Consider the following 119,028-nt stretch of genomic DNA (forward strand, 5'->3'; position numbering starts at 1 on the left):
CACGTCACTTCACAGTACGTCATATCACAGCACGTCACATCACAGTAGGGCTGTCACTTTTTCAAAAAATCAAGTTCGAACGAATTTGAAATGACACGCAATTTATTCGAATGTATTCGAATTCTTTTTTATTATTTTATTCAGTCAGACGAGGTACACTTGATTTGTTGTCGTTGTAGAGAAAGACAGCTGCTTTGTACAAAGTCGACAGACGGCTTTGGTGTCGTGATTGTCCACTCAGGACCGCTTTGCTTGCTAGTATCGTAGCAAACAACATAATATTACTAGCTGAATTGATAGGTCGAGGGTTAATAGGGCGTGCAATAGGTCAAGCTGATAGTGAATTTTTTGACCGCCCTCTGCTGGATCACAAGGCGAACTACTTCAAACGGTCTGTTGCTCTTATAGACTGTAAATCTTGAATTCGAACAGGTCATTACATTCGAATGCGAACTTTTCCACCCCACATTCGAACGAATATTCGAATTTCGAATAAAAAGTGACAGCCCTACATCACAGCACATAACATTTTTTCTTCTGTTATTTTTATGTTTTTCATCACATCACAGCACAACACGTCACAGCACAGCATGTCACAGCACATCACTTCACAGCACGTCACAGCACGTCACATAACAGCACATAACGTTATTTCTTCTGTTCTTTTTATTTTTTTCATCACAGCACAACACGTCACAGCACAGCACGTCACAGCACAGCACATCACTTCACAGCACGTCACAGCACATCACTTCACAGCACGTCGCAGCACGTCACATCACAGCACATAACGTGTTTTCTTCTGTTCTTTTTATTTTTTTCATCACATCACAGCACAACACGTCACAGCACGTCAGAGCACGTCACAGCACATCACATCACTTCACAGCACGTCACATCACAGCACATAACGTTTTTTCTTCTGTTCTTTTTATTTTTTTATCACATCACAGCACAACACGTCACAGCACAACACGCCACAGCACAGCACATCACATCACTTCACAGCACGTCACATCACAGCACGTCACATCACAGCACATAACGTTTTTTCTTCTGTTATTTAAATTTTTTTCATCACATCACAGAACAACACGTCACAGCACAGCACATCACTTCACCGCATGTCACATCACAGCACGTCACATCACATCACAGCACATAACGTTTTTTTTTCTGTTCTTTTTATTTTTTTCATCACATCACAGCACAACACGTCACAGCACAACACGTCACAGCACAGCACATCACTTCACAGCACGTCACAGCACATCACATCACTTCACAGCATGTCACAGCACAGCACAGCACAGCACATCACAGCACATTACATCACTTCACAGCACGTCAAAGCACAGCACATCACATTTTTTTTTTTTTTTTTTAAATGTAGCATCCCTGGGGACTCCACTACAGCGTCTCCGCATATTTAGCTCAATACCTGGCTGTACCGGCACCCGCACAGCTCCTCCCTCAGCATGTGCAACCACACTGCGTTATGGCCGAAGGGCGCCCCTGTGGGGGCCACATGCTGCTTTGGCCTGAGTCGCCCATGGGGGACGACTGCAGGCTGCTTGGCACGGGCTACCCAGCTGAGAGGTGACCGCCGGTCCCGACGCTGCTGGTGGAGTACACTCCCTACACATCACGTTTTTTTGTTTTTTTCATCACATCACAGCACATCACGTCACAGCACGTCACATCAAAGCACATCACTTCACAGCACATCACGTTTTTTTTTTTTTTTTTCAAATGTAGCATCCCTGGGGACTACACTGCAGCATCTCCACATATTTAGCTCGATACCTGGCTGTACCGGCACCCGCACAGCTCCTCCCTCGGCATGGGCAACCATATTGCGTTATGGTCGACGGCCGCCACAGTGGGGGCCACATGCTGCTTTGGCCTGAGCCGCCCATGGGGGACGACTGCAGGCTGCTTGGCACGGGCTACCCAGCTAAGAGGCGACCGCCGGTCCCGACGCTGCTGGTGGAGTACACTCGCTACACATCACGTTTTTTTCATCACAGCACAGCACGTCACAGCACAGCACATCACTGCACAGCACGTCACAGCACAGCACATAACTTCACAGCACATGACATCACAGCACAGCACGTCACATCACAGCACCATGAGCCGCCCATGGGGGACGACTGCAGGCTGCTTGGCATGGGCTACCCAGCTGAGAGGCGACCACCGGTCCCAACGCTGCTGGTGGAGTACACTCGCTACACATCACGTTTTTTTGTTATTTTTCATCACACCACACCACAGCACAGCACAGCACGTCACAACACATCACATTTTTCTTCTTTTTTTTTTCAGCACAGCACATCACTTCACTTCACAGCACGTCACAGCACAGCATATCACAGCACATCACGTTTTTCTTCTGTTCTTTTTGGTGTATTCATTACATCAAAGCACATCACTTCACAGCAAATCACCTCACGGTACATCACGCCACAGCACGTCACTTCACATCACAGTACATCACATCACAGCACGTCACAGCACGTCACAGCACATCAAGTGACATCACATCACATCACATCACGCCACTGCTGTGACATGATGTGACAGCACGTCACATCATGTCACAGCAGGAGGAGGAGGAAGAGGAGGAGGAGGAGGTAGAGGCAGAAGAAGAGAAGGACGAGGTGGGTGAGGAGGTTGCAGAAGAGTTATAGGAAGAGTTAGAGGGAGAGCCCGGAGGTGTGCTCTGATGGGACCTGAATGTTGACTCTGGGGAGGAACTTCTGGACTGGGCTGGTACCGGTACCCTTCGAAGTATCAGCCTAGGGAAGTCGGGCCGGTTGGGGTCCGGCAAGAAGACAGAAGTCCAAGTGAAACGCTGGTCAATCTGAAGACAGAAACACACCCAACTTTTAATCTTCTGTCACATAAACACACCATCAAAACATACTGATTGCATATTAACCTTGTACTGCTTCAAGTCAGAAGATATTTGGTAAAAAATTAGTTTTTGGCTGCGGCTCATCTCGGTCGCCTGGGAGTTTATTTACGTTCGAAATGATGTTGTGATAGAACATTGTGATCATGTCGCCTGCTGGGCTGTATCATATCTGTGTATAAAGTCACTATTCACCTCAGAAATCAAATGTTTCATACATTAAAATGTGTTTTTTTGTCTTCATATCAGCCTGCAGTTTGTAAACTTACAGCATCTTGATATCACCTGTATAAACAAGCCTAAACTGAAAGTTGTATTTTTAAATCTCAGTCTCTTTACAGAAGACTAGCTGGGCTGTGTTATGTTTATACACTTTGAAAACTGAGGAAAATCATTTAATACAGCATATAGCTGTTTAATTTCTGGCTGAACTATAGGCCCCCCCTTAAAATAATGTTCCATATCTTTTAGCCATCTGATGCTACTTTATTCAAGCCTACTGATGATATTGTGTATTTTCTCAAAGGGAAGTTTGTTTTATCACAACAATAGCCTAAGTTAGACTTAATGTCAGAAAAGAGAAGATGTTTGTACAAAATAAAAATAAAAACACATCCAGTCAACGCATTTCACTCATCGCTACTGTGTACTTTCCACTGAAGACAGAGAATTGTGTGAAATCAATTCATATCTATCAATTTATGGTGATGTCAGTATAACAGCACTGCTTAAACAATTTTATTTCATAACAACAAGGACAAATTCAATATAAATAAAACAAAAGAGCAAAAGAATGAACCATCATGATGATTGTGAAAATGTTGGAAATGAATTAAGAGAAAGATATGGCTGGATAACAGTATTAAAATAACAACAGTCACTGTAAAAGAAGAAACAACAAATTAAACAAAGGTTGTAAATAAAATAAATGGAATACATAGGAAGTCATTTGAAGTTAGTTTTGAGTGTTAATGCAAATTGAATGTATTTTAAATCTCTCACAAGCTGTTTAAAAAGTTCTAATAGGCTGTTATTAGTTTTTATCACGCTAATAGGATTAATAAAGGAACAGATGAGAGGATGGAGACAGTAGCCAAGTTTCAGAGCCTATAAACATTAACTTTAACTTAATTTACTGTATATTTTACAACAAATTCACATGATACCTAATCAATATTAATCAACATTATTCCCTTTACCCTCAGTAGGTTGTCTGTGTTTAGAGAATAATATTCCTTGAGAGAATAACTGTTTGAATAATTTTAAGAAAACCACACCAAGTAATTTGCTGGGTGACTGATTGTTGATAAAATACACATTTATATAGCCTATTACTAGTTTTGATGATAGACATTGATCATAAAAGAAGAGAGGATCCTGATGAATCGTTCAAAATGTATTTCTGTTTTGAGTCTATTTCGGTTTCATGACTCTTTTTGCTAGCTTTAGCCTAATTTATTAATACTCGCTCAAAATCGTCTTACTGTCAGTCAAACCTGGTCTAAACCTGTGCCCTGTCATTTTGGGTCTTTATAGACATAAGTTTGTCAAAAGTCTGTCAAATTTCATGATTTTACCCCGAAAAGGCGTTTATCACTTTTTTTTATATAAGAGCTTCAGAATGCCTGAACGCAGAAATATATAGCAAAACAGGTGGATTATAGGAAACATCTCACATGTGCCATGCTGGAACAGCCTCGGTCCTTGTTAGTTGTCAGCTAGTTGATGTCAGGATGAAAACAGTGGTCGATAGAGGTCGTGTTTCTCCGTTAAATGTCGAGTGAAAATGTTTTAAAATGGCTGCAGCTAGTCTCGGTCGCCTGGGAGTTTGTTTACGTTCGAAATGATGTTGTGATAGAACGTTGTGATCATGTCGCCTGCTGGGCTGTATCTCTATCTGTGTATAAAGTCACTATTCACCTCGGAAATCAAATGTTTCATACATTAAAATGTGGTTTTTGTCTTCATATCAGCCTGCACTTTGTAAACTTACAGCATCTTGATATCACCTGTATAAACAAGCCTAAACTGAAAGTTGTATTTTTAAATCTCAGTCTCTTTACAAAAGACTAGCTGGGCTGTGTTATGTTTATACAATTTGAAAACTGAGGAAAATCATTTAATACAGCATATAGCTGTTTAATTTCTGGCTGAACTATAGGCCCCCCCTTAAAATAATGTTCCATATTTTTTAGCCATCTGATGCTACTTTATTCAAGCCTACTGATGATATTGTGTATTTTCTCAAAGGGAAGTTTGTTTTATCACAACAGTAGCCTAAGTTAGACTCAATGTCAAAAAAGAGAAGATGTTTGTACAAAATAAAAATAAAAACACATCCAGTCACCGCATTTCACTCATCGCTACTGTGTACTTTCCACTGAAGACAGAGAATTGTGTGAAATCAATTCATATCTATCAATTTATGGTGATGTCAGTATAACAGCACTGCTTAAACAATTTTATTTCATAACAACAAGGACAAATTCAATATAAATAAAACAAAAGAGCAAAAGAATGAACCATCATGATGATTGTGAAAATGTTGGAAATGAATTAAGAGAAAGATATGGCTGGATAACAGTATTAAAATAACAACAGTCACTGTGAAAGAAGAAACAACAAATTAAACAGGAAAGGTTGTAAATAAAATATATGGAATACATAGGAAGTCATTTGAACTTAGTTTTGAGTGTTAATGCAAATTGAATGTATTTTAAATCTCTCACAAGCTGTTTAAAAAGTTCTAATAGGCTGTTATTAGTTTTTATCACGCTAATAGGATTAATAAAGGAACAGATGAGAGGATGGAGACAGTAGCCAAGTTTCAGAGCCTATAAACATTAACTTTAACTTAATTTACTGTATATTTTACAACAAATTCACATGATACCTAATCAATATTAATCAACATTATTCCCTTTACCCTCAGTAGGTTGTCTGTGTTTAGAGAATAATATTCCTTGAGAGAATAACTGTTTGAATAATTTTAAGAAAACCACACCAAGTAACTTGCTGGGTGACTGATTGTTGATAAAATACACATTTATATAGCCTATTACTAGTTTTGATGATAGACATTGATCATAAAAGAAGAGAGGATCCTGATGAATCGTTCAAAATGTATTTCTGTTTTGAGTCTATTTCGGTTTCATGACTCTTTTTGCTAGCTTTAGCCTAATTTATTAATACTCGCTCAAAATCGTCTTACTGTCAGTCAAACCTGGTCTAAACCTGTGCCCTGTCATTTTGGGTCTTTATAGACATAAGTTTGTCAAAAGTCTGTCAAATTTCATGATTTTACCCCGAAAAGGCGTTTATCACTTTTTTTATATAAGAGCTTCAGAATGCCTGAACGCAGAAATATATAGCAAAACAGGTGGATTATAGGAAACATCTCACATGTGCCATGCTGAAACAGCCTCGGTCCTTGTTAGTTGTCAGCTAGTTGATGTCAGGATGAAAACAGTGGTCGATAGAGGTCGTGTTTCTCCGTTAAATGTCGAGTGAAAATGTTTTAAAATGGCTGCAGCTAGTCTCGGTCGCCTGGGAGTTTGTTTATGTTTGAAATAATGTTGTGATCGAACGTTGTGATCATGTCGCCTGCTGGGCTGTATCTCTATATATCTGTGTATAAAGTCACTATTCACCTCGGAAATCAAATGTTTCATACATTAAAATGTGGTTTTTGTCTTCATATCAGCCTGCAGTTTGTAAACTTACAGCATCTTGATATCACCTGTATAAACAAGCCTAAACTGAAAGTTGTATTTTTAAATCTCAGTCTCTTTACAGAAGACTAGCTGGGCTGTGTTATGTTTATACACTTTGAAAAATGAGGAAAATCATTTAATACAGCATATAGCTGTTTCATTTCTGGCTGAACTATAGGCCCCCCCTTAAAATAATGTTCCATATCTTTTAGCCATCTGATGCTACTTTATTCAAACCTACTGATGATATTGTGTATTTTCTCAAAGGGAAGTTTGTTTTATCACAACAATAGCCTAAGTTAGACTTAATGTCAAAAAAGAGAAGATGTTTGTACAAAATCAAACTAAAAACACATCCAGTCAACGCATTTCACTCATCGCTACTGTGTACTTTCCACTGAAGACAGAGAACTGTGTGAAATCAAATTCATATCTATCAATTTATGGTCATGTCAGTATAACAGCACTGCTTAAACAATTTTATTTCATAACAACAAGGACAAATTCAATATAAATAAAACAAAAGAGCAAAAGAATGAACCATCATGATGATTGTGAAAATGTTGGAAATGAATTAAGAGAAAGATATGGCTGGATAACAGTATTAAAATAACAACAGTCACTGTAAAAGAAGAAACAACAAATTAAACAAGAAAGGTTGCAAATAAAATAAATGGAATACATAGGAAGTCATTTGAAGTTAGTTTTGAGTGTTAACGCAGCGCTCCACCCTCCCTTGGCAGGTGTCACCCACCGCAAATGAATCCTTCACTTGTGGGACACACTGTAGTCTGGACAACATGACTTGAACAAACAGTGCTGCCACTCACCAGTCTTCATTGATGAAAAGCATCTGGGCGTGAAGCTGAACTCTATGTTTACTGTGGTTTCTGGTAGAAGTTATAATAACACAAAGAAGCCTCAAGATGGTGCTTTTGTTCAGGTAGCTGATGTCACCTTTTTGGTCTACTCTCCCATATTCACTACTTCATTAGCATAAACATAACTCTTGAGGGGCTTGAGATTAAGAGTCTAATCAAAGTAAAATCAGATGGGGTTATTTGGGGTCAATAAAAACATCACCTTTCTTGGACAACCTGTAGCTTATATTAGCATACCCTATAGGGACAATAGGGATTTAGTTAGACTGATATCTTAGAAAACAGTGTAAGATTTCAGATTGAAGAGAATCGCATTTAACAGGTTTCATCAACCATTTGGAAGCAGTCAATTCTATAGAGATCTCCATGAACTAGCAGCACTGAAGGAAGAGCATATTTCTCTCATTTTAATACTTAAAACATTTCTGTTCATGGTGATAAGACACTGCTAAAATAAAATGAAAAATACTTATTTATGCTGCTAAATACCTGGTTTGACATAATATAACACTGCAATGTTGTCGGTTGAAGGAGCAAATAACACTCACTTTAAGCGATATAAATGTCAAAACAAAATAACATGCAAACAACAAAATGTGTTAAATGAATTCAGCTTATGAATGTTAAAGATTTGTACATTGAAGCAAAAGAGTAGAGAAGTAAACCCAATGGAAAACCCATGGAGACCCCGCCATGTGCTCAGTTTATTTGCTTTCTAGGTGTGCTTGAAAGGCAACACTGAATCATCCACAGTGCCGTCCCCCATTACTTCTTCAACTGGCCGTTTGCGAACTCTGACTGAATGTGTCTGATCTGTTTTCTGTTAACATTAGATGTTTTCGTGAGCGTGAACAAAACATAACACCTCCAAACACAAGAAAAACAAATGCATGACTGGTTGACATCTTTTTTTTTTAATAATGAAATTCTTTTTATCTCAACGGCGTCTTTGGTTTTCTAAATACTTGCAGCAATCATGACAATAGATGTCAAACTTTCTTGGTTTGTAGCAAACATTCCCACTATATCCATTACTAAGTGCATGACCTTGTTTGTCTAGCTTACAGTCCACTTAGGTGCACATGTCAAATTATACAAAAACTTCAGGTTTCTCATATTTTACATCAACAAATAAACAGGGGTTAGGACGGGGACCATTCTTACAAAAACTGCTGATCCACCAGTCAAACTGTACAATAACACAAAATAAGAAATGTGTGGTTACAAAACACAAGTCAGATGATGTTGATTTAGAATTAAACATGAAAGAATGTGTACTCAAATGGGAATGTAAGGGGAATACGGTAAAATATTGACTGGGCTGAGGTGAATACCAGGAATACCAGATAGAGATCTTTGAAACACATTTCCTTAAAAGGTATACTACGCAGGATTTTCCTTAAAAAAAAGTGAATTGGATCATACAAAAAAATAATGCCTCTCAATCCTCACCAATGACCCACTAGAAGTGTGCGGTCTGTTTTTGCAGAGACCCTGCCCTCTGCCTTTGTGTTCTTATTCTCTTAGTGTTTTGCTGTGTTCAAGACGTTTCTGGGCGTCACCCTTTGGACAGTGGTACGTGACTTCCAGCCAATAACAGCAAGCAGGGTGTGAGGTTGGAACTCTAAAAACGTAGCGACCAGGTTACATCGCTGTCTGCGTCTCTCTGCTGTGCTCTCTGTTAGCCATAAAGAGCTGCAGGTCTGTGTGTCCGTTTGATTGAGGGTGGGGCTACACACACACACACACAAAGCAGATAGTCAAAAAGAGTACAGGATGTAGCGTGCTTTGACTGCATTCACACGAAATGTGAAGGGATGTGCGGAGATGTGAGTGTGTTTATCTGTACTTTTGAACGTAATTGCTGTGAAAAAATCTGAAAAAAATAACATTTTACTTCTCAGATTTACTGCTTTGTTCTCGCTTTTGCTGCTCCCTCTCTTCATTCACCCTCTACAGTAGCTCTCTCGACCACTGCTGCTCTCTCTCTCACCTGCTGAGCCGGGGTGGAGGGGCCAACTTTGAATGGTGTGTTTTACACAGCAACAACAAATCCTGCATAATATACTTTTAATAAAACAAGAGGTGGCTTGAGGATCAGAGATTCAAATTAAGAATGAAATATCACTGCAACAGGGAGATCAATGAAAAAAATCACAAAAATGCACAATTTAAACTTAACAAAAAACAGTTTTAAAAAACAATAATTACAAAAATGTTTAACAAACAACAAACATTTTCCTTTTCAGTACTGATTATTTCTTTAAATGTGAGATGTGAAAGAGGAGCTGACAATGATATGTTTTTGTACATTTCATGAGCCAATGAGCTATGATTTGACTCCTGATGAGATCTCATGTCTTTAGGTTCACTGCGCACATGCAGTCCCCTTTTCGTACTGTGAGACACAAGTGTATGTACAGCATGTGTTTTGTGTGTGTTGCATACTGTCGATAGGGCCAAACAGAGTGACACGCAGAGGTTACCGAGCTCTGCGACGGACACATTGGTTTGGCCTGCGTGAGGCCATGAAGCCGTTTTTGCAGTAGCACTTGTATGAGCCAGCAGTGTTGACGCAGCGAGCGTTCCTACACGGACTGACACGAGCTCCTGGTTCTGCACACTCATCGATGTCTGAAAGAAACAAACACAAGCACTTAATAATATGTATTGTAAGATGCAAAAAAGGAAATGAAACATCACTCAACAGTGCTGAATACAAAGCTCCCGCACATATAAGTCAGTGCATATACCTCTGTTGGCTACATGGTTACTAACTAAATAATATGGCATTTTTTGTAATTAGTAACAATCCATCAGATTACAAAAAACGATATATATTCTAAATACTTTTGGATTACTCGTGGATTACTTCAAAATCAAACATCAATAATATTTCACCTGAAGCAAAAAAAAATGGATGCAGCCACAAAAGTTGGCAACAAAATGCAATTTGAACATTCAGCACTTACAGTTGGTCAAATCAAATTACCCATATAAAAAACAATATAAGGCCACCCACATGGAGGACATGCTGTTTTAACCCAAAGGGAGCGCTTTCATTTCATTCCATTTTTAATGTAAATAAAAAGCAATAAAAAACTCAATTATACATAAATCATCATTAAAAAACAAAATCAAATATTACTCTGAACAGGTCCGCCACAAAGGGGAGCACTTGTCTAGGAAACCCAGCACGGTAGTAGAGTTAATAGAGCGTTGTCCATCATTAAAAATAGTTTCATAACTTTCAAATTGCTTTATCTTAAAGATGAAATCAAAAATGGAATAAAGTGATCAATGACAATGTAAATATATACTAATTAAACATTTTTCAAACGTAATCTGGTTTGACTATAGTGATGTATTTTTTGTAACCTGATACATGTAATTCACTGCCCTTTGTATATTCCTTGAATTGCAATAAGTCGATGACGAAAAAGAGGTATTTTTGTAACTAGCAGGTACAAACCTATACAGCGGGTGCGGGAGTGGTCCAGCCTAAAGCCTGTGTTACATTCACACATGGTGCCCAGGTAGGAGCGGACACAGCGGCCATTTGCACAGCTGCATTCATCCGAATCCTCCTCTGAACTGTCACCTTTTACAGACAAACGGGCAGGGGAGAAGAGGAAATGTGGGACAGAAAGAGATCAGAAAATGAGGGGTTGGTTCGGGGCTAATTAATGAGTTTGTCTGACATGATTGTACATTGACAATTTACCAGGGTTTTTACCAGGGTTGTAGTTGGCAAAAGCTGCCAGGAAATCCTGCTCCCCATCAGACTCAGTCTCCAGATGCATCTCGCACAGTCGACTGAACATCTCTGAACACAAGGAGATAATCGTCTTTTTAGATCAAAAGAGAGGAAAAGCTGCAGCGTTGGTCAGAGTTGAGAGACTAGTCTGGTCGTCAGTGTCCTTAGCTAACCTGAGTTTCTGGGCGGACAGGTGTTACACTCGGGCCCCCAGCCCCGACCGTAGTGACAGCAGCACTCTGAGTAGGTCACCACCATGCCGTTCCTGGGCTCGCTGCAGATCAAGCCCTCGTCAACCTGCAGGAAACACACGTCCTTGTGGGCTGCAGTACGATCTGGGTGAAAAGGAGGATAAATAACAATTACAGGTACAAACATTACATTCAGACACTTTTGGGTTTTATCCATTTCGATTACAGTACAGGAAGCCACATTCAGCCATCCTAAGTAAAGCAGTGTTATGTAAGCCAGTGGAAGACGTCCAAATAAACGAAATACAGTGTGTAAATTTGTAACTTATAGGTGCAAAGTGTCCGAATTTTTCGTGAAAGACATAAAAATGTACTAAAATTATCAACAGGATGTAAAGAAAGAACCGTTTTGATTTTATGACGTCTGTGTATGTGTTGCAGAGATATCTGTTGAAGTTAGCATGCTAACCAGCTAGCCTCTTCCCATCCCGGTCCAAAGGTCCTTTGCTAAAGGTGTACACTAACACTAACACTAACACTTTCCCAGTGCTAAAAAGCTCCCAGTCCGGACTGCTATCTTAACGACTAACTGAGCTAACAGCGGCTCCGGTTAGTAGCAGTAGGCGGTAACTCTGGTGATATGCTGCTCCCGCTTTTTTTGGAGTATAATTTCAGGTGGAAAATTCTTACATATTGCACCTTTAAAGGATAAATGTGTGTTTTTGGCACCCTCAATCTACTTACAAATGAAGGATGATGTGCAGTATATATATAAAATATTTAGAAATCAGAGGGAAACTGCAACAAAGTGTATAAAATGTATCATCCTTTGATTCGTTTCAATACATTTATTATGGCTGGGGGTAGCAGAACGTATTAGCAAAAGAGCAGAAACTAGTCCAGCCCATATCACAGTGGGTGCCTGTACACAGTAGCTATAACACTTTTTCAACAGTATACCTAATAATATACAGTATATTGTACAGTATGGAGATCTAGTCATGGCCCGTGGAAATTAGTTCATACATTACATTATTGATCATACTTTAAACTATAAAAAATGATATTAAAATATGTTTTTAAAAGTTACCAAACTCAAATAAAAACAATGTCCTATCTAGAAATGAGAACCAACTTCACATTGCTATCATATTTAATGTCACTGCCATGTCCATGAGTGTTAATGTATAGTACATATACAGCGAGTATTTGTGAATATTAATGTACAGTGCATGTGGCAACCTGATAACAATTATCAGGAGTGAGGAGTTGCTTGAAATTCTTGAAGCGTCTCTTGTTTCAAGTGTCAAATACACTGCTGTAATTACATTAAGGGTAAGATAATGATAATGAGACGCCCGTGGACATGTTTTTTTTGCAGAGAAATCCTGGGCTGAACTATCAGAACTGATTTTCCTCAACAATAATCTTTCATGCACTTACAGGTTTCTGTGCTTACAAGTAAAACATGGGTGCAGCTTGCAATGTTGTTTGGTTGACATGAAAGAAAATGATGGCTGCTTTTGTTGCATTGATGATGAAGATATGCTGACAGTTTACTGTCATTGGCCAAACAGCTTATTGTTACAGATCAATGTTTGTGGATCACAATTATATGTATATATATATTACATGTTTAATGTAATTGTGTAGATAGAATATATTAGTGCTCAGTGTTATTTGTTGTCTTCTGGATACAATGCATCACATTAACAGATGTTAAATCAGCCATATTGATGACAGTCATTGCTCAGTATGAATGAAGACCGCTGGCATCAAACACATAACGTACTGTGAATCGCATATCTTTCATGCAAAATTATCAGCAGTGAGCTCAGGCCATTCTGCATGAAATATTTTGTTTTCAAAGGCTGAGTTTGTCTTTTCTCTGCCAGAACAAATCAATTTCATCATCTATAATAACACAGACAAAAGAGACACAAATTGTTGTGGCAAAGAGACATGCAGAGAAAATGCAATCAAAGTAATAAAAGTAATCACTTTTTCTCACACGGAACATACTCTGATATTGCTTTGTGTGCATAAATGCGTACTTTCGATTTGTATGCTTAATAAGGTATCTCTCCAAGAATGGGAGCTGTCTCTATAAAGTGGGTAAGAGGGAAAATGGCAGTGCAGGCCAGATGGGACACAAACTGGGAGGAATTACAAGGAGCAAGATGAGCGGCAGATGTAAGCCAAAACTCATTTTGATCATGCTCGCGGTCATGCTCGGGAGAGCTGACGCTCATTTTACCCACCGTCATAGACGCACTGTTTCAGCGCTGCACTGAAGGTGAGGGGAGGGTCGCAAAAACAGTGAAAGGAGCCGGGCGTGTTCTCACACCTCCCATTCTTACAGTACGAGGGGTCCTGGCACTCATTCACATCTGCAAAGGGCACCACAGACACTGGTTACAGTATGAACATCTGCTTGGGGCCAGCTCTTAGTCTGCAGGTGGTGGACACAATAATAGAGAAGTGACTCTGCTACATAAGGAAATTCTGTACAACAATCCTGCAATAAACTATACTGTAATGTTCAGTTTTTCCTGAAATTGTTTCACAAATACTTTGATTCAGCTGTGTGCTAATTGTTGAGGCTGTGATGTTTTTGCATTGCACTTTATGTTTTAGTCAGCCTCAGTCACATATCAATACCAGATAACTTTAACAGGCTGCAGAGAGTTGAATCTCAACAAAAACTGAACATCTTCACCCTCAGATGCAGCATTCATTGCAGTGATATCGCAGCGGTTTATTGTGTCCACCACCTGTATGTCCGGTTTTTCTTCCATAAATGTTGCATGCAAGGTTCTGCTTATGGCAAAATGAGATTTGGTCATGCATAATACTGCAGTTGGCCTCTGGTAAACATGCAACCACACTGTGAAATCTGCAAAAATGCTGCAGGTTAAAACAGGAAACCTGGTTCCAGCAACACTGTAACTGAGGAATCTTTTTATGTGCCAAGATGTTTGCAGGCAGTTTGCAGAGAAAATGATACTGACATTCAGGCCAGTGTGTACTGTGATGTGGGAGCAACAAGTTTCTAATATTTATTTGTTTCTGTTTTTTCTTCGCTTTATTCAAGTGTCAGCATATCACTAGATAGAAACCTGAGGGTCTAGTATGCATTCAGAAGGCATATTAAAAATAAAGATCTAAATAGAGATTTACAACTCTTCTAGTCCAACTTTTATAAATCCAAGTCATTACAGGACAAGACAGATCACATTCACTCAGTCCCAAGACCACAATTTGAAACAACTCATTGATTCGACTAAAGAATAACTGTGGGTTCCCTTAGTATTTCAGTTCCCAGCAGAAGTACAGAAGACTTCGGGATGAGTGCACAGTTACCATCAATTTTCATGAAATGCTTCCCTAAAATTAATAACAGGTGATTGCAAAAGTTGGTTTGAAGCTAATCAGTGTTCATCCATTCATTCATTTTCTAGTCGTACTAATGTCATGGCCATGGCGGTAACAGGGAGACCAGAGTCATCCATACCTAAGATGTTATCTCACAGCTTTTCTCTGTTTGTCTGAATGCAAACAAAAGGAGGCTCCCAGGTGCTCGGACCACTTCAAGTGGCTCCTTTCAAAGCCAAGATGCGGCTGCTTGATATGGAGGTCCCTCTGAATTGCAGCACAGCTGTGGGAAAACCCTGTTTTGGCTGTTTGTATCCACACTTGAGTCACTCACTACCCAAAGAGTGTAACCATAGGTGAGGCTCAAAAGGGCACATTTTTGTTCTGTTTTTAAAATCACAGCCAACTGAAAGTCTGCATTATTATAGCCAGTGTCTCTCACTAGTGGCTAATGTCAAGATCATAAATAAGAGTGTTTCCTGGACTACTTAACTTTAGCCTGTTCCTTTCCTGTCACCTCCTGTAATGCTCTCCTTTGTGGGAGGGAACCAAAGTCTATATAAAGAAGAAAGGGTCATACTCAGGAATATATCTCTATATAACTATGTATATCAAAAGATCTTTATATAAACAGCCTCCAGGATAACACACCAGTTGCTCAGAGCACAGTGGCAACTTTATAAATGAACAGGGAACCACAGTTTCAAACTCAGAGGCACTGACTATTGTCCCAGCAGTGCCACACTCAGCTGTAAACAGCTACAGTAAACATTGATGGCCACTTGCGAAAAGGACAGCATCATCCGCAAATAACAGCACCTCACTGTCACCAAAGAGGAAGTTTCCAGACATTGGCTCAGGTGTGTCTATAAATATGACAAACAAAGTAGTTAAAGGACACAGTTGTTGGACTTCAGAGTCTGACCTTGAACACGTTTGGCCTTAAAGCAAGAATGCAAACACATATCCCATCCTGAGTGTAACAAGAACAGAGTTGACCACATTTCCCTGACAACAATTCCAAAAATTGTCGTAGCACAGCCGCATGAAAATCAGCCATCCTTTCTTTAATTGCACGTCCCCAACTCCTGGCCATGTTATCAGCAAACCTTGACTCAATGATAAGGTGAATGTAGTCCATCTCAGTATCAGGTGGCGATCTGTTCAGATCCTCTTCATCAATAATGCCAGAACAACAGCTTCAGGTCTTGTGATGCAACAACTACCTTTTTTTCCAATCTGGTGTTTGACCAGAATTTTTAATATAATATAATATTTCATATTTGTGAATAATGCTTCAGCAATTCAGACAACAATTACAGTAAATCATGATTCGATGGGGTATAAATGGGATATTTAAACACCACTATTTTATTTCAGTTCTATATGTTTTTTTCATCTTAATGTGTACCTATGGCATTACTTTTACTTGTGCCGTTATGTGGTTTAGCTTAAGACGGCTCTATAATACTTCTTCCACTATCATTATCCTGCCATTGATATATGTAACAAATACTTTTGGCACTTTCAGGGTTGTTCCTTTGTAATGTATTTCCCCCAAAATCTAAATTGTAAATCTCAGATTACACAAAATCCTCTTCAGCCACTAAAATGCGATATCATATATATGACATGCAGCCTCATTCAGCATGCTCACATAATATATGAACATCTTTAACTGTGCTTACAAAACATAACTTGATGATGATAATACCTCTCTGTTGTCAGGACCTGTAAAGCTCAATGTCTCTTCTCGCCTCTGGTTAGTAAAATAACACCTACAAAAAGGTTAGTAGATTCCTTCACCGCCTTTTTTCCTCTTGGCACGGAAATCACTTTTGTCTCACATATACTGCTTCCCACAAGCGCAGACAGCCAACACTTTGTTTTTGCTTTTTCCAGAATAAACTGCTGTTGCCCACCACTGCCTTGTTGCTCTTTATAACCCTCCTACTGAGTGTCTGCACTCACCAGCCTGCTCCTCAGGAGTCACACAGCTGTTACGGTCGGTGGCCAGCATCCAGGGCGGAGAGCAGATGCAGTAGTACGACCCTGGAGTGTCCACACAGTGGCCGTTCTTACAGTTGGCTGGGTCCTCACACTCATTCACATCTGCAGAACAAGAGGGTTTACTCACAGCTCGAGATATTTCCTCCAGTAGCTACATGGATGCAGTAGGGACACATTTACTCACCTGCTATTGTTGCCATCAGACACATCTTCTTGTTAATGTCTGGAGTCCAGGGCCGGTTACAGTTGCAGTAGAAGGAGCCTTCGGTGTTGACGCACTGACCGTTAATACATTTAGACTCATCGTGGCATTCGTTCACGTCTGAAGGGGAAGATACAACCATGAAGAACAACATGAATCTATCCAAACATCTACAAACTGTTCTGTCTTTACAAATTTAAACAAAGTGTTTATTTACAGTTTGTATCCAGGTACTTACCAATGCACTCGAGAAGGTTGCTGTCATAGTAGAAGCCCTGCTGACAGTAGCACTCGTAGCCCGGCAGCGTGTTCTCACAGTGACCCTTCTTACAGATTTCATCAGCGAACAAAGAACACTCGTCGATATCTGCAGACAAGGAAGGAGAAATATATTCTCAGTAACAGACAGGGTGAGTTAGGGGAAGTGTTGTTCAATGTAATGAGGAGAGTTCTTATGTGTGACCACAAGTGTTGGGGAAGCTACTTAGAAACCGTAGCTTTGCATAAACCACAGCAAAGCTACCTGAGGGATAAATCTAGTTTGGCAAACTAAAGCTATTTAGAAAAATCTAACAAAGTATAATTCAAAAAAGTCACATGCCAGCAGAGGTGGAAAGTTACAAGGTACAAATACTTTGTTACTGATGTTAAATTACATGTAGTTCACTACTCCCCAGCAGTGGTTACTACAACTGTAAACATCAGGAACTAACAACTAATCGAGACAAGGATATGTATAAGGGTATTTTACTAGTGTTACTGTAATCATTTTTCATATTAAAACAGAACCTCGGTGCAGAAGCATTCATGTCTTATCACTGTCACCTGGTGTGAATATAGTTATATATATATAATATCTACCATGGTAGGCAGGCAGGCTGTACAGCAGTCCTTCATCGAGGTAGAGGCCTTGCCCGTTTGGACACAGGGAGTGGAACTCATCTGGGTGGAGAAGACCAGGCAGAGTTGAATAAACAGTCCATACGATATACAGTAGATACAGAATATTACATAATGTTCACCATTTAGTTCAATTCTCAATGCATGTACTTGTCCAAACCCTTGTGGGAAACATATCCAAAACATTGACTTAAAGACCCACCAATAATCGTTGCACGTGTAGCCTACAGTACTGTATGACTTGGTTGAGTGCATGTTTACTTGCATTATTCTCTGGTAAATGTACCTGACTTGGAGACAGGACAGGGGTAGATCTCACAGTGATCTCCCCAGCCCACTCCAATAGAGCAGCAGCACTCCTGCTTGGTGACGTTGGTGGCCAGGACGCTGTCGCAGAACACAGTGTCATCGAGGTTCAGGTAACACTCCTTCTTCTCGTCCATCAGCACTCGAACTGCTGCAGGAGTAAATACGGTGCGTGTTAGGAAATCCAGTGACTGGATTGGACCTCAAATGTTTGTTTTTTTCCTTTTGATTTTAATGCTTTGAAGCCTGTAATTCAGTTCATATAGAATACAGGACTTGGTAATTTATGACCGATGATTATAATTGTTTGGCTTTGAGGATTTGCAGGCCAAACAATTATGGTTGGTTTGAGTCTGAACTGACATGTTTTGGGTTTGGGACAGGCAGGGATCAAATGTTCAGGCCTGGTTAAAGCTGCGGGATAAATGTGGGTCTACAGTAAAGCAGAGGGAATCAGAGCAGGCTTACCCTCACAGCTGTGCTTGTCCTCTGAGAGGACATAGCCGTGATTGCAGACACACAAATACGAGCCGGGTCTGTTCTCACAAGAGCCGTAGGGCTGGCAGAGGCTTCTGTCTGCGGCACATTCATCTATGTCTGAAAGGGAAATCACACATGCTGCTCACACACAAGTATTTGTTTCAATCCAAACACCATCTTTTTTTTTAAAAAGCTTCAGCATGTTTTCTTTTGATATATTTAGCTGTATTATAGCTTCTAGCTTAATTCTCTTCATAAAACTTTTGGCTTTGTGAAAACTTTTGGAACAGTTTGATCTATATTTTATTAATTCTGTTTTTTATTCCTGTTTGTTTTATCTCACTCATTATTTTCTTTACTTCCTCCACTCTCATGTCCTCACGTTGTAACATTGCTAAGAAAAGTGCTTTATAGTTACCTATTAAATTTGTTCAGACATTGCAAAATTGGTGTCGGTAGCATTCACTTTTTACTCAAAATCTCACAAAGCAATGTCTTTGAGAGACACCTGCCAGTGATGATGCATAACTAATGAGTCATAAGTGTCAAAAATCACAGTTTACTGTTCACTTTTGGGTCGATGATTGAGTTTCCATCATGTAGGAAATAGTGAATGAGCAAATGAGACTTTAAAAACTTTGAGCCCTGATTTTATTACATCTATACCACAAGTTTTATAAAAGTCAAAAGTCAATGTATGCCCTATTTTCTCTGTCTTTAATAATAACACCATCTCTTAAAAGAGGTAAAAGTTAAGGATGGTAGAAGCGTAAAGATACTATACATGAGTTAGTTACTAGTTACTAGAAAGATGTTCGACAGCATCCTGCTTTCTAATAATGTTATAACCTTAATGGTATGAAGAGACTGACCTTGGCATCTCCTGCCTCCGACCAGCGTGTAGCCCTTCTGGCACTCACAGTGGTACGAGCCCATACTGTTGATACAGCGGCCTCTCGGACAGTTTGACGGCCTCTCACACTCGTTGATATCTGAAGGGAAGGAAATAAAAACAGTGTTGGAGTGTGAAGCATGCTTTGAGCAGTCTGGAATTGTATTAATAAACTGGTAAAAGCCAGACTGAACCCAGTAACTCCTGAATTTTAATGTCCATTTTTATCTATTGAGTTTCAGGTGATAAATAATTGCATATTGGTAATTCATGCCTTCACAGTGGCTGCCCTCCTGTGTGCGCTGGTATCCCGGGTAGCACTGGCACTGGAACGAGCCTTCTGTATTGATGCAGCGGCCGTAAGCACACAGTCTGACGTCCTCACACTCATCAATGTCTGTTTGGGAAAAGGAAAAACATGCAATCTGTGTAATTCTTCATTACCTCTCCACCACGAAACAGCCATCAAATCACTCAAGGGCACTATAAGCAACTCAGTCGATGTAATGTCACATTAAGGAAAGGTTAGCATGACTTACCACTGCAGCCTTTGCTGTCTGAAGATGGGAGGAAGCCCTCGTTGCAGAGGCAGCGGTAAGTACCAGGGAGGTTTTCACAGCGGCCATTAGGACAGATGCCGGGCTTCTGACACTCGTTAATGTCTGGAGAAAGATGCAGGAGAGATTAATCGAAGCTGCATTGCAGTGATGCAGTGACATGTTTGCAGCAATTGATAGATGTTTTTTGTTTGAACTCTTGCAATTAGTTCAACTGCACATTATTGACTCATTTAGTACAGCTGGTTTTGACAATACAATGACATTTTGTGTTATCTAAATACAGAGTCATAAATATTCCATAATTTCAATGGTATTTTCTACGGGTACGGATACTAATATTTTACATTATAACAGCACTACTATGGTATGTCATACTTTCACAAGCGAGGTCTATTTATTATGGTAATATAGCTGTGATGAGTGGTGCAGATAAAACTGCTTTAATAACTGATTTATTGAGGGTTCCTGCGCCTTATTCAAATTCAAGCACTTTTCAAGTATTTTCAAGTTGCATTTTCAAGCTTTCTCACAAATGCCATTTAAGGCAAATTCCATATTTTCTACATACATAAACTCAAAATGATTATTTCACTAATTCAACATTAAATCCGATGGTATTGTGCTATAAACAACCAAGATCATGTTTCGTGATAGCAGGGTACAGAAGCCTGAGAAATCAAAGGGACTTGGCTTCCTATGTAACCTGGCTGAGCCAATTTGAAACAATGCAACGTGAAAGTAGCAGTTATAGTTTCAAGCAACTTAGAATTCAAGCTTTATGGTTTTATGAACCCTGTTTATCACTCAAATGAAAATATATATTCCAAAGTGTCTATAACCAGTGAAGACATGGATGGCAAATTATTCAGATGTGTGTAATCATGTGTAATATGTATCTTGAAAGAAAATTTTTTTAACATCTTCTGCTTTTGTTTCCCTCTATACCAGGTTGATCAATTAAAATTCACATAGAAATATTTTTAAAAAGTTAATAAGTGATTCATTTTGGTGTACAGCAGGGTTGTACTCACCATAGCAGATGCCAGATCGGGCCTCATGACCAGGCAAGCACGGGACGCACTCATAGGAGCCTGGTGTGTTCTCACACTGCTCACTGGGACAAGTGTCGGGGTTCAGACACTCATTTATGTCTGGAATTAGTGAGAACAAGTTTCACATACTGTTGTTTAGATTGGCCACAAGTCTTCACGGACAAACAAGCATATTATAGAGACACAGACATAATGAGCGCTGTGTCAGTGGAAAGGCTGTGCACTAAACTCCATAATGGCATAATAATCAGTGTCTTTGTACCTTCACAGACTGGATGACGGTGTGACTTGCTCCGAAACCCGCTGTGACATTCACATTTATAAGAACCGGGCAGGTTCACACACTGGCCTCCGACACCACAGATGTCCTGCTTTGAGCACTCGTTCACATCTGCACAACAGAAAGGATAGAGCCAATGAAGGAGCTGATAACTTATAGAAGAAACATTTAAAGATGGAAATCACTCAATCTAACTCACCTATGCACTTCAGTCTCCCGTGCTGCACCATGTGTTTATACCCCTGACGACAGAGGCACTTGTAACTTCCCTCTATGTTGACGCAGAGGCCTCTGCCATGGCCGCACGGGTCTGACTCACACTCATTATTATCTGGACAACAGGAGAGAAGAGTGAGAATACACTGACTGTACAGCATGAAAACAGTGCTGAATGTTAGCTACAGATAACAGAGAGTCATGAAGGTCAGAGGACACGGCACTCTGATTCCAGGAAGCAACCATTTTATTTACTACCAGTTCTATTCACATACATGCCAAAAAATATACAGATAACTTAACAAATCCATTTATTTAAATCTAAGGAAACACAATGTTTGCGTTCAAGCCTTGAAATATATATCCAAAAACCATTCATCTAACCATCTAACCAGCACTCCTATTTGTTAATATAATTATGAGTTAATGTAATATTAGACTAATATGGTGAAGTTCAGCCAAGAACATATAATAAGTGCCTACTTCATTATAATATGACTGACAACTGATCAAGTCCGAACATCTTTTTACTGGAAACTAGATCCGGTGCTAGATCCTACATTTCCCATGACGCATGATGAATACAACCTTTCATTAGAAACATATAAAATACATTATACTGTAATATATAAGTTGTACTGCTTATGATGAATGAACTGACCCGTGTGTGTAAAATCAGTTTAGTGCTCCTTTAGAAAAGTTAGTCATTAATAACAGTTGAATGGGAAACACTTGATTAAGAAGCTAATTTAAAATATCATACACAATCAAATTTGTTTTAATGGACCAATTATTATTGGTAATTGTGGACCAATAATAGCTGTAATTTATAATATAGTTACTATTTTTATATTATATAATTATAATGTCAGAGGTGAATCTGTTTTAGCAGTCAACACACAAAGGGCACGACAAGGATCAGGGTCGGATAAGAATAGAAACAGCCAGATATTTCCTGAGGCTTAGATCAGAAAAATGTGTCAATCTTTTTATTTATCACTCAACATTTATCTATTTTTGATCTGGAAAAACAACACAAACACTGAGAGTGATTAGATCCAAGAGCTGCAGTCGCTATTTTTTAACATGAAGACTTCCTGGAACCAGCTTGACTTGTGTTTGCCAGCGGACACTCACACATAAGAAACTTCAAGGGAACATTTCTTGTGGCTTCTTGTGGTTCAACCCTACACCTCCTCTAACCACCGTCTCTTACCCTCACAGATGTTCCTCTGCGGGTTGAGATGGTAGCCCGGGTGACAGTGACAGATGTGGCCGTTGAGGCTGTTCTCACACTCTCCGTGACCACAAATGTTCCTTAGCTTGCATTCATCTGTCTCTGCTACAAGAGAAGACCAGCATCATATATATAAACATGCATATATATAGAAACATACAGTAGATGTGATCACTTAAAGGGACAGTTCACCTCAGAATGAAAATCTATATTTTTCCTCTTACTGGTGGTGCTCAAAGCGCAAAAACAAAAAGATTTAAACAACTACTAATTTTTAATTGTTTTAACGACTATTCAAATATTCAAAAATCATGACCCAACTCTATTATTTAAATGCGTGCTTTGAGCCCCACAAGCCAAGTGCCATCTGGTTCTGTTGTATTCAAGAGAAGGCAGACATGTCTACAGCTGATATCTCCAGAACTCAGCAACTCATGCGAAAAATCTAGATATATAGCAGGTAAGAGGAAAAAAAATATGTTTTTGTCTCTGGGGTGAAATGTCCCTTTAATATATATAAAGCTGAGAACACGCATACTGAACCTAAAATCCTAAATCTTTGGCCAAGTTCACACAATTCAAGTCTTACAAAATGCCATGGACTTTTTAGGTGTCGCTCAGAGAGACAGAAAGATGCTTTCAAACAACCATAAGTGAACACACGAGGCGGGTTAGACAGAGTAAGAGAGCTGAGAAGCAGAAAAGATGGAAGTATTAGTTTCCAGCTCTTCTAAATAAACCCTGTCGTGTTATCGGGCCAGTGTTTATCATTGATATCTTTGGCTGAGCGTTTTTGCTTTTTATGGACATGGTTGTGGAAGTGTGTATTGCATAACCTGCTTATGAAAAATAGCACAACTGTAGTTATGGAAACACTTGCTTCAACAAAACTCGTAGAGTGTGAACATAGGCTCAGGGCTGGTTCATGCTTCATGGGTGAACACACACAACATGTAAAGTGTCAGTTAAGAAGCATGCGTCTGATCAGATTGAACTTTTAAACTGGGCTTGTCTATCCACGGTGTCTCTTTTGCATGCCGTCATAAACAATGTTTATCATGTGGAGAGAGTCAACATATCATTTGGACTGGGCATTGTGTGTCATCAGTTTTGAAGCACATGTAACATGAACCAGCCTTCACAGAATAACTCTCTATGAGCTTAACGCAGAATAGATGCGAGTGAGTTGGAGGTTCGTAGGAAACTCACGCAAGACTTTGGTCTGTGTTTCGAAGGGGACATTGCCTGGGGTCAACCTGATGATCGTCGGAGGGGTGGGTTTAACAACTGTGGATCCAACAGAGGAGACATGAAATAGACAGACTTCAGGAGGAAATGTGACATGGTGACAACTTTAGATACTTTTGTCTTCACCACACATGGGCAGATTTTCTCTACTACAGTAGGACCCAGTATCATAAGGTGTTTCAGCATGCTCTACCACCCATCACCGGAGTTATGGAGGATGAATGTGACTGATGAGGTAAAGGTGAGTTTACCAGGCACACGAGGACCGCTGGTGGTGGTGGGAGCCTGCTGGACAGCAGTCGTCGTCTCTGGAGGCCTCTCCTGATTGAAAGAGATAATCGTGTTTCACAACTGCGAAAATCCGTTGTAGTTGCTGTATTAAAAACTGAAATAGTTTCTTACCGGCCGCTTTGGTTCTGCAAGGAAAAGAGACAGAGGTGTGTTAAAAACGAGAAATTCACATGAGAACTCTCTAGTAGAAATGGTAGAAGCGTTTGATGAACAGTACTCGAGGACTCACCCTCCTTATCAGGCTTGCGAGGGAAGATGATGGTCTCTCTTATATTTTGGAGGACGTAGCCTTTCCCAGCAGGGCAGATCTGACTGAAGGCCACTGAGCACCACACAGAGAGAGAGGAGAGGATTTTACTGATACATTACTTCCCTTTTTTGGGAATCTCACATTTTTCCAGTCACTAAAGGACCTCCAGCTCTTTGCTGAATCACTCTTTTGATACGTGCAAGCAGCAGAGATCACTTGCTGGAATCTAACACGACATAATCGGGGTTAAAAATGCATTAAAAAAAACCTAAAAAGAAGTGATGAGTTAGAGTGAAAGTTTGCTTTGAAAAGAAATCCAACCACTTCCAATACGTTAGTAAAATTTAAGACAGTAGACAGTGTTTACAAACACATGTATTAAGAATAGAGAGTGCTGGGAGCTGGAGCCTGATTTATCGCTCCCAGTGCATATTTACTATTAAAGGCTAAGTTCACCCAAAAACAAAAATGTATTCACTATCTTCTCACCCCCATGCCAATGGAAAGTTGGATGAAGTTTTGTAGTCCACGAAACATTTCCAGAGCTTCACAGCAAAACAGCGTTGTAGCATTCTCGTGAAGTAGATAGGGACTTGTTTTAAAACAAAAAAACAACTGACAGTAAAACATAAAATGTCCCCATCCAGTGCAATCCAACTCTCTGATAGCCCAAAGATACCAAATGGATATGAAAAGATGTTATTTACACCCTATTTTTAGGCTGAAATCTTCACTGTAGCTGCTAAGCTAAAAGCGTTAGCACGCACCCTGTTTGATGTTGGAGCACAACCTCGACTGCCCATCAAGGGTGTAAATAAATTCTTCCATAATAAATTTGTGATTTCTGGGCCTCCGGAGATTTGGATTATGCTGGAAAAGCTGTTTGGAGTCCATACCGTTTTTTTAGGTTTTTGTTTTTTTACGTCCCCATCTTCTTCAGTTGTCAGTTTTCAGCACTGTTTTGTCGTGAAGCTCCAGAAATATTTTGTAGACTAAGAACCTTCACCTGCCTTTCCATCAGCATGATGGTGAGTAGATAATAACTGAATTTTAACTTTTGGGTGAACCTTTCCTTTTATCCAATACAGAAAGCGGAAAAAAAAAAATTACACATAATGAGTAGCAGGTCAGTTCTGTCAAATCTTAAATCTCCAACTCAACCCAACTCAATTCAACTCAACTCAACTTTATTTATATAGCACCTTTCATACAAACATGCTGCCAAAAGTGCTTCACATAGTTGAAACAACACAGACCAAGATAAACAGCAGTGGACAACACTATGCAGGACTAAAAATGACAATAAATAAAACAATAAAAGGTTAAAAATCAATAAATAAAATATAAAAGTCAATAAAAAATAAATTTAAAAAAACGTAAAAACTAAAGCTATTACAATACTCCAAATTAAAAGCCAGATTAAAAGAATATGTCTTTAATTTCCTTTCAAGAATATTGACAGAGCTCCCCATTCTTATATCCAGTGGCAATGACTTCCAAAGCTCAGGCTCACAAAAACTAAATACATTAAAAAAAAATAAATAAAAAAAAAGCCACTCTCCCTGATACTTTTATGTGACACATAGAGAACATTTTAAAGAAAAGTGGTGGAGGACGTTAGTGAGATGCCTCAGGGTAACATCTGGGTCGATATAAAACGTCTAGCGAGAGACGGATCTAATATTCAGCAGTGCTGCATCTTTACATCTCAAGTTTCCAGATTTAACAGAGTGTGATCAGTCAAGAGGAGTGAGATACATTAACATGCAATTGAGCAGCGTAATGATGACTTGGATTAATCATTACAATGTATCAACCTTAATGAGTGTTCTGGCAAAAAAAAAATGTAAAATGAGATGAAGCCACACATGCATGAGATTAATATGAACTTTTAAACATCTTAAAGCAGCAAGAATAGAAAATCTACCTTTACACATACATTTATGCAGTGAAGATTTGACATACCCGTGGTGAAGCTATGTTTGTTAAAGTTCTTAATGTGTTTACATGCAGACAGACAGATGTCATTATGACAACAAAATGTCCATTTTTTTCAGCCTGTAACTGCTCCTCTTCGTCTCCGTCCACTCACCTGTGCCCACCTGAGGACATCTTTCACAGTTGCGTCCCCAGGCTTTGCCCACAGTGCAGCAGCACACCTCCTGGGTGAGGGGGGTGGGCAGAGGATGCTCGCAGCCCCTGGACTCAGACGCTAACAGGAAGCACTGAGCCAGGTCATTTGGAGACTCTGTCTCTGACAGAGGAGAGGTTTCATTTGGGAATGAGAATCACATTTTGAAATGAAAATGACATATCATTCAAGTGGATAATCAGAGAAAGCAGAGATAACAAAAAAGACAGGTAGGCCTGTTACTCACCAATCACACATCGGTTCCTTTCTAACACCAAACCGGCCTTGCAGGAACATTTGAAGCTCCCCAGTGTGTTCAGACAGTCTCCGTTCTGACAGACACCCTGCATGGAGCACTCGTTGATATCTTCAAGGTCGGGAGGTGGCGTGTAAAAAGAGAATTTTTATCATTTTGATGTACTTTTAAGGATGAAATCTATTCAAAAAGCAAGAGATACCAGAGCTGTTTCACATGGGAAGTGTAGTTTTAAACTGGAAATGACAGAGACAACTCCCAAACCGAGCTCTTAGCTACATCCTGCCTGTGTTACCTTGACAGTGTGTGCTGTTGAATCTTTTATAGCCTTGTGGACAGGTAGAGTCGTAATCCTCCACAATGGTCTGCTTGACTGATGCATCTGAGGGAGGAGAAATGTAGTTGAAATAGTGTTTCAGGGATGAGAGAGGCCACGGATGAATGATACAAACCAAAATAAAGCTGCACAAGCCCTTCCCAACAATGATAACAGTTGTACCAGCAGTTTGAACGCTTAATATAACAATAGAAGTTCAGCTCCTGTAGGTATTTACACCAGCACCAACTTTAACAACACCTTGAAATTTAAACATTACGGGATGCTTAGCCATTATCTCTAAGCACACACACAATGTTTTCCTGATGCCACTGCACTGGAGACGCAACCACCAACTAATTCAACACCAACTTACAGTACGCAGCCACTGGCCAGGTGTGCAGAGGTGTAACAGAGAGCAAGCTTTGAACTTCTCTCTTAAGCTCTACTTCCGTCGCTTTTCAAACACCGTGAACGCCTTTGAGGAAAGATTTTCTGAACGTGTAAATGTTTGTGCGAATCCTCACTTGTGCAGTTTACATGCTTTAATGCTCAGAAAACACATCCGTTTTTTCACACTGTTCAGTGCTGCACCACTGTGTTCCCCCTCTGTCTAAAGTGCTCTGTTTTAACTCCTGTCAATTTAAGGCCCCCCTCCCAGAGTCCCCTCTGATTGGTCAGCTCAAAAACAACTCTGACTCTGTCACTCCTTTGTTCAATCTGTACACAAAAGAAAGTATAAAAATGAAAACTTTTGGTTTCTGGCACGAAAGCTAGTAAATATTTCTTTTATTAAACTATTCCTTTAATATGCACATTAATTCTTTGTCTAAAACCACAGAAGAACAACATACTAAGATTTATAGAGCTATTATAGAGGCAGCACTGCATTTTTGACAATGTTAATGTGTGGTAGGCTAGCTTGTGGCTACAGTAACCAGCTTTGACAAGCAAAAGTCTGACTTTTAGAGAAACACAGCAGCCATCCTCATGTCTCGTGCTACTGCAAATATGGATCTGAAGCCAGGAGGCAATTATACTAGATTAGCATAAAGATTAGAAACAGGGGGATGTTTGACTCTGTATGAAATTAAAAAACACACCGACCGGTGCTTCTAAAACTGACTTAATAATGATGCATCTTATTGGTGCAATCTGTACACAAAAGAAAACGTACAAATGACAAATGTTCTGTTTTCCAGCAAGAAAGCAAGTAAATATTTTTTTTAAATGTCCGTATTTTCCGTACAGACATCAGAGTGATGTTGACATTCTTACCTAGCGCTCTGCCGCAAGATGAATAAACAAACTTCCAAAGTGTCAAACTACTTCTTTTGGACAAACCAAGACTTTCTTTTCTTCTTTCTTTGTTTTTCTTTTTCTTTTAATGACAGTTTCTTTACGAGGCCTTTGATGAAGTGTAGCTTGTCATAGAGCAGATTGAAAAAGTGTTTCATGAGGTTTGAACTCACAGTCTAACAATGTATTTTCCTTGTACTTATTCTTACTCTAAATGAGCCTTGAACCTCCAACACAAAAGAATGTTCTGCTTTCTATGAGGGAGTAAAAACATGTAAGGCAGTTTTTATTAGAGAGCTGTCGGAAGGCTGCACTCACACAAACACAATAAAAAGAGGGGCGAGATCACAGCTTACTTAGCCATTTTCATTTTAAAAAGTGTTGCTTATACATGGATATGAATGTAACAGAAGAGACAGAAGTCTGGGCAGGAATCCAGGTATCTAAAGACCAACCAGACGTACAGTATCAGGTTTGTCAAAGGCTGCATTGTCTGAGTCAGAGCTGAGAGACGGAATAATAGCAGAGTGGAAAAACGTGAGTAGCCAAGATTTTCTTGAAACTCAATCTTCAGCTATGTGATGACAGTCCTGCACTGGGCAGGCCCATAGGAACATGCTTAAGTAGAGGGTTATTTTCCACATTCTCTCTCTCTGCCTCACTGTCTCTGTGTGTAATTCCCGTAATTTCTTCCGTTTTCTCCTTCCCAACTGTTCACACACTCCCTACCTCACCACTAACTTTCATGTACACATTTTTATAGAGGTACAACGTGATTGTTTTAATCCAGGGCCATAATTTCATAAGGTGGAAGGTATAAATTGTTGGGAACGCTTGACATTTTTGGCTCCATAAACAATAATTTATTCTCCAAGAACACACAAGATGTAGATCTGATTGAACAAGGACTTTTTTAAGAAAACAATTAAGGGGTTTTCACGCTGCACTTAGCACAGGGTTAAAAGCATTCTTACGATCGTCTTAGCCCCAGGGTAGACAAGCGTCCACATTGTCACAATACAAAGTGGTGTTAACCCTGCCGTTAGGTGGAGCTTGCTGGCCCAAGTCTCGAGTTTGTGGGATTATCCTCTAAAAATCGACTAAACATGGGGCTAAAAGGTGCCAGTGTAAAAAAAAAAAGTTAAAGTAAACAGTGGATGTTGAGAGAAGTCAAGCGTCATTCAAGAATGTAAACATTAGTTGTGTGTTCCAACATGTATCCCAGGGCCAGTGTAAGTGTGGAGTGTATCGTATAGCCCCAGGAAGGGTCAACAGTGTGTGTGTGAAGACGTTGCATTGTCACATCTGAATTAAAATCCCTAGAAAACTGTAAACAAATGTGGATGGCATCTGCGAAACTCAAAAAGATTAAAGCAGCAGAGATTTCCTGATGCAAATGTTACTCACTTGGTAGTTTGGGGCACTGATAACACTTGTTTTGTCCCCATGAATTCCCCACAGTGCCACAGCAATCCTCCTGATTGGTCAGAACAGGAAGCGGGGTGCTGTTGCACTAAAGCGAGACAAGACAGAGAAACATTATCAGTAGGAAATGACAAGACAAACACTTTTCATGACTGTCCATCACTTTAGCGTGCGTCTGCACTCACAGCTTGTTTGGGTGTGGTCTCCTGGAAGCAGCGCCCCTTTGGTTTGTGCCTCGTGGGGATCGGGCGTGGCCCCATCTTGTGAGGAGGTTTGATATCTGATGGGTCGAGGGGTTGAATGACTACATGGGTGTCTGGCGTGTGGTGAACACGTAAATTTATCTGCACTGAAAACAGAGAAAAGGAAGACATTAAAATATGTTTTCCCCGCCACACAAACCAGCCAAGAGTTGCAAATGTTTTAGCATTAAATGACAGATACCTTCAGAGGAGTGGTGCCCTACTTGTGTCAAGGGTAGGGTGAAAATTGAGTGTGTTTGCGTCAACTGGGTACGCCCTATGGCTGATTGCTCCCCCAGTTTGAGGCCGTCTGGCTTCAAAGATATGGGGTAGACAGGCTGCTTGTTGCCTCGCGCCGCCTGAGCTTGCTGCGTCTGCTGGAGTGGAAACTGGCAGAGCCGCCCGGTGAAGCCAGGCGGGCACAGGCAGTGTTTCCTCGAGCTGCATACTCCTCCATTCATACACGTCAGGGGACACACAACTGCAGAGAGAGAGACAGGCAGGTGGGAGAGTTGTCATACTGAGGAGGCCAGAGACTCCCATCGGTCAAAAGTTCACAGCTATGAATCACAGCAGACACATGAGCAACACAAAGAAAACGTTCAAAAGTGAGAGTGGCTCAGGGAATCACCCCCAAGACGTTTACTCATAGTCTGGATTTACTCATTTTGAATCCACTTACCTTTCGAGACAGACTGAGGTTTATAATGATCATGTGAAAAGCCTGATGATTTAGTGTTATATCACATAAATACAGCAGACAGACAGCTAAGTCTGTAGCATGAGCAGGACCACGTAAAATATTCACTTTGAAATGTATCAGCCTGACGGACTAACAGGTCCTTCCAGCCAGTCAGGAGCAGTGTGAGCAGGAGAGCAGGTAAAGTCATCGATCTGTTTAACAGCTTCATTCTGACATATGGCAAAGAGCTCACAAAAATCTATGGGAAAGCTGCTGGCTGTAGAAAGGTTCAGGGCATATACGGTGTTCAGCGTGGTTTTATTGGGTCTCCCATTGTGTTTATTTTAAGTCCAGTTGTTCTCAAAATTCCCACAGTAGAACAATCAGAGGAAAGAAACCGAGAGCGAGAGAGCTGGGCTTCGGGGGAAAACTGCGAGCAAGTAATAAAAACAAAAACTTAAACCAGACAGGACGACGATGACAAGTTATGAAGTATTTGTGAAAGTTCAGTCAGGGCAGCCATCTGGGTGACATCCAACATTTTGGGACACCTGCGCCAATATCCTTGAGTTTCAGCTCACTGCCAAAAATATCTTTTGCTACCTTATTCAGGTTTGTATGAGCAAATTCTCTACAGAAGCCTTTTTTCTTTTCTTTCTTTCTAAATGCAGCCAAACTCCTGAAATGCTATAAACCTAAATTACCTTCGTAAACCAAACAGCCATAGAAGAACTTAAAAACTAAATCCAAAACAAATTAACATTGTATTCCATCAGTAAACGGCTGAAATGATGAGTCGATCAAATTGGCAACAACTTTGATAATTAATCAAGCAGTTGCCAGGCAACCTGTGCTTACTCTTTACAATAACGTACACAAAAAACAAGGTGTGAATAAGGAATAAATAATTATCGCACGCTCAGTAGGTAGTGGATTATTGAGGCCGTCTTCTTGTCTGTCTTGGATTATGGAGATGTTGTCTATAGACACACCTCTGCCTCCACTCTTAAACCCCCAGATTAAGTAAGATTCATTACTAGTGACAGTTACTCTACTCAGCATAGCATCTAGTATGAAAGGTGTGCAGGGCATCTCTCATAGTAATATGTGACAGGCACTGGTTTCTATTTATTTATAAAGTCAATATAATATCACCTCCCTGTTAAACCTGTCCCATGATTATTTAACCTGTTCTCATGATTGGATGATGTTCAAAGTCCTGCATGAGCTCAATGATTCTTTGAGATTGAAATAGTTGAATGACTGAATGAATGTTCACATTTCACTTCATTGCTCAGACCTATCGTTTTTCCTAATTGCACTTTATCCAGTCGGTTTGTTTCACGTTATTCCTTCTTTAACTACGGTCACCATGGTTACATTCTTCTTCCTTTTAAAAACCTGGTTTACATTACATACATTACCCACAATGCAATTGAGCCACTGAGTGACATCACTGGAGGCAATTTATCAGATTACATGCAGCTTCTTCTGGAGCCACAAAAGGCTTTATACAACTTTCTTCACTTATGCAGTAGCACTCCCCAAGACCTGTAAACACACTTTAATGTGTAAATTGGTTACCCTTTAAAAAATGTAATTTAGTGCTGAGGTTTACACCAAAGTTAAATTTACCATAATATACAATTAATTTAATGCTATATGCTGGTTTCGACACAGTGAACTACCACTTCTACTTCAACAGCTGCTACTATTTCAAATATACTGTAACTAGTATTACAACAACAATTACTACCAGTACTTTCCCATGACAAGTGTGAGTTTAGGAGAGAAAGTATTTCTGTTTTCCATTTACTTGTCAATTTAAAATGTAATGCGTCACAGACCGGCCTTGTTGCCCTTTCCAGTCACAAAAACTGTGACATTTGAGCTTGAACTCTTTCTAGACCCAAACGACCCCATCCTGAAAGTAAAATCTAGCCTGAAGGAGAGGAAAGGAGAGGAAAGGAGAGGAAAGGCGGCCTCTTTTTGCTGCTGAGCCAAGTGTGCACACATGGAAGTAATTATATGTGGACTTCTAGGGAGTCTGGGCTGCAGCGTAATTAGGGGACTAGATCACTTTAAACACAGCAGGGACATCCTCACATAGTGAAAGTCAGGCAGAAAAAAAAAGTCAAGAACCTCATGAAACACCAACCAGTGGGGTTAAATATATAAATCTGAAGTAAGGTGGATACTTCAGAAGCAGCTACCTAACACCATGTGACACTGGTCTTTAAGCACCGGGACTGAGTGCAGGCAGCAACATGCAGACTCCACCTGGAAGGCTCAGGCAGGAGGAAGAAGGAGAGCAGAACACACTGTAGAAGACAGAAAACTCTCTCAGAGATCCAGTTTCCAGTTGCTTCAGATTTCGTCTCAGTACTGGATTTAGAATGAGAGGAAACTAAGAAAGATGCGTGGGTTGAAAATTAGGATTGCAGACACAGAAAGTCAGGAAAAGAACCTCTTTCCCAAATGTGATTACACAATCTAAACCCACAGTGACGACATACTGGAGGGAAAGTCTGGGCTGAGGCCTCGTCTGGCTGGGGAGGTGTCTGAGACAGGCTCTCTGATGTAGCACAGGCCGGGTCAATGCCACACAAATGGACACAGAGGAGAGGGGAGGAATCAGATCTCTGATTTCTTGGGTGGAGATCGTGAGAATGAGATCAGTTGTGAAGTGAACCCAGTGTGATGCCATGAAACACAGCGTGCAAATACACAGCTGCAACTGCAGGCGCACCTCTTCCCAAATCTTGAATTACTGTCTTCGCCCAAAATTTCAAATCTTCATATCTCATGTGGAAGACATTAAAATTGTTTTTATGTAGGTCACATGAGGCCAAAGAAACACTGAATTTTATTTAATGTGGATCTGTCACGTCAAACCCAATACGTGTCTAATTAATCAGGTTCGACTCAGCTCCGAGCACCCTTATACTTCCCAGCTTACTGGTACGTACAGTGCTTGTGACATTCAATTAGGTGCATAACAATCTCACAGGCTGGCTCATGGCTGCTGTTATGTAACTGGTCAGTTTTACTATGACTCATGAAACACACTGCTTCATCCAGCTCTTGTGTCAACTCAGAAAGGAAAAAACGAAAGAAAAACAGAAAAGTATGCACTTCACTGCATAAATAAATTAAATTTTTATATAGCCCTGATATATAAGATAAGTGACGTTTGATGTTGGAAGAATGCTTTGATTGTGTTGCACTGATAGACAGAACAGTGAAATACTGGATGTCTGCAGGATCAATATCACCTCCCCTCAAAGATTGGGAAATACACGTCTTTATACATTTTCTAATTTCATTATAAACAAAGATTTGGACCATCAAATATCAAATGTCTGTTTACATGCTGATTTAAAATCTGAGTGATTATATCAGTACTTTCCGAGTGGGACCACAACAACCAATTAAAGAGGCATCCCGAGGCAGCTGACAAGCAACAGTAGACATTCTAGCCCTTGAGGCTAATGTTAGCTAGCATACTACTGTTGACAGAAACGTAAAATCTCCCCTCCAGTTCTCACTAAGGAATAGAAAACCTGTGTTGACCGTGTCTGCCACCTCATCCAGATTCATTTAACCTTTTGCACCACGCTAATCTCCAGTTTGTTTATGTCTGCTTCCCCATGAGATCACGTGATAGCCCAGCTTCAGTTTGCAGAGCCATGAGACCAGAGCGATGAAGCCTAACCCCCGCTGCTGCACAGAGCCGTGTTCGCTGTTTATTTAAAACGTATTAATATTGAACACATTGCCCTAAATTCAATCGTGCACTTCCCTGGGTCCTCAGCAACAAACCTGCTAAGTGTGAAGTAGATCAGATGAGCGGTTCTCGAGGTATGCACACCACAAACAGACAGAGACAAAACACTCCTTGCTTTATACGTATTCTTTTCTCAATGTCACTTTTTTCCGACTTAATAAACTTGTTGTAAATTGCCTCGCATAATAAAAACAGTGCCTAACCTCCCTGAACTTTATTGGGGATGCAGTGGTATACAGGCGTCATGGAATACCTTGCTGTGAAAATTGACGGTTATCATATAGTCTAAATTTGTTCATCTCGGGTACTGAACTCTACAGTGGGTAATTAAAAAATCTACATTTCAAGTTTCTATCAAGTTTCATGTCTGTCAGGTGATGTGATATAAAGCAGTTTGTTCAATCACAATAACGCCTCTGTTTTCGTTCCTTTAGGGGTCATTGTTTCTGATAATAATACCTTTGCAGCCCTAACGGAGTGTTAGCGAAACACATCCTTATTTACGGCATCAAACAAAAGCTCTCAACAACAGGTGATATTACCGCTGCACTTCCTGCCTTTCATTATCCTGATTGTTAGATTCTGTTTAAATCAGCTGCCTCTTGTCTGTTTGCCTTCAGAGCTCTAGGAGAACTGAATCATTTTCATGTGTTATATAACACATACAGTGACTTTTCTCCTTCACATCTGCCTCCTTCATTTAAGCTCGAGCCAGACTGGCTAATGTTTTCAGCAGATCTTATATGTGAATGGGTATGCTCGTGTGTGTGTGAGAGAGCTATTAAGTGGAGGGTGTACCGTCTCCTGGAGAGCCGCTGTGGTTGGGTGACATGCACCACGCTACATAAGGAAAAGAACGCAAAGCTTTAATAAGTTCATAACAAGGATTTTAACTTCCCGGCGGACTTTCCCTTTGAATCATCACCTTGGAGTTCATTAACAGAATTTATGATCCGAAATTGCTCACTGACTCCCCCTCGTCTGTTAGCTTAGCGTCTCGGAGGCCGACGCCCTCGTTTTTTGTAACCACGCCTTTGTCTTCATGGATCTAACACATTCCTGAGACTAGAGGTGGTGTGTTATTAAAAATCAAACGCACTTAAGAGTTGTTTGGTGGTCTGAATGAATGTGAGGCATGAGCGGGCCAGGGACTGAGAAGTTTTGTTATCATTAGCTTTATTTTCCACGTGTGCTCATGAAAGAAAATGGAGGAACGGTAATTAAGAGTTTGAATGAAGACACACTGTATAAAGCCTCATTTATACCATAGTTCAGTCAGCTAAGAGAACATTGAGTGTTGACTTTATCCTTTGCTGTCATGACTTTGAAAACTGCAGATACCTTCCAAGACAGCCAGGAAGCGTATCATTTTCCCTTGCAGCATTCAATCCAAGACAAAAGAAGGGGGGAAAAGTCTTTGTCTTCAGGCTCTTCTCGTCAGAGTGTTTCATGTGACATACGAGTGAGAACTCCTTCTTCATAGTGTCATGATTCACTCCAAGAGGAGACAGATCTCCTCGCAGCATGGGCTGGTAGGAGGAGAATATCTTTGTCATACTGTAAATAGCCTATCATATATCGAGTGAAAGTAAGGGAAATAAGGCAAAAAGAGGCCAAAAAAAATGATGTGATGATTTCAGTGGGATTATTGTGATTCCCAGACACTTTTTTTTAACTGTAAGGAAAAACATACTGGACATTCCTCAAGTGTTAAGTAAGCAGGCCTGGTGTAACTCACAGGACCAAGCTTGAAAAAAAAACATGTCCATGAAAGCACACTGAGGCAGACTGAGACACACGCTTTTCATTGAAAGAAAGAAAGAAAGAAAGAAAGAAAGAAAGAAAGAAAGAAAAGAAAGTAAAAATTGCCCTCCGAGTGGCCTGTGACCACCCACCCACTCACTCCTGTCTGGCTGGAGATGACGCATCCATCAGCCCCCTCCCTCCACGGCGTCCTTTCAGCCGCAGCCGCACCCTCCCGACACAAAAACAACAAATTACAGCCCTACAAACCACAGTTCAAAAAGCTCCTCAGCTCACTGAACTGAAAGCTACTGCTCACATCATCTCTCACCATACACATGACACAACGGCCCGATCTGTCCCGTCTTTTGAACACAGTCACGTCCTGGTAAGAATTAAAAATACCGATGAACCCAGATGCGATGACACTCGGTGAGTCACTTCCACCGGGATTCGGTGTCCGTCTGAATCAGCCGTCATCAACACTTTCTGGTCAGCAGGCGACTACTTTCACTGTCACGTCAGCTGATTCAGAAATACACATGGCCATACCACAATGAGTCCACTGGTGGAGTTTTATTATTTCACAGTCTGACTATGATAAAGGATGCAGACTTCTAAAACACTCACTCGACTCTACAACACACTGCAACTCACACAACAGCTTCAACGGAGGAAATTCTCACAAACTACCTAGAATACTTTGGTATAAAACTTACAAACATCTTCACTCGAACATCTTTCTCCCTTAAAACTTTTCATTAGCTCCGTAAGTGCACGATTTCTTATCATCGTCATATTGCACATCCTGTCATCACCGTGAAGTTGCCAGCAGTGATTCCAGGAAGTCACTGCACAAGGTTGTTTTCACACTGGCGTAAACATACAGATCAAACAAACACGATAACGCGTTAGTTAATGAGCTGAAGCGATTCTGGTGTTTTGTCAACTTCAGAATGAGCCAAAGCAGCTGTTTCCCTCTGCTTCCAGTCTTCTTGCTATGCTAAGCTAACCATCTCCAGTTATGAGGATGGCATCGGTCTTTTCGTCTAACTCTTGGCAAGAAGGAAAATACTGCAAACTTATAACAAAACAATCGTCTTCTTGCATGTGCGCAACACACTCAATACAACATGGGTATCTGTTTGAAGAACAGTGTTTGGCCCTTGTGGATGTTAGTCAAAAACTCACTAATACCAGAGGGGCATATCTGCATCTTCACTAGACTAGCGTCTTCAAAAGCCATTTGTTGATTTCTGCCCTTTGCCGTTTTCTGTTGGGCATGTGACATAAATTCACCTTTTCTGAGCTTGTTTGCTGGAATTGGCTACCTATGTCGTGATATTATGAGGTACGAGAGCGTTGAGGTTCAATCATACCGTACCGTCGATGTTCAGAATGGGAAATCCAAACAATGAGACATAAGCACATAAAAGTCTTTTTCCAACCTTTTTGCACCCTGCACCTCCTCTGCTTCTCTCTGTCCTACAATTAACACCAGGCTTTCAAGTGCTGAGGATCAAACAAAAAAATGAAGATGGCCGTTGGATATTTTGTCAGCCCAACACATGGAGATAATTACAAATAAGTCTTGATCTGCCGTCAAACACATTCAGGTTCCACGTGGATAAGGCGTGGGATGAGGATGCAGGTTTTTACAATATCAAACATGCAACCACTCTCACACCACCCAAGATGCACTCATTCTGACGTCACCGCAACCCACTTGGAGGCGGTCGGGCACACTTTTACCCAACTCTGCAGATTTAAACTGGTAATCAAATGGTTGGGTTCGGCAGTGCCAACAGAATAACCCTATAAAAGCTGCATAGAGCTGCAGTGTTGGGAGTTCATTCTCAGTGGGTTCGGCACTACAAGCGACCCTTTCACATTACACAGTCGTTTGATTGAATGTTATCTTCATAAGGTTAATTCAATCTGTGTTTTAAAAGTATTTCTATGAGTATTCCTCTGTATTTCATAGTACTACTATCCAACGGCATCTTTCCTGACCTCGGAGTACCATGACTAAACAACACAGGGCCCCAAAAACAGTAAACACAGTTCGAGCCACTGTTTAAAAAGAGAATAGGGGACGATCATGTGACGTGCTCCCATTCACCATCAGCTCCAAAGCAGGAAACCGCATCCCCAAATACGCCTACCATCAACTGGCACTGTGAGACCACATACCACACGGAGTGAGAGAGAGCGACGTATGAAGTGGGTCAGACTCCTGCAGCCGGGCCAGACATTGGGAGTAAATGACATAATCACTGCCTTTTGAAAACACAAACCTGCGTATGCATCCCTCCTCCCCCCTGCAGAAATCTCTGTGCTCCGGCCTCGGCCTCAGCTATCCAAACAATAATGCTGCCCTTTGCCAGAGTTGACCGCTGTCACCAAAGGCATTCATTACCGCTCACAGTCAGCCTAAAACAACAGTTTGTTAACCTTACAGAAACTGGATGATGACCATGAGCAGACTCTGAAGCAGCCACCAGGGTTCCTAAACATTTTCCATTCTTGAATTCAAGGCAGTTTTCAAGCATTTTCAAGGTGGTAATTTCACTTCATCACGTAAAATCAGATGTTACTGTGCCATAAACAACATTTTTTCATAACAGTATTCTACAGGGCTAGGGTTAGCATTAGGGTGACAAATTGAAGAAAAACACCCAAAAGCTTCATGTGTATGTAATGACCTTTAGACATAGTAGGCAGCACTGTGTCAATGCTGAAGAAGGGTCTGACTGGATCAATTGTCATTCTAGTATAAGAGGAGAGAAACTCTATGGCTTGTTTGTATTTTTTTAACCAATCACAATCATTGTGGGTGGTGCAAAGCTCCAGCGACAATGCCCCTGCAAAACATTTGCACGTGGAGAAGCATGGCTTAAAATGGGCAAATACCTGCAAATAAACAGCAACTGCTGTTAGCTTGTTTAGTTTCAGACTGTTAGCAACAAGGTTAGCATCAGGGAAACTTGCAATTTTCACCGTGTAGGTTGCTAGCTCAGAGAATATTGTTGTTGTATCCCACTGAGACGGGGAAAATGGCAGGCTAAGCATAATTTGATAATGCCAAGGAACATGATGATAAATGTTTCTCCAACACCATCATTGCAACTCACCAATCATGTTTTGGTAATGTTATAGCTTTGCAAAGTGGGAAAACACACTTTTTTACAATTCACAGAGTTTGTGAATTGGTGTATATTGACCCAAAGTATATTTTCCTAAACCTAACCAAGTATGTTTGATGCCTAAACCTGACCAAATAGTGACAGAATAATGAAAAAAAACAGAAAATAGTAAGTGTATAGTATGACAGCATGTCCCAAACAGGACACAAACCCCAGTCACCTGAGTGACCCAGTCCCACACCTAACCCATTCAGCCACAACAACTTTCTCTAGATGTGGACTTCATCGCCTTTTGGTCAGTTGATCCTGGTCCTGGAGCGACATTAATTATGATGTTCTAGGGACAACACCAACGTGGCGAGATCAGTTACACCAGCAGGCTACATCCGGTGCGTCACGACTAGACAACCTGGCTGAGCCAATATAAAAATTGTATTACAAGTAATGCAGTTACAATTTAAAGCAGTTTCAAGCACTTGATCCAAAATCCAAGCACTTTTAAAACCTTAAAAACCACAAGATTAAAATTCAAGCATTTCATAGATCCCTGAGCCATCATCAGGAGGATGAAGACAAATCTGAGCGACGAGGTTTGCAATTATCCAAATCTAAATCAAACTTGCACAATGTGATTTTCGCATGTCATGGAAATATGTGGTGTGGTTTCCAGCGCGTTTGGGTGGGCAAGGGTCCAGCGTTAGCCTGTCACTCCCCTCTGGCAGAGATGTTTGTGGAAAGAGAGCCAGAGATTAAGGCAGGATCTTGGCACAAATTCGGATGATGTCATATAATGAGCGTCTAAAAGTGTTGGCTATAGGGGCCGGAGGGCAGGCAGGTAGAGTGCTGACAGTGCTCTGCTGAGATTATGTCAGATACCTGCCCTGTGGGAGACTCAGCACTCAGCACTGGAGCGCGTGGCAGGTAACGTCTGTAGAAGAGTGCACAGTCCCGGGCCGTGGCGGCAGGCAGCACTGGCAGAGGCCGTGTTATTCTGTTTACCCTGGCTAATCGCTACAGCTACAGGGTCCTGCACGGTGTGGGTGCAGTCCCTAGCGCTCGCATTCCTCTGCGCGGCTTTAAATAACTGCTCCGTTTCTCCCCCTCGCTAAGCAAATGGGAGGAGAGTGTTAAAGATGGCAAAGAAGGCTGTTTGTTTGAGCTGGGTTCAGTACACTGCTCTTGAGCACCAAACACACTTAGACACACGCGAATACACACACTGTTCCCTTGTGACGGTCCAAAACACACCTAATTGCTGCTTTGTTTTCCAGACTTAATTTACTGTGATGCTTTTTTCGCCCTGACAGGCAGATCTGGCTGTTTGTGCTGAAAGTGATGAGACGAAGGGGTCTGATTTCATGGGAAACTCCCGCTCAGATTATGCGGATTTTCATTCTGAATGAGCGTTGTGGTGCAGACCTGACAAATGTAAACACGGAATGAAGTGACTTTGGATTTAAGCCTTTTGAGTTTGTACATATTGATCACATCAGTGGAATTTTACACTGATTTAAGGGCAGGGAGGCACCAGGTTTTTAAGGTTTCACTTGTCTCCTGTGAAGTGTAGCTGGATTATTTTCATCTTTGTTCGTTCTTTTTGAAAGCGACCAAAAAGACGAGAGTCCAAAATAATACATACAGTATATGACAAGCTCGTATCAATGCAACTTATCATAGCGCGCGACAGAGTTCTACATGGTGATAGCTCCCACTTGAGAAACAGTGGTAAAAGGTTAATGAGGACGGCGGACTACAAATAACCCCATGTATTATTTTCCCAACATGCATAAATAGACAAGGGAGAGGTGACAGAATGTGCATCCATAAATATTAAAACACGGCCTTGACAGGAGGATCAGCCTGCAAACACACGCACGCCACAAAACGTGCATTTCACCGATAGTAAGAAGCTTTTACGATTAATAAGCTGCAAGTGAATGTGCATGAGCCTCCCTCGTGCGTGTGTTTGCGAGGGTGTGAGCGCGGGAGCCGTGCCCAGCGTTGCCTCTGAGTTCAGTCCAACCTGTGGCAAAAACCCGGAGTGCTGCCGGTTTTTGGTCGCCCCGTGTCAGACCGCCTTCTCCAGAGCCTGGCACGAGAGGAGGGAGAGCGTGTGGGGAAGAGCCGAAGGCTTTGAAAGTTAAAATAAACTCACCTCCTAAATAGAGAGAAAGCAGAACCAGCTCTGTCTTACTGTACTTGACTGACTTGACTTCATTTTCAGGCTCCCATGGACCTCTGACCCATGCCAAGGGAAAACCAAAACAAACCACAGGGCTACTACTGTCACTTTACTCTAAATACAGAACCACATGGGAAATCCTGAAATAGCCGTATCCACTTCTCATGATGCCCATTTTAGGGGAGACAAGCCCAGACTTAGATGTGATAAGACCACTTCCTGTGAAATATGAGGCCCTGAGCTTTTTGTTATTCCAGTAGAAGATGAGAATCCAGAGCAGGCCGGACGTCGGGAGCCCTGATAATGTGGAGATGCTGCTGAGATGCAGAAGGGAGACGAGACACAGAAGGCCGAGCGGGGGCCAAGCAGCTGATAGATGGGATGTCTCTGTGCTAGCAACGACAAGAAAAACTTAGAACAACCAAGGCATGGGCACGGATAGTTTTTTATGCAACCACTTTTATTTTGAAAGGACAGCCCTGATACCTACTGAAAACATTACTCTTGCTCTGACATATAAACAAAAACAGTCTCCAGGGGGAAAATAAAGCACCCTGCACCTCCTCTTCCTCTCTCTATCCTACAATTTACACCAGGCTTTCAAGTGCTGAGGGTTAAAAAAAAATTAAGATGGCCGATGGATATTTTGTGAGCCAAACACATGGAGATAATTACATAGAAAGTCTTCAACATCAGGTTACACAGGGATAAGCAAAGGAATGAGCATGCAAGTTTTCATAATGTTGTGATTTACTTATGTCTCGCACCCCAAGACCCACTCACTCACTTTTATTCCTGACCTACATTTTATACCTGACTTACACTCTGTATGATGTGGAATCCAAGAAAAACGCATATCAGGCTGTAAACTCTTCTCTACGTGCCAACATGCCTGGGACGCTTTCAAGTTTTGACGCTTTCATCAGTTTTAGGAAGTGCAGAGTGAATAATAGATCAATATTAATGACAAATATGGATTACCTGGAAACGTATGAGCACAACATTGCTGGAGTATTTCAGGTTTCTTTGCAGTAAAGTTCATGTGATGCAGACACGCATCAAATTACAGTGTATGTAATCAAAAGACAAATCAAATAACACACGTGAAGCAATGATTACATAGACGGACTGCTGTGACGTCTGCTGTAGACTGTATATTAAGTAGACCAGCACTGAGTCTAACTTCTAGTTTATTAACCATAACAGATATTCCATAATAGCTGACTGTCAGAGAAGAAGAAAAAAGCTGCCTGTCGTTCAGGTGATTTGTCCTCATGGACAGCAGGTAGTCCAGACTGAGACTATCTGCTCTGCTGAACACCCGGCTCGTGGCTATCTGTCCAGTCTGGGACGGCATAATAACATACACTGCTCAGATAAACAGTTTCATTGTTTACATATATATAACCTGATTAAAATGTATGAATAATCTGACGGGCCAGATGGTTTGATACACAGAACCATCTGGGAAGTCGTCCTTAGAAACTGTTATTGGATGAACCATGTGTCTATCGAGGCCGTTTTCACTCCCAACGCTGTCTAGAGCTATAAAGAGCGAGAAAAGTCCAAGCTGGGTACACGTATTTGATGATCAGATCAATGAACCATATGACGTAGTGGGAAAGTGCTTCCATCAGAGGCAGCTAACGCTAACCTCTTGAGGAACCGCCATTGTCGTTTCAAACAATTGCTTCTCTCGCTGGTCCTCACACCTAAACCACACCTGTATCTGCAAGTAGTTCCTCAAAGGACACTGATTGGTTAAACGCCTGTGTGAATGTTTCTCCCAAGTTTCATGGCAAGTTGTTGAGATATTTCAGTCTGGACCAAAGAGACTGTGACATTTGCCGTCCACAGAGCCACACCGCTAGCACGACTAAAAATATCATAGAACATTGGTTGGTAACACCTTTTAAATCTGGGATTCGCTTGTTTTTCTCTGTTTCGTATCGTTGAAAATGGAACACGTTGGGTTTCTGGACAGCTGGTCAGAAGAAGTAAACTATGTGGAGACGACTTCTCTGCCAACGCTGACATGTTCTCCAGTTTTTTCTACAGATGTTTAACCCTCGGATTCCATTCAACTTCAAGTTAGGCTTGAATCCATTTTTGTCAAGACTTCCTAAGGATCTAAAATATACGTTTCCGGAGCAGATGTACACCAAGAAACAGCGAGGTCCCCACTTTGAGTTTTTCATCCCTTCACTTTATCATGTCAGTCGGCCCGATGAAGGTTAAAAAAGAACTTTCTCACTCGATTGCTTTCAAAGCTATGGCAATAAAAATGACATTCATCCATTGGCAGAAATCCCAGATCCAGAGCTGTTTCTTGGCTCTCAGCCGGCCCGTCCACCAAATTCTGGCCAAATCCTTCACAGTAAAAATCCTTGTACATACTGAAGCACACGTACTGAAGGTCCTTCCACACACCGACATGAGCTACATCTCCTCTGAACGCTTGCACAGTTTGGGCCTCGGCCTCGCCGTGCTGATGTCACAACAGGACAAATATGGAAAAGTCTTCATATTGTTGCTGCTATAGCCACGGCCGTTTTAACACGGGAGAGAGAAATTTCCACTTGTCTGCACCGCATTCCTGCTCTCGCGCCGAACAACACATGGCTCCTCTGCGAGCTTCCTGCTGCAGAACCTCATGCACTCGGCCAGGATCTTTTCAGATGCTTCGTACGTGAAGACAGGTGACTGTGGAGCAGCTTCAATATTCAGACCAAATGTGAAGCAGAGTGAGGTATTCCAGGAATTTAAGATGCCTCTCTTCAATTATTTGACACAGAAGCTCCAAAAGGTGACGCACTGTGAGGAAACTGGCGCAGAAGAGGACGGACTGGTGACCAAGTCAACTCTCTGAACCTGCAGAACTGCACAGTGCGGACGAAGAAGAATATTGTCACAGCGATACATGAAGGATTCATTTGACCCCGATTAAATCCAGCCTGCTTACTTCCACATGGGCAAAACTGCTGGAGAGGCTACATCTGTATGACTACAACTACTTTTTACTGCAAAACTGTGTGTGTTGATTGTAGGGGGAACTGTGTAACTAATATTCAATATGTAAATAATATTCAATACTTTTTTAGGATTTTTACAGGCTTTATATGGACTTTCTACAGCCACATATCAGCATTTCATTAGCTTCCCTTTTAAAATCCAAACATACAAACACGTGTATAAGCATCCTGAGTGGCTGGCAAAGTCTTGATGAGATCACCATTTTGAATTTAAGGGGAAAACAGTGGTGTTAAGGTAAGAAAAGAGAGTTTTACTGTTTGAATGTTAGAAGTCAGAAACAGTTTTAAAGTTAGAAACCGTGGGGTTTGAAGTTAGAAACCAGGGTTTAAAGTTATAAACAGCAGCTTTAAATATAGAGCCGGGGGGTTGAAGGTAGAAGAAGGGGTTTTAAATATGGAAACAAGAGTTTTGAATTTAGAAACCGGGGTTTTAAAGTTATAAACACCCTAAACAGGGGGTTTACAGTCAGACCGAGGGCTTTTCAAGTTATAAACGCGAGTTATAAATATAGAAACAGGAGTCTCTAAGTTAGTGATGTCCACAGAAATATGGAGCTGTTGCTTTTATCTATAAATTTATCATCATTTCAGACTCGCAGGAATGCCAGGGTTTGGATCGATCTATGTTCAATTATGATAAAGTGACTGATAATGAACATCTGCTGCTGACACAGAGACACTGATGACTTGACAGCACCACTACAGAAATGTGGCTCATCTCTTCTCATCAGTATTCAACTCTCATTATCACAGCTGAACAATCAACATCTCATTTCCATTCTTAGCATCTCACTCTTGACACATGAGTATAAGAGAAAACAGGACGGGTGAAATACAGTCCTGGCCCGCAGCCTGACGTAGACTGCTCGGCTCCACGTCTCACCACAGCTGATCTGATAGAGCGCAGAAAGGCTCCACTCATGCCTGACACTGGAGTCAGTTGGGGGAGAGTATAGATGTTAAAAGTACATTTATACGCTATGTAATGAGCCATGCCTCAGTAATTAAAGTGTAACATGGGAACATTTTCCAGCGTTGCAGTGGAGGGCAAACCCAGCTCACCTCATCTTAGCCACCTATTTATTTGCGGAGCAGAGTTTATACCCACTTGACATAAATCTTTATGACATGAATTAATGGCGGATACGAGTAGCTGGTGTCTAATTGATGTAAGTCATAAAGAAGACAGGAACTTTTAAGGGAGTAAAGGCCTGAATAAATTAGCTACACTTGATATTTGTGGATATTTTGGCTCGTGATAGCCACTTACAGGAGGTCACAGTACATGTTTTTGCCTATTATAAAAAAAACACTACTCAGGTTCCATTATTTCATTTTTCACGACTTTCTACTTTTCTCCACTACATTTCGGAGGTCGAATTTGTCGTCTTTAATCAACTGCACTTCACTGAGCTGACAGCTCCTTGGTCTCTTTGCAGGTAAAGGTTTTAATGTATAATCTAAATTCACCATTCAGTGCAGTTATTGTCCCAGAATGATGTTGTGATATTACTGAATTGAGATCACCATGTGGTGCAACAACCCAACTCAGTACGTTTATGAAATACCACAGATAAGTTCAAACTGGATCTTTATTATGTTGCAACTTTGCGTTTGTTTAGGATAGTTGTCACAACCCTGTGCTCATGCTCTGGTTAGGTTTAAAGACAAACACCACTTGGTCAGGGTTAGGAAAAGAATCAGGTTTTGGCTTAAAATACCTGTTTGGGTCGTCACAATCACGGGTGGAAATGTCCCCAGGTGTCTTTAAAAATATCCAACAGTGCGACTCGAACAGCGGTGGGCTGTTTGGCAGCCTTGTCGGCTGTAAAACGCCACCACCGACCTCTCCACCTCCCGATGTGAAAGGCGGATAAGTGCATATAATGTGAATGTGATATGCCACGTTTGGTACAAATTAGGTGATCTGCACTGGCCGCTTATCAGGGCCGATATTCAGCATTTTTCCGATTATTGGTCAGATTGACGTGTTATCCTCCTTGATTTCTGATTATCGATATCGGCCCTGAAGAAAGCCATATCGGTCGAGCCCCAGTTCAAATGTCAACCTTGGAGGTGTCTGTGGGGTTTGCAGTACCTATAACTGCTAACATCATATCCTGATTACAGGGCTGAGTGCAATGTTGAGAGTTGTTAGAAAAGTTTCAGCGATTAGTAGATTATTCAATCATTTGAAACAAAGACAACTAAACGCCAAATATTTTAATTTTTAAAGCAAAAATATCAACAGTAGCTGGTTCCAACCAACGTCATCGTAAATGACGAGTCTTTGTGTTTGGGACTGATGGCTGGAGAGAAGAGGCCATCTGAGGATGCTGCTCTGGCCTCTGGGAACTCGTGACCAGCATTTTCCCACTTTTTCTTACATTTTAATTCACGATTAATCGATTCATCGCAAATTTAATCCTTAGTTGCAGCCATGAAACTTTTTTTTTTTTTTTTACACCATGTGATATTTAGCTCCAATAAAAAGTCTATTCCCGAGGAGGCAGCAGGCCTCCCTCACCTCTCCACAGAGGAGCAACCATAAACCCAGGGGGCAGAGCGGCTCTATTAGTTAATGGCAGCGGCCTAATTATACCCCCTCACAAATAAACAGCATTGTTGGAGCCTCGCACCGTCACTCACCGACCCTGAAGCCCTGTCCGATGAGCGTGTCGGCCGCCTGCCCGTTCTCGGCGATCAGCGTGGTGTTGTTGCCCTGCTCGCAGGTATCCTGACACTGTCCCTTCAGGCAGATCCGCTTGCAGATGAGAGGAGCGATGACCACCTTGAAGCGCTCCCGTGTGGAGGAGCGCTCCGTGCACCACACCAGCCTGTGGACGCTCAGCCAGATGACAAGCAGACGGGCGATCAGAGAGGGCATCCTGGCATCCTTCACTGCCCTCCACAGAGAGCCGGGGACATGAAATCACAAGGTCCGAAGCTCCAGCTCAGAGGCGCCCGCTTTGTTCGCCGAGGCACACTTTTGACGTCTCATGCGGCGGAGAAAGAAAGAGGAGGAAAAAAAAAAAAAAGAAAAAGAAAAAAGCGCGTCCTCCCTCCTGTTTTCTCCTCAAGGGGAGAGAAAAAATCACTTTCCTCGCGCTCCCGAGTGATCCGTCTGCGAAACCGACACGTTGGACATCTTCAGAAGTTGCTCCTCGTCCTGTCCTGAGCTGCTCTCTCACTGAAAAACCCCCCCAGAAAAGTTCTCCTCGCCTTTTTTTTCGTCGCTCTTCTTCCTTCTTCTCGCCTGTTGCGTTGGGGAGAGTGCGTATGTGGGTTTGGGAGAGACGGAGAGAAAGAAAGAGGGGAGGAGAGGGAGGAGAGAGGAGAGGGGGTGAGAGAGAGAGAGAGAGAGAGAGAGCCAGCCCTCTCTCTGGAGAAACCTGGCTGAGGGCCAGTCAGGCGGTGCAGGAGCAAAGCAAAGCTGAAAGTGGTTTCCTTGTTGGTTATTTCTCCTCACGCCCCCCCTCCTCTGCTCTGCTGCCCCCGCACAGACCCCACTGTGCAAATCATAGCTGCACAGCTGTGTGTGTCAGTCTGGAAATAAAAAAAATACTGACATACAACATGTTGCCCGACACACCTTCCTGCTTCCTTTGGAGTTTGCGATGTGTGAAACGATAAAGGAAATCGATCAGTGCCTCTTTATCGATGACTGTCACACGCTGTGTTATCTCAAAAGTCCTCAAAGTGTCAGACATTCTCATAAATGTGCAGACTGATGACTGAGACGGGTCATCGGGGTCAGGGCGACGTCACTTTGTATCGCAAGTTACTTTAAGGAAGCAGCTGGTGGACGTCTAGTCATCCAGACATCAACACAAATGCACTTTACAGCAAAGGTCAAAGCAGACTCCACCTGCTGAAGAGACCTTTTCTGACTCTGTTGTGGCATGTGAGTGGTCAGCTGGGGCAGCAGCATCACCGCTGCTGTCAGGAAGACACTAGACAAGCTGATCATGGAGGGCCAGCTCTGTCTTGGGATGTCCCCTCGTCCCAGCGCAGGCGGTGGGAGAACGGAGGACGATAGCCGAGCTATTACCCTTGATGGAGAACGGCGTCCCACCCTAAGCAGGACACTCTGAGAGCACTGCAGAGCTCCTTCCAAATCAGCTGCTTCAGCCTAAGTGTGTGAAGGAGCGATATCGCAGGCACTAACTTCCTGCTGCTGATAGACTGTACAAACAGCACTGCTCCCAGTAGACCCCGAACACAAACACCAAATCAACTTCAAGCTGTGCAATCTCATCATCCCAATGTCCAATTTCTGAGTCTCAATGTGCAATGGTGTAGCCTACATATTTTTGGAGTTTTTGTTTCGTATTTATATTGTTTCCACTGCTTTTTTACTTGTATCTTTTATAATAGTCCACACAAAATGTCTGAGCTTAAGCTGGAGGGACAGACGGATGGGGACTTTGTCTGTCTTTTAAATTATAAAAAATCTGGTGTAATCCAAGTATAAGTGTTAGCGTGCACCCTGTCTGAAGCCAGTGCACGATCGCGACTGCGCAGTGAGTGTATAAATGACGTCTTTTCAAATGAATCTGGGATCCCGGGGTTTCCAGGGGTTGGATTACGCCGTGCAAAACATTACGATGTTTTGTCGACTATGAAACTTCATCCCACTTTCCATCTGCATGAGGCTGAGCAGAAAATGAAGTTTCATTTTTGGGTGAACTGTTCCTTTAATTGTGAAAAAAATGGTCTTATTCCCACTGTGGATAAGCCAAATAAAAGTTTTATTGTTAAAAGTGATGTTAGCACTCCATTCACTGTCGGCTGGTTTAAACTCCAGAAACACATTGTGAGCTTCTTGTTTGTTTTTCAAGTAAAACCTTATGTTGGAGAAAAGATAGAAACTGTAACTGTCACATACATTTAATGCAGTAAAAGGCACAAAATGTCCTTCTGGAAGTGGTAAAGCAATAAAACCAAAAGGGAATGAATAAAGTAAACAAGTTAATTCACCAACAGAAACAAGCACAAGCCTCTCAAACCACGCGTAACAGTTCGAGGTGTGACAGTGTGGCACTGTGCGGATCACACGGAGGGCAGCTAGTGTTCGGGGTCACATGAGCAGGGGCTGAATGCGAGAAAGAGACAAAGAGACAGGAAGAGAGGGAAAAGAGGGAGAGTTGAGTCACTTCCTGTCCAAAAAGTGAGTGTTTACCTTCAGTCGCTGAGGAAATGACTGCATGGGCCTGCAGAGAGTTCACAGGCCGCTCTCACATTTCTCTCCGCTGCTCGCCATCACTACTGCATCATCAGCTGCCAACACACACACACACACACACACACACACAAGCACATGTCGGTCACACATAAACTATCTCTGAGTATTATTATTAGTACAATATAATTACTTCCCCTCTGAAACTTGAAACCTCAGTGTTTCTAACTGCAGCACACAATAACAGCTGCATTACACAACCTGAAGATAAAACCAGATGTGAACAGAGGGAACTTTGTCCATTGAAGATCATAGTGGAAGTATTTACATGCTTTACCTCAGTAAAAGTACCAATAACGCATTGTAAAAAATACTTGATTACAAGTAAAACTCAAAATTCTACTTGAATAAAAGAGCAGTAGAAGTACAAGTAAGTATGTCAGATTACTTGAGTTAATGTAATTAGTGCTTCACCGGGTCGTTTTTCACTATGCAAAAGCACGCAACTGTGCGAGCTCCCACTGATGCGTTCTGGGAAATGTTGTGTTTAAGTGCCTACCTCAGCACTTGCTTCGACTTGATGTCATAAATCCCATTTGCGGTCTGTTTTGTTGCAACAAGTTTGCGTCGCTCCAAGTGAGTCTTCAGGTTACCTCATTTGGTTGAAGGTTACAGTGATTTTCTGCTCAGGTTCCTGCTCCACCCCCCCGATCAACAACATGAAGGCCTCTGACACTGCATATACTTAGCCCCAAGCTAAGAGTTGAGCCTGGGATAACTTAGCCCCCTTTCACAAACAAACTGGTAACCCAGGGTTATCCTACGCCCCGGGCTGTATGAGTCACACTGTGCTTCTAATCACTGTGGATTCAATTTCTGTTGAAGAAAATGACTAATGATTACAGTCTTGAGCGACACGTGACTGTTCTCATAGTCCATTGTTGGGAGAGGTTCCAAAGATACTTTTAATATAGATAAATCATATCGATTGTAAAATATCAAGTGTACACAAGCATTGTAACGATTACTGAGACTTGTTTAAACAACACCGGAGTGGGTGCGCTTGCAAAAAGAAAAGAAGTGATGTAGAAAGTTTACCTGCTGTTTGTAGCTTACAGTGTTTTCTATTTTCTTTTCTATTTTTCTACTCTTACAGATTGACAGGTGTAAACTGCTACTACCTACTATCTGTCCACTCAAATATGTGGTCTTTGACTCATCTTAAGGGGGTCACCAGATGAATCTGAGGGGTCACAAGACAATCAAGTTAATAAATAAGCAAAAGTTTGTTTTTTCTTGTAAAACACTGGATGGTTTTCCAAATTCAGGCTTCTAAAGATTATTCAAATCAAACAGTTTGAGAAGGTTAAAGTGCCACAATCAAAAAACGCTCACTTAAAAAATGATGAAGACGCTGTCGACTTAAGCCCGGTGGTTCCCAAATGGTGCGCTGAGGCACACTGGTGTGTCATGAGGCAAGTCCAGGCGTGCCATGGGACTCTGTTACAACCATAAATTATTATTGCAACATTCAGTAATTTTAATATACTACATCAGTACTTTGTGCATTCATTTCCCTACGCAGGGGCAGATTCTATACTAAACATTTCAATTATGTGACCTGTCTGATTTAAATGTGTTTTTTTGCTTCTTTTAAGCAACTTTACAAAGTTTCAAATTAATTCTTGAATAATTTTTTAATTAGATATTGTGGAATACAGTTGTTTGCATGGAATATGAGGAATGAGGTTGTGCCTTAAATGAATGGCTTTCCTCTTTAAATTTCTTTTAAGTTTGCTCCTCTAAAAGATTTTTGATAATTGATTTGCCAACAACTCATTTTGTAATTACTGAGAAAACAAATAACATGTCACACTTCATTGATAATGAGGATAGAATAAACAATGGTCTAAAGCGAACTGTGGTGAATACTTATGTGCTAGTCATATTTATTTTGAATATTGAATATTATTTGAGCACCCTAAACAATTAACAGTATTAAGTACTGCATATAATCTAATAATGAAACAACACACGTCTGAGCTGTAAAAGCACCTTGATCTGAACATTAGAGTGATGTAATCACCATCTGACCTTCAACATTTTGTAGGAACTTATCCATTTAGATACATTTTGCAATATATGGACTCTGAATTTAATGTATCATCAACACGAAAGCATGACACAAACTATAAAATGCTGCTACATGTCCACATTTTTTCAGCTACATCAAACCTGCTTTGCTTCCGTAATCGCTGAAGGCCACGTCAAATAGCTAGTTTGTGTGCATGAACACAGCTGTCATTACTCAGCATCAGGAGAAGAGGAAGGTGTTATTTGGGAGCTGTCTTTAGGCGTGTCCGCAATATGTTTGGCAATGTTTCAGTCAGTGGAAAAACTCGCCTTCAGGGTGACTGTGGTTTTCCTGCCGTGATACAATGAAATGAACTGATTGAAAGAGACTGGCATGATCTAAAATTAGGATATACTCGTGGCTTCGGCATGGAGCTGAAATTGCCACGTCATCGATCCAGTTGACGGTTTTACTGCGGTCAAAAGTTAAAATTCAAAATCTTTTACAGATGATTTCTTCAAAGGACGCCCCTCTTAATCAGACAAATGAAATAAAGAGCCGCAGAAAGAAAAAAAGTAGAAACAAGGCCCTTTAATATAGTAACATTTAGAGTAGGTAACGGGATGAATGTGATGTGGGGGGACATATTCTGAACACAGAAGCATAAAAAAGTAATTCAGTTCACATTTAACACTGACTGTTCTTAAGGACGAATGCCATTTCAGTTTGAACCTACATGCAAAGGCCTCCTTGTATGTCATACAAAAACAATAAATATGATTATCTGGGGTGAAGACTAACTCTGCAAATCATTTTCTGGGTATACAGTAACGGATATTTAACATTTTGAGTGCCTTTTAAAATGACTTACACTTGTAAATGTACATAGAATAGTTACATGGAGATCATAAGAGTAGTATTCATGGAGACCTACAGTATAGCTCAAATAGCTGAGGAGATTAATGCTCTGCTGTTAACCCCGATGTATCAGTCGTGTCACATCAGGGAAAAGTTTCATAAGATTATATATATATTTACAGTGAATGTTAGCATACTCATGTTTTTAAAGCACGTTACATTGTTTTTTTAGAAAAAAAAAGTCGTTGCACATTTCCACCAATGTTAACCCTCATTCAACCGGATAAAATGGCTAAAACTACATTCTTATATACAGAGACTGTTGCCAGCAGAAGGAACAGATATGCACATGCAAGCACCAAAGTCTGTCCGCTAGTAAATGCTAGTAACTGGCTGGTAACAACAATACGAGTCCAGAAAAGGAGAGGCTTTCTAGACGCACAGTAGCAGCTTCAACAACAAAAAAAAAAAGAAAAGAAAAAGAAAAGAGGAATGCCAAGATATGGTCCATGACAGAGAGAGACATGATCATCAGTAAAACGGCATTAGAGCTGGTTGATCTGGGTGCATGCTGATGACAGCTTGCCGAGCCCGTATCCTCTTCAAACAGCCCTGTGTGTTGTGTGTATTCAGGGATATCTTCAAACTTAGCCTCGACACAGATAACTTCAGCTCGAACGAAAACATTACCATTGTGTAACTGATGAGGGCTCTGCAGAGAGACAAGAGGAGATAAGACAGAGCAGAGCAGGACTGCACAATGAGAGACTGGTTCATGCTTCATGAGGACACGTCAGTGAAAATGGAGTCTGGATGATATTTTAGCTTTTCAGTATACAAATGGCCTCATCAGGGCGATGCAACACCACCCTCTTAAACTCAACATCTCAACTGACTGGTTCAGTCCACTCACTGGGATTTCTTTTGGCAATTTGTGCTTTTATGTTTGTTTTTTTCTATTTAATTATTACTTCAACATAATGGTGACAACTGTGACATTGTGGTAAATAGGGATGATCCCAACAGCTAATTTCCTTGATGTTTAGACGGAAGGTTAAACTTGGACTAGTCGAGTGGTGTCAAAGTGAGGAAACACCCCGAAAATGAGCAAAACTGAGTGTAAAAAGTCAAACACTGTCAAAAAATAGCACATTTTTAGATGCAACGGTTAACCAACATTGTTGACGGATGCTCATCTTTATAAAGCAACATTTGGCCGTATTTATTATGTTAATATGGAATTTAAATCTGTAAATAAGTAAGAAAATTAATTAAACAGACTAGTTATTCTTGGACCGACTAGCTGGGGCAAAGTTTAACCGCTAGACGACCGATCGAGCACATCCCTATCGAAAACATTCACAGTTGTGGCAAAGCAATTGTTGGAAAAAAGAATTTGACATATTTTCCTCAATTGATTAGCTGAAGAAACCAGATGACTGTAAGTAAACACATTAATTATTTAGTTTATAGCTGACCTATCAATCACTATCAAAGCTAGTACAGCGCAGCACAGCAGGGATGGATACTAAGGTAGAGCCGAGAGATCGATATAGGAGACAGACATTGTCTAGGATTTCAGTTAATACTGCCTTTGTTTCAATGATTAGTATTCCTGCTCTTCAAGGATGTATTTGAGTGAACAAGATCCATTTTTGCTCCATTTTAATCAGCTTTTCCAGCTGACTAGAGCTGCAATGACTAGTTAATTAACCATTAGGATGATCCAAAGAAAATTACTGGCAACTATTTTGTTAATCAATTAATTGTTTTTGTCATTTTTAAAGCACAAATGTCAAACATTTGCCTGTTCCAGCTTATTACATGTTAAGATTAGGTGCTTTTCTTCGTCATTCATGATGTAAATGAAAAATGTTTGAGCTTTGGACTTCTGGTTGGACAAAACAAGTGATTTGAAGACATCACTTGGGCTCTGAGAAATTATGATGCTTCAAAATTTCGTCATTTATTAAAAAAAAAAGGTATTAATATTGAAAATAATCGGAAGATTAATAGATAATGAAAATAATTGCAGCCCTACAGCTAGGGGAAATGACAACGCCCACACCATGTTCCTTGGCATGTCATCCGCAACAAGACACATCTGAGTTAACAAATATTGTGTAAAGCACCAACACCTCTTCTCAGATATTATCATTTTATCAAGATAGAAACTGAATAAATCAGTCAATAACGTCCAGCTGCATAATGTCCATGCTATGTACTCCTGCACGTCTGTCCCCACACGCAGCATGAACCAGCCCTTTGGATCCATTTCAATTTTTTGTGCGGCTCGGTGTGTTGTCAAAGGCCTAAAATAATTCAACAGCAAACTCAACCTCTGACTAATGTGTAAAACTAAAAGAAACTCATACAGGAGTTTGTCCAGACTGAAACGCAGGTGGGAACCATCTTGAAAAGCAGCAGCAGCAGCAGCAGAGACTCGGTCGAGGTTTGAGTGAGTGCTCAGGACACTTAATGGCAGGAAACTGCTCTTGTCTGCTTCTGCCACTTTCTAAATTAATGCTGGACAGTCCGCAAACCTGCAACTCTCTGTGCCAAAAACAACCTGTCGGCTGCTGCTGCTGCTGCTTGAGGAATGTCCTAGAAAAAAAAATACTTGGCTTTGAAGAATGTGCAGTGGATATTTTTAAAGTTATTTTTACATCTAAGAGTGTAAAGCATGAAAATGTCAGAGATTAAACTCCAAGGCTAGGGTTATATGTAGCCCGATTCTTCTATAACAGCATGGAACAGAGATTACTTTATCCATCATGTTTAAACCTTAACCCCATGTTTGTCATGTGGAGCAGGTTTCATGGTAAGAACACTGACAGTTCCTCCTTAAATCATTATCTACACACAGTCCACAACTGAGCTGTCGTCCTCCTCGGCTCCCCACTCCCCAAACCTCATCTGAGGGGACGGAGCTGCTGGGTGGAGATTGTTAATGTCATCCATGGCGTCTGCGTCCGTGTCGTCACTGGCACCGATCCCCATGTGACCGCCCTCCTCCCGGTGCGTGCGGATGTGTTTCCGCAGCGCCGCGGGCTCCTTGAAGGTGCGGTTGCAGAAGGGGCAGCAGCATGGCCTCTCTCCGGTGTGAATGAGCTGGTGGTGTTTGAGGTGCTGCAGGCGGCTCAGGCGCTTCCCGCAGATGGCGCACACGTAGGGTTTCTCTCCCGTGTGCGTGCGCCTGTGCTTGCGCAAACCGTCCAAGTGGCGGAAGCAGTTTCCACACTCAGAGCAAGAGTACGGCTTCTCACCTGTGTGTATGCGCAGGTGGGTTTTAAGTGCCCCAGACTCACGGAAGCGGCGACCGCAGACTCCGCACGGGTAAGGCTTCTCTCCGGTGTGGATGCGGATGTGCTTCTTCAGGCTGGAGATCAGGCGGAAGGTCTTTCCACACTCCAAGCAGTGGTGAGGCCGATCTCCAGATGGTTCCCCTATTGTGTCAGGGGCTGAAGGTCCTGCTGAGTCCTCCGCTCTGCCTGGTGAGAGACTGTCTCCTCTCCCGGCTCCAGCAGTCCTAGCCAGCTGTTTCTGTCCATCGAGTCCGCCCTGCTGCAGGCCCCCGCTGCAGTCTCGCACAGTTCTTTGGTGACGCAGAGGCTGAGTAAAGGAACGCTGGGAACCTTCGTCCCCTCCGACTTGAACGTAGCCAAGGTCACCCACGTTATGGGACGATCCCTCTCCATCGCCGACTCTGCTGTCATTACGCAACCCAGAATCCTTCCTGCTGGGCTGACCGGAGCCTGAAACTGGTCCCTGCTCCTCTTTAATCTCAAACCTGGATGCTCCACCTGGTCCCTGAGACTGCCTCTCATCTAAAAACAGATCAAAACGTACACAGAACACAGAAATTAGCCCATGCCTCAAACTACAGTAAACTATTGATTAGTTACAACTCACACTAAGCCAGAATACACAGAATAACACCAAAACATTGTATATTTACCTGGTCTGCTAGAATCGGAGCACATATGTGATGTGTTGGATGCAAAGTCCAGAGTGTGGTTAGTCACAGAGCCATCTGGTTGGATTGAAAGTTGGCACATTTTGTAGTCATCTCTTGGCTCAAAGCCATGAAGCGAATCATCCACAGAGCCTCCGAGCCCCAAGTCAACACCGGCCCCGTTCACATTTCGGGAATTCTGGTGGTCCCGGTCCAAGCCTGAAGTCAATGAAGCCATGGAAGACAGCGATGGTGCAAAAACTGACTGACTCACTGACTGAGGGCCTGTGTATGAGATCTGAAGCTGATCTATGAGCTTCTGAGCACTGCACAGACACTCCTGTAAAGTCTTCAGCTCCCTCTCCGACACCTCAAGACGCACTTTGAGTCTCTCGTTCTCTTGCTCCTTGTGCAGCAACTCTTGTTGCGTCTCATTGAGCACAAGCACCACTTCGCCCAGGAGAGTGTCGACTGCGGCGGACATGGCAGTTTGAATGGTCGGGGCGAGCCGTGATTTCAGCGACGTTACAGTCATGTTGCCCTGCGAAGCTCCGTATCCAGTCTTGTCTGCTTTCCTATCATAACAGGACTCTACCCCGGTTCTGTCGGGAATGTTGATGATACTCTGTTTACGGTTTCCACTGTGGACCGAGCCGCCGCTATTTGATGGAGATGAATCCATGTTAGCATAGCCTGTCCGCCTGGAAGTCATTATTTTAATGTAGTTAGCTAGCTTTAATTCTGTTAGCTAGCGTTTACAGGCGATGCTAACGTTTAGTTGCTAATCAAACTATCCGAATTTGAAACGAACTGGATTAATAATGCGGGGTTTGTGGTTGAAATTTGTCAGAAAAATGGGTGAAGCACCAACAATTACATTTGACCCATTAGCTGTGACAAAAACAATGTAACGTAAATGAACTGTTCGCTGGGCCTGGCTCCGCTCGCTACCATTAGCCTGCTAGCTTAACACTAACAGTACCAGCCGGTCAGAGACGGACTCTTGCAAACAGTTAAACTCTGCAGGAGAAATGAGCCGCTGGTCTTTTACTGCGTTATTCAAGTCCGTAAATTACTGTTCAAAGACTCTGATACCATGGCCCTCTGCGGCGACTCACCCATTCCCAGCTTCTGTCTGCTGAACTGTTTTCTTACTGTACACTGAGGCCTGTCGCACACAAATGACGTCGACAAAGACGCGCCTCTGCAAGTTCGATTCGCCCTGGGCGAAGACTTGAAGGGAGTTTCACCTCCTCAGCATCAGCAAAGCATTACAAAGACGAAAGAGTGATGTGGCTTTTCCTTTTCTTTAATTCGATTATCTTCTGTTTCGCATTTTTCTTTTTTAGAAAACAAATAAAATTAACTTTGCATCTAAAACGACCAACTCTGATTAATGAGGCCTCGTGCGCGCAACATATATTAGGGCATCTTGATTTGGAGCCACTGACACTGACAGCCTGTCAGAGTAAGAGAGAAGAATCTGTTGCTGTTTTTCTTTATCTGTAAATCACTGTATGTCAGTGTTTAGGATATATAAAAGACGCCATTGATTGAAGTCTAATTGGACAATAAAAACAGGAATGAATGAAAGATTTTAAAAATTATACAATTAATCACAAAATAAACAGACTTACCTACTAGGTATTTATTTATAGGACAATAAAAAAAGATTCATTTAAAAATTGCAAATGTATTCATCAACCCACCAATAAATAGTTTGAATTAATAGCATCTGGTCTTTTAAAGACTTGCTGTGTAGCCTGTAATAAATTATTTGATTATTTATCATTTTATTATGCCCGTTTTGAAGCATATTGACGTTGTTGCAAGCCTAATCGAACATTATTACAGCACTATTAAATAGGCTAACATGCTGATAAGTATTTGGTATACTGAACCCTTTGTGCAGTTCTAGCAGCTACTAGTTTCATTTATTCAAGCATACTCCAATTCTGACAGATTTACTTATTAAAGACCCAGGAGGTGGGTCCATGTGACAGTGTAGTCACATCCTGTCTGTCAGCCTGCAAGTCAACACTCAGGGTCAAATGAGCTTCTCATTATAATCAGTGCCGCAGCCATTTGCGAAGGAAAGCTGAAGTTTGCCCTGTTCAAGCTAAAATTAAACTTCCAGGATTTAAAATATCAGTACCCGCAGGCCAGCGACCTCTCAGTGGGTTATACAAACTCTAACAGATAACAATTTATCCCACAGCAGCAGCAGCCTGCTGCAGGCGGCGTTTTTAATACAGGATGTTGGGGCCAGAATATTTTAATTTGGGAAACTGGCCAAACGCATCATGAACTTTGGGATGCCTGGCAGATGAACCGGTCATTGTAAATCCATCATGAAAACTAATTAATGTCACCCACGCCCAGTTGTGTAACTGAAGAGACACAGACCCCGCCTGGCTCTTCCAGTCATGGCTTCTGTAGGCTGTAGGAGGCACTGTAGACTGCTTCATTAATGAATGCTACTGAGGTCAGGTAATGAGCTGGATGAATCATGTTTTCCCGTTGGGAATGGTTCCTCACAATCATATACCTACTGAACATTTTAATGTTTAACTTTTAACATGTTTAATTTAAATAAATGGCTTCACATTATTATTGTTTGTTCAGAGAGATGAAGTGAGTCATTGGGCGACACTGCCCACTGAGTGCGGCCTGCTGAATTAATGACATCATTATTGAAAATCTGTGATGCAGTGCCTCATCCCTGCATCTAGTTAACAGTGAGTGAGCTGGACGTTTTAAAGATGAAAGCACATTTTCCACAATCAACTATGTGAAGAAGAAACTTGGACCTGTTAATTCTAGATTTATGGATCTATTTAGCTTCATTTAAGAAGTCAGCTGGCACATGAAGTTGTTGTTGTTTTTCCCTAGGACAATGAAATATCACAATGATTTATTTGACTTGTGTAAAAAAAAAGTAGGCAGCATTACGTGGTCAAAAAGTTGCTATGATCACAGCTGACTGTGTGTTAGATACAAATCAAACACTCATGCTATTTATTCTACAGTTCTTCTGGTCCCACTACAACAAGACCTTGTAATAGTCATTTGGGTTGCTCCCATTTCATATATAAAAATAATTAATTCCTCATGGACTTGTTTCTGATTGTGAAAGCAGACCCATTCCAACCAAACGGCAGTGGTTTGTGGAAAGAGTGACGACGTGGTGCATGGCAGAGAGGGATTATGTAAGAAACCATCTAACAGTTACCATCTGCTTGAATTTGTGTCATTTCCAGAGTCACAACAGAAGTATTTCTGACTTAGCGACTCCACCTCCGTTTCCAAGTAGCTCATTTTGCCTGTCACATCACCGTTGTTCCTGTTACCTCATTAAAAAGTTTGTTTCAGTTTCCTTATTTGGGCCTGCTGTAGTTAAAGCCCCTATGGACCTGCAGCTGACTCACTACAGAAGAGCTGAACAGGTGCTTTACCATAAACATGAATCATTATGAAATAAGACAAACACAGACACGCTTCTCAGTGCGATACATATACACAACCAGTATTACACAATACATAAACATACCCGTCCCCCACACATCCCTACATGATATGTAACCATCCCCGTCACACTTACAGACCCACGCTCTTTCTTGTATGTAATGCAACCTAAACACTTGCTCGCCCACAGAGAAATGCTCATACAAGAATGAAAGAAAGATGAAAAGAAACAACATAAATATACAACAAAAAATAAGAAACTCAAGTATAGACTGGCATTCAGTAGAGCGCATACCTCCACCAAGACACAAGAGTGCCCTTTAAAGATGCAATATGTAAGAATTGGCCACCTGTCAAATTAATCCTCCAAGCATATAGGGGGCAGCATGTCGCCAGAGTGACCACTAACTGCTGCTAACTGGAGTTATCCATGCAGCTAGCGGTTCAGACTGGAAGCTCGAGCACCAGGGGAGTGTTGGTGTTTACACCACTAGCATCAGAGCTTTGGACCAGAATGGGAAGGGGCTAGCTGGTTAGCATGCTAACTTCAGTAGACACAACACAAAGACATCAACATGTCAAAACGTCTATGTATTGTGTTGCAGAGATGTCTAATGAAGTTAGCATGCTAACCAGCTAGCCCCTTGCCACTTTGGCCCTTAAGAGGTGACAGTCTGATAGTAAACAACACCAACACTCCCCGGTGCTCCAATCTCCAAGTCTGATAGTAGTGTCAGCCAATATGACCACTAGCTGCTTGGTTACCTGAGCTTAGCCTATTAGCTAGAGGTAGCTACAGTTATCAGTAGTTAGAGGTTACTCTGGTGATATGCTGCTCCATGTTTGCTTGGAGGATTCATTTGACAGGTGGCCAGTTCTTACGTATTGCACCTTTAATGGGGTCTATTCTCTGCTGAAACGCACCCTCAATCCAAGTTTTGTGGAGATCCGTTCAGTAGATTTGTGTAATCCTGCTCACAAACCAACAAACAGATATGGAGGACAACATGCTCCCAGGCGGAGGTAATAGATCATTTATCTTGGTGGAAAATTCATTCTGTCAACGTTCTAGTTCCTGCAGAATGAATGACATGAAGCACAGGAACAATATGACACATACATTATACTAAAACCTCCATCGGTTAGGAGAGCTTTGATTGAGGAGACAGAGCTGATCGAGTCAGTTCATCTGTTTTGTGAATTCCCCTGGTACAGGACAATGCGTGCTCACACTTTATCTGCAGACTTAGCTCAAAGTCAGAGCAGAGACGTGAGTATGCAGCTGGATTTAAGTCCACAGCTGTCACATAAAGTTCCTTTTCCGCACGTCACGTCAAAAAAACATCTTGTCCTGTCCAGAATATGAGATGCGCGGAGCAGCCTTTTCTTGTCAGGATGTTGGTGGCATCTCAAATTAATTAGCAACACTTGTTATTTTAGCTCTTATTTTGCTCATTTCATTTTTTTTTAAAGAGAAGTACCAGCATGGAAATCTACTACATCTCAAATCATTCCCAGAACAAGCCCAGTCAGGTCCGTTTCCGGCCTGTTGGTGAACAGCTGCACAACAGTTTCTCTCAGTTTCGCTGCAGTGTTTGGAGTTAAGTCACACATTTTATTTAGGTGAGAGGTCGGAGATGGGATATACTGTCTGGAGCCACTGGCATATGTCAGGCATGACAAAATTCCAATGAATGTAACCCGTGACACAGATAATCCTCATCCCATTCAATTTCTCTCTGCCCTAAAAGGAAAACAAGAGCTCATTAACAGGTCAGACACACTCTGAAAAACCCGGAATGTACCAGGAATCCATGTGGTCACTGTTTCAAAATTATGTAGCAGTGATGCAACTAATCACAGACTATAGTGACACCACTAACTGCCTGCACACTCATTCACATTGCTAAAGGAGAGAGGTGGAGCTGGTGCAGAAGGGTCGGGAATAAGGGAGAGGGGGGATTGTGGGAGGGCAGAAAGAAGGAGGTGATTGTTGGGGAGACAGGAAGCATATAAAGGAGGAGAGAGCAGGCAAGTGGAGGGAAGACGAGGAGAAAGGAGCTCACTCACATCTTGATCAAGATTACAGACTTTTCCAAACAGCAGGTAAGCTCATATCTTTTGATATTGGACACTTTTTTCGCTCTTAACACAAGCGAGTGGAGTTTAAGAGGAGCACACAGTATATTAGTATTCAAGGGAGGTTCCTGCTCTGTTTTCAATTTTGTGAGATTTTCTGAATGGGCCTCATTGTTGTCGCTCCATGCATGTCCACCACTGACCGCATGTCAGGTATGTTTGTGTGGGTTCTTGTTGAAATCGAACATGCAGCTTTCCTGTAACTGGACCCAGCTACTAACAGTGCTGCGCTGTGTTATGGGTGTGTGAGCACTTGGACCTGTTGTGCAATACCGCCTGGAATGCTGAATTAGTGTGAAGTACCTCCAGAAACTTAACAAGTGAGGATTATTCATAGCAGCTCTGTGTACAAGACCATAAATCATTGACAAACATGCCACAGAATAATAAATTTCAGCTAATTAATTGTCCACATTTTAGTCATTTGCTTACTCGCGGGTAAAAGCAGTGTGCTCTGTTTTTGAGAAAACAGTTTATCTTTTGAAGTGAGAGAGATTTTTTTGTTATCCAGCTGAGACTAGGCCCAAGCTTTTTGTTCCCTTTTCTAAAAAAGACACAGCATCAGGGGAGAAATAACTCTTCATTCAGGCTCAATACAAAAAGACTTTCAATGTACACATGGCTGTAAACCCGAGGGGCTGATACTTATCATTCCTATGCAAAAAAAACCCCCAACAGATTTGCTAACACACTGATGGAATATTTCTCTCTGTGATCTCCAGATAGCATAATGGCTGCCAGCAGAGGCCTTCCTGTTCCCCTGGTGATCGTCTGCCTGGTTCTCATCAGAGGTTACTCTCCCCTGCCTACGACATCAGGAGTCCCGGCGATGGATCCCATGGCACCGACTGAGGACTCCGTGGAGGATTACACAGATTACGACGAAAAAACAGATGCCCCCATTTCAGCCCATACACAGCCTCCACTTGAAGGGACGCTCAGGCGATGCAACTACGATCCCTGCCTCGAGTCTCAGGTCTCCTGTGCTGTGCTGAAAGCCCAAACCCGCTGCTCGTGTCCAGGGTTCACTTCACAAAGACAGGCTCCAGAGATTCCCAACCTGAGATCGGCGTCCTGGAACGGGTCAGAGGTCGTGATTCACTGGTGTGCACCTTATTCATACGTCACAGCTTACATTGTGACAGTAGGGGGGAAAGAGAGGCAGAGGTTTGGGAGGGACAGAAGGATCGGCGGAGTGGGCGACATAGACGAAGGCTCAGAGGTTTGTGTGGCGGCAGCGAATGATGTCGCAACGAGCGAAGAGTCCTGTGAGGTGTATCAGCACAGGGACCACAGTCTGCCTCTGAAAGCAGGACTCATCGGAGGAGCTCTGGGCCTCCTGCTGCTCCTCTTGCTGGCCGTCCTGCTCTGTAGGCACAAGAGGCAAAGGAAACAGCAGGCCAGCATCTCTATGACCGAGACAGCAGAGACACAGTGAACAGAAAACAGACCCGCTCCCATGAGACTCATCTGCGTCACATACTCTAACATCTGAGGTTTACTGTACAAAGAGGAAACAGTGCTCACCATCTCACATGTGTATATCTGACTTGAATTGATTGATTAATTATTGTTTTATTTTGAAAAACTCCTCTGTGGGGTGTTAAAGGAAGTTCACAAAAGAGGAGCCGCAGGAGAATTTTGCACTTGTTTGCTGTGTTTTCTAAAAATGAAACCAACTCGCAAACAAGAATGTTTCAGGACAGATTGTGTGAATTTGGACTCTTCTTCTTTTCTTTTTTACATTTCAAAACACGAGCTCTGAAATATCAGGTGTCAGGACTTCAAAGAGCAGCCCAGCGTGTAGTCCAGGCTTGGAACTGCTCATTGTAGTTCAGATCACAGAGCACTCACCAGTGCAGAGATTTCAGTATTTATTTATTCCTTCATTTCAGAAAATTGTCTTTATATCAGTGCATTTTCCAGTAATCAATATGTTTTTTGGCTATAAAGTAACACTTAGTTAGTCAGAAAAACTTAAAATAATCAAATTTGGAGATACTTGAGTTGCCTTTTAAGAATGTAGGTCACATAATGAACACAAGATGAAACTGGTCAAAATCAGACAAAGCCACCGACACGATTCATGCAATATGTATTCAGGATCAAATGTATGAGGCAACGAGACTTTTCAAAGATTTAATAGCATGAAGCAGATTTTAGATAACCACACGTTCATACCAGAGACAGCAGCGACTGGGCACGGAGGTTCAAATGACGCTGTATTATTCACGGGCATGTCAGAAGAGTTTTATCAGAGTTCGGCAGCAACAGACACGTCAAAACATGCCGTGTGCAGAAAGGGAGGAAAGTTTGTGATGGTTTTTGAAACTCTCTGTGAGAGTTCATTATGTTTTGTATTTAATTAAGGAGTGAATGTGTTATGTTTTAAGGACAAACGTGAATTATGTGCTTTATTTTGTATTTTATTTATGAACATATGGTTTGTTGCCAGAGATACTCAACTTGCTTTTCCTAGGGGACAGTTTTGTAAAATGACAGGAGGCAAGGGGCCAATAAAAAAAAACATTAATAGTATAAGATAAAAATAATAAACTTTAAAAAGCCCCCGTCTTTTTTTTCATTGAGATTTCCCAGCATTAATTGTGTGAAAAAAGTTGAAATAAGTTGAAATAATGTAAAAGATTATTTTGACCCCTGCATCAAGATCGACCTTCTGTTACTAACTGAAACTGGCATATCTGTCAGCCAAGGGACATTATTAAACGTTAATTCGCTGGTATAAACAAAACAAAATAATTCCCAGTGTAAATCACTTCCTTTCATTGTGAATAAGAACATGGTCGGCAGCCACCTGGCACCTTATTTCAGGCGAAACACAAGTTGATTATCACTGTCTTAGACCTTGTACATGATAAGAGTGATTTGACGGACTGAAGTCTAAAAGACTCTACTGTATGTGTATGTGCATGTTTGTATATTAAAAGGTTGCAGTATTTAACTCAAGTGAAACATGTCCCCGGTTGTTATTGCACCCATGTGTCAAAATGTGTAGCTATTTAGCAGCTTTTAGATGGGCGTGTGTTTCCATCTGCCTTATTTTCGGAAGTTGTGTCAGTGTCTGGATGAGCACAAGTGTTCAGTGCTGTTTTTCCAGCTGTCGTACAATAGCCTCTCTAGCGGATATGGACTTGGTGAGGCTTGTCTCATTCCAGCTGAGACACTCAGTCACTGGGCTGCTGAGAAGCTTCAGGGCCTCTCCTTTTTTTTTTTTTGCCTTGATGTAAAAGAGAAGAAAGTCCAATATTTAAATCCTTTCAGTTTATCTCATGTTCAAGACTCCATCTGCATGTCTCGCAGCCATGTTATAATTCCCTTTTTTCTCTGGTCGCTGCCACGGAGTTGTTCCACCGCTCCTGGCGCCTTTCTTGCTCCGACTGCACACTGCACAACTTACACCACACAGAGCTATAAGGAAGCCATCTAACATCTGTAATTTAGAGACACAACAGATTGTTCATTTCAATCGCTGAAATGGCCTCAAGATGTTGCTTTTATGACACACATTCAGAGAGTGCAGCCACTCTCAAACTGGGCCAGTACGAGACAAAATGCAAAACATGAGCGTACAATATCATGTGGCGGCAGCAGCCTGTTTTCAACAGACCGAGGCGTAATGCACTTAAACCCCGTGCAGAATAGGTTTAACAAGAGCTACAGCCGGAGCAGGGCTGTTCTGGTGGTGGTGCACAACACGCACGTACAGATGAACGAATATACTGTATATATGTGACTTATTTCAAAACGATGTGTTTTTATCTAGTTTAAATAAACCATTGTTTTTGAATGTTGATGAAAAAAATCTGCCCTTAACATTAGGTTAAATAGGTCTCAATGAGCAAACTGGTATCCAGTCATACAGCTACGAGCCGGGTGTATTCTTCCTCTGCAGCTGCCCTTTGAGTTTAAATGCTTCTGAGCTCTTTCATGAGAAGAATGCAGAGCCTAGAGATCTATAAACTCGATACAGCACATAAAAGTTAGATGGCTGAAGAGACAATGCAGAGGGGACTCGGTAGACGCAACAATTTTCTCTTTGAGAGAGCCTCATAATCTACTGGTATGGAAGCAAAAATCATCTGTAATAATTTGAAGTTGAAAGCTACTCAATGCCTTTTTGTAGCCTCTAACCGCTACTGAACATTACATTTAAATCCCACATGTACAGCATTGAAATATTTTAATTTGAAAACCACATGTCAGATTTTATGTGGTGGAGTTTCGGTCAGTATTGGCCTAAAGGTTAGAGAAGCGTTGCTGGTTCAAATCCCCAGACTATCTGGGTGAGCAAGCCCTTTCACCCCAACCGCTCCAGTGGAGCTGCTCAGTGGCTGACTGCCAGGTGTCCATGTGTAACTGTGTGAATGTGATCAGGGGGTTCCTCACAGAGCTCTTCCTGAATGAAAAAAAAGGGTTAAACAAGAAACAAGAAGGTGATTTCAAGGTTTTCTGCTTCAGAGATGTTATTTGATGGGCTCACAAATTAAGAAGCGTGTAGGGTTTCAGTCTCTCTTCGACAACGTGGCATATGAGAGGGTGGATAGATTCATTCATGCTTAAAATACTTTTATCTTGAATTTTAGTGCCTGAATTTCACCAGTCGAATTCAAGCAACTTATTTAGTTCTGGACAGTGGAGACCATCTTGTGATGGGCTCACACCAGACTTAACACCCCTCAACATGTTCCAACACCCATCAGTACTTTGTAGTCATTACAACATTATTACATCATTAGTAATCTGACCACACCCGTCTTCGAACTCGGCCCTCATTTTGAACTCAGTTACACATCTGTGAAGTTTCAAGAGTGTCACCGTTGTGACTAAAGTGCTGACTGAAACCTGTCCACTGACCTGGCAAGATACTCCAAAATGCTTGTGTGTGTGTCTATGTGCCTCTTTGCCAGGGTGACACACATACACACACTTATGAATGGAAAACATTACAGGCCCACACTGTCGCAGCTGATAGTGACCAATTGAAGTTTAGCAATAAAGGTTTGTTTTGTCTTTCTAGTATTGGGCAATTCAGTTTGACTACAAAAACACAAACGGGAACTTCAGGCTGTACTACCTCAAAATCTTGAATTCAGGATTTTAAGATACAGCCTGAAGTTTAAAAAAAAATAATGCTATAAATTCTGTGGTATATATTTGTATCTAATGTTTATTTGTACAGGGACAAGTATGTAGCATAACACTACTACACACTACTACACACACTACTACAGCATTTATAGCCAAAGCTAATTTGCAAAGCCCGTCCTTAGATGGGCCTTTAAAATACATAAAACTTATCAAATACACAAAATACAGTACAAACACAAACACAGCAAAAGACAGACAGAACAATATAAAACACAAACTGCAATACAACACAATAAAACGCTGTGAATCACGAATTTGATGCTCTGTGTTAAAGCAGCTGCAGAAACTTATGTTTTTTGTTGATTCTGGCAGCCCCTGTGGGCAAGAGCGATATGAGCACCACCATCAGTCTTAAAGATCTTTATCTGGTGAGCGCTTGAATATGTTTTGAAAGAAAGAGGCAACTTTTTTTAAAATACTAAGTAAACTTTGTTTTAGGGCTGTGCCACCAGACTGCGGAGCAGCTTGTTTCCTCTGGCTGTGAGACTCCTCAATTCGTCCTCAGCACTACGCCTTAAAATAATGTTTTAATTTCATGACTTATCCAACCCGGACAAGTCTGACTCTGACGCAGTGAGAGGCATTAAGAATAACTGTAGAAACCGCTAGTCTTTCTACTGATGGTCTTTGACTATGTAGGTCATATAGCCATATCAGTATTAAATTGAGACTGTTTAATAACCAGTTAAAAACTCCTTGTAGTACATTTAAGGGTTCAGTGGTGATGTAGTGTCATTATTAAGTATTTCAGCCTCCCTTTGCTTCCTCACACTGACGCTGCTCGTAATGAGATCACTTGATTGGAACGGTTGAAAAGGTCATTATGTGTGTGTAAATTTGTTTTTAGATTATTTTATTACTTACATTTTCTCATCTAAAAACACCAGCTAATGGCTTTAATCACATATAAATTAAAGTGAAGGACAAATAACAGATTTCATGGGCATATGGCGCATAAGAGACTATTACATGAGCTGTTAATATCTTCCTGGTGCTAATTTTTGTCTCCATGTTTTCTGCTTCTGATACACGATTCTCCTGAGGATTTTCGTTGCATAAATGTGGAGTTTTTCCAGTGATCTGCAGCACCTCCCAGGCACACAGGGTGCCTCTGAACAGCGCTTTTGATGTTAGCAGGAAGAAGATCATCAGGATGAAGCGCAGATGTGAGGGGCAGAATCCGTGTAGGGAGAAACTTCCCAGTGATTCCTCTGCTCTTGAGCACTCTTTGTCATTTTCTTTATGAAGCAGATGCTCGTCCTGATGAATCTCAGATATGACGCAGTTGTTGGTGGCTGTTTTTCTGTGACTGTTGGCAAAATTGCTACAAGGTCAGCAGCAGCGACTACACACACAACATGTGCTACAGTGTCCATCCAGCCGAGGTAGAGTCATGTTGAATCACTGCTATCTCAGTATCCAGTGAGATGCTGACTCATGTTGCTTGTGTGGTGAGGAGGTCATATATAAAAGGGTGAATCAGCTGATTTCAGATGACTGGATTTCACAAGAAAGTACTTGGTGTCGGCCTCGGCCTGCTTCCTCATTACTGATTAACAATGACTAAAGAGCTGGTTTGTGTAGGAATGAGTGTAGTCCTTTCCATAAATGGCTGCTTGACGTATTTTTTCTTATGAAGTTTTGGATTCTACCCGCAGGTGTTGCATTATATTAGGAGGCTAAGAGTGATTAATCAGAAAATTATTCACCAATTTAGCCTTGCTCAATACAAAAATGTTACGTAGGCCATGAAGCACAAGAGACATTTCAAAGGGCCAGTAAGTAATCCAGGACTTTTATCAGTGTCTTTTAGTATCCAAGACAATTTTCACAACAGTGACAAAGCTATTTTAGTGCAGCAGATCTCCATGAAGTGAAGAGGTTAGACACAGTACATATCATGAGGCAAGAAAAGCAGCTGTCACAGGACCTCAGGCTCGGAGATGAGAGGTCACCTTATTGCCCTCTGCTGGTCACATTCAGTGCTGAGCGAAAGGCCTGACTGAACTGAAGGGCAGAAAGAACAATAACAAAAATGGCAATAATAATAATCATTCTAGTAATAATGTCTACAAAGATGGATAATTTCAGGAACAGTGCCAACTAAAAACCCACCTGCACTCAAAAACTGCAGGTGTAACTGTCAAAAGTATTTTGAAATTAGATGTGGGAAAAGTATTAAAGGAGCAGTTCATCCAGAAATTAAAATTCAATTATTATCTACTCACCCCCATGCCGACAGAAAGTCGGATGAAGTCTCGTAGTACACAAAACATTTCAGGAGCTTCACATCAAAACAGCTTTGCAGCATTCTGCTAAACAGCTGAGGTAGATGGGGACTTGTTTTAAAATGTAAAAAAAACAACAAAAAAAACCCTAAAATTGCTCCATACAGCTCGTCTGGTGTAATCCAAGTCTCTGGAAGCCCCAAGAGCCAGAATTGATGGGAAAATATGTTATTTACACCCTTTTTTAAGGCGAAATCTTCACCGTAGCTGCTAAGCTAAAAGCATTAGCGCACACCGAGTCTGAAGCAGGTGTACAAGCTCGACCATGTGTCGAAGGTATAACTATTGTCTGACTGATATTGGCCCATCACAGATATATCGGTATTGGCATATATGCTGTCCAATATGCAGTGATATGGAAATCTTATCTGTGAGTCTGAATGACTGAATTTTAATTTTTGAGTGAACTGCTCCTTTGAGATTCCCCACTTAAAGCGGCTCTGTTCACTATTTACACATTAACAATTAATCAGATAACTGTGTTTAATCAAAGGTGTTGCACCTACTAATAAATCCACAGAGGATTATTACCCGACTCCTTTTTCATCTGGTTTACATTATTTTGTCCAGCCCCCCTGTGTCTGTAATGACATTACATTAAATGAGGACTGATCGTGCCATTTGCAGATAAAACAATCTCCTTTCACCGAGTGTATTTTCATGGCAGCAGCAGCTTGTAGTCGAGGCTTTAAGAGGCTTTACTGCAACGAGAGTGATTGTAGATTGTAATATTATGTTCATCTCATAACATTATACTGGAGCCTACTCAAAACCGCCATTCATTTCCGTGCAATTAATTATTCCTGAAAAATTAATTTGCATTTAGCGCCGGGGAAGCTGAGCGTTATTTTTTATTGGTAGTGATCCACCAGCAGGGGCACTAATGGCTGATTGCTCTGCCCGCTGGGGTCAGCTTTTACAGGGCATAAAACGTTCAAAGTGGGTCAGGCATCCATCAGCGGCCATTACTGGATCGAGACTGTCCTGAACGCTCACTGGTTTTATCCAAATGTAGAGAGGTTTCTTCTTCTTTAGTATTCTAAGCATTTTGTAGACAGCGTAATTCATTAAAATAAAGGCAAATTAAGTTCTTTCTAAATGAGTGTTGCTCAGTGTTAAAAACAGCTTTTTGCAAGGGGACACTGGGCCATGCTGTGGCCTCCATCAGAGGGAACTCTGGGTCTTCGTGGGTGGTTGTACAAACTGGTTCCCTCCTGCAGGCGTCTCATCCTGTTTACTCCTCTCATGTCGAGTCTGTCTCTCTGTCTTGGCTTCAACCTCAACTCTGTAAATAAAAAGATTAACTTCTGTCTCTCTAAGTAACTCTGGTGTCACTGGAAGGATGATTCGGATTTTATGTAAATGCAACAAGGCGTGTGTTTGATTACTTCTTTTGGCATCATCAGAAAGAACAAGACTGTGACATCTTTCATCATGCAGACATCTTTCAAAAACAGGTTGAGAGTGAGTCACAGCTACTTCGATTTGTTTTTCACAGGAACCACTAGAGGTCATTATTGCAAAAGAGCACTGTAGGAATCAAAGCCACCTCTGGCATGCACTCAGTGATAATGTAGTGGAAATGGAAATTAGCTGCTCTAATAGGGATGAAAATGAGTTTGCAGTAGTAATCAGCTCAGCCACATTTCCACATCGCAGGGGAGGGTCGAGGTTTGAAGAAGCAGCTAAATGTTTGCTTTGCGTCAGCGCTCAGTTTTCCCAAATTTTCAGTCGCTGCTCGACAGGCAGGTCAGCGCTCTCCTCTCAACTCCCCAGGATGGCTCAGCAAGAGCATTTCATAAAGGAGAGGAGGAGAAAATCTCTTCTTTTTTTCCCCCCGCTTCCTTGTATGAAGAGCAATGGTAACCATGGCAACTTGGCATTATACAGGACAGAGCTGAGGAGGTTGAAACTGAGCTCAGCTTGGAGAGGAGAGTTATCAATCACTTTGACATCAGCACTATGACACGCACACAAACAACACACACACACGCACATACACACAAGTTTGCCTGCTCTTTCATCCGTCACGTGACTTCACAGGCCAGGGATCATGACATTTTCCTTTTCATCTGAGAAAAAAAAAAAAAAAAGACATTTCAGTGCGCCAGTGTCCAGTGGATGGATCTGAATGCTGAAAAATGTTCACATTACAAGGTGAAAAAAGTGTTTTGAAGATGTTAAAACACACCCTTCATTTAAAAAGAGGAAGAAAAGAACCTTGAAAACACAGAATATAATTTATCAGTTTCTGTTCCTTCTTTACCATCTTTTCATGTTTTGAATTGCAATAGAAAGACATCCTCTTTATTCTTTGTGCAATACTTGAAAAACTCAGTGAAGAAATTAAGGATCTCTGCGGAGATTTACAGACTCACAACAAATAAGTTAAATAATGATGTAATGAATCACTACATAAATGAATTAAGAGCAAAAACAAAAGAAGAACCTGCAATTGTATTTAGGTCGTAAGAGGCTGAGAAACGTTGTTGTGATTACAAAGAGGAACAGCAGAATATCTTCTTTCAACATGTGTTGTGACAGTCATGTGATTCTTAACCATTTCATTTGAATTCATATCCTGTAATTTCATGAAAATGATAATACTTTACGTTTTGCAGTCCACAAAACATTTCTGGAGCTTCACCGCAAAACTGTGTTGCAGCATTCTCCTACACAACTGAAGTAGATGGGGACTTTTTTTTAAATGAAAAGAAAATCATCACCCCCACACAGCTTTTCCGGTGTAATCCAAGTACCAGGAAGTCCTGAGATCCCAGACTGATTTGAAAAGACGATATTTACTCCCACGATGCACGACCAGGCTCGTGCACTCACTTCAGACGGGGTGTGTGCGAACCCTTTTAGCTTAGCAGCTACAGGGAAGATTCCATCTTTAAAAAGGGAGTAAACAACATCTTTTTAAATCAATTTGGGATCCTGGGGCTTCTGGGGACTTGGATTACTCAAGATGAGCTGTATGGATACCATTTTAGGTTATTTTTACATTTTAAAACAAGTCCCCATCTGCTTCAGTTGTTTAAGAGAATGCTGCAGCGCCGTTCTGTTGTAAAGCATGTAAAGAACTGTGTTGTTGATGGTGAAACTTAGACTTTCCTGACAAATTTCCATGAGGGTGGTAGATAACGACTGAATTTTCATTTTGGGTGAACTTGTCCTTTAAATCTGTATTTCAAATCTTGTTTGAAAGTTGTACAATGCATGTATGTATGAGAGTCCTGACTCGTTTTGATTCTCCGAGAGGCTTCAGTTCCTGCTCAGGTGCTGTCGGTTGAATCTTTAAGAGTGCAGGAAACCTGGAGGGACACTGAGCCGAAGCTGTATTTAACCCTGTGAGGTTAAGTGGTTCTCCCAGAGCGGCTGCACCGTTCCAGCTCCCCGCTCTTCTCAGCTGGCCCGGAGGAAGAGGCTCTTCATGCACTTTATGAAATAACATGTTCTTTGTTGCTCTCAGTGTGCAAACTGCATCGTTCCCTCTGCACAGCCCTCCTCCCCATTTATATTCTTTACCTGCTTTTTTTCCCTCTTCATTGTCAAGGGAGCACTGGAGCATATCCCAGCATGCATTGGATTGAAGGAGGGGAGACAGCTTGGACAGGCTGCCAGTCTATCACACATGCTCCAATCCACTTTGAACTACAGGAGGAAGCTTGCATGAAAGAGGGGCAGAACACGCAAACTGAACGCGGAGAAGTCCAAAAGCTCAATACAGCTTTTGAAATGAGAATTTTAAAGGAAAAGTTCACCCAAAAATGAAAATTTAATCATGATCTACTCAGTCTTATAAAGGAAAAGTCAGGTGTAGTTTCATTATCCACAAAATATTTCTAGAGCTTCACAGCAAAACAGTGTTGCACAACTGAAGTAGATAGGGACTTGTTTTTAAAACGTAAAAAAAACCCCTGCTCTTCGGCATGATCCAACTTTCAGGAAGCACCAAGATCCCAGCTGATTGAAAAATACATTATTGAGCAGAAATCTTCACTGTAGCTGCTAAGCTAAAAGTGTTAGCACCATGTCTGAAGAGGGTGTACAAGCTTGACTGCTCGTAAAGGGTGTAATTAATGTCCTTTCAAATCAATTTGGGATCTTGGGGCTTCTGGATACTTTGATCACGCGTTATAAACTGTATATAAACATTTCATTGTTCTTTTTCGTTTTTTGTTTATTTTTTACATTTTAAAGCAAGCCCGAGCTCCAGAAAAGTTTTGCGAACTACAAAACTTCAAACTGACATACCACCTGCACGAGGGTGAGTACATAACTGGATTTTCATTTCTGGGTGAACTTATCCTTTAAAATAAAGAGATGCAGAGAGATAAGTAGGCCAGGTGGAGGATAAACTGGAGAATTCTCTGTCCAATAAAGTTTGGGAGCTTTAATTCAGGGCTGTATCAGGACGCACAGATGCAATTTGCACACAGAATACCTTTACAACTGAGGCATGAACTAAAATCTAGGACTGGTGCATGACCAGATGTTGAGCAAAACAAATCCCAATTACCCCTCCCGCCTCTGCTTTACAAAAAAAAAAAAAAGAAACAGTGCAGCCGGGGCAGGAACAAGCACTGGAACAAGGGATGAATCAGGGACAGATTATTCAGGACACAGTCACGAGGGATCGAGAGCTCCAGAGGAGAGCAAGGACTTGACCTTTTCTGAATATTCATGAAGGGAGAGAGAGATGAGAGAGATGCAAACCTTTCCTGAGACCGATAACCTTTGTGGAGCCTAATAATGGTCTGCAGCTTGTGATTCAGAGCAAAAATAAATATATCTAGCAGGAGTAACATCAGGACAGCTTGGCCGTCTGCCAGGCAGAGGGATCAATAGCCATTAACACCATCATGCATGCAGTCAGAGGACAGCAGGGATCTGTGGCTCTGCAGAGCATTTCATCATGATAGGAGGTGGATTGGAGCTTTAGTTACAGTTAGAGCTTCCCTTCTCCTCGCTGCTGAGAGCAATGCTTTCTGACTGACAATGTCATCAGTGTGCTGTGTATGTAAACACATCCAGCAGCCTGGAGAATCTAGGTCATTTTCTGGCTGGGATGAGACAAGATGAGAGGAGAGGAGGAGCCGTCTGGAGGCACAGCGAGCCACAAACGTGTGCCGTGTTCATGTGTCAAGAGTCCGGGCCGTAATCCACACGCACATCCTTTTTTTTTTTTTTTTTATATCTACTTCACGGATCAAGAGAACGTGCCTCCAGTGGTGATGAAATCTGCTGAGAAACACAGGTAGTGAAGCAGAAGGGGGGGAGGAGGAGGAGGAGTGGTGAAGGCGTGTATAATCTCTCGCTTCACTTCTCTTTGCTTTAGTGCTGAGGACACATTGTTCATTAAAAATCCAAGCCTTCAGTCTTACAGGATACACAAAGCTCTGCGTCATGTAATATTGACATTGGCTTGCAACAAACACCAGGAAACAAAGCAACCGTGTGGCGGGAATCACACACTGGATCTGGAACATCATGTGCTGGATCTCTGCAGACAGCCTGTGGATGTGCTGTGGTTGATTTGAGTTCTTTCAAACCTGTCCTTAAAATGCTCTGCACAGGCAGAAAAAAAAAAAAAAGGATTTATCTTGAAGGGCATTTAAGTGTCAGTGCATGTAACTGAAACACGAATGTCTTCTCTTGAATCCATTTAAAAATCAATTAATGCTTTAAAATGTGTCTTCACAGCAGAGTAGCTGTGGTAGGACTCTGATTGCACTCTGTTTGTTTTGACTGCTGGAACAACGCTCACTCTGGAGGCAGAGGCAGCGCGAACAAGATCCTCCAATATGGTCAAAGTGCTTATTTTACATTGAAATATATGACAGGATGTAGTCTTTTCTGTTGGAAATCAGTGGAGGAACTGAATAATAACCTGACAAATTGAGGCACTTCATCACATTGATGTGAAAATCATGCAGAAAGACTCTGCAGCCATGCTAGCGGCTTTGTGAGGCTGCACTAAAGCACAGTGGTACTCTGAGCTAAACGCTAACATCAGCAGGCCAACAGTCTCACAGTGATGACATTTGGGACGTTTAATGCTGTGATCCAGTCAACGTCAGAGGATTGAATGTCCCAGCTGATATTTCCAATTTTCACCCTCGAAGCATTCTCAGTGCACAACGCCAAAGTAAACAGACAAAAAAAAAACATGAAGGAAAAAAAAAAGGTGTGACAAACTGATGCAGCCTCCTTGCACATGGAAATGGAGGAGGAAAACGACACATGAAGTAACAGAAGCTGTTCTGCATTGTATTTTTCTGCACATTTATACAAATACGTCCAGTTCACATCATGGGTTTTCTTGAAAAAAATCATGTTGAAATTTGACACATATTTTGGCAAATGTGAAATCCACGTATTGCCAAAAATTCAGGGTACTACTCCCAAAGACCTGTAAACACACTTTAAAATATAAAATTGGTGGAGTTACCCTTTAAATAACCTGCAACAATGATTTCATTATTAGAGTCTCCCCCTTCTGGAGTTGTTGAAACAAAATGGTCAATATTTTCCCAATAAATTATAAGAAAGCAATGAACTAGAGAGGCTTCGTACAGCCCTCTCATCCTGCTTTTCCAGGTAGAGTCACTGTTGTGGTTTGAGAAGTGATTTATCGACCGCATCACTTTCTTCCTTTGTGACTCTTCCTCATGCCTTCAGATCCAGGTGACACAGAGGGCAGATATTTCGCAGTGTGTGATTTATTTTCAGTGAAACGTCCAGGGAAACGTGGTATTAACTTCCTACCCTTTTCCCATCCTCCGTCTTTGCCAGAAGCTGAGGTACATTTTTGCTCTTCTGTTTATTCAGTGCGTTCCCATTAAAGGATTACAAAGCAGCCTATTTTTAAATTTGTAAGAATGATGCAAACAGCTCCATCAAAAGGACTTAAGAATAAGCTGCCGCACACAATAAAGCTTTTGAAATGTTCGGGGAAAAAAAAAAGGTATGAACATAGCACTCCTCAAAATAAAAAATGTGACAGAGCATCACAAACAACTGGACTCACTTTTAAAGAAGGACAGGACAGCGTGTGAAAGTTACACAGGAAATTTAACACAAAGGTGTATCAGAAGCTCAAAGTGAATCACTGAAAGGCGCCAGAACAAGATGTTCAGGTCATAAATTATAACAACCAGTTAAAATGGCAGTCCTACAGCTGAGACTTTGTTGTTACGAACAACAAAGGAACAGCTATTAAATCCTGAAATCAGAGGCACCACTGCAGCGCCTCATTAGTGGGCTGTAATGAGAGTATAATGAGGATTTAAAGCTCCCGACCAAACTCACCTGATGGTTACACAAACCTTTTGTTCCTGGTAACAGCGGGAAGCAGACGTCTCGGACACCATATGCTGCCATTAAGGCTCTAATCGTCCAGGAGCAGGTGGGCAGATTGTGGGCGACGTTACCGTCTGTCTTGGTGCCAGGAGGAGAGGCGACAGCGTTGGAAGTGCCAGTTTCCAGTCTCGGCTGGTCAGCAGCATAATGTTTATACCTCTGGCAGAAAGTTTAGTGCTTTAACAGGTTTCTGTAGCCGAGATGAGAACACAGGGCCAAGCCTCTGAACACTGAGGGCGCCTATATTTAACTACACAATGTACAGATTGAAATGCACTGAATGTTACTGGTACAATGGTAAGGTCGGTTTAAGATAAAGTCAGAGAACTTTACTTAAATGATCAATAATGACGCCTACAGCTCCTGTACATTCTGTACAGTAAATCGAAACCAAACGCTGTACTTACCGTCCATCATAAACATAAATATAACACATGAAAAACACAACTCTCTGCTTTGGGATGAGTTAATGCGTTAAACATGAAATAGGGGTGTCTCTAAAAATAATCACAATCCATCAAATCTTTAGATTTTTATCTTTTTTCCGGATTTTGAAATGCCCTGTAGATTATGGCCAGACTTGTAATAGACCTTGAATTTCTCCATTTGCAACATAAAAACATGTAACCTCTGTTACACTGTTTAAATACGTCACCCAAGTGGGAACCACGTGAAGTAATTCTAAAAGTCAGCGTAAGTTGACGACAGTAGCCGTGTTTCCATAAAGCATTTTTATGCACATTTTTAAGAATATCGCATTAGAAATGTATAAGGGTTCTTAAAGAAGTATTTCACAGGTGGAAAGATGGCCCTTGCATAAAACTGGGCTGTCTGCGCAGGAGAAATTCACAAATACTTAAATAATTGGTGCTACGTGACGTGAGAAAACAGAGAAAGAGGACTGCGGTATTTGTTTTTGCTTAGAAAAACTACAACAACCAGAATGCATGGTGCCGCACCAGACACTCTGCTGATGGGTGGTGTATAGGGCTCTGGATGCAGACAATAGAGACAAGTTTAACATTGTTCATTTGCATATGCTAACAATATTGTAGTGATAAAAAGCTGGGTGAAATTTGGCAAAGTTCCCATTTAAAGATTGGCCTTTACTCAAGCTGTAGTCAGTAATGACAACAACATTTCATTTACTTTCAAAATCATGTTTATTAAATTTAGAAAACACCATTTTGTTAACAGTTTCATAGCAATAGCAGGAAAGAACTGAAACTGTAAGAGAGAGAAAGACGTAGATGGGGCCTGGGCCAACCCCTGAGTTAAAAACCGGCTGTGTTTGGAGCTCATCCGTCCCTACGCGTCTGCTCTCTGGGGTCACCTGCATCTAACCTGGCATAGACTAGAAGAGAGAGTCAGTGTGGTAGTCAACATCTCAAGGTAGAACGCCTAAAGAAACGAGACATTAGAAAAAAAACGCTGTAGACATCAGGTAGAAAAGTTGATTTGCAAAGTCACTTTTCAAGTCAAGGTATTTCCTGCCAAAATATACCGAGTATGCAACATTAACATGTAATTAGGTTGCCAAACCGTATCGGTATGTAGGTATAATCACTTAGGGAGGGGGTTCTGCACAGCTTTAGGGGAGGTGGACTTTAGGGGTATTCAGGGATGCAGTACAGATGTTGTCCGAAGAGGAAGTGCAAACATTGTCTATAAGGTGTGTTTGTTTAGAAGGTTGGGTGGGTGAGGGGTCATGGGGGTGTGAGCAAAACAGGGCTCCCCCCCTTTACTCATCAAGGTGCTGAGAGGGGCGACTCTCTGGAGGGTGAGCCCGAGATATCCTCAGGGGGAAAAACTGTGAGTGTGCAGGCTCGGATCCCGCCCAGCGACTCGGGTAAGTCAAACACTTTGTGCCATTCGTCCTTTTCGGGGTCGTACTTCTGTACTATTTCCACCATGCAGCGATTGTTCCACGAGTACCCGCCCACCACATAGATCTTATTCTCAAACACGGCCACGCCCACGTCGCTCTGACCTCGCAACATGGCGGCAATAGGTGTCCACAAATCGAGGGCAGGGGAGTAGTATTCGCAGCTCAGCACGTCGTCGTAATCACTGGTGCCCCGGAAGTGGTTGCCCCCGATCACGTAGAGACGGTCGCCCACCGTGCACATGCAGTGGAGGCCGCGCACGGTCGTCATGGGCGCTTTCTGAGTCCATTTATCTGCATCTGGGTCAAAGCACATCAGTTCCTTCTGAAAAGTGTCGTGAGTGATTCCCCCTGCAGCAAGGAGCAAAAAAAGAGTACAAATTAGCCTCGTCACCGATCATTTGGGGGAGGAAAATAGCTTTGTGGCCCTGTCAATCAGACCGATCTGTGACTCATTCACCCATGTCAACCTACATTCTCATTTATCTAGGCCACGACCAGCCGCAACACTCGGAGCGATCTCATATCCTTAAAATACTCTTAGAAGAAAGAGAATCAGGATCGAGGCTTTACATTTTAAAAAAAAAAAAATCACACCTTTCCTCGATCCCAATTTCTCAAACCTCAACTCACAAAGAGTGAACTGTTATTTTACAAACTAGAGTAACATTGATCTCTGTTAAGCCTCTTTTACATAATGTTGATGATGAGCGCTCAGTACAAAGAGAAACAGCATTAGAAAACGCTCATGCGCATACGCACAAACAGACTGTAGACGCCGGGACACAAAAAAGCTGAGGGAAAGTGGGGAGGAAAAAAACAAAAAAAAAACAGGACATGTCTACAGGGAAGGCTTAAAATAAAGAGGAACACAATCCCAGCATGCATTTGGGTAGAAGCCAGCCCACCCCTCCCCCTGTAGGCAGAGTGACTAGGAGCAAATGCAGTGAAGATTTGCAGAGCACGCTGAATAGAGGCAGAATCCCTCTAGTGCTGCTGCCCAGTGATCGTGTGCGAGGTTTATTGTTGAGGCCTAAGCTGTCTATTCAGCTGCCATGACTCAGATCTGTGATGCGGCACCTCCTTAACTGATCAAACCCAAAGATAGCCTGACTATCCATTTTCTTTATCCAAGAAGTCAACGGGGAAAGTCTGCTAATAAAGGGAACAGTGGCGGTGTCGACATTAGGTCCTTATAATTCCTCTCGAGAGGCCCTGCTGCCATTCTGATTCAGTTCAAGAGCTTTGGCCTTTCCCTTATTCAATGATGTCTGATCAGTATCCCGCTATCCTAATGTCCCATCACTGCCATTAGTGAGACACAGGTTGGGCCAAATTGAGCCCGTCTCAGACAGACAGACAGGCTACAAGCTTTTGCCCTTCCACAGACAGCTCAGGGCAGACTGGGGTGTTGTTTGTATTGTCTGCTACATGTGTCACATAAAAACATTCCCCTGTTCAGCCAGGTAGATATAAAATAGAGTCCCCTTGTAAAACCGGTGATCTGCTTGGCTGGTTGAATCAGTGCCGGCACAAGTGGGACTAGAAGAGAAAACGGAGAATAGTCGCAGAGGTAAGGCGGGAAAAAGGGGGCTCAGCATGTTCCAAAAATACCCCATAATGATAGAGAGTGTACAGGCTGGAGCTCCAGTAAAAACATCAACTAACAATCTGTGCTTGTTCAGTCTAATGTACAGGCGAATCCCTCAAGGATGAGACACAACCGAGCTACAGTGTGAATGGATCTATTTTTCTATAGGAGGGCACAGAGCATATGGAGCAACATTAACGTACAGTGAGCTCCGTATCGATCATGAATGAAATTACTTTCTCTATCACACTTAACTTAAAAACTTCTCATCTATGGTCCCTGTTAGGGTAAGATGTTCGCTCTCCCGCATTACTCAACTGACCACAACCACACATGTGAAGTTGTACTATTGAGTTTATGTACATTTCAGTCTGGCTTTCAGTCCCTGTAGGAATATCAAACAATAACAACCAGTCAGTTACTCTATTGAGAGCAGCAAATTGAAAATTCAGACGCTTATGAATCATTGTCATGTTGGGTCATTGCTGACGAACGGTGAGTCACACATTGGTAATTTTCATATCTATTGAATCCAACACTATGCATTGTGGGATGAAAGTAGTGTACATGCCATCGACACTACCGCTTTCATTCCAGTGATCAAGTGGGTGACAGAACAGCCATCTTTTCCGCATTAAATAATCCAATTAAGAACCGATGTTATGAGGTTGTTTCAACTAAAAATCAAACACTTTGTCGCATATACATTTAAATTTCTCATGAACTTGGTTTCCAAGTTAGCTTATGAGACAGCCCTTACTCTGGTAGTGTATCAACCTCAACACCAATAAAACTCTTGCATATCATTTGTTACTTTAAACCTAAAGCTATGAAGCTCACACAGTAGATGGTCTGGGAGAAAAAAAAACAACAATAAAAGGTCCCTTAAAAAACGTTCATCTGGTGTTCAAAGATAATCTGCTGATGACTGCAGTAATGCTCACAAACCAGCCACATTTACCGAGACTCAAACCGTCTTATAAATTCTGCACCAAAGATCTGACAGGAGCTAGTCATATTTGATGAATGACTATAACGACAAGTGTTTATAAAAATAAAAGCATATAAAATCATAAGAAAATAGAATTACTGCATCGCGGTTGTATGCCTCCCTGCACCAGTCAAGGTGGTGTTCCTGCGCTGTGGTGTTGAATAACAGCCAGAACATTTGTTACAGAATATGATGATGTCACAGTGCATTTAACCTCTGACCTTTTGGATATTAAATGTCATAACTTCATAATTTATCCGGTTAGACTTTTGTATGTCAACTTTTATCGTAATCATCGTATGAATTCCTGAGTTACGGCCAAAATGTGTTTTGTGAGGTCACAGTGACGTTGAACTGTGACCTTTGTACCAAATTTTTGTAGAAATTTGCGTTTGAGATATTTGTAAACGGGAATGGGGCACCTTGAGGTCACGATGTCCTTGACCTTTGACCACCAAAATCTAAATCAGTTCATCCTTGAATCCAAGTGAACATTTGTCCCTAATTTGAACAGATTCCCTTCATGCGTTCTTAAGATATCATGATCACAAGAACGGGATGTACGAGCAAGCCGAACACATACTGCCTTTGGCCACGACTGTTGTCGGCACAGAGGCATAAAAAAAAACCTTCTTTCCCTGCTGACTTTATATATATATATTTTTAATATTAGTCCTAGAGCACAGGCAATTAACCAGCCAAGCTCATAATATCAGCAGATAATAATGTCTTGCAAACATATATCAGTAACCGTGGGTATGTTGGCTACTAGGTAACAAGAAAAGGCAATACAAACGCCAAAGTATGTCTGAGATCATCTAGAAACAGTGTTATATTGTTTGTCCACCAGAGAGCACTGACAAGTTGATTTTTCTGCTGTAAAATGTCACAATTAAAGAAAATATTAAAATCTAAATATCGATGTCAACATCAGATTCAAAAATCCTGTAACAGTCAGGCTCTAATCACTGCAGAATAATTAAAAAATAATCACAACTCCAGTCTGCTGTCATGACATCTGACGCCATAAATAACTCAGAGGGTACAGTGTCCTTGTTATACATGACTGAGTGAAGAACTAAACTAAATGGTCTAAAGTGTAAGTCCACCTCCACTCAGATCTTAATCTCTCAGGTGAGACGGTGAACCAGAGTCTCAGTGCTGGTTCAGTACTCGTGTCTGAACTCTGCCACACCACTTGAGCTGTGATGGTCTGTGGGCTGAGTGCATTTGTCAGGTTCATCCAGCTGACAGGATGCCTTCAGACAGCGCGGCAGCACAGCCGGAGAAAGTGACCTGATCCGCTGTGACAGACGGACACAGAACTGCACTTCAGCATGGGTCACCTTGCACAGCGGGACTGTAACCCCGGAGACTGTGGGCGCTACAGTGGGGCCTCGGTGCAACCAAATTCCTCTAATGGGTAATGCTCGTTTACCTGTACTGTTCGCATTTAAAAAGCACTGCGGTCTGTTGAAGACAGTTTTCATATAAGCTGTTATGCACATTCGCTTCTCAGCTGCATCCTGCAACAAGCAAACGTTCCTTTTCCGCCACATGTAGTTTTAGCTGCTGCAGGTGCAAAGCATGACATTGTGTCACCGTGTGTTAGTGAAATTTACCAGGCTATTGGCCTGCTAATGAGTGCATCAGTAAAACATGAAACAAACATAAAAGGAATCCATTAGAATATCAAAAAGGGCGAGCAATAAATACTGTGTAGTGCCGAGTACAGCCAGAGGCAAAAACACTGAAAAACAGCCGGCTACCAGCAGATTAGCTCAGTCCCTGACTATTATGTTATTCATCATTTCAGTTTATTTATTTTAAAAAGTGAAAATGTGTCTTTCATCTTCCCTCTTCAGTAATATTAGACTTGCCAATTCATGTGGTCTGTGTGGTCTCACATATGCCCCAGTTCTTCTGCTCGCCAAATGAAATACTAACTAATTAACGAGGTCAGAAGAGTCTTGCTTTTTTGCTTATATAAACAATCACAGTAATCATGTATGAAGTTAGTTATTCGTTTCTGGACTGTTTCCAATAAGTCACAGATTGCTAATATGAAATCAAATTAAAAAAAGAGCCTACATGCACTGTTCATTTTGGCACACGCATGTATACAGAGACAAATCTCGCTGCATTCTGAGAAAGAACAAAAACAAAACGAGTAAATGTCATCTCAGCTGTGAAATTTACTGTGTGGAACTGAAAAATAAAAAGACAACTGGAACTAATATGGTAGCTAATGTGTTTTGTGTAGAACTACATGATATTGACAAAGATTTGCAGGAATAATGAGATCTGTGGATTATAAAACTAAATTCACTGGTTGTGTGCACAGTAATTAAAACCAGGGAGTGTATCTAATAAAAAAACAGCATGCATGCTGGTCAGCACCTTACATTGTAAATGAGCTCAATACTGCTGCTGCTGAAGAGCTTTTCAATATTTTACCTTCATTTGCTGAAACCTCCCAGCTTGCAGTATGTGACTTTAATGTATGTTAATTTAATAAGGCTGTAGAGACAGAGTCTATCCTCAATACCAATATACTGCACCACCTCTTAATTACATGTTCACACACATGCATTGTTTCTTCTAACTGCTCCACTACTCAAACAGCTGGTTTTATTCCTTTGGTGGTGTGTGTTCATAGATTTTCACTTGATTTAACTACTGTACAGTACTGTACTGTACTTACTTATGATGAAAGATAATTTGGTTGTGTAACAGTTTTTCAGTTGTAATATTTAAGATATAAACTGCAGCTAAAATGCCCTGTTATCTCCTTATTTTTCATGAACACAGTTTGTGTTGATGCGTTGTAGAATGATGACAGTACCCACGGCCAGGAGGGATTAACACCGGCTCTTCAGTGTTACACCTCCTACACAGGCTTCAGTCCTCTACTTTGCTCACCCCTTCCCAATTTTCTCTTCCACCCCTCCCTTCCCCTACCCTTTGTAGCGCCGCTCTGGATTAGTCACACTGAGAAACTAGGGCTCATCTCCATAACGCAGGATTTGTTTTCAATCCTATGAAGTGAACAAGTATTGAGGCGACACCTCAGGAGCATGTAGTAACTGCCCAAAGGCCCAATCTCAGTGTCCAGTCTCCTCCCTAAACACTGTACCCTCTCAGGCTTTGGCTAACTTCACCCTCTCAGTGGAGATGAATTACTTTCTACCAGGCCACTGATGTAGTAATAATAGAATACAGTAATATTCTAGCTCAATATTTTTTTTCTTTTGAATTAAAGTATGAAACAAATATTGAAAGTATCCTAAATAAATTAAACATTAATAAGATAAAACCACATAACCAAACAAAAAAACATAAAATGGACTCTTTGCAATATTTCCCATTTGGTTTATATGGAAATTTTGTTGTCAGCGAATATGATGGCGGTCATGTACATGTATCTATAATAGAGGCCGACCGACATGTCAGTCAGCCAATATTGACCAATCACAGATAAATCCGTATTGTTGGCGTATATGTTTGTCCAATATGTGCTGATCTGGTAATATATAATTATTAAAAAGGTGCAATATGTAAGAATTTACAATGTGATTAATTCATACTCAAAATATAGGTGATAAACAGGTTCGAGGGATCTTTGCAAAAACTGTGCTTATGTATATACTCTGTGTATATAAGAATAACTGCTGAATTAAATAGAATTATTTTACTCCATAATGATAATATTGGCTCCAAATCGGTCACTCTCAAATTGAATTTCGAAAGTTGAAATCAGTTTGAATGTTTCTGTTGAACATGAACAAAACACACACCTCTCTCAATGACTCATGGCAATGTGTGATACATGCAGTTAAGTTTGGAGGTATCAGATGAGGTAACCACAGGACAGATTTTTTTATGGGTTTTGAATGTAATAAGATGTTTTCATCCATTAAATGCCTGAGAAGAAAAATCTAATAAGAAATCACAACGCACTGAAATTAATTTCTATTATGACTGCAAGACATGCAATCTATTATTAAATCTATTGCAAATTAACATAATTAAAAGGTCCCTGGAGTCACTTACCTGAAATATACATATAACCACCATACACCGTCCCAGCATGGCCATAGTGTGGCTCATTCATTTTGGCAACATATGTCCATTCATTTGTCCTTGGGTTGTAGCACTCCACAGTAGCTTGAAGAAAAAAGACGAAAGAGAAGAAAAAAAAAGATGGTATTAGTAGAAAGTAGGTCAAGACACAACTAAGGAGGACAAACAGCAGCAAATGAGGCCTTGGAGGGCCTCAGCGTGGGAGCTAAAACACGGATTTAAATACAGAGTACACATCCCCACAACCCCACCAGCATTGACTGCACAGGAAATAGGGAGATTGTAAGATCCTTTATCTTAAGGCGCCTGAGGAGGGTTCAACAAAATCTGTGAGGAAGCTGAATAGGGAAACTGGGTGAGTGACTGGTGGCCTTAACAGGCGGTCAGGTTTCCACCAACTTGTGGGCTCGTTGTGTTCTTGGAAAAGGGCGGTAATTGGTATGAGAGCAAGTTGAACAACCAGCAGGAGTGATGTAGACCTAGACATCTTCACCTTGAAGGCGTACGCCATGATAAAGTGTTCAAATTCAGGAGTGTGTGATTTGCACTTTTTAGCCTTCATATTTAACACCAGCCCAATGTTTCCAGGATAGAGGGCTCAGTGGTCGATGACTGTCAGCCAGTGGTGGCAGACAATGGCCAAACCCTAGTTGATTATTAACAATGGTAAAAGACAATAAGCAACAATAATGATACAATCAGCTGAACACCAAAAATAAAACTGTACACTTTTACAATGAATTATTCAAACAAATTCAAACTGGTTCTAAAACACAGCAGTAAGCTCAGGACCACATAGTGAGAGGCAGCCGTCCCTGGTTGTCTTGAGAAAACCTCAGCAGGGAAAATGAGTGAATACTTCACTCTGCTTGCTCAACAACCATCATCAAAGTGACCTTGAGCAGTGCACAAAATGTTGCAGTGGAAGAAGTACAGACATATTAGGAGACAACAGATGTACTGAGCAGATCTAAAACACAGCCTAACTGAACGCAGAGCAGGGTCTGACTGAAAAAGACATCAATGTTAAAATATTATAATAAATCAATAATAAATCGCATATTAACCTTGATTGCTGCTGATTACCTACAGAGACCAGAGGCTATCACTGGATATCTTCAGTAAGTTAATTTACAGGTACACTAATTTAAATTGAAAAGACAAATCAGATTTTCCTACGATCGGCTGAAAAGGTCACATTCCTAATTAGCGTTAATTTCTCCCTCTGAAGGCTATTCTTAATAGGACACTCCACGGGTCAGGCTGGGAGCTGCTGACATCTGGTGATAATTACTGTGTCAAAGATTTCTCTGACCTGGAGCAATAGTTCCCTACATTGGTTTGGGACTCTGCAATGGGATAGAAAAATCTGGTAAATGATCTGTGTGATTGGTCCCAATAATTCTGCATTCTGCAACACAATACTCTGCTCTGGTGTTTCACTTTTTAACTTTAGCTTTAGATATCATTTTGTAACAAGGGTTTTTGAAAACACTGATTGACATTTTTCACCACTTTGGGACGTTTGAGTGACCAAACAACTAATTAATTCATTAAGAAAAATAATCAGAAGATTAATAAACGATGGGAGTCATCATTAGTCACAGCCCTGCTTAGTTTGAATCCAAATTAATTGAAGACTAGAGTTATCAGTTAATTTGACAAGGAGATCTTTGTTGACCTGTACGTTTTGCCTCTGTAGAGCCGGGCATTTTACTTTGAAGCAAGCTCGAAAAAGCCGGCCTTTTTTGAGTGAGCCATTTTGTTTTGTTCACCCAGGCTTTATTCTTAGGGCTTAACATGTTTCAATATAATTAACTTTTAATGTAGCCTATGTTCTGCAATTGCAGGGAACTCTATAAATAGTAGCTCAGTAAGAGCAAGAAATAAAACAATTTGAGCCAGGTTAAAAAGAGAGCCACATTCGTGACATGAAAGACTCTGAAGCTCAATATACCTTGCTAACCCCTCAGGTCATAAAAGAGCGTAACTAAGCCTAAAAGACCATTAAAACCCAAGTTTATACAATTCTAATTGCAGCTTTTCCTTTACAGTGGACAATATAATGGTACAACCATACAAGAACATCATTTAGAAAAACAACCATCTTGAATAACTGTCAAATGATTGTGTGATCAAGTGTTTCTCTCATTGGCATGGCTGAGGTAAACAAGAATGAAAGAGTGATTTGTCTGACAAATCTATACACCCGCAACACTTCACACAGCATGTCTTAAGATATTATAATGAGGAACGCCGTCTAAAAATGAGGCCGCCATTTCTTTCAGTTACATCAGGTTGTTCCAAAATATATTTTTGTCACTGTAAAAACAACAAAACCAAGCGTATTGAGGAAGGTCTAACTTTGTAACAAATAACAAAGTACACCAGTTAAGATTAAAAGCTTCCTCCTGAAAAATCCATGTTGATCTTGTTAAGCTTTTCCTTTATAATCTGAGCATTTCAGACCAAACAATAAAACCACACCCCTGTGACCTGCCCAGGGTAAACAAATATAATGCAGGGGCTGGGCACATCCAGGCTAAACCACACGCAATGAAAGAGCAGTGGAACGTAAAGCAGAAAAGGCAGTTTGTGTAGACGGGCAGTGAACCGGGGCCGTGTTCTTTGGTCTAATTATAACCCAGAAGAGAAGGCTGCCCATACAGTGGCCTCTCTCTCTGTCCGCTGCAGTTACAGAGCTGAATTTAAGTACTGGGTGGCACCTCTCTGTGGTACATGGTTACAGCTGCACAGACGTCCAGATTGGTTACTCAGCATCAACAACAAAACTACAATGAACAGATATAAATTCAGCTCATTCAAGTGTTTCTACACTTAAAAGGGTTGAACTGTGAGTCCAAATGTTAAACAAAACTAAGAAAAGCATCAGATTACTAACTACAAATAATTCCTTCACTTAATCCTCTCTGTCCACTCCTGCTCCTGATCAGTAAATTGTTCAAATCAACAGAAATATGTTAGGATGAAGGCTGTGGCTTGTTCTATGAGACTGTACTACAATATAAGAGGAAAACATCAAACCCCACCTCACCATAATACAACCTTTAAAAATTATAAAAGCAACATTACAAAGCATTCTGCATGCGTTGAAATGTTAAATACTGGAAAACATTCAATTGTTAAGGTTTTTAATGATAATGTGCACACCCTCTAAATTCTATTAAATTACACAGAGATTAGGCACACGACGTGTTGAAACAGCAAATGATGTGTAGGCACAACACTTTATTACCAGCGTTGGTTTGCTTGCAGCTTTATTAAACTGCACATTCGTTCTTCTACTGCTCCTTGATATTTAGGTGTATAATCTCATGCAATATTAATTAAAAGGCTCCAGTTGTTGCTTAAAAAGGAGTGATAAAACAGAACAAACAAGCAGGGAAATAAACTCACCGAGCTCCCCGGCAGCGTTCCTTCCACCGACAGCGTAGAGGTGTCCCTTTAGTGCACTGAGGTGGAAGAAGGTACGCTTCTCATTAAGGCATGCCACCTGCATCCACTTGTTGTAGCGAGGGTCGTACCGGAACACGGTGTCTACTGCTGTCTTGCCTTTGGTGTCATAGTTGCTTTGGCCGCCCACCACGTACAGAAAGTTGCCGATGACTGCAATGCCGTGCTGGTAGCGGGGTGCATCCATGGGTGCCAGCGCCTTCCACTCATGAGCCTTCTCATCAAAAAGACGCAGCTCCTTACTCACAACTAGCTGCTGGCGCAGAACGCCACCCAGGGTGACCAGGTGGGCACTGTCCGAGCGGATGGCTGTCCGTTCTGACTGCATAACTGGCTGCATGTAGGGCATCATTTGGTAGTTGCTAGCCTCCAGGAGAAGGTTGACACAGGTGTTGTCCGTGCGCATAAAGTCCACTGTCTGCACGTGATTGATGAGCTCCTGTGGGTTCATGAGGGGAAAACGGATGTTCTTCATGAGCTTTGGGGCATAGTCCATACGACCGTCTTCATAGCGTAGCCAGCGGCAAGCGGCCTTGAACAGGTCTAACTCAGTGCAGTGTTTTAAACTGTTGCTGGACAGTACAAAAGCCAGCCGCTCAAATGGGAGCTTGACAAACTCTCCCGTGCCCAGCAGCGAGGGGAAGTTCTTCAGGATGAAATTGTTGACATATTTGTCCACCTCTGTGAGGTTATACGTGTTGGCAATGCGCCCCACCTCTACACAGTTGTCAAGAGAAACCTGCAGGGAGGAAGAAGTCAAAAACACATCTGAGGACAAGAATGAAAGGATATCTCCAACTTTCTATAAACAAACCTGCCTCCTAGACAGAGTCATTTCTAATTATAATACATCAATGATTTAGCACTGAAGAATGCTGCAATTAGAGTCAAATTAATATCAGTCTACACCTACAACACAGAAAATAAGCATTTGCTTCATTCACTTACATCACTTCAAACTTACACCTTGTAGTTCTTAAACTGTTGGCAAGATATGTAAGCAGTTCTAAGATATCAATATGAGCTCTGGGAATTATTCATGTTTGAAAATCAATAATCAATCAATAATGAAAGCAATTATTTGCTATTTACATCCACACAAATTAGTTTAAGTAACATTTTAGCGGTAAATATACTCACCTTCGAATCCACCAAAGTCCATACACACAGATATGGGTTATTCTGCCCATTTCACATATACTGTTTATACTTTTCTATTTAAAAATTAAACCTTGATAAACTCAGACTGCTGCTACAATCTGCTGTATCTTGAGTGTTTTACCTCGTGCCCTTCTCAACAGACGGATCTATCATGTTAAGTAAAAACAAATGAGCAGTTTCATTTTTTCAGAGCACTTATTCAACTGAGTTGAAAATATTATGCAAGGCCATATCTCCTGACAGACAAGTTCTACTTAATAATAAAAAAAGCACAAAGAAAATCGTTTTATTCCTGTGCTTGCCTCCTCCTCTAACTCAAAGACACTCTCAAAGGACATCTACAGTAGTTTAAAATCCAAAATATTTTGGGAAAGAAATTAGAACAAACCACTACTTTTAGTTGAAAATAGAAGATAAAAAATAAAAAACTGAAATCCTAATATCGAGTTGTTTCAGGCAATGACCTGAAACATGTTCAACAGCTGATTTATCACTGGTGAATAATAGGGGTGGGAATCTATGATATATGCAATGCGGTTATAAAAGTTATCAATACATCTTGATGCAAATGTTTGATTTCTATACATGAATTGTTTGGCTACATGCCACTTTTAAATCAGTGTATTTGTAATAATCCATAATCAAAGTAAACATAATTTTCCAATATCTTTGTTCACGCTCAGCCCACGGTCATAATGTAGAGAATGGGTTTTTGATTTCCGATCATTGACTTGTTTGCTTCAAGAGACAATCACGTGGCGTTTAAGAATCGATTTTTCCTTCCCTGAAGACTCAAAGGAAACTGTGTAGTAAACTGTAATGTGTAGTTCGGGTGCTTCCTTACCCCAGATATGAGAAAAACTTTGCAAAAGTCCAGCACAGGAAGGATCTGTAAGAAGCTGGCTGCCTCGAGTGTGTCCTGCAGATTCTCCATGTTGAGTGACAACTTGGCTGTATAGATAAAGTCAATGATTTTCTTCAGGCCTATTCGGTTGACTCCATGAAGCTTGATGCACATTAAATCCTGTTCTTTCATTCCACCTGCATCAGGAGAGAGTGGAGGATGAAGAAAAAGTAGATGCTTGGTTCATGCGTGGTTCAACTGATACATAATCTTATTGACTGACTTGATTTGACTTTTTTTTGATTTGTTAAAAGATCTCGAAGAATAAAAGCTTGAATGATGGAACATATTCATTTAAGCTGAAAATAAAAAAATGCATTAGTTCTTTCAGATGCCTCATTGTGTAAAAGTCAGTGCATTGTTTTCATTTTCAGAGGACTTATGTTGAGAGAAAGGATTGAAGGTCTTAGTCAGAATCTCATCACTCAGCGTCTACGCTCACACAGCTCACTTATCACTAATGAGCTATCCCTCACACTCAGCCCAGTTTTCTCTTACTCCATCTTTAACAAGCTCTTTGTCTGTTCTCATTGCACGACCTTCTTCATCTTAAATCATATACTTTAAATCACCAAACTTCCACTGCAGTCATGATATGAGACTCAGAGTAACCCCACCAACTCTCCTAACATTTCAATTCCTTTCACTATAAAATGTAATACAAATGAATAGGGTGCTAAATAACTAATCAAAGCTTGAGTCATGAAAAATAAACAAGGTCCAATCAAAGCAGTGAGGTCACTTTAACTGACAACATCTGTGTTAACAGCATTCCTCAACTTTTCCCTTAAAAAAGCAATAGCAAACCTGCTGCATTACAGTAATCTTCCACTTAATTACCTTTTTTCATCCTTGAAATATTTGCCATTTCAAAAAATGTTAAATAAAAAATTTATTTTTACAGTTAATCTGCTATTCCTGAAATTACCCTTCACAATCAACCTGCAGATATTTACACGTTCTCAAGGTTCTTCCGCCTCTGCATATAGTGCACCAAGGAGATGAAACGGGCTTATAAGACACATTCATTACAACAACAAAGGACCATGAACATGAATGCATAACACTGACACACAATACTGGAAGGATGTGGGCACATGGTCATTTTGAATAATTTCTCAGGAGGCAAAATTACATGATAAGCATGGATATGTTCATGAATAAAAAATGCTTTACTGGAGCATACAATGCAAGAGGGAAGAAGATATAAAGAAATCAGTGCATGAATCATAGCAACAACAAGCACGTCAAGAACAAAGAGTAAGATCAGCATAATGGCTACCAGTAAAATGGTTGACCCACTATTGAGCAGATTTTCTGGTCAGGCTTTGTAGACTCACCTGTGAACATGGCTTTGAAATAGTCGGAGGAGGATGCCATCATGGCGCGGTGTACGGGGAAAGCTTCATCACCGTCCCCAGCCACCAGTGTGACGTCACATAGTAAACCTTCTATCCTCAGCTGGTCAAATCCCTAACACACGAGGAGGAAAAAGGTGACACATGCATGTTACTGGGACCTGAACTATGCAGTGGTTTTATGCAGAAATCACACATTTTAACATACAATTATATACTCTATATACATTCAGACGACACATACAATGTATTAGATCAATCATTAAGTAATTTAGATGAGTAATCTACTTTTTGTTCATACAGTTAATTGTGTTGAGTAATCTTTCATGTTTTCTTGAAAGCAGCTCTCGTATTTCTTTTTTTTTTTTTTTAGAATAATGTGATTTGGTAAAGATTCCCATTCTGTAACAGCTCTGTGAATAGATTTAAGGAGATTTGCCCTCGGTCGAGTTGGTAACAGATATCCCAAACTGGCCTGTCTGATCAGACAGTAATGTTTTTTTTCTTATGTACACTACTTGGTCAAAGATACTTATATGTTTTTTAAAATGACAAGAAACGTATTTGTCATGATCACAACAGCTCCCCTAATGCCATGCAGGGAAGAAAACATACAATACATGTGATTATTAAAAATACTACAACAACACCTGTTATCATCAATGGCCCAGTTATAGGTGGGTGGATTCAAACGTCACCAGCTAGCTGAGTCTACTAACTAAATGTGGCTACTGGGCACAAGATCAGATGGCCTAGCAAAATCATTACCATTCCCTTACTGTGCTCTGACACCAAAAGATTAATGTGCAGCATAAGCAGCCGACAGCCATTCATTTCCAATGAGGGCTGGTGACGAAGGGCAGCCATTGCTGTGGCAGCAGTAAACAGCGCCATACCAACACACACTGCAGCAACTTTTGGTTGATCTTAATGCAAATCAGCAGTGACATACTTAAGGAGCCACCAAGTGCAGACAGGAAATTTATTCTGAAATACAGTATCCTCTACTGTATGTAAGATGACATTGATAACTTGTAGTTAAATCCATTTTTCTTAATAATTCCTGTTTTTGTAATATATCGATTTTATATTACAGAAAGCACAATAATTCTACTTGATTATCATTATCAACTGTTTCACTTTCCATTTATAATTCTGATAGATTATTCAGTTCTTTTGTACTTTGGAGCTGTTTTCTTGTTTTTTTAAAAAAAGATATGAGATATGAAATGTGGCTACAATGCAAGAAGAGTCTAGTTTGTTCTTTATCAATACGATCCTATATGCATTAACCGTTAACCAAAACACACGGAAGGAAGTAGGTCACTTCAAGAACTAATTTAATTCTATCAAAGCTTTTCTGTTACATTCTTGATCAGTAGAGGTTCATAATAATCCTGTTGTGCTCACTCTTCATATCAAATTAGGCAGAAACTAAATCCCAAATGCTTTTGGTTAATCATTGGAATATTATCTGAGCTATTAAATTGTATCTTCTGATTCCCTTCATGAGCTTTTTCCATGTAGTTTTGATTTTGTGGTGCAGCGGGTTTTTTCTTCTCTTTTTTTTACCTGCAATGACATTTAATAAAAACACTAGACACTTGTAGTCTTGTAGCGGGTCTTGATGAAATTTGAATTTTCAGAAGAGCTTCATCTCATTTTAACAGTGACAAGAAATCTGAATTAATGTCACGCCAAAATGCTATCAGCACTTTAGAGCATTTATTGTTCACAACATCTCTAAAAGACAAGTAAGGAGAAATTGCTATCAGACGATTTTGACTCAACATTCACTTCTTCATGAGACATTGTCGCTACGTGTCCGAACTCTCACCTGAAGAACCACTGAGCTGTGTGTGTTGCTTGTGAAAAATCGAGTGTTGCCTGTCTTTGATGCCTGAAGATGAGCAGAAATGCCCATATCACCGTAGCCCAGAGCAACTTTCATGTGAGCGTCGTCGTCCTCCACGAGGGATCTATTAAGGAAACAGGAGAGAAGTTTTTACTTCAGAAGGGGTAGTAAAAACACGTGTTTGCATCCAATTTTAGCTTATGGAAAGTAGGACAGGGAAGTTTTCAAAGTGACACTACTTAAGGACATATTGGGCGGTGGTAGCCTAATTGTAGACAAATTATCACCTACAAGTTGCAGGTCTGCGAGCCTGGAACAGCTGGGAAAATTGTGGCTAGGAAAGAGACAAAAAGCATACTCCACCCTACTAACCGCCCCCGCTTAACTACAGTAAGGTCACTCAGTGGTCTTAAATATGAGTATCTGCTTTTAGCTTTAATTTTGTGTGCCACTGTAAAGCTCCATCTACTCTGAAAAAACATTTTCCTACAATAGTAGGAAAGGAAGACATGCACATGAAATCTAAGCAATTCCTCGAGGTATCTGTATTGAGTAACATCTTGGAAACAGGAGCTCAGGGTAGATAACATTAGCTGTCAGACATTTTACTCCCAAACATTAGTAATATATATGACTCTTATCTATGCTCTTTTAGAAGTTAAACGTTTAGGCTGTAAATTGTGAAATACCCACTCAGTTAAAACTACAGTGACTGCTTTGTAAATGCAGTTATGTTGTGCCAATATACGTGTGTGTGTGTGCAAACCAGTTTTAAGCAGATTAAGTATAAACACCCAAAACACTGAAAATGTGTTGCCAGTGGGGGCTGAGGATGGTGATGTTAGCTGGTTTGTCAGTCTGTCCATTTAACATTTAAAGCAAGATTTGTCACCAGCTGGCCAGAGTGTTGTGAAATCTTGCATGAATATTCAGGGTACGCAGAAGAAGACTGTTCCCAATCATATCTGTGGTCCCCTGACCTTTAATCTGGAGCCACCGTCTGGTCAAAAACTATTTGCCGGATTTCATTGTGCTCACAGAATGAATCCAGGTAATTCAGTGAGACCCTGACCTTTAGTTTAGTGCCACAATAGACCATGTCATTTAGGAGGCTGTGCTGCATGCGTGTGCGCGTGTGTGTGTGTTCAAAACTTGGATAAAAGCTGCATATAAATGCAGCCATTTACCACTATAATATCAATATGAAAATGTAAAGAGCAGTTTCTCAGGAGAATGCTCTGAACACATTCATTCTCCCTGGATGATGAACCATTCCTATTTTGGAGCAAATAGATAAGCTATAAAAATTTTAATGGCCTTTCCTCATACACAGGACCAGCATTTGTACCATCCAACTAAGCTGTATTGCAGGTTATAATGAACACTGTGGCCTCTAGGGGCCACCAGCAAGGCTTTAGGACCCAAGACATAAAAAGTGGATCACAGAGAACAGTTATTAATCCAAAGTATCTGCAAAAATAAGTAAGAAGGTGAAACTGAAATGACTCAGTTCAAGCTGATGCTCTACTGGGACACTTTTACAAAGTATTAAAACTAAAATTATTGTGGAGGCTTATTGATTAATAGTCCATGCTTTTTTACATGTGGTGATGTTCAGTGTTCTGACTCATTCAGGACACCAATGGTTGTGGAATAACCACACAGAAGGATGATACAACACATTGCGGAGCTAAAGGGGGACATGAAATTATAGTACAGAATTTAGAAATTGGCTGCACGGCACTAAATAGATCATTAGTTTCCAAAAGACCTGTGACTAAATATGAAACTGCAACACATATTTTTGAGTATTCAGCCCTCTGGGAGAAAAAAAACAAAAGAAAACTTTTCGATTTGTAACTGATTCCTAATCCAGAGATTCTACAATAAAACTACATTTTGTTTATTGAGCCTTTCACCAGCCTAAGGACAAAATCTGCACTGTGGGAACTTGATATACAAGTGTTTCTCGTCTGTATAGTCCAACTCTTATGCTATTCCCGTGCCCCAGGACAGTCTGACTAAAATGCAAAAGTCCTTAACTGCTCCACAGAGAACGAACGTGGAAGGATGGCAAATGTGACTCAGAGCCCCAAGGGGGATACTCTGGGGATATGGGTACATTTTGTGCTGATAAAACTGACATTAGAGACTAAAGCTCATTTGTGTAAAATATTATAACAGTCTGTGGATCAACAAAATCAGCCAAGCATTTATCATCTGCTATCAAACGATATATTTGTCTCTAAAGGTTATATCATAGATCAAACAATGTTGATTGCACTGCTTTGACTTAATGGCAAACTCCATTGTTACTGCTTTCAAATGCGAGACTGCTGCCTCCACAAAAAAAAGCTGGCTTTGGTGTTGAGAGTGCAATTTGTTAAGGATTTTTTTTAAAGACTATAAAACAACCGATCCCTTACAGCAAGAATTGAGGCGGGCACAACAGTATTTTAAAGTAAGATGGTGAAGTTAATGCAACACCAAAAGGACTGATAATAATGGTGGGGCTTTGTGTTAAAAAGTGTCTCAATCTTCAAGTGGCCCACAGAAGATCTGCGTTTCGCACATTCAGTACAAATGAAGCTTAAAATATTACAACTAACTAACATACAGAGATGAAGGAACAGTCAATGAAGTAGCATCTAAGACTTAAAAGCCGTTCATTTTCAGATGAAGATTGGCCTGGTTTTGATAAAATATTCTTTTACAAAAATGTCTGGCTCAGCATGACAGTAAATTTGTGTCTTCAAACAGGCCCATGAGCAGGCAGTGCTTGTCAGATTCAGAGGACTAATCGTTTTTGGGTGGACCTTTTATATAAATCGAGCAATGCTTGGATGAACACTTGATTTTTAGTAGAGTGGTTTTTACCATTTGTAAGTAAATGTCCCCTGTGCTTTCAGGGCACGACGCACTAAATAAAACATACCTTTTTTAGATTCAGTTTAAAATGTTTGACAGGCCACTGTTAAAGCCACACTTCTTCCTTACATATGAAATTAATGTGCTCTACCTTTTAATCCTTTTATAGGTAGCACACCATGACACATCAGATCAGAAAGAGATGTCAGTATTTTGTTATTAAATTGGGGGATTCTGACAAAAGATCATGATAAGAAATGTTCCATTTATATTTTCTTATTTTAAGAAGGCAAAAGGAAAAGCTGCAATGATTACTTGATTAACCGATTAGTCCATTAAAAGAAAACAAGTCATTTTTCAAACAATAAAGTGAAACATTTGCTGGTTCCAGCTTCTACAATGTAAGGACTTGGTGCCTTTCTGTTACTATAGCAAATGAATAATCTTTGGGTTTTGGACTGTTAGTTGGACAAAAGACACAATCTGAAGACATCAGTTTGGGCTCTGAGAAATTGTGATGTGTCAAAAATTGTGAAAAATGCTCTTTATACACTACACGATGAATCAATCAATTGTGAAAATAATCTGCAGATTTATCAGTAATAAAAATAATCTGCAGTTACACTGCTGAGAATGTTAATCCAGGATGGGATCAGACTGTGTACACGAAGAATGGTGCGAGACTGAATGCCTGACCCCTGAAGTGAGGGGATCCAGTGGCTGTTATGCTGTGGGAGGCATTTTGCTGGCTTGGTTTGGGGGTTTGAGTCCACTTGTCCCTTAGAGGGAAGAGTCGCTGCCAATCAATACACAGTTGTTCTGAGTCACCACCATCAGTGAAGTTGAAATTGGACCAGATCCGGTAGAGAACACATACTTGTATGTCTACCTAACATTTTCATGTTATAATGAAAATTATATTGAGAATGTGAATATGCTTCTAAAATTAATTTAAAAATGGATTGAAGAGAATTGATGCTTAATTAGTGTCATTACAACAGGACACATCTAGACAGAAATTTGGCACTAATGACTAAAATCAATACTCTGCAAGGTTAATAATTTTAAGGATTTACATTATTTCTACCTAAATGTCAACCTCTATTATTCAGCCATAAGATAAACAACAGCAGCAACCAAAGGGGACACAACCTGGCAAACATTTCCAATTCAACCCTCTATAACTTAGTAAGACAAAGCATCATTAAAAAGTCCCTTATTGTAGAAAGTGAGATTTACATTTTTTCCCTTCATTATAGAGCAGGTCTAGGTGTACATAAATACTGCAAACGTATTGCAGACATTCTGAATCCATAAAGAATTCATACAGCCTGTATTCAGAGACTGCTTTCAAACAAGGTGTCAGGGCTTGCCTAAGGTTGTGATGTCATAACTATAAAGGTCACCGCCCTTAGCAATGCCCCCAGCACAGCCACAGTTGTAAAAAAAACAAAAAAACACTGGCCATGCTGATGCAGAAACACAGTGGACAGTGCCTGCTCAGGCCTGTGAGAGTTGGCCAATCAGAGCTGACAGGACTTTTCAATAGGGAGGCCTTAAAGAAACGGGCACTAAAACGGAGCCTTCAGACAGAGGGTGAATAGAGGTGCTGCAGCAATGGACAGTATGAGAGGATTTTATCTTTTTTTTTTAATTAAAACATCCATTTATTTTATAGCATGTATGGGCCCTTTAAAAGCCATTTCTATATAACAGTCTGAAGCTGCAAGTTTTGTGGTTTTAGTTTGTGAAGAAAAACAAAACAAAGAATTTATGTAAAAGCAAAACAACCTGTTGCTTTAGTCTGCTTTGTTTGTAAACAGAGAATGGAAGGTCCCCCGTCCAAATGTGCACACTGATATCAAACTGTCCAGCTTCTGATAATTATCTTCAAAAGGAACTAAAATAGTGATGATCAACTCCGCAGACTGAATGAGAATGCTGGGTTGTTTTTCCTCTTTTGTTTTAGTTGCAGTATGAAAAAAAAGAAAATCATGCTGGAAAATGCATAATTATATTTATGTGCAAAGATGTGAGTCACAATATGCTATGGTCATATGGAGGTGAAAAAAGTTTATCATTTACTCCCAACACTATAAACACCTCAGCCAATGCCTTGGCTGCATAATCTCATCAGAAAAGCCATTGAGGTTGAAAACCAGAGAGAAAGTCAGGCATTTTGACGCGTTTAGTCTTACTGAAAGCAAAAGGTTACATTGCCACTTCATCTGAGAAGCTGTGAGATGAAAACTTGATACTCTGAGCCGACCCCAACGCCAACAAAGGCAGACTGATCAAACGTTTGTCACCTCCTGTTGCCTCACATCTTTGCACTTGGACACAAAACAAAGACTTCAGCCAACTAACAGTCAACTGCAGTCTTTTTTCAAGACTTTAATGATTAGGCCAAAGACATTGGGGGGATACGATAGGTAAAAATTAAGAAAGGGTCAGCTTGAATCTAATTGTCATTCCTTTCACATGCTGTACAAGATTTGAGGAGCAGGAATGACGATACACCAACAACAAAGACAAAATAAGCACAAGAAACAGATTTTTGGTCCCACAATAGGTAAAGAAAAGTAGGTACAAGTCTATGATCTAGGCTACACATGCTTAAGGTTGAATACATACAAATCTTGATGATTAATACTTAAAGTATCATTTTTAAAATGGCGATGAGAGAGGATGGTATTGGGAGAAAGGTACATTTCACAAGGAGATGGTCATGGATCAAGTCTAGCAGGAATTTGAGAGCACCACCACTAAACGCTGAGAAACTGGCAGGGCTTAAGACAGTAGTCACAATCACACTGACACACAGCACAGGCAATGTACTGGTACATTTACCCCGTCAGGTGGTAAGTCGGACAGGCAGCGAGGAGAGAGTGGGTTGTCCAAACCACAAAGGAGTGTTGGTGGCTGCCGGAACGAAACAAAGAAGACAACAGCTACAGCATCCCACATAAAAGTTCTGCTCTTCCCATAGACACCAGAGAACAGAGAGAGCAAATCTCTAGCTGCATCCGTGTCATGTTTGAAGATAATGATGACTAAAGCATTACTGCAGCTCAGCAATGACCAATCCAAAAAACATTTAATTAAAAACATCACAGAATATATGACATAATATTTGTATTATGCATTTATTTTAGGTCTGTAATATGTCCAGTTTTTGTCTTTATAAAACAACAAAAAAAAGAGGAAAAGAAGTTAAGATGAATACACTTAAAGTTGTAATATGCACAATTCTTCATTAAAATGCCTAAAAACAACTATAACTTTGCCATAAAATTTGTTGAGTTGAATGTTCAAACCCAGAAATATTCTATATATGTTGCCATAACTTCCAGAGAAACATCAGATGATACGTCAGAGAGTGAGGAAAGACACAACAAAAGTCAGATTTTCATAATGAAGACAACAACTCCCATGATCCCATGCTACTTCACAGTGTCATCAAACTACACCTTTTGTTTTCATCGTTTCTCACCAAGATACCCATAGCAGCAGAAGTTACAGTCACTGTGCATTTAAGATGAACCTTCAGAAACATGGATAAATACAGTTCTGACCAAACAAACTATTAAATTAGTTTTTATGAATATAATGTTTCACAACTGTCAGAGTCTAATTTGGTATGCATGACGCAACGACAATTCAACACCTCAAAAAACAGTGCCTGAGATGCGTTTTACCAAAATGAGGATGAAGTGAAATAAAACCTCACATCAAATGATAAATATTGTTCGTCTCCTAGAGGATATACTTTTAGGCCTGAGGCCTTAAATTAGGGGGAATTTAAATCATCTCAAAAAGCTCCAATTTCATCTGTTTTTCATCAAACTGTTCAAATACAAAACATTGACCACAGGTTAAGGCTGAAATATTTAATAACAGAAAAAGATAAAAGTACTCCATCTTTGAATTTAATAAAAACACCAATACTTGATCCAACTGCTTGATTCCAGCGCACATGGCTGCATCATTCCGCCTGCGACATGACTTTGTTCCATCCTCCGACATTGCTTCATACTTGGGATGGGCATGAGACATGAGTACTCATAGTATCTAACTAGCACCCATGGAAAAACAAGATCTGTAATTAGATCAGACGGCAGCGACTCATGTTTACACTAAAGATCATTTTGCTCTCCCAGCCTCATCCATTTAATGTCTTCTCTTCTGACAAGCACCAGAAAATGTGTTGCTAAAAATGTAAAGGACATATTATAGGAATGCTACAGATTCTATTTTCAAGTCAGTGAAAGTTAAAGCTACCTTTATTTATAACCACTAAGAATTTACACAGGATTAGAAGAAAGAATGGGGTTGAATGAAAATGTTAAGAAGCACAGGAGGAAGTTGGAGGATTGAAAAAGAAGCAGCAAAGCAACAAGGATGGCAGTCTATCCAGTCGCCTCAAATCAGAGGAAAGCTTACAAACATCCTTCCACCAGTGACAGTTCAGGAAGCTGAAGTCAGCTTGGCTTGGGAAGTGGAAGGGTCTTAAAAGATTAACAGAGTATAACCCTGAGTGCACTGATAGCTCACTTGGTGGAGCATGCGCCCCATATATAAAGCTGAGTCCTTAGTAGCTGCACAGGTTCGATTCCAACCTGTGGACACTTGTTTTTCAGGTCGTCCCCCATTTCTCTTCCCCCTTTCCTGTCATAATCTACAGCTGTCCTGTGACATAATAGAAAAAGGCTCAAAAAGGCTCAAAATGTATTTTAAAAAACTAAAAAAGGACTATAACTCTGCTGGTGTCCAATGTAACATTTTTTCACCACTGGCTGACTTGGCCAGTAGATCAGTTTCACTGCCACTTCGTATACATTCATTGGCCTGGCAAATGAAAATACGTTTTTTTCCCCCACAATTAATCTATTTATAATACGATTCTAGCAAATAGGGAAAGATAGAAGAGTGAGAGAAAGAACATTAGATTATTTTTTTGCAAGACAAGAGATGGCAGATCTGTAGTGGCTCCCATGTTGTTGTAGTATTCTGGGTCTACATGCAATAATGTATGAGCAGATTAACAGTGGTTTTGAACTTTTATTTAGCATCGACATGCCGGATGCCATATCAGTAACTGGCCAATCAGCTTGCCCTACATACACTTTTACTGGCCCTGGGCCATTGGTTTTGTCATATGCATCATGCACATGCATCGATAGAAACTGATTTAATCCATTTCAAGTTCTGAACATCTAAAATACCAAAGTCATGGGTTCTGGAGCATAATGTCTTAGAAATAAGTGATATCCTTTTTAAAAAAAAATAAAATAATAAAAAGCCATAAATCCCAGAGTGTATATTGCTAATCGAAAATGGATTGCAGCCAATTTTTCTTGGGCTAATTCTGGCCCAAAATGCATTACGCAGGCATTTAAAAGTTTCATAGAATTTTGCTAGTTGCTTACAGCTACAGTGAACTAACATGACACCATTTTAACAGGAACGCAGGAAGAGCCTGAGAGCAAAAAAAGACAGACAATGAGGCAGCAGTGAAATTGGCAGGGCAGCAAGAAAAGAGCAACACTAACATCTTATACTGTGTGTATATATATAAAAAACAAAAACGATACCTCTGCCCCATTGACAAAGAGATCACAAGACTCCTACAGGTCTGGCTGCTGTTCTCAAAACATGCACTCCGGCAGCTGAATCCAAACTACTCACACAGAAAATAGAAAGGCAAAAGAGAGGTGACAAGGTGCACGGAAACAAAACAAGGGCAACTCTCTGAAAACCTCTGAAGTGATGCGAGTGAAGTCAGGAGGGAAATCCCCATTTGTCCTAGCAAGCCGAGCAATAACAGACACCTACACTGAAGAGTCTTCTCAGTCACTGAGCACAGTAATGCAATAAAGCTACATGCTGAACAGCTTCTACTCCTGGGGAGAAAAAACATCTTATGACGCTGTAATGCTCAAGTGCTGTTTGTAGACATGGAGAAAACAGAACCCTCTGTGTAATCCGATACATTGTACTTTTATAAAACTGCGGACGGTCACAACCACCCATTGGATACCTTTCACCTTCACAGGTTTGGTTTTTATCTTCTACTATACAAATATGCCTCAATTCAGCAGCTGCCAATCATGCGTCTCCATCTTTCCTGCAGCGCCAACACTTGACTTCAACTCACCTGAAAAGTGAACAACCAAGAGGCAAAAATTAGAAATTCTCTCAACATTTCATTGAATTCGGTGCTGTGTTCATTTCCCCTACACACACAGCGAGAAGCAGTTGGACAGGGAAAAGTAGTTGTGTGGTCTTAAAATTCTTCTACCAGCTCTATTCCATCAAACGGACTTTGGTGCATCTAAAATGTGACAACGGGTCCAGTGGATAGATTGCAATGTGAAAATGTGGACATTTTCATCTTCGTAATGAATGCTGCCATTCTTAATGCACAGAAATGCAAAAATGAGCCATACACTATTCAACTGAGATACTTGTTTTTATTTTTCCTCCATTCATAGAGTTCCAGCAAGAAGGAAGCGATCACTTATCAGACTATTTCAAACATCTGTGCCCCACGTGTCTGACAAATGTTGTTGGCTCTGCTCATTCTGATGAAAATTGGCACTTCCCTAATTAATACTCCAGCTTAACCAACTGAATGGATAGTTCCTATTCACAGACTTACAAGTTACTCTTTTAGAAACTGGAAATCACTCATGGTATTTTGAAATCAAGTGGAATATAATGAAAACTGTAGGTTTTAACTGAACTGTTGGAAACTGGTAACTTTGACAGGTTTCTAAAATTAGAAGAAAAAACAGAAATAACAGTAATGAAAAAATGGGAATACACATGAGAGGATGTCTTTATGTGCTTCAGTAGAAGTGCAGTGAAAAATGCAAAATGGGAAACAGAAAAGGAGAAAATAACCACCCAGGGTGTCACAAAGTACTGTAAATGCTGACAGATATGTGAATTGGATGAAGCCTCTATGTTTGTTGATTAAGTTGCTTGACTGTGTTGCATTTGCTACAGCCTCCTCACAATTCTTATCAGTGAAAGACAACTATCAAAAATTTCCAATGTATTTTGCTGCTCACTCTGTCCAAGAGTAACTATTTATGATCTCAACATAATTGCTCCCATCGCTGCTAATAACCTTAGTAGTGTGTGCGCCAAAATGAGTCTGTAATTACACTTTTTTAGCAAAGAGCACTTTAAGGTCAAGGTTTTAACATCAAAAAGGGTTGGGGAATTTCAAACACCGAGCTTCAACGAGCACCATAAGTGGTTAAACCAAACAAGCTTCATAACGTGTGGGTGGAGCAGACAATCTGTCAACATGTACCAAATGCTTAATCAACCTGAAGGATGCTGTGAGAAGGAACACGACCCAGCTGCGTATGTGTGAACTGAAAGGACAGCCTGAATAATACTAATTTGTTAAGAAAGCTTGCATAATCGTTTTTTTGAAATAGCTACAAAATACGCTGGACTGTACAGTCACTGAAGATATGTGGAATTATTCAGCATATGTAGGCTGAGCAGGGGATCAATTGAGATTCTAAACAAAAAAATAGGCAAGAAATGTGTGAAAGCAATAGGGGAAAAGAAGTGTCAGCATAATTTTACCTGGTCTCAAATGAGTAGACAAAGCTTTCCATATAAAGGAGCTTAATCTGTCACCATCTACACACAAGTGCACCATTAATTGCAGATCCTTTCATAATCATATGGGTCAGCAATATTGCAGTTTGTGTGGCCAATTATTTGCAACTTCTGTACTTACAATATACAGCTATGAAGTAGGAGAAACATTGCACCTCTGTGAAAAAGCAAAGCAACCAAGTGAAACAAGGTGCAACTGCCAATGAGGTAGCCCTGACCCGACCTGCTGATGGGGTCAGGACTCAGAATTACTCTAATAGGAGTTTGGGGAACCTGTGCTGTAGACTGGATACAGATCTGCTTTTCCAATCCAGTCTTAATGCCTGCAGTAACAGATTTTTTGGCCATATATTCTTGACAGTAACAACCAGATTTGTCCAGCAAGCAGTACTATTATTCAATTTACATGTCACACACTTATCTTTGGGATCTGAATCTTACTCTACATCGTGTTCCAAAATCTTAACAGGGGCGTGGTGAATCTGATATGATGCATCTGAGGAGGGAGTTCAAGTTTAAGTGTATTTTTGTTTTGATTTTTGTCATAACAACAGCCACTGACTGGTCAACCGTGTGGTGAAACTCCACCAAACTTCATCACAGCTCAGCTTTGAGTAGGTGTGTGTGTGTGTGTGTGTGTGTGTGTGTGTGTGTGTGTGTGTGATGAGCTCAGACATGACAGTTTCACCTGACTGCACTCACTTGATGCTCTGCCAGCCAGACTGCCTGTGCCTCCCCTCTGGCCTTTCAATGAAAATAAATGATCCCTGGGTGACTACTGCATTTTGTACAAAATGGCCTCAAGTCAGCAAGAACTTAATGTCCATTCTGAAAGGTCGGACAGGTAAATTAAAAGCCCCACCTTGGAAAAATAGCCCAAATGGGCTTAAAGGGATCCTTGTTAGAAAAACAGCAAAACGACAACAAAGACAAGAAAACTACTCCTTAGTAAACTCATTTAAAATGTTCAATGAAAATTCTTCATTCAATCTTCATTTAAGAGCAGGTGGTTTCAGTTTACCTCTAGAGTCTCTGCTATGCATCAAAATGGAGAAATCAACACATCTGAGAATAAAAACACAGGTGACATCAATAGTTTCTGACAACAGCCCTGAAGGACACATATCCTGTATATTCAAATATGCATCTGAATAATGTATACTACAAGCAAAGACAAGTGTTTTGCTTAAACCTTTTATGAAGTAAATGTTGATTGCACAATGCAATGGCATTAGAATAATGGAGTTGGCCAATTCCACTTTAAGACTGTGCTGTCATCTATACATTTATGTGTAAATTTGCAGTCCAACTGCAGTTGCACTTACGAGTACAATCATAGAGCATGTTGGCTAAGAACAGCATTGTAGTTGAAACATCTCTTCTGGCATATCATCCCCTTACTGGGTCCAATTAACACATAGATCACACTGTGATATATCTAGTTAGACCCTCAAGTGTAATGCCACTGTTTTAAGCATGAAAAATGTCTTTTTTGTCAGCAGTGGAAATTCCTCCAGCGCAAAACCAGCTCTTATTTAGTTTGATGTCATTTGTCAGATCGGCTTTGTTCTGATTATTTTAGAATAGCTGAACTGTTTAATTGATCGAACAAAATGAATCCAGGTTCGTAATAGGTTTCAAAAAACATCTGTTAGCTAATTAACCATTACCTCAAAGACTGAAAAAAACATCTCATAGCAGTAGCAAATGGGATTCAGCAGCAGCAGCAGCAGCAGCAGAAGTATTTGACAGCCACATGAGACATGTGAAGCGTCTATGCTGGAAAAAAAAATCTGTCAGATTTTTAAAGCTTTCATTTTACCCATAGCTGTACAATCTGTATGGAGTTTAATCTGGTCACACTGGCTTCAACTAAGAGACATTTCTCAAGACTGTGTTAAAACAATCTTATGAGTAGCCAGCATGTTTAGAGGAGGTTGCTCTTCAAACCAAAAACTATACATTTCAATCCTAAGAACCAAGAGGCAGCAGCAGATACCACCTTTGGACTCTAGAGTGCTTCAGCAAAAGATAAGGTCAAAATCTGCAAGATGTGACTTGTTTTTTACATTTTCTTAGAAGGATTGTTTTTCTAGCATTTTGCCTTAATGAAACCTTTGACAAAGAGTGACAGTGAACAAGGGGAGAGAGAAAGGGGGTATGACATCTTCCAAAGGTTCCTGCCTGGAATTGAACCAGCTCTGCGGCTGTGAAGGCTGCTGGCTCACCATGACGCCTCTGAGAGGTGATTACTAAAGACAGCAGTCACACATATTAAGTGCTTAGTACTGAACCACTGTAAGATGAGGCATGCCGTTCTTTTTTTTTCTCATTTTTCAAGGACTTTTTTGCGGAATGAAAGATAAACCCAATGACGTTTTACTGAGCTGAAGATTATTGCATGGGCCATACTGGCTGTGGACGTTGACCATTCCTTGCTAGCATGACATCTGCACCACATGCAGTTCAGCAGTCTATAAATAGGTTAGGGTGGCAAGCACAATGTGCAAACAAATCTGAATTCTTTACACATCATATATGTCAGATATTCCAAGAACTCTCTCTCTCTCTCTCTCTCTCCTGTGTCCTCCATCATTCTGCTGCTTGGGAACATAAACAAAGATTAGCCTACCAGCACAGCAAGTTATAAATGTCTCTAAAGCCAAGGGGACACAGGCACCACTCAAAGGGCCTATAAAGAGTGACTTCTCCCTGACCACAGACTAACCTATAATTGGGGGCCCAATATCAGCCTGCCTGAAAACACAGCTTACAATATACACGTTTCAAAATAGTAAGTTGTCTGGTGGGGCAGGGCCACTCTGGGCAGAGTAAGGTGGAGCCTCAAGGCTTGAATATGCTACACTTGCCAGCGTGTGCACACAATCTGAGCTGAAGATATGCAAGCGCCCACCACAACCACTTGATGTAGTCTCATCCTTGCTCTTTCAGCGAGAGATTTCATAGTCCTTAAAAAGGCATGTTGACATGCTGGTGTGTGAAGAACCTCTTCTTGCTTTTATACAATGTCAAGTGTCGAAAATAAAAGTAAATACTGTTCATACAGTCTCTGGCTGGGTCTTAATTAATGCTGCAACAGGAGGAGATACCAGCACTTACTGAGAATATACAGTCACAAGTCACTTTTAAACACATTGAAAGGACGATTTATTAAAAAGGAAGTCTTCTGAAATAAACAGCCACAAAGCCAAAAATATTACTGGCAAAAATAGATGATATATCAGGATTAAATATTCTGAGATATAAAATAGAAATTCACAAAAATCTCCCATAAAAGCCCTATCTTGCAACAATTACTTGACATGCAGGAATTTGTCAATGGTTCATGGACAAGATGGTCATTTGAATTGCAATTTTAGTTAAGTCTTAGCGACTAATTCAACTAAATCATTTACTAAAACATATGTTGACCAATTACAGATTCTACGCCACAGTATAACCAATGATGCAAAACAACTGCAAGGCTACAGAATAAATGTGGGTGGGGAAGATAAAAACCAGTGAGTGCCCATCAACTCCTCCAACCACTAAGGTGCCCTTGAGCAAGGCCCTTAACCCATAACTGCTCCAGAGGAGCTGCTCAGTGGCCAACAGATAAGACTGTGGTTGTGCTGGACACCTTCCAGGTTTTGAATGTGTGTGTCTGGCTGTGTTTGAAGCAGGGCGTTCCAGCTAAACTACCCTGGTTAAATAAAGATTAAAACCACAATTACCAAGTCAATAGTGCCAATAGTGAAGCATTCATCATGTCCTTTTGTACAAAGCTTACGAAATGACACCATTTAGCCAAGACTTCCTAAGGTTAACTAGGAAGGTAGAGACTTTATGATAAACATATTTTGTACATTAAGGATTAACCATTTCCCTCAAGACATTTATAGGGATATATGCAAAAAAAGCAATGCAAGAGCTTAGATTTCTCTTGCTGTGATGCAGTAATATTCAAAATAAATATTTCTGTAAAACAAGCTAAATTAAGCTCTTAGCTTCAAAAGTAAAGCTGCATGATAACTAGAGTCTGCATAAATCCAATTTTGAAAAAATTAAAAATAACATCCGAGTAAGCCTTGTTAGCCTATGAAATTACCTTTAGGCTATGAGCTAGCCTATTAGCTTGCCATGAAAACTAGGTTGTTGTTTTTTTTCTTTCAAGTTTTTGGTTCTCAATCTCTGTCAGCCAAAGCCATGTCACTGTTCAAAAGTCAAACAAGACACTTGTCCATTTCAGCAGAGCTCGGGAATAAAAGGGGCAAAGAGAGGGGATGGCGAGAGGCTGTGAGAAGCACTTCCATTCTACCCTTCCCCCCCGCTCCTGAACAGTAGCAGATGACAATAGCTTCTAAACCAGGGCACGCCAGACATCCTGACAAAAGCAGGCTCCTCCCAAGCTGCTGAGTCCCTGTTCCCAAATAAACATAGCCACAGGGAGAGGGCAAGAGTCGGGGACGCGGTGCTTGCCATGTTCAGACTTGCTGCGAAATGAGGTCCTTCTGCCCAAGAGCAAAGCATTCTGCCAATGAACCATAAAATGCATGCTGGACAAGGCGAATCTCTTGACACACCACAAGACTCAATCGCATTCTGCCTAATTAGGGCTGCATCAAAAAATTGTGGTGTCACAATAATTTACAAAAAAAATTGCCAAAACTGCAAGGCTAACAAATCCATCTCCATTTACATTGCAACAATGGTATATAATGTGAATGCTATTTAACTCTTACTCACATGTAGGCAGGCGAAAGGGGTGAGGACCTGGATGTCTTAAGGACTGGCACTGGGAATTTCCAGCTGACAGGAGAACCGCTTTTCCATTTTAACGGCATGTTGTTGTCACCAGAATGGTGCTATAGCGATACCAACAGCAAAGACCATTTCCATGAAAAGGTTTCCAATGCAGTCTTCCATCCCACTCTGCCCACACCATTTAAGGGGGAGGGAGAGCAGCAGCGGCAGCAGCTACAGAAATACACTGGTACAGGCAGTGCAGGCTCGGTCGGGGTTGTGACTTTAGCAGCAGCACTGAGAAGCCAATAGAGTGCATCCACCACGACTACTTGCCCTGCTGCATTCACAGTTGTCTCGTGGTAGGAGGGGGGGGAAGAAGCCCTGCCTTCCCATCACCCTTTCAGGGTCTGTGAATAGCCCAGTAGCTAAGCAACAGTGCCATCTTGTTAAAGGAACTGTGATTACAGTTCTGGGCTTGCCATGGCAAGAATTGTAAGGGAGATTAAAGGAGTAGGAGAAAGAGGAAAGCCTATTATGAAATTCATACATTTGAACCAAATAAATTTGTTGTGCTCTAGGGCTTAAAATGTGGCTTTTAATTAGAGTTTAATTGCTGTCAGTGGTATTGCCAAAATATAACCTGCAAGTCTTTAACTATCCAATGACGTCCACTTATACCTGATGTATTTTGGTGCAGTTTTTTACCTTAATATATAGCACTATAGACACATTATTTCTGTAGTGGGTGTCGTAATGAGTGTATATGAATTACATATTTAAAATTTTGTATTATACTGTTAAATTCCTCTACTAAATAAATAGGCTTATTCCATAGTTTTGGCAGGTCTGTGTTTCATTCTTCGGCTAAACGGACATTATTGTGGAACATTCATGGGTGCAGGCAGCCAAAGTACATTCAATGTAAAGCAATAAACGTGGACCAACACACCTCACCAAACACCTTATATGCTTAATCACTATTGAAAACTGCTAGAAAGTGCCAACACTAATTTCATGAACTCCACAGTTTTAAGCTAATGCATTTTTATAGAACTAAATTGTCAGATGTCAATATGAACTAATATGTGTAAAAAGTTGGGTGAGTGTCTCTATGGAATTTCAGTAATCATGTCAAATGATCTTTTAATCATTATGCCCTGATCAGGCTTTGCTGTCATCAATCCACTGGGCCCTCTGACAGCGACACCTCTCATGCCCTGACCTGGCTTTTAAGCTGTCTTTAAACCCTACTCTCACCTTAAAGAAGAGCAGATCCTCAGCAGCTTGACCCAGGTCTTCTGTCTATAGTACATTGTACCCGTGTAGGCTGAACTACAGTGGCTGGCCCACAGAACCACCCCCCCCACCATCTTTGCCAGCACCCACACACATTCAACACAGGCCTCCGTAGCAGGTTGTGTTCATGCATACAACAGCACTAGCTACTGTCATCAGCTAACACCATCCAAACTAATAACCAGCTAACAAAATGTCAAAGAAGCTAGCATGTAGCGATTATGAGCAGCATAATGATCAACCTACCTGGCAACAGCCAAAAATAGTCAGCTATTAATATAATGTAATTAGCATGCTAACAGCAAGCCAACCAGGAAGCAGCTTGAGCACCAACATTTTTATATTTTACCAAAATAAATTTAGTATGTTTTCAATCAGAATCTTGTTTGCATGACCCTTTTCTTTTTCAAGTTTGCTGCACACTTGAGATGAACTCCAATGAATAACACACTGTCTGACAATATGAGGCTGTTCACTTCTGCCAAACCATTCATTAATTCACTGAGCTTGATTAACTTAAGTGCAGGGAAACAGATTATGAACATACATTTAAAAAAAATGTACCTGATCTTAACATAAACAGACATCACAGATTAGTGACAGATCCAATAACACTGTACTGAAAAAAATCAGACAGACACAGTCCCCCAAATTCTTCCATAGGAGACTTCTAAGAAATAGCATTAGAAATCTTTGACTTTTTTATAAGCACTTCTGATGGAGTACACCAGTGCCTTGTCCCTTAAGGCCACGGGGTACCCCATTAACTCCCTAATTAAAACCCCTGTGGAAAAAAAGAAAAAAAAAAGCAGGTTGTAGCAGATGAAAGGGTAACACTGTATGTAATGTGGTAATCAGAAAGACATTAATATGATTAGTTGGATTATTAAAAAGAGAGATTGAGAAAACACAAGATTATCAATATAGGTCATATAGGTCATGATCAGATCCCTCTCCTCTTCTACCCCCTGCAGCTCCATCCCCATAACAATCTTGTCATCACACTTTCCGGCTTGCCCGTTCTCCCTCCCAGCTTACATGGAAATGGCAGAATGACCTTGCCTGTACTGCAAGGGCAGCAGTCATGCCGTCTCTTCTGTCAAAGCCCGGGAGCTCAGCGCTACACCTGTCACCCTCAGTTCTACTATATTACACTCCTCCCAAAACCAGACCCTCTGTAAAGACATCCATTTCAAAATGCCCGTAGAAGCACCACAATAATTCCACACTTTCCCAGTGTATATATGCCCATTTTTAAGGAATTTGGGGAACCATACCCCTTGGAATATTAAGGGTTTATGTTGTACACAACTCAACAAATGATGTGAAAGAAACTTATTGAGGGAGAACTGATGCCATGGTGTTTTGTACTTCTTTCATTCATTTAAACTAGGCAAAACTATTCTAGTATCCGTTACTGATAGCTTATGTTGTGGATGGACAGTCTGCACTCTTCCCTGTGCCTGCATTAATTACAGTCCTTTACTCTGAAAATTGTGTTCCATAACTGCCCAGCCAGTTGGTGTAGTGTCTCATCCACCTCCGCACAGTCAGTCACATTTCTGTTCACGAATCAAGGAGAATCTTTTGCCAACAGATTGGATCACACAAACAGGAACAATCATGCCAGCTCCTTTCCCTGGTATTTAACACACAGGTCTAACTCCAAGATGAGTCTGAATGCTACTATTTAGTACTACCTACAGTGTATAAGAAATGTAACACACAAGTTTAGTAAAAGTCAGTAAATATGCAATCTGACCAAAGAGTCAATCAAGAAAATAATTGGCAGATTATTTGAATAAAAATATATTTAGCTGCAGCCCTACTGTTTTACCAGGGCAACATCTCACATATAAATAGTGTTATGCAACGATTTAGGTTGTCATCGGCTACACCCTAATGCATTAGCAACGTTCCAGGCCCCTACTTGGAAAATATTGATTTACAACACTGACATAAAGTGAGAAAGACTCTCCCATCCTCTTCCTTGTTTCTGTCAACAGAAACTAAGCACCGTTTCAAAAATTACAAGTGACATTTTATCTAATTAAATATTGCACATTAATCAGCAGATAAACACACCAGTCACTGTTTAATGGGGAAGGCTGGGTCTAAGAGAAACAGATGACTCCCCAGAAAAAGGGAACCTCTGCCAGATGCAGAGAGAAGATTTATAAATGATGTGTTATAAGCCCAAAGCATATTTCTTCCTCACATTCATGTGTTTGGGTGTTTCTGTATGTTCTTCATTTGTTTTATTCTCAGCTCTTCTGCACCATCTTCATGGTCAATCTAATATCAATCTGTAGCCAAGTCAAGAAAAACTTGTCAAATGTGTCAGCCCATCTGTCATTTTCTCTCATACTGGGAAGTATTATCCTGCTTTTGATTCCAATGATCGAAATTGAAAGCTCATTCCGATCGATTTTTCGATTTAAAATCAAAATTGTTAGTCGTTAGTTGTAATCTTGATATGCTTATGCAACTCACTAACTTTGCATTGTTTGCAGATATTCTGTTGTAATAGAACAAAATACATAATCCACCACAGATTTGTTTTTTTCATAGTGATGGTTCCTAGTAAAATGACATTGACTGCACCAACATCAGGCCCAGTTGAAAACCTCTATTTCAGTCTTTGTGTAGCAAAAACTCAACGGAGGCTGTGACAAAACTGTTTGAGTGACAAAATTATTCCTGGCAAATAGTGATCAATTAGCCAATATTATGCTCAAACCATTCAGGTGAGTAAGCTGCCACTGATAAATTAACATTACCGTTTGCTGTAATATCTTTGGGTGACACTCTTGTTAGACTCTAAGCAGTGCTTCAATCCTGGTCACTGAGCACCACAGCCCTTCTGCTTTTCTTTTCTATAATCTAATCAGGGATTACCTGATTAACACCTCCGATTCCAGATGGAAGCCATTTCCTACCCAGGACTAATGCCAGCACTGTTAAGTACTGCACTGTATACAATTTATATCTATCTACTATTGATCCTGAATCAAAAGCTGATTTTTTTTAAAAAAGGAATTTTTCCTGGTTGCAAAGCAGTGAAAAGAAACAGCTAGTGATATTTTTATTTTCTGGCAAGGTAAGGAATTGATGCGTTAAATCAAAGTCAATCAAAACACATGTTCTGGGCAGCTTATGAAATAATGGAATGCGAGGCATTGCGTATTACCTGTCATGCAGTCCGATGGGCATCGTCTCCCCTCTGTGTACAGGGTGCTCCATACCCTCGCCAAAACCACACCTCCAAAACAGAAACAATACTTTCAACATTTGTGTGAAGTCTTTCTACCAAAAACAAACATTTAACATCAGCCAAGGAAGCAACTGAAAGTCATTTTCACATCAGCATTTCTAACAGAACTTACTCTTTAATTTTTTACAGTGTGCATACTATTATAAATAGTATGCATACATTCAATTAGTCATGCAGCAATTACTTTTCTGGTAGATAAACAGCAAACAAAGTAATTCTTATACTGCAGAGCAGAAGTAAGACTGCTTTCCAGTTACAAGTTATACACTAGGGCTCCAGGGTGTGACTATTTTGGTTGCATAGCCAGTCAATAATCTGTGAAGTGCGAGTAATTATTTTAGTTGGTCATCGGGTGCGCCTGATATCCAGAAGGTTAGATTAAAATTTTTTTTTAAAAATGATACAATCATTTTTAACAAACACCAACTGGGTGTGTACACAGTTGCTCCTGAACAAACATTAGCCTATAAACATATTTTATGTAGATAGATTATTTAGTCAGTCTATTGCAGGGTTTTGCCTACATCTTGCACATGTGCTATTTATTTTTATGCTTGCGTGCATGTGTGTGACCGCACGCCCTGTAATGCTCCCACATACTTGCCGCTGAACAAGAGAAATTGTGAGACATCTCAACCTTCAAACATAGTTCTCCTCATTTTGAATAAGGCTATTGATTACTTTTTCATCATGAAAAATGCTGCAGTGCCCGTTCCACCTGTCCCCAGCCCGAAGATGCCTAATAGCAGTGTTTCTGCTGGTAACATTTTTAAATGCACCGCGAGAGGACACAAAGACAGAGTGAGATGATGACTGGACACCGGCGGGAGAGGCGAACCATGACAGGATTATTATAGTCTATAAAGGGATATTTAGAATGCAGCCATTTCATATGCAGGACGTAGGCTTTATAAGGCTGACCAAATCATGTTGGACACATTCATGTGAGTCGGCTGTCACTATGTTTGTCTGTTATATATAATCCAGTCTGCAGTGTAGTTCAAAAAGAGAAGTCCAGAGAATTGTAGAGTAGCTCAACACTGGGCTCAGAAAGTTTTTCAAAAAATGTTTTCTAAAATTCTGTCCATACTCAGCATGGTCCCTCTCCCTGGGGGGAAGAGTACATTTAAACATTATTAAATGAATACTCATCTCCATATTTTAGAGCAAGCCCTTTACTATGTAGTACTATGATAACAACCGATGATTTTAATAATAATCAAATAATTGTTGAGGGTGATTTATTTGAGTTTGCGCAGCACTGTAAACATTTCACGATCGGTTTCATTGATCACGATTACTTCTTGAGTGTGTTGGGATTGAAATGAAGAAAAACATTTATCTGCACCTTTCCTCCTGTTTACAATAATTTCCATAATATGTTAAGTTAAATTTACGGCTGCTCAATTAATTGCAGTATTACTGATTCTGCAATATCGCCAGTGCTGCACAGATGTCCTGGCCTACAAATGTTGCTCTCCAGATGAAAGAACACATGCTCTTTTGGTACAGAGCCCAACAAATGTCAAACAAGATTTTAATTTTTAACTGAAAATGTTATCACAAATTATATTGCAATATCTGTTTTCGCCATATCATACAGCGATAGTTAAAATGCATTATTGGGTGCACCTAAATGAATATTTCCTGCATTGAAATGGACAATGAAATAAATGTCCCTATAAGCCCAATAATACGAACATGTTTCAGTCACAAAACTTAGCTCTACAGTTTATTTTGAAAGCAAACGTGTGTGTTCGGCAGTTTAATTCAAGACTTTTCACATATTTACAGACTGGGGCCTTATTACCTGAGTGGGGAAATTCATAGTGATGTGAATAAATTTGCATTTGTGTCCAATTTGGATGTAAAACGTCCTACAGAGGTTGACAACAAGGTTTATGGGCGTTTCTTGACCCCCATCCCCTGCTGAAATGTGACAGCTGCATCAGATTTCTAACCTGTTGCTTGACACAGAACTAGGCTAATTAAAGCTAAAAATATCTGCCGTGTGTGACTTGACAGAACAATCTTCCACTTATATTGAAATTCAGCCAACATAGTGTACAAAATAAAATGATGTACTGACATTGATCTCAATTATATTAAAGAATAGCAACTGTACACACGTCAATTTGGATACAGTAAAGTTTCCTTGATAGTTAGCGTTACTGCTTAGTTTCTGATCTTTTAACACGTTAAAGTCACACAAAACTGTTGTAGTTGACCGCTTGCCTCTAAAGTGCTACACGCTGAGCTCTGAGAAAGTCGGAGAGGTTAGTCCTTTTAAAGCTATGTGTGATCCATGTGGGGGGAAACTAACAGCTAACTCCACGGCGAGGTTACGTAGCTGACTTGCTTGCTAGCAAAGGCTTGAAGCTATCACAATTCAAAATGTAACTGCTAAACCGGACTAAACAACGATAGTGTCACAACAGGCAACGCTGTCACATCGGGGCTCTGCTCATTTTCTGGCCATGTTGCCTGAAACACAGTCCTAACATCACAGTGGGAACAGGCTAAGGCTAACTAGCCTGGCTAACGATAACCCTTTAACGTTAACACTGGCTAGCTTGGAATAACATTAGATAAGGACAGCCGCCTGTATGGCTGTGTAAATGGTTACTGTTGACTGTCGGCTGTTCGCTTTGTTAGCTTAACTGCCGACAGCGTAAACCACCGGGGTCTTAACATGAGTTAGTTGGGTTAGTTATTAGTTAGTCTGGTTGGTCGGTAGGTTTGCCACCACCAACAAATGACTATGACTAACTGTCAACCTGCTATTTGTTGAGCTTAATATACTATATTTCAACCACCATGTGTATCTTAAATACACTCTGTAAACTTTTAAAAAGCAGAATTCTTACCTTCAACGACGAGGTAACGTTAACTAACGTCCTTGTTTTCCTTCCAAGCCCTCAAATCCACTTATACCTCTGGAGCCTCCTTCCTGGTTTTATCCAATCAGGTCGTCGCTTACTAGGAGAGCAGGAACATCCACACTTGCCATTGGAGGAAAGGTATGGCAATCTTCTCTCATTGGCTCAAAACTTCCGTTACTAAATAAAGTGGTTGTGAAGAGGAGCCGTCTTCTGGAGCATTGGTAGTCTGTAGTCTATGTTTGTTTGCTTTAAAATCATGAATTATTGACATTTTTAGGAAAACGATGGGCACCCTGTTCCAAGTTTGGACTTAAAAGGGATCATCTTAGAAAGGACTTTGAGAAATCCACACTCAGGGTTATTGTTATAATTTTTACAATAACACAAGTATGGCTTTATGGATTGAATATTAGGGAGACTGAAGTGGAAATTTCTGGTTGAGGTATTGACAGAAAATATTTGTTTAAACAGAAGCTATCTGTTTTTACACTAATAACATGTACATCAATATCAAATATAATCACAGGCTATGACAGATGTAGTGTATGTGATTGCTGGCTATATTGCAGTCAACTTAGATTAAAGGACAAGTTCACCCTAAACAATTTAAAAAATGTGTCGTTATCTACTCACTCTCATTATGATGGAAAGTGGAATAAGTTTCATAGTCCACAAAACTTTTGGTTTTACAGCAAACCAGCATCACAGCATTCACTCAAACTATTGGAGTAGATGGGGACTTGTTTTAAAATGTGGAAAAAGAGAAAAAAAAATGATAGAAAATGTTTATAACGTTTTTTAAAATCATTTTGGGATCTGGGGCTTTCAGAGAATTATGGAGCCATTTTTTGTTCTGTCATGTTCTGTTTTCTGTTTCTATGTGTGTGTGTGTTTTTTTTCTTTTTTCAGTCGCTTGCACGCTTTAAAACAAGTTATTATCTACTTCAATTGTTTAGGAGCTGCAGTAAGGGTGTTGACTCTGAAACTTGCAGGTTGGTGATTAAATAATTACTAAATTTTCATTTTTGAGTGAACTTATCCTTTAATCTACATTGCAATAGTCAAAGAAATTGGTTGCCTGCATAATAAATCCCTTTCCGCTACTCTTGTTATTATCACAAGTGCTGACACTCGTCTGTGTCTGTGTCTTTTATCTAGCTTTGTTAGCATTCAGAAATTGTTTTGAGAGTGTATTTTGATGTTGCACCTTATTGCCGGTTAGCTAGCAGCAGCTGGCTATGGCAACGTTAGATATGGCAAAGCTAAAACATCAACATTAGTGGCGGGCCTGCTACATGTTTTTTTGTTACCCTCAGTGACTCACAGACAAACGTGAATATTGTATTGGTCTCATGATAATACGATGTTTTGCATGTTAGAGCTTCCACGATGAGAGCATCGTTGACTCTGATGACGAGGACACGCCAGTGGCAGCACATCATCACATCATCTAAAGTAGTTACTGGTGCTTTTTTCTGATAAACACCATCTACAACTAAACTACTTGTGTTTGTATGGT

The 119,028-nt window shown here is 40.8% G+C and overlaps 4 protein-coding genes across 15 annotated transcripts; 1 reads left to right on the forward strand and 3 right to left on the reverse strand.

Annotated features, from left to right (window-relative positions):
• Positions 1–8,406: 8,406 nt before the first annotated feature.
• ltbp3 (latent transforming growth factor beta binding protein 3) lies at positions 8,407–50,279 on the reverse strand. 10 transcript variants are annotated; one of them, XM_084374099.1, is made up of 29 exons: positions 50,182–50,279; positions 30,630–30,908; positions 30,371–30,534; positions 30,168–30,273; positions 27,441–27,527; positions 27,137–27,256; positions 26,851–27,012; positions 24,738–24,830; positions 24,620–24,633; positions 24,469–24,538; positions 24,179–24,292; positions 22,949–23,074; positions 21,716–21,847; positions 21,499–21,627; positions 21,216–21,335; positions 20,164–20,286; positions 19,899–20,021; positions 19,605–19,724; positions 18,721–18,849; positions 18,233–18,403; positions 17,908–17,988; positions 17,285–17,413; positions 17,029–17,166; positions 16,806–16,946; positions 13,721–13,849; positions 11,442–11,603; positions 11,236–11,337; positions 10,984–11,112; positions 8,407–10,145 (listed from the first exon to the last, which is right to left on the reverse strand). In XM_084374099.1, exons 2-29 carry the CDS (start codon positions 30,886–30,888, stop codon positions 9,994–9,996), a joined length of 3,525 nt encoding a protein of 1,174 aa, XP_084230225.1. In that variant the 5' UTR covers positions 30,889–30,908; positions 50,182–50,279; the 3' UTR covers positions 8,407–9,993. The 10 variants fall into 10 exon arrangements, with proteins under 10 accessions (XP_084230225.1, XP_084230219.1, XP_084230218.1 ...); XM_084374093.1 differs by lacking the exon at positions 50,182–50,279 and adding an exon at positions 47,649–48,309 and having other exon boundaries at positions 26,851–27,006; XM_084374092.1 differs by lacking the exon at positions 50,182–50,279 and adding an exon at positions 47,649–48,308 and having other exon boundaries at positions 11,248–11,337; positions 26,851–27,006.
• A 2,552-nt stretch (positions 50,280–52,831) lies between these two features.
• LOC311269740 (uncharacterized protein) lies at positions 52,832–58,236 on the reverse strand. The gene is made up of 2 exons (XM_084374102.1): positions 57,072–58,236; positions 52,832–56,940 (listed from the first exon to the last, which is right to left on the reverse strand). The coding sequence occupies exons 1-2, from the start codon at positions 57,778–57,780 to the stop codon at positions 55,970–55,972; spliced, it is 1,680 nt and encodes a 559-aa protein (XP_084230228.1). The 5' UTR covers positions 57,781–58,236; the 3' UTR covers positions 52,832–55,969.
• A 4,310-nt stretch (positions 58,237–62,546) lies between these two features.
• LOC311269093 (uncharacterized protein) lies at positions 62,547–65,639 on the forward strand. The gene is made up of 2 exons (XM_084373075.1): positions 62,547–62,639; positions 63,395–65,639. Exon 2 carries the CDS (start codon positions 63,403–63,405, stop codon positions 64,108–64,110), a length of 708 nt encoding a protein of 235 aa, XP_084229201.1. The 5' UTR covers positions 62,547–62,639; positions 63,395–63,402; the 3' UTR covers positions 64,111–65,639.
• A 13,003-nt stretch (positions 65,640–78,642) lies between these two features.
• Positions 78,643–117,580, reverse strand: klhl13 (kelch-like family member 13). Of its 3 annotated transcripts, none has more exons than XM_084374040.1 (8): positions 117,495–117,580; positions 114,544–114,615; positions 94,782–94,923; positions 92,927–93,059; positions 91,527–91,723; positions 89,465–90,260; positions 86,018–86,131; positions 78,643–79,733 (listed from the first exon to the last, which is right to left on the reverse strand). In XM_084374040.1, exons 2-8 carry the CDS (start codon positions 114,594–114,596, stop codon positions 79,246–79,248), a joined length of 1,923 nt encoding a protein of 640 aa, XP_084230166.1. In that variant the 5' UTR covers positions 114,597–114,615; positions 117,495–117,580; the 3' UTR covers positions 78,643–79,245. The 3 variants fall into 3 exon arrangements, with proteins under 3 accessions (XP_084230166.1, XP_084230167.1, XP_084230165.1); XM_084374041.1 differs by lacking the exons at positions 114,544–114,615; positions 117,495–117,580 and adding an exon at positions 110,058–110,365 and having other exon boundaries at positions 78,643–78,898; positions 79,488–79,733; XM_084374039.1 differs by lacking the exons at positions 114,544–114,615; positions 117,495–117,580 and adding an exon at positions 110,058–110,365.
• Between the last annotated feature and the right edge of the window lie 1,448 nt (positions 117,581–119,028).

The sequence above is a fragment of the Pagrus pagrus genome, assembly GCF_965226575.1.
Source record: "Pagrus pagrus genome assembly, chromosome: 14".
Classification (NCBI taxonomy): Eukaryota; Metazoa; Chordata; class Actinopteri; order Spariformes; family Sparidae; genus Pagrus; species Pagrus pagrus.

What these genes read in the sequence shown, in the direction of transcription:
- ltbp3 (XM_084374091.1), bottom strand. Translation starts at nt 47,886, where the DNA reads ATGCCCTCTCTGATCGCCCGTCTGCTTGTCATCTGGCTGAGCGTCCAC. An exon ending in GCAGAGGAACATCTGTGAGG is followed by an intron (nt 21,848 to 22,948) that starts GTAAGAGACGGT and finishes CCTGTTGTCCAG; the next exon opens with ATAATAATGAGTGTGAGTCA. An exon ending in GACTCCTGAGGAGCAGGCTG is followed by an intron (nt 13,850 to 16,805) that starts GTGAGTGCAGAC and finishes TGCCCTTTGCAG; the next exon opens with ATGTGAATGAGTGCCAGGAC.
- LOC311269740 (XM_084374102.1), bottom strand. Translation starts at nt 57,780, where the DNA reads ATGACTTCCAGGCGGACAGGCTATGCTAACATGGATTCATCTCCATCA. An exon ending in CTCCGATTCTAGCAGACCAG is followed by an intron (nt 56,941 to 57,071) that starts GTAAATATACAA and finishes ATCTGTTTTTAG; the next exon opens with ATGAGAGGCAGTCTCAGGGA.
- LOC311269093 (XM_084373075.1), top strand. Translation starts at nt 63,403, where the DNA reads ATGGCTGCCAGCAGAGGCCTTCCTGTTCCCCTGGTGATCGTCTGCCTG.
- klhl13 (XM_084374039.1), bottom strand. Translation starts at nt 110,155, where the DNA reads ATGCCGTTAAAATGGAAAAGCGGTTCTCCTGTCAGCTGGAAATTCCCA. An exon ending in ACAGCTCAGTGGTTCTTCAG is followed by an intron (nt 93,060 to 94,781) that starts GTGAGAGTTCGG and finishes CTCGTGTGTTAG; the next exon opens with GGATTTGACCAGCTGAGGAT. An exon ending in GAACGCTGCCGGGGAGCTCG is followed by an intron (nt 86,132 to 89,464) that starts GTGAGTTTATTT and finishes TTTTTCTTCAAG; the next exon opens with CTACTGTGGAGTGCTACAAC.